This window comes from Engystomops pustulosus, chromosome 2 (assembly GCF_040894005.1).
Source record: "Engystomops pustulosus chromosome 2, aEngPut4.maternal, whole genome shotgun sequence".
In the NCBI taxonomy this organism is placed as follows: Eukaryota; Metazoa; Chordata; class Amphibia; order Anura; family Leptodactylidae; genus Engystomops; species Engystomops pustulosus.
Window position 1 is genome coordinate 242,681,221 of NC_092412.1, and position 144,179 is coordinate 242,825,399.

The 144,179-nt window shown below is 41.1% G+C and overlaps 1 protein-coding gene across 1 annotated transcript; it reads right to left on the bottom strand.

The window, feature by feature from the left end:
• Nucleotides 1–25,863: 25,863 nt before the first annotated feature.
• ADAMTS5 (ADAM metallopeptidase with thrombospondin type 1 motif 5) lies at nt 25,864–102,330 on the bottom strand. Its single transcript, XM_072138599.1, has 8 exons — nt 100,947–102,330; nt 83,871–84,003; nt 64,793–64,960; nt 50,979–51,262; nt 49,759–49,942; nt 44,248–44,423; nt 42,912–43,087; nt 25,864–34,268 (listed from the first exon to the last, which is right to left on the bottom strand). The coding sequence occupies exons 1-8, from the start codon at nt 101,988–101,990 to the stop codon at nt 33,713–33,715; spliced, it is 2,721 nt and encodes a 906-aa protein (XP_071994700.1). The 5' UTR covers nt 101,991–102,330; the 3' UTR covers nt 25,864–33,712.
• Nucleotides 102,331–144,179: the final 41,849 nt, after the last annotated feature.

Below are 144,179 nucleotides of genomic sequence, written 5' to 3' on the forward strand. Positions count from 1 at the left end.
CGTTACAGCTGAACACTTTCTAATTTCATTTTTTTTGTACTGGATAAACTCATTTTTGCATATTCTATGTCTGATGGGATTTAAACTCAGTATAGAGGGATAGTTTTGTTCTACAGTGATGTCTACAGTTACAGTGATCCATTATTAGAGCTGTAGTCACCAGGGTTAAAAACTGTAAAAAGAACAGATATATTATTTTCATAGGGGCCACCCAAAGTGCTCTTATAAAGCTATTGATGGAGGCTATGAACCCCAGATAGAGTGAAACACAAAAAAACCCTCTAAACCCTTGTAACATTTAGTTCCAGTTACTTGCCAGGGCAACTAGAGGCCTAATAATGTCACATTTCTACACCGATGCAGCTCCTCTTCTCTCTTTGCTTCCTGTGTAACAGGAGCGGGTAGAGACGAGTCCTTGTGGTCTGCCCAAGCACATACTATGACCCAGCAGTGCCGCAAGGAGCTGCAGAGAGCGCGGGTGGTAAGTACTAAGTTGCGTTTTTTACATAAAAAGGGGCATTTCATTAATGGGGGAGGCTGCTGGGAATTTCATTACTGGGGAGGTTGCTGGGCATTTCATTACTAAGGGAGGCTGAGGGAGGCAGCTGGACATTTCATTACTGAGGGAGGCAGCTGGACATTTCATTACTGGGGGAGGCTGCTGGGCAATTCATTACTGGGGGAGGCTTCTGGACATTTCATTACTGGGGAGGCTCCTGGACATTTAATTACTGAGGGAGGCTGCTCCACATTTCATTGCTTTTGGAGGCTGCTGGACATTTCATTAGTGGGGATGCTGATGGGCATTTCATTAGTGAGGGTAGGTTGCTGGGCATTTCATTAGTGAGGGTAGATTGCCGTATATTTAATTAATGGGGAGGCTCCTGGGCATTTCATTAGTGGGGAGGGTTCTTGACATTTCATAACTGCTGCCAGCTTCTGGGCATTTTATTAGGACGGAGGCTGTTGGGCATTTCATTAGTGAGGGGAGCTTGCTGGGAATTTAATTCGGGGGTGGCTGTTTGGCATTTAGTTAGTGGGGAGACTGCTGGACATTTCATTAGTGAGGGGAGGGTGCTGGGCACTTCATTAGTTAGGGGAAGGTGCTGGGCATTTCATTAAGGAGGGGAGGGTGCTGGAAATTTCATTAGTGAGGGGAGGCTGCTGAGTATTTCATTGGGAGGAGGCTGCTGGGCATTTAATTAGTGATGGTAGGTTGCTGGGCATTTCATTAGTGAGGGTAGATTGCTGTACATTTAATTAATGGGGAGGCTGCTGGGCATTTCATTAGTGGGGAGGGTTCTTGACATTTCATTACTGCTGCCAGCTGCTGGGCATTTTATTAGGAGGGAGGCTGCTGGGCATTTCATTTGTGTGGGGAGGTTGCTGGGAATTTAACTCAGGGGATTCTGCTTCTGAATTTCATTAGTGAGCGGAAGGTGCTGAGCATTTCATTAGTGAGGAGAGGGTGCTGGGCATTTCATTATTGAGGGGAGGGTGTTGGTCATTTCATTAGTGAGGGGAGAGTGCTGGGCATTTCATTAGTGATTGTAGGGTGCTGGGCATTTCATTCGTGAGGGTAGGCTGCTGGACTTTTCATTAGTGAGGGGAGGGTGCTGGGCGTTTCATTACTGGGGTTTGCTGCTTAGTATTAAATTGGTGAGGTAAAGCTGAGACTAATGTATCTCCCACCCTAAGCTTTTCCTCCAGTCAATATGAATTTTTGCTGTAAAATTAGGTGTCTCGGCTTATATCCATGATAGCTTATACTCAACTATATAGAATATCTCAAATTACAGGATATTTTTAGATCAATATTATTTGTCTAGTTGCTTCCTATTTACTGTCTCTGCTTTTGACCTCAGTACTTCCTTACCACTAAAAAATTTTAACTCCCTTTGAAACACAGATCTGAAATGTTATTTATTTGTGATGTGACTAAGACTTCCCTTATCTGCAATACGAACAACATTTACAAACAACTGACAACATCCACAAGGGTTTCGGTAAGCAAATCCCCTCCACGTAAAGTGAAAACGGAATTAACAACATATTTTTTCAAGGTTTTTCGCATCCAAAAATCTCCTTTTGGAAGCTTAAAAGCTAAGATTCCTGCAGCAATTAATGTCAGGCTGGGACGGATGGTAAGTAAACATTTCTACAGTTCCAACAAGCATGAGCTTTCCTCTGATGGAGCGGTAATCCACACACAGCTGTCATGGCCACGTTGCCAAATTACCTGACCAAACTTTTCACGTTTAAAGTATAAATACTTGGCTGGGTCGGCCGGTGGACCATGTGTTATGCGGTAGCCGGGAGAAGCTTGTGGCCTTATTGGTGTTGGTGGTGATTTTATGGAAAGGGGTCAGAGGTGACCGCTATGTACAAGGGAGTTACAGAAGTTTACTGTAGGTTCTGATGTAATGTGTGTTTTCTTCCAGAGGCCGGAGGATGAACACACACAAGTCTGGATCACTCGACGTTACAAAGTTGTGTAATGTTGTTGTTGTTATAAACATTGTAAAAACTTTGTGTATGTTGTTATAAACCTCTTGCCTCTGTATTTATTTGACCTAGATCACGTCTGCATCGGGGAGTCCGCTACATTCTGTGATTTAGAACATAGTAATGAAAATTAGGTATCAAAGGTTTTCGGTTCACCTTTCATTACCCAAAGGGTATCCCATAGGGAAGGTTACCTACTGTTAAGCTTATACATTTTTTACACTTTTAATAACGTAAAGTCTAATGCAATGTAGTGTGAATTTAGCCTTAATTTAAATGTAGTATTATAGCTTTGTAGTAATGGTACCTGTAAGAGGTAGTCACACATCACACTGTGTTGTAAAACTGCAGCATCTCAGAATAAAGGGATTGGATTTGTTAGGCACCATGGGAAAGTGGTTTGGAAAATCCAGTTAGTCTAGTGATGTGCTGCTCAAACTCAAGTTAATGTCATGTCAAAAAAGTGTCATCAGATATACACATTTTAGGAATTCACCGTTCACTTCATCAGATCCAGAATGTCGTGTTGCTGTCGTGGTGATGCAGGGAAGGACATTCTGCTCACTATGTTCAGTGAACAATCTGGCATCTGACAAGAGGTAGCTGTAAATAAGTCAAAGTGGATGACACATTTCGGGACTAGACTGTTCCCTTCATAAGATCCAGAAAGACGCATTGGGGTAGTGATGAAGAAGGACATTCAGCAGTGGCGTAACTTGAGGGGGTGCAGAGAGTGTGGTCACATCTGGACCCAAGAGGCTTAAGGGGCTCATAATTTATCACTATCTCATATATAAGTAGACTAGCACTATAAACTATACACTATAGTCGGGGCCTGGCACTGATTTCGCATTGGGGCCCTTCAACTTTAAGTTACCCAACTGACATTCAGCTCACTCTGTTCCGTGAGGATGGTGCTCAAATTGGCATCGGTGTCAGGATGATTTCTAAGGTACCTATATGTAAGTTGAAGTGGACTTTGCGCTTCGAGAATGCCAAGGTGGTGATGCAGGGAAGAACATTTAGCTTATTTTGTACAGTGAGGATGGTGTCCAAATTGGCATTGGTGGAAGGATTGCTAAGTAATTCTAAGGGAACTACGCATATCGAGAATGCACCAATCCCATCATCAGATCCAGAAAGATGTGTTGTTGGGGTGGTGATTAAGGACATTCAGCTCACTATGTTCAGTAAGGACAGTGCCCAAATTGATATCAACAGTATAAGGATTGCTAAGGTACCTAAGTAAGTAAGCCTAAGTGAACTTTAGGTTAAGAGGAAAATTTGAAGGGAATTGGTCGATCGAGGCGCCTAGAGTAGTGTGCACAATTTGGGGGTGGCGGGAGGTTGATAAGCTGGGTGGTGTTGCAGCGTCTTGTCTTGAGGCTGTATGGTGGTCCAGAAAAGGTATGCAAGCAAAGTAAAAAATAACGGGGTGGATTGAAAGACGCAATACATCCAACGTAGAGAGTTGAAAATTATGAAACGTGTTGTCACAATCAATAACATTTCAATGTGAACTTTAAGTATACAAACAAAGGCCAGATATTGAACTTACAGTACACAGCGCTCCGAGTGGCTTTTGTTGATGTTCATTGCATTGTAGGGTCTTAAAGTGTGCAAAAAGGTTTATCTATAATGGGGTGAGGACAAGACTGGCCCATAATATTATCAGCAGGTTTTCTAGTAGACCCAGGAATGGACCCCAGAAAAGCAACAGAAAATAGTCAACTAGAAGGGACATCTTCCTGAAGGAGTTCATGTACAGTGGGCCACTAGAATAATTTTGCCTGATACCACAAAAGAACTAGTAGAGTGGATTTGTACCGTGTTAGCCATAGAGAGCAGAAGAAGAGTGAAGGCATCAGGCGGATACCTTTGAGGCTAATTGAGTATCTTTTATATTGAGCTTTTAAGACTAGTATTACCACAAAAGAACCTGGCTTGACATTGTTAACATCTGATGCATAGTGAAATGTTTTGCTATGGGTTCCCACAATGGGCTCATCATTCTATGATGATGATATACTAGACAATGGACTACCCATCCACAGCAAATGGTTAACCCGAGACAATAGGACTGTCTATAATCTGGATATTTCCATAAAAATATCTCTCTGATAGTTTCTGTATACCATGCATTCAAGACCATGTCTATGACCACCTCAACCACATTCATGTTTACATACACAGCACAAGTGGTTATTACTTCTTCAATGGAAATACATGGTGAACCTTACCCTTAACATTTTGTTGTTGTGTTCCAACAATGTCTACAAATGACCCCACTTAGAGGGCTGATTCGTTGTCACCCCTGGAAATGTCACTATACAAGCTCTCTAAGGCTTAGAATAAATGTCACCTACACGTGTTACATGGTTTATTGATCATGAGATGTTTTATTTCAGCTCTGGCTCTGACTTGGATCAGGGCTGTTTATTTCATAAAGAAGCCCTGCATCACTAGAAGTGATATAACGTGGGAATTATTGTCTCACTTGGTCCACTAATGTGATGTAGTTTATACAAAGTATTCATTGGTGTAATACATGGACATGCTGGTTCCTCCAAACAAGAGGACCCTCTATGTGTTTGCTCCTTGCTCCGGCCAATAGATGAAGTTACTGAACGTGGCCACCACCAGATAACTTAGATATCACAAGCTGCATTTGAAATAAACAGCTTATGGTGTAATACACGTACAGACTTGATCCTCCAAAGCATGAAGATCATCTTTGTAGGTCCTTTTGGCATAGAAGACCTGAAATAATAGCAATTACTTGCAAAATGGCACTGATTATGATTATTTTCCCCTTCATACCATCTCCACATCAAGTGGGTATGGAGGGGGCATAAAGAGTGGGCTGACATAGGGTTTCCTGGTCCCGCACTTGCACACTAACTACACTGTGCAAATGTTCACATTGAACATTTGCCTTGTTTTTGCTCAAAACTAATCCAGCTATCATTTGGCGTAGTTCTTCCTGCCGGCGCAGCCACCTACCAGATACAGCAGGAGGCCAAGACTCTTGATGTATTCAGCAGAGCCTGAGGATTTTATTCCTTGGCACACAAGCCAAATGGGTCATAATGTAAATATGGTCACGCTGGGCCCTCCAGAGCAAGAAGAACCTCTTTAGATTAAAGGGAACCTGTCACCAGGAGACCCATTTTTAGCACTCCCCCAGTCCCCATAGAGCATAGTACATACACTGTCAAAGTGTTTTTGTATAAAAAATAGGCTTTACAGAAAAAAAAGATATGTTATATTGTACCTTTCATTAGCATCTGCTGTGTGACTAGGCAGTTGCCTTTTGGGAGGGGCTGGAAAGGAGCAGTTCCCCCCCTCCCTTGGGAAACATGTGTCCTTTACAAATATATGAATAACTCCCCTCACTCGGGATTGGCTGTAGAGGAGCAGGGGGCGTCGCTAAGCCCAGTGATGGGTGTTTTCATATATTTGAAAAGGTCACATGGAGGAGCTGTTCCCCAAGGGTGGGGTGGGGGGGACTGCTCCTTTCCAGACCCTCCCAAAAGGCAACTGCCTAGTCACACAGCAGATACTAATGAGAGGTACAATATTTAGTAAAACCAATTTTTAATACAAAAACACTTTGGCAGTGTATGTACTATGCTCTATGGGGACTGGGGGAGTGCTAAAAATGGGTCTCCTAGTGACAGGTTCCCTTTAAAGGACATCTATGATCAGTACTGTCCACACTTACACGCTTATCTCGTCTAGTGCATGACACCTTTTTTATTTGTTCAGGAAGGGTCGTAATAACTAAAAATCAACTTGCTAAAAATATATAAATATCCGGAGCTCCTCTTGGCTCTGCCAGGTCATAAGATATGCACATCCCTGCTCTAAATATTTTCCCATCGTCCTTCCCAATTGTGTGCAGGTAACCGATGGCGTCAACGTCTGGCCGTGCTGGATTGCCAAGTCACCTAATTTACATAATTTTATAAAGCTGATTTTTATTTATTGTAGCCCTTTCTGAAGTAAAAAAAAATGGTGTCATCCCCTAGACGAGACAACGAGCACGTAAGTTGGGACAGTCTACCATTAGTAAATCTGAGTTACTGAGTGTAGATTGCAACTTAGAATTTCCCAATAAGTTGTTTGATTTAGTTTTTTTTTTTTACAGGAACAGATAAAATATTGAGTCTTCAGGATGTCTCTTCCAGGAAGAGATTTCGGATGATGACTTGATTTATCCAGCGTCTCTGTTTAGCAGCGTTCATTGTTTAACAGGACTTACTGTATGGCGGCACTTTTACCTTATGATGAATAGCCGCAGATGAATTATTCATCGGCCTGAAACAGGAGAACTGAAGAATTACCTCCGCTGATTGTCAGGCCCATTGTGTCTGTGACTGCGGCAAAGCAGCTTTCAGGCCTTATTAAAAAACCAAATGAAGAGCTGGAGGGCGATCACGATTTGTTTCTTCAGGAGAGATGATGCCGCATTAAGCAGGTAAAATCCGTCAGGCAGATATGCACATCATTTGCAGTAATAGGGCGGTCAGCTAGCGGCCGATGGCAATAAATTCCCAGGATTTCCAATTATGACTATAGATTTTTATTATGAAAACAGAATTATTAGCATATCAATGTACATGTGCGGTTTCGCTGATGGCATCGGGGTACGTGCTCCAGGTGCACTCACTTTCTGGTGGTTTTGTCATTAAAAAATAGACCATAACAGAGTTTAACCTCAAAATTGACCTCAGTAAGATCAAGTTTAGGGTGATTTAAAGGGATCATGCGGGATTTTTGAAAATATTATAAAAACATTGAATGTAGTAGAAGACATTACCATACGTCTTTATGCACTTGTCTCATAAGTCCAGTTTTTAGGAAACACAAAGTAATTCCTTATGCAGACGACCATATACGCTGGCTGTGAACTGGTCACAAAACTATAGCCAGCTCATGGCTGCCATTGACTTACATTATGGACAGGTACCATGACCATGTCATGCAGCGGCTGTGTATATTATAGAGCGGGTCCTATTCTTGTCTAGTTTAAGGCATGGCAGCCGGGTTCCTATGGAGATGGGAGGGGTGACGTGTGCTCACCTATCCCATCTCCAATGCACTGCAAAGTACACCCAGTTTGAGTCCCATATGAAGCACCTGCTCTTCGCTTAAAGGGGTATTCCGAAGAAGACAAGATATACTCAAGATAACAAAACAACACATTCTCTAATTCAATATTATTAACAGGGTACAGCATTTCACAGATACAATTCGAACATGTCCCTTTCAGTTCTGCTGTTCACAATTTCCTTTTCCCCAGGATCCAGCCATAAATCTTCTAATTTTTAGTGTGGGCATGGCAGATTCTTCTCATGATTAGATTCTCTTGTCTGCTCGATGCAGTGCTCTCTGCCTGTCCATTACAAGTCAAGCTCACACACAGACACTTCCTGCCAACAAGCAGCAGCATGCACAAACTTACTCTACAAGCTTCAGATAAGATAAGGTCTTTATCCAAGGGAGGGAGGCACAGTGTTATAGCTCAGATGTAGCAGAGCTGAATAGTTTCATTGTATGTTATATGCATCTCATGGATCTGATCATCTCTTATCTCTGATCTGTCTCATTTCTTTTTTTCTTTGTGATACTAGTAGACTATTCAGAAGCTGAATGAAAGTGTAGATAAACCCTGTATCCTAAAAATCAAAGCACATTATCAGCACACAGCATCTCATAGCACAGAGGGATCATGAAGTGTCTGCTTAGAGAGTCCCCGCTCATACGCTGGAATCTTACACTGATCATCACTGAGTGATAGGAGCTAAAACAGCAATAACACTGAGAAAATATGTAAAGCGAGGGGTTATAAATCATTTTTGTTGTGTAAACATCAGTAGGAGATTCAAATTAGACAACATTCTTTCATAGGCAAACCCTTTAAGGCTCATGACCATGGTGTGCTCTTGAGATGCAAAGAAAAGACCCTTAGTCCATTATTTTCACTGTGGGGTAATGGACGCTTACTTGATGATAACAGTAGAAAAGATTTCCCCAGCTGAAACACATAACCTTTTACAGCTCAGGCAGTGGACTGAATGAATGGGCTGTGGAAACCATAGTTGTGTGCATGAACCAATAGAAATGAATTGCACCATGCCGTGCACCCCAGTACTTCAAGTCCAGCTACAATTGAGGAATATAAATTCTTTTTTCACAAACCTGATGCTACTATCTGCATATACAAAGGAATGGTTACAGAGATCCCCAGGACCATTACCCATCATTATCTATAGCTTTGTACAGTCACAAGTGCTAATGGACCCTATTTAAAGGAAATATATACAAGATTGGTTCTGACTGTAGATATCTTTAAAGGACATCGACCACCAGTATGAAGGGTTGTAAACCAAGCAAACTTACATGCTGTTGTGTCCACCTTCTGGCAGGATCTACTGTTTTTGTAGCTTCTTGTTTTTAAGAAATACAGGTTTTAAAAATTATGAAAATGAGCCTGAGGAGCTACAGGCTCCATTGACATCTATGGAGCCGGAGCCCCTTAGGTTCATTTGCATAATTTTTAAAACTTTTTTTTTTTATAAAAACAAGGTCATAAGCTAAAAGAAGAGCAGAACCTGAGAAAGGGGGCACACTTCAGTATGTCAGCGTGCTTGGTTTACAATCCTTCATCCTGGTGGTAGATTTCCTTTAATGCATTAAAAGTACATTTTGTTTCCTCGGTACCACTGTGGACTTGTATTGGGAAGAATTCTAATAAATATGAGACGTTAATAGTTCTGAATGTTCCATTGCTTCACCTATGAGATCCATAAATTGCTATATCTCTGTATATATAAATGCGACAATTACATGCGCTAATTCATTATTGATAGACTATGTAACACACAAGATTTGGTCAGAGAGCAGCTAATAAACCCTGGTCCTGGAGGCATTGCCTCCCGCTTCTCTCTGATAGACTTTCAAAAGGTTATTAAATGGCAAACTATAAATAGTGTTCAGATTATCAAAGTGTTCATCGCGTTTCGGTCTTCCAGGAATTTTCCGGCACTGACTTTTTCCAATATCAGTAGACAGAATACTAAAAGTACCAATTACCTTGTGTTCTAAATGGAGTTCTGAGAACATTTCTGTTCCGTAAACCGATGGCTGTAATCTGATCTGTTCTGAAATATCTATCGACGATCCAATCCTCATTCAATTCTGCGCTCTTCATCGTTCTTCACTCTCTGGATGAGGCGATAATAGTCAATTTCAATTGTCTTTATAGGATCAGTGACAATATAATACATTGTATTGGATGTTTAATATAGACTGATTTTTGATACAGCGAAAATATTAGTTGCTGCTATTTTGCTTAAAGCACATCTACCACCAGGATGAGGGACTGTAAACCAAGCACACTGACATACTGGTGTGTGCCCCCTCTGGCAGGATCTGCTCTGCTTTAAGCTTCCTATGCCCTAGATTTAAAGGAAAAAAGACTTTAAAATTATGTAAATAAGCCTACTGGGCTCTAGGTGCTATTAACATCTGCATAATTTGCATAATTTTTAAAAACTTTTTGTAGTAAAAACCAGGGCATAAGTAGCTAAACGAAGAGTGGATCCAGCCCAAGAGGGCACACCCCAGTATGTCAGTGTGCTGGGTTTACAATCCTTAAACCTGGTGGTTGATGTCCTTTAAAGGAAACTTGTCACAAGGTTTTACCCCACTAAACTACTACCCCCCTCAGGTAGGGTATGAAATGTCCTTTCTAGAATTCCCTCTATTATGTGAAATTTCGCCTGTTTACTTGTAAATAATCTCCTCCAAAGTCAGGTAAAAATGACTCTTCTCATCCCATTTTCACATGAGATGAGTCAGGTTTAGTGGTTACAGGGGGGAGAATCCCTTTAGAAGCCTCTATATTTGGTTCTATATCCACTAGCAACAAATTTTTGTGTCATATTTAAGATAACAATCTCATATTTGCGATCACATCAAGCTGACATTTCTGTGAGCTACAGAGCTGGACATACAGGAAGGTAAAAAATGGACTGAAACTGGAGCTTTATCTGTAGCTTTCTTTTCCAACTATGTCTCCAGATGCCTGCAACTCGGGTTCTGTTTATCATAAAACATTGAACCTGGTGTTAACTGAAGATTAATTTCTTATCTTTAATATGACACCAGCAGGGGCATAACTACAGTGGTAGCAGCCATAGCAGCCGCTATGAGGGGGGCCAGCATTTGGGGTATTGAGTGTATACTGTATGTGTGTGCATGCTGTGTATATAATGTATGTGTGTCTATGCTGTATGTGTGTTTATGGCTGTCACGGTGTTCCCACGACCCATATTGTGGGTCGCAGGCTCACTCGTGCCCCCTGCGCCAACATATGCACAGCGCTTGCCAAATCAGTCCCTGTCCCTGTTGGGGCTCACAATCTAATCAACCTACCAGTATGTTTTGGAGTGTGGGAGAAAGCGGAGCACCCAAAGGAAACCCACACAAACATGGAGAGAACATACAAACTCCTTGCAGTTGTTGACTTGGATGGGACCCCAGTGCTGCAAGGCTGTAGTGCTAACCACTGCTGCTCTTTAAAGTTTGATCTTGCACAACCTCAGACATCGTTAGAGAGCCTCTTAATCGTATCTTTGTCTTTTTGTTAACTTGTATTATATTATTTATTTGTAGTTGCTCTGAGTGCACTGAGGATAGGGGGTTGTCCTCACACAGCTGTGCTCTGAGCTCTGTGCAGTTAGTTGCACCATTGTTTCTTTGCTCTGCAATGATTAGAGGTTGTAACAGGCTTGTAGTTTAATACTACAGAATTTACTCAGAGCAGATGGGAGTGGCTGTGGAGCAGTTTGTTGCAGAGAACTAAGAGCACTGCTCGGGGAATGGAGGATGTGTGCCTTCTGCCTGATTTGAATCTGCGGTTTCAGGACCTTTGGAGGACCTTCAAAGGTCCTGATATGGCTCTTGTGTACATGTGTATTGTGAGCTTTAACAGATGTACAAAGATTTCAAGGCTAAAGACACTTCTCTGTGTAAAATTTGGTGGGTGGTTTGGGTGGCCATGGGGCCCCTAGAAGACTTGACCATGGGCTTCCCCCCCCAATCTCCTCTACTATAATCCACTACTGGTCCAACCTAGATGGCAATGGTGAACACCAAAGGTTAGCCTTAGATTTAGTCAAGTAAATCAGTATTGGATGTGCCGTGGCTTGTTATGTTTATGGGGCTTCATCTATGGTTCCTCTTCACGGAAACCTAAATGATCACATTATAACTAGGACTATAACTAGTAAGACATGTATTCTGTACTGTGATTCTCTATCGTCTCTATCCATAGGGTCCATCGAGCGACAAAATAAATCAATGTCCAAGTTGGATAGAGCCACTGCAGTGGACAGTAAGAGGTTAAGGTCTCATAATTCTCCTTTTTGCCAGGTTTTTTCCATTGTCTTCTGCGGTGACAAAAGTGAAAAGTACATGTCTCTCCCTCACTCAGAATAATGAGGCATAGCAGAAGTAATAGGATTGGATTAGAAATAGTAATAAAAGATAAGCTGCCCCGGTGCCTCGGCTGACTGATAAGTATGATGATAGATCTCTGAGTCATTCCCATACAGTTGGATTATTGCTCTAGGTTATGGATAATTGGATTGATGTTGACTCGGAGACTCGGAGAGGTGATTACTTTTGTTTCTCTGGGAGATCGCTATACGCTGTCCTTTAGCACTGTCCTTTAATATTCATAAACTAATGTTGTTCCAGAGGCCGATGTACAAACTACAAGTAGAAGCCGGTTCTGGCGCTCATATGCTGACACATTCCTTGGGTTTGGGCTTGTAGGATTTTCTCAGTCATTGCCTTTTTATCGGCCGCGGACCCCTTTACTCAAGAGAAATCAATAAACACATAAGGTACTAAGTACTATGTGTACAAGGTACTAAGTTTCAGCAGTAAATTTGGATGCACATCTTTTGTCATACATTCATAAATTATCATTTCCAAATTGCAGCTGAGTTGTTTGTGGGGCAGACAATGGGGGTCATTTACTAAGGGCCCGAATCGCGTTTTTCCAAATTGCCCCGGGATTTTGGCGCACGAGATCGGATTGTGGCGCATCGGCACCAGCATGCACACGATGGAAATTAGGGGGGCATGGCCATACGAAAACCCAACGGATTCGGAAAAAACATCGCATTTAAAAAAAAAGTGTCGCTTGACACGCGCTTACCTGCACCAGGAATAGGACGGTGAACTTCAGTGCACTTTGATGAACTTCAGCGCAGCAGCGACACCTGGTGGACATTGGGCGCACTACCTTAGTGAATCGCCGGAAGATCCGAATCCTCCGCAGAGAACGCGCCGCTGGATCGCGAATGGACCGGGTAAGTAAATCTGCCCCAATGTTTTGTCTGTATGGCAAAACTGTGTTCTCTGGCATTGGTCACATGTTATTTGCTATCTGTATCTCACATGCACCAGCACTCTCCTCCATAACTTTATCAGTAGATATTGCCACTTTGTTGAAGTGATTTACAGAGAAATATTTATCAAAAATCTAAATAGTGAAGTCTAAATAGTGAAGGTTGCATGAGAGGGGGCAATTCTGGGGAAGGGTACAGAGGTACTGAGCTGTATGTGACTGAGCTGTCTGCTGTGAGATCTGAGGAGAAGGGGCATGGCTGAGGGAGGGTACAGAAGTACTAAGCTGTATGTGACTGAGCTGTCTGCTGTGAGATTGGAGGAGAAGAGGCGTGGCTGAGGGAGGGTACAGAAGTACAAAGCTGTATGTGACTGAGCTGTCTGCTGTGAGTTCTGAAGAAAAGGGGCGTGGCTGAGGGAGGGTACAGAAGTACTGAGTTGTATGTGACTGAGCTGTCTTCTGTGAGGTGGGAGGAGAAGTGGCGAGGCTGAGGGAGGGTACAGAATACTGAGCTGTATGTGACTGAACTGTCTTCTGTGAGGTGGGAGGAGAAGGGGCGAGGCTGAGGGAGGGTACAGAATACTGAGCTGTATGTGACTGAGCTGTCTGCTGTGAGATCTGAAGAAAAGGGGCGTGGCTGAGGGAGGGTACATAGGAACTGAGCTGTATGTGACTGAACTGTCTGCTGTGAGACCTGAGGAGAAGGGGCATGGCTGAATTTTACTCAAATGTAATATAGTGAGAAATAAGCAGAGCAGCTATGCTGTGTATAGCTATATATGCAAATAGTCTGTTGCAAAGTGAAGGTCCACTACTTTGCTTTTGGTAAAATAGTTTTACTCTCTTTATATTTACAAAAGGTAGAAAAGAAAAAAAAGTAGGCAAAGGTATAAAAAGTCGTCAAGCTGCATTTACATAGAATAAACAGGGTTTCTAGATGCTAGATATTAATCACTTACCTGTAGCATAAATCATCAAAATCAGATCAGCTTGGGTCCGACATTCAACATAATCAGGAGATGGAGATGTTCTTCTAGTTTCAATCTCAATGTTGATTACGGCACTGGAGGCATCCAAAATCCAGAATCAGCTTTTTAGTGGGTCTCAAGTGTTGGATCAGCTGAAGTTTAATATTTATCATCATTCCTATGGACAGGTCTTCAATATAAAGAAGATGGGAATCTCCACTTTTTAAAATTGACACAAATCTAATAAGCTCAAACAAGGAGTAAGAAAGCATAGTGATGCAGAGAAGCGGAGGGAAGATCTTAAAGGGGTTGTCCACTTTCATCATATAATTAATATTGTTTGTGTAATGAAAAGTTATACAATTTTCCAACATACTTTCTGAAGCAATTCCACATGGCTTTCTGGATCTCTGCTTTCTGTGATTCAACAGGAAGTTTCATTGTTTACTTCCTGTGGATAAATACTGGTCCCTGGTCACATGATGTCCCACAGGTGCACGGCTCCGATTATATCCTGTGATACCAATGAGCTGTGTACCTGTCTGACATCACATGGCCAGGGATATAACGAGCCGTGCACTTGTGTGACATCACATGACCAGGGACAAGTATTTATTCACAGGAAGTAAACAATGACACTTCCTGTTGAATCATAGCAAGCAGAGATCCATTAGGAAATGATACAGAAAGTATATAAAAAAGTAAACTTTTCATCACACAATCAATGTCAATTATTTTCTAAAAGTGGACAAACCCTTTTAGAAACCTATTATATCTCTATTTTTACTTAGTTAAAGGGGATATCTGAGATTAATAAATAAATTGGGGATGGACTGGAGCGGGCTTTTTAAAAATAATAAACATTATTGGTACTCACCTCCTGATGTCCCGGGCCGCAGTCTGTCTGATCGGTGCCCCTGTTTGTTTACAAGGGCACAGAAGCTGTTCACAGGGAGCTTCCGGCTGGCCAAGGTGGCTGGCAACTCTCATCCGTCCTGACCCCTCAGCATTGTAGGGCGCTGGGAGATGGTGTTGGATGGGAACTTAACAAACAGGGGCGCGGATCAGACGGACCGCGGCTCCGGACATCAGCAGCGCCGGAGGTGGTCAGTACATGTTCATTATTTTTAAAAAGTCTGCCCTAGCCCGTCCCTAATTTATTTATTAATCTCGGATAACCCCTTTAAGCATTTTTACTTAAAAATGTTATACTGGTCATAAGTTTTTCAACAAGCTTTTGAAACAGCCAAGGAATACTCACCAAGTATCAAACTTCTTGCTTGAGTTTTTTACAGAGATCTTGAAGTGAAAATCTCAACAGATTATTGTACATAAATTAAAAAAAAACCCTTGTAGCATCATACCACTCTTACTTAACATAGTCTTCCTTACAAAAGCCAAAGACATTGGGGCACATTTACTAAGGGTCTGAACGCAGCACTTTCGTCAGGTTTCACGTTTTGCAGCGAATTGCTACGGGCTTTTGGTGCACGCGATTGGATTGTGGAGCACCGGCGCCGGCTTGCATGCGAAAGAAATCGGGGGGCGTGGCCGTCGGACAACCCGATGGATTCGGACCAACCGGAGAATTTAAAAACGGAATTGTATTGCAAGATCAAGCACTTACATGCACCGGGAAGAAGCAGGTGAACTCCGGCAGACCTCGGCGCAGAAGCGACAGATGCAGGAACTCGGGCACACGATCTTAATGAATCACGGCAGACCTGAATTCTCGTCGGATAACGCACCGTGGGATCGGGACAGGATCGGGTAAGTAAATCTGCCCCATTATGTTGTGTGTATACACCAAAAGATCCAAAAACAGCCCAAAACACTGGGGTAAGATATTGTAATTCTACCCCATGAATGAGAAGGGAAAATGTTCTGTAGAAGTTAGACTTGTAGAAGCTCCATTACGAAGATTTGAAATGTTCTTCAAGCCATTTTCACACCTTGATGCATAAAAAGACAATAGTGATAAAAGTAGAAGGCGGCAACAGTGTAAAGTTATAAATAAGAACATGTCATTCACATATTCACAGCGATTTAGCAATTTTTCTTTAGAAAAAAACTAATATTCCAACTTCTACAGCAAAAGGATAATGAGAAGAAGACAAGTGAAGACGCCACAATGTAACACCTGTCATGTGAGATACTGAAGGGAGGCGAAGTGTCATTTCACGACGTGTCAGGAAAGAGAAAGTCTTGTGTATAAGTGGCAGATCAATAATAAGGGATGACGTAGGGGGCTTTAGGGAAAATTTTATGTTATCCTGAAGATCTCTTTGAGAACCACCCAACTTTTACCCATCAGATGATGGTAAACAGAGTCTTGGCCACCAACTACCGGTATATTGGATTGTTGTTGCTTGCTGTGACCTCTGGGGAAGCTCTCTGGTCTTTGGTCCCATTACTGCAAAATGATTAGAAACTCCAATAGTCTCTGGGACAAAAAAAATTTGTCTGGAGCTACAATTATAAAATATAAAGTTTTGACTTACATACAAATTCAACTTAAGAACAAACCTACAAAACCTAGCTCGTACGTAACCCAGGGAGTGCCTGTCCTAGTCTCTGTACAATATGCGCTATCCTAAGGTTCTGGTCTTGGTTGTGACGGCACCCTTGATATCAGGGAGGATTGTGTGTTTGCACTATACAGGGAAGGTAGATTTGGGAGTAATAGTTGTCAGTCTAATATGCATATGGCCGACAGACACTGGGGCACATTTACTTACCCGGTCCTGTCGCGAACCGGCGGCGCGTTCTCCGACAAGGATTCAGGTCTTCCGGCGATTCACTAAGGTTGTGTGCCCGATGTACACCAGGTGTCGCTGCTGCGCCAAGGTCCGCCGGAGTTCACCAACCTATTCCTGGTGCATGTAAGTGCATGTAGCGACACTTTGTTTAAAAAATTGTACGATTTTACCGAATCCATCGGGTTTTACGACAGCCACGTCCCCCATTTTTCCTCACATGCAAGCTGGTGCCGATGCGACACAATCCGATTGCATGCACCAAAAACCTGGGGCAATTCGGCGCAAAACTGTAAAATTCGGAAAACCCGACGGAAAAGCGTACTTCGGACCCTTAGTAAATGTACTCCATTGAGTTGAATTGCAGGAAGGGATTCATAACCATTTTCATGCCAAAGCATATTTGTTCCTAGAGCGTCTCACAAGTTGATCCCTAATTCTAAGTTCTACACTTGTTGCACGTGTAAATTCCATTGCCCCATGCTTAAAGGTGGTTTCCTAACATTAACATGTATCCTCTATTCACAGAATAGGAGATAATTGGTTGGTTGCCCAATGGAAACCCAATAGAGGACAAAAATGGTCGACATGTGTCCAAGAAGCTCCATATAAATGTATTTTTTACCGGTTCTTCATTCACTTCTATGGGAATACAGGAGATATCTGTATCATACGTAGCGTTGAAGAGAACCTACCATTAAAATTAACCCACTCCATATAAATACTTCATAAAAACTATGATTATAAAGCATTGTCCTTATCCCGAAATGATTCCTTTCCATGGCTGCAATGTTAAAAAAATACAGTTTGAAAACTTATATACAACTCCCCTAATGTGAGTCCAATGATATTAATGGGATCCTGCATAATAAATTTTACTTGCATTGCCCTGCCTCCTTCTTCCTGATTGGCAGGTCTCACTGCCAGGGCATGCCGCTGTATACAATTAGTACCATCTGCCAATGTTTAACTATAGATATATATAGCGCTGTCTACTTAGTAGAGGTATAAAATTACGTGCCAAATGTTTTCAGAGAGAGAGTTCTGTTACATCATTGAGCACTTCTTGTCATGTGACCACAGTGATTCCATCTAAGGTCCTTTACCCAGTAACATTAATATCAATCTCATGAATGTATCTGCTCAACATGAAATCACAGCATGTGATTTCATATGATCAGATACATACATGAGATAGATGTTAGTGTTACTGCGTAATTCAAGGACCTTGGATGGCATGTCACTAGCTTTTTATGTGAAAACAGGTTCCCTTTAATGTAGAGTTGGCGGGGCATGAATAGAGAAGAGTGTATCATCAAAGTTTGCCAAATTTGCCAAAATATTTGTTTTTCGGGCTAAATCTATTCCGTACAGAACAATGTTGCTCCAATGGTCCTGGAAGTCAGTATACTAGAATTTTTTTAAACAACATTTTTATTTTTCCCTTTCCCGTCTTAAACCATTTTTAAAGGTTCATCAGAAGTGAAGAGGAAAAGATTTGGATTTGACCTTGTACCTGGGAGATGGGAGATTCACACTGAAACTGCAGTTTCCTAATCTCTTGGCTAGTATATTGTCATCCTCTCCTATCGGGGAATTTGCAGGTCTCTGTTTTCAGTTGTTGGGGCCTCATTAATCCCAAACTCCTCCCCTATCCTGTAATTAATGAATGAAAGTATGCGATGGGAACACCCAATTAAAGGCAATAATTTAACCCCTTATGCATATTTCCACATATTGGACAGGGTTTCTGCTTGTACGCTCCTGTTTCCCACTGCGCAGCAGAATGTGACACCTGATGAATAATAGATAATAATATAATGCTAATTTCACACCTCTGGGATGTAGAAAGCCATGAATGCCGGTGAATCAATGTCAGCATTTACAGCACTTGATGCTCGCTTTTTAATTTCACCTACCTGACAAGCACGAATTATCACTTAAAAAGCAATAAAATATTAACAGGCCTATATCTGATGTATGAAATGAGCCGCAAATCAATAAAATATTAAGAATCCTGACACCCTGCCAAACTATGCCAAGCAGCGAGTGCGGGGAACATAGTCAGGAACATCGTAGAGCCGTATACTGCATACTGCGACCTACCTGTAGTAATTCCATATAGTATAATGCAGGGTGTAGGAATATACCGCTGTAAAGCTAGTATTGGCCTTGCAAAATCGCACACATATTTAGGTAGCGACCCCTGAGTGCCGTGTAGCCGTACCTGTGTGTGTTGTTTGCACAAAAATATACCACTTCCACTACAAAGTAGAAAAAAGTGAAAAAGAAAAGCCGGCTCACCCAACCTTCAGATCGTTGTCGGCTGTACACACACTGGGAGTCTTATGGTGCACGGAAAGGATCCATCCATAGCCGTAAGGTATATGCAGAGAAAAAGTAGTTGAACCGGCACAACACGAGAAATGACACAGGGGTACTGGTGCCCAATATTGCTTAAAATGTAACATACACGAGGTAGGTTATGATTAAGACGGATCCCATCGAAACGCGTTAACCAGCCGTTGTCCTTGTGTATGTTACATTTTATTCAATAAAGGAAGCAATATTCGGCACCAGTATCCCTGTGGCGTCTCTCGTGTTGTGCCGGTTCAACTACTTTTTCTCTGTGTGTGTTGTTGGTAGGAGGACTGGGAAATATGGGAACTTATATTCCAGGATTTTAGCCTCTCCAAGTGTTTTGGGTGTTATCCTTACCCTGCTGTGCTCTCAGCTCTCTGGATCAATCTTCTAAACAGGCAGGCCCTCCCGTCTGCTCTGAGTGAAAGATGCAGAAGACAGATTATTATAGCAGTGCCTAAAAGCATAAAGAGAAAGACACAGTTGTGCACAATGGGGCAGATTTACTTACCCGGTCCATTCGCGATCCAGCAGTGCGTTCTCTGCGGTGGATTCGGGTCCGGCCGGGATTCACTAAGGTAGTTCCTCCAGTGCTGAAGTCCGCTGAAAGTACACTCAAGTACACCGGCCTATTCCTGGTGAAGGTAAGTGCAAGCTCCGCGACACTTTTTGTTTTTTAAATGCGGCGGTTTTTCGTTCAGCCACGCCCCCTGATTTCCGTTGCGTGCATGCCAGCACCGATGCGCCAAAATCCGATTGCGTGCGGCAAAATCCCGGGGCAATACAGGGAAAATTGGCGCAAATCAGAAATATTCGGGTAACACGTCGGGAACACGTGAATCGGGCTCTTAGTAAATGACCCCCAATGTGGTGCAGTTTACAGGGCACAGGGCACAGCAGTGTGAGGACAAGCCCCAATGGGTAAAGCTACAATCCTGGAATATATAAGAAAATTTCACAGTTCTGCTGACACTAACAACTCACATTGGCACGCATTTGTCAAAAGAAGTGCTAACTACCCTATGTGCAGTTTGCCTCCCTAATCTGCAGAGTGCGCCATGGTCTTCATAAATCTGGCGCCCCCTGCACTGCTCCAGAAGTGTGCACTAAATTTTTTTTTGAAGCTTCAACATACAAGGTAAAATACAATTCAGTTGATTCGCTGTGTTAATTGTGACGCATGGTCCGACTCTGCAGTGGAACTCCCCTTTAGGTGCAGAATTTTTGGCGCGGTGCACACAGAGCAGCCGCAAAACAAAACTGGCACAGACACTTTATAAACACATGTACAAGCAGTTTGCACGTTCTTTTCAGTGCAAAGTCAAAGAGAAAATTGGCGCAAAGGCTTTAATAAATGTGGACCATTGTTTGCAGCTTTGCCACGTTGCCCATTGCCAACCTACCAGTATGAACCCACTGGGGTTAATTTATAACGGTCTGCACCGGTCTGAATACCCACGTACAAGCCATAATTTAGTTGACATACCCGGTGCTGGTTAGGCAGCCCCAGGCCATGGAGTGAGCTGCCGCGGAGTGAGATGCCCAGTACCCTCACATTAGCTATAGACTGTTGTACCCGGCCATTGCAGTGGCACTTCTGGAGATTTATCTGGTGGGTACTTGAGGGTGGAGTTTGCATCATACACTGGGACATGATGCACCAGCGTATAGTACATCCCCCCATACCAGACTCGTAGTTCTAGCTGCATTAGAGCCTAAATATAGGTGTCTAATTTAAGGCTCGGCCTCCAACTGTTTTCTGCTCATTTGCCCAGGGCCCACCTGTAAAATTGATTCTGGAGGCCCACCTACTGCTACATGGAAATGTTACCTGTATAATCTAAGGCCGGGTTTGTAGAATGTGTTTTCTTGTGTTTTCAAAGGGGCAGCAAAATTAATCAGGAGAAAACCCTAGAGGGTTTTTAAATGTTTGTATAGTATATAATCTTGTTTTTACTAAAATATATATTTTTATGTGATAAACTCATCCCACTTTTTCTTTTGGATTATATAAAATATAGTTCAATCTTGTCAACATGGATGTAAGGTCCAGCATTAGGTAGGACCTATTGAAAGTAATCAGTGCCTCCTATGGTGCTCCTCACCTTCTCCTTTTACTGTGGCCCCTCATCTCTCCCTCATATTGTGGCCTCCTCTCATCTCGTCCTTATATTGTGGCCTCCTCTCATCTCGTCCTTATATTGTGGCCTCCTCTCATCTCGTCCTCATATTTAAGCCTGTCATCTTCCCTTTATATAGTGGGTTCTCTCATCTCCTCCTCATTTTGGGGCTTCTCTCATATCCCTTCATATTATGGCCTCCTCTCATGACCCCCCATATCTCCTTCTTATATTGTGGACCCTCTCATATTCTCCTGATATTGTGATCTCTTGCCTCCCCCTCATATTGTGGCCCCTCTCATCTCTCCCTCATATTGTGAACTTTAACCTCCCCCTCATATTGGCCCCTCAGCTCCCCCTGACATTGTAGCCCCTCATCTCCTTCTCATATTGTGGCCCCTCATCTCTGTCTCATAGTGTGGCTTATTTCATCTCCCCCTCATATTGTGTGGTCTCATTTGCTCATCACATTGTGGCCTCTCATCTCCTCATCATATTGTGGACCATCTCATCTCCTCCTCATGTTGTTGCCCCTCATTTTACTCTCCTCATTTTGTAGCTTCTTTCATCTCTCCCTTACATTGTAGCCCCCTCTCATACCCCCCAAATTGTGGATCCCCTTTCATAATTCTCCCACTCATAACCCTCATAATGTGGGCTTCCTCTCATACTATTACTCATATTGTGGCCTCCTTTTATCTCCCTCTTATATTGTGACCTTTCATCCATATTGTGGTCCCTGATCTCTTTATCATAGTGGAGCCCCTAATATACCCCTCATATTGTGGAGCCTCTCATCTCCTCCTCAAATACAAAATATATAAACATATATTGTGGACCCCCTCTTATTCCCCCCATATAGTGAACCCTCTCTCATACCCCCCAATTGTGACCCCTCTCATACTCCCCATATTGTGCCCCCCACTTGTCCTCTTTTTCTCGTTTCAAATGAATTAAAAAAAAAAATAAACACCACATAGTGCCGGCATTATAGCTACATCATAGCTACAGCTATAGCTAATAGCTCTCTGCGCCATTATGTTATTCAACACTATCTTTTCTCTCTCAGGACACAGATAGAATTGAAGTCCCGGTGGCTGGTGGGGGACAAAGTCAGCAGCGCATCAAGCCCGCTGCAGGGGGTGGAGCTAAAAGGCATCAGGGTCCACCGGTGTTTTCACCAGCACACTAGTGAGCCGGTACAGACAGGGTCGGGTCTGTGGTCTTAATTCTCTGTACATGACTGTGTATTTGGAATATTAAATTTTGTGCTCTTTCCCCTCTCGTTTTCATGGTTACATTTTTGTAATGAATTTTTATAATGATATCATAAAAAGTAGCTATTGTACATATGTGCGCATTTGCCGATAATGACTCCCATTCTTCTTGTGTTATATTTTGATGTGGGAGGTTGTTGCCGCGCTAAAAACGTTGGGGGCTGTTGACAATTTATGTTAATTGCTTTAAAATATAATGTTTTTTGTCTACATAAAAGATGTATTTTTCGTTAAAAGCCTTCAAGGGATTGTCTCACCATTCACTTGTACAGCGCTGCCTGGACCTTGGAGTTAGCAGCGCCATGGAAGCGGATGGAGCTCAGTGACCCCCATTATATTCAACCCTCTTTCCATATTTATCTGCAGTGATATGAATGTGAGATTATTCTCTCTTTTATATGTCATTTGTTATTGTTTTGTGCTTTCTTTGCGGTGGCCGTCGTACATCACACAGCTCCGAACAATTTCCCCGCATCTGCGGAGCGGCCGCCGGCAGTACACGGCATATTTCTGGGTTTATCTCTTTCACTGAGGACTTTCCATTTTATTTGCTTTGTGTTATTGGTCTACTATTCAGGTTTTACTGCGCTTCCTCTTCTTTATATATAAATATATCACCATAAAGGTCTTTCACAGAAAAGAGGAGCTTTATGGATGGACAAGGAAGGTATTTGGAAGCTTCAGACTGAAAATAAATACACCTACAAAGTATAAGTAAAGCACTGTTCACATTGGTTTATAATAAAAACCTAAAACAGTGTCCATTGATTCATAGTAATGACCATTGAGGTTTCTACCATTGTTAGGGTTGACATCCAGACTAGATTATAATCAAATGGTGGATATGCCAAAACCCGAAAGCCTTAGTTAAAGATCACCTAATTAATAAAAGGTAATGTTTGCTCTCCCCTCAATGTCCTTAAGATGATTCAACATTGATAATAAAGTATTTTGTCCTCTCTTTAGCACCATCTAGGTAGAGTACATGTACTGATCCTGGTGGTGAAGGTCGGGAACTCATTCAGACACAGCCATAAAAGTGTCCAGCTGGTGCAGTGCATCACAACTGCTCATCAGGAGCTCTTGATAGATCTGGCAGGTGCACCATTATATGCTGATGCACTGAGGGGCGAGATGTGAATCATGCTAAAAATAGGACCTACCCTCTGTTTAGTGTTGTGTCGGTTCAGTCACGGTGCTGGGAGACCAGGTGCTATAGAGCTCTATGGTGACCGAGACCTGGCTACAAATTGTGCGGCCAGATAAGGACTCCCAATATGGCTGTGTGCTCGTAACATAACCCTTATGTAACTCATCAATTGTTGATGGGGAAGATTTGAAGTACCCCCATATACATTAGCTGGTCTGTAGTAACTGGCAGAATTTTGAGTGAAACTATTAAGTATAATACAGATGGTCTTGATTGATGGTTTTTAGGATCTTTAAGGATGACTTGATTTTCCTCTTGACTGAGGTATTCAATGAGTGTCTTTCCTCGAGTGCTATACCTAAGTAAATGAGGAGTCCTTGGATCAGGCAAAAGTGTTTACAGACCGCCGGGTGGATTTGTAAATTGGCTTAAGATCTTACATGCAGGGGCATAGAGTTTCCCGCTTGTGAGGTTTGGGTTGGTGTTCACCTGTCCTTGAAGCTCACTACATGTTTGCAATCAACCCATTCCTTACAAGCGTTTAACGTGGTCAGTTGTTAGGAGTTATAGTGGACCAGGCAGTGTCGAAGGCCATATGCCAATTATTTCACCATTATTGTGTGCTCGCGGGGGAAGACACAGTGGTTGATGTTGGAGGTTGACCGATACAAAGAGGCTTCTAGGTCCAAGATCAACCGGGATAAGTTTTACAGTCTCTGGCTGGAAGAGGAAAGACCAAGCTTTGATCTTTTGGACACTCTTCCAGGGCTCCAAGTCTCTGCCAAACATCTCTGCATCAATGGGAGATTACCCCGTGCAAAACTGGGACAGCAGGTTTAAGATCACAGAAGGTGGACCAGTGGAAGGATTGGTCTTTGACCCTCCGAGATAGGGTAAACTTGATTAAAACTTACCTGATCCCTTTATTTATATATCTAGGTAGTGTCTGCATCTTGCCGGAGCCTCTCTGGACTCAGGTCTACAGTCTGTTCTTCCAGCTGTTTTGGGGAAATATATTGTTATGTGTTCCTATTTATATGGGGGGAGTGTGCTAGTGGGTGTGAATGCGGCTGAAAATTATTTCACTTTTGTAAATATTGTATAGCATATGGAGGGTGGAAATTTGTGTGTTTATTTTATTTGCTATTTTTATTGTGATTCTTTTTTTATATTATATATTTTAAAATAAAAATATCTACTGATGGTAAGTCAGTTGCAAGAATGTACCACAAGTTGTACTTTGATACATTGCTGCTACTGTACATGACAAAGTCATAGCCCACAGCCTTTGAGGTTGTCTGAAAGCTGCCGAGTCTCACCTGTCATAGGCCAATTCCTCCAGCCATGTTCTCCCCCGCTAATCAATCCAATGTGTTCTCTCTTAATAGCCTGGTTCACTTCTCCTTGCATGTAAACAAACCAGCGGCAGTCGTAATGAAAGCAATGTTTATTCCGTAGCCAGTAAATGAAAAAGACTGAATAATGGCCCTGCCTGCTCTGTTTACTGCACGCTGCAAACATACAAATAGCTGATGGGCTATAATGATGCTCGGTTCAGATTTCGAGCTAAATTCCTATTCTGTTTAATACACCTTCTCATGCTGAATCTCATTCCCTCCCTTTCCCGATTCATCATCTTTGCTGCTTATTCCAACATTATGCTTTCGGCTGCGTCATCCAAAGTCACCTCTGTCATTTAAACACAAAGAAGCACCGGGCATGGGTAATTTAAAATAACCATGAAGTACATCTTTATTTTTCATAATTTTTTTGTCATTTCGCCAAAACATCAAACAAAATCCAAAGTCGAGAGTAAATACATTGTAGATAAAACATAATGATTTCCTGTTAACATTTATTTTTGGAATTTTTTTTAAAATTTCTTTTGTTTTTGGAAAAAACTTGACGTTAACATTCCATTACATTGCTGATACAGTACATTATTTTTTTTTTATCCTTCAGTTCTTGGATAATGTGGTGCAAACTACTGCATATATGACAACTTATCAAAGGTGTGACACTAGATAATCTACCCTTAGAGCCAGTGCAGTTGATCGTAATAGTTCCGATCTCAGCCTGATAGACCAAGTTGTCCTCTAATAAAATATGCATATCGTATCATTGACATTCATCATGGAGAAGCTTGGTTGCATAATTCTTATATATACGGCTATACAGTGTGTTTATTAACACCATTAATATTTGGCGTGACAAATATGGCAATAAGTCACTTGAATTATGTTGAGAATATCAAGGAAGATACATGTATAATGTAAAAGTCAACTTTTTCTCTACTGAGCAATTTAACTCAATGGGTTGCGTGATGTTACATTCATACTTAAGGCATATCCATCCATTTTATTTTTTTTTTAAAGGAGGAAAACAATATATTAAAGGGGCTGTCCACTATTATATGCAGAGTAGTGGTGAAATTTCCTTAAAACCTTATACCTGCATAGTAAATATTCAATGGTGGCCATTCGCTTCGTGAATTTTTGATTCCTATATTCTGTGTTTGGTAGAAAGGTTCCTGGACAATGAACCAACCATGAGATATATCACTACTCAAATCCCCAGTGATCAGTTGCTATTTGTAGAGGGAATGGAAGGAACTGTCCAATACCCCTGCAGTGCATCCACAGGGGAAACAAGGCATTGCACAATTACCTTTGAAATCCACATTTTGACTATATAGAGCAAGCATATTAAGTTCAGTCACCATTTATAAATAAATGAGGGTTCCAAATGGTGGACCTTCATCTATTAATACAGATTTTCTTAATACGATGGTCCACATGTATCTTTGTTTTTGGCTTTGTGCTCCTGCCTTTTTTTACTTGTTATGATTTTGTGCCGGTCTGCCGGAGTTTTTCCTTTTCAATACTAAGCTAATGACTTATTGACCAAAAGTCATAAAAGAGCCCCCAAAAAGTTGCAAATGGCTTTCCTTAGGTATGGATTTGCAACTCTTTGGGGCTCTTTTGCAACTTTTTGTAAAAAGTCGCAATGTTACCATCTGGTGCCAGGTGATAATTCAGAGAACACGGCAGAGAACTAGACAATGGCATACTTAGAAGGGAGGTTGTATTAGGCGCACAGAAAGGCGCAACAATAAGTACATGTGTCCCTATATGTCAAGGTAGGTGTTCTGAATCAGGCATCGCCCTTACATGGCATGTCAACATTAAAAACTCTTTTGGCCTGAGAAAATAAGTATTGAGTAAAAAATTAAGTGAAAACTAAAACTAAGTTGATGGAATCAGTTAAATGAGAATTGTTCTAAATCGACATGAAATCTTTGGGAAAAGGGTAAATAATACCCATTGGCTTTCCATCTCTATAATTTTGGCAAATTTGTTAAAATTGTGGAATTAAGAATTATCCCCACCAAATCACTTCGGCAAATACAAATTAGAAGTAGCACTATGACAAGATAATTTTTTTTATCTTTAATAATATTTAGATCCTGTTGGAACAATATTGATAGGGAACTCTCCGATTCTCGCTAAACCTACTCTTTATACCATATACATGCGGAGGGGCTGGGGATATATCATAATTTTTAAGGGGATCAAGAGATTTGTGACTCCCGACAGCATAAAATTCTGGCTAGTTCTCATAGGGCAAGTCATCTCTTCCCAGCTTGTTCCTAGAGTAAAACTCGGAAGCTTAGGACAAGGGAAGCTATTGAATTTTATGTTGTACGTGATTTGAACAGCATGAAGAATCCCTTGAAGAAAAACCTTTTTCATATAATATTAATGGCAATAAATGGCTCCAACCGTCAATGTGCTGTTGTAAAACCTCATATTTATTTGGAGAAGTTAACACTTTGTAGTTTGGAAGCCAACTTTGTAATATCAACACCGTTTAGATATCCAATGCTTTTCATTAACCTCTTAGCAAGATAAAATACAGAAAAAAAAATGAAGATTGCAATACATTGGAGTCAGTCTGGTCATACAGTAACATATATGGTAGATGGGACACCCATCTCCTGTAGGTGTCTAGTCAAACATTTTATTTAGCTATGGTTCAGAACATGAGGTTAGACTGGAAGTAAAGATCTTTTGAGCTTCAATTGTCCATAGGTGCATAGGTTTTGCAGTTTTTCGGGGAGAAGAATATAATGCTGCTATGCTACACAATTGCCTTAATTCAAAGAAGAGTTTTCTTTGCCAGTGACCAAATATAAGTCTCTCGGAGGAAACTTGTTCTCTTTGAAAATACCCAGATGATATGGAATGTTACGGACAAAGCTCCATGGGTAAATATATGCTAAACAGCTCTCCTCCAAAGTGAAGACTTTTTCTAGTTCCATCCTATGGTATATGGGTAGCTCCCCTGCCAGTCAACAGACTTAGTGTCTGACATTTTCCAGGTGGCTACCCTACCCTGACATTGGTCAATAGTTAAGACTAGAGAGTTTTCATCTTTCTGAAGGAGAGCTAATTTGCATATGGATATGCGAAGGTGTAAAAGTCCACCACGCAACCACCAACAATGGCATGGTGGATGTTTAATATAGTTTTTAAAATTCTCTTCTTAGAGCAAGTTCTCAAACAATAATTGTGCAATTTGACATTAATGTTGTTCCAGAGGGATAGTCTGAAGCTTTGGAAGTCCAAACAGATTAGAAATCAATTTTTATTGATAATACTTGTCATTTATGTGTGGTAGAAAGTCACCTGAGCCCCAAATGGCACCAGGGCCTGTATGGAACTATGTGCCTATCACTGCATACCAGTACAAGGCCTGAGTGTGCTACTATACAGTGTCAGATTGGCCCACCAGAGCACCAGTATCTTCTGTTGGGTCCAGTCCCTATCTTAATGATGGGCCAAAGAGATCCAGCAAAAGATAACCCAGTTTGGGGGCTACTGGGGTATATTGTTATGCAATGAATAATATTATTATGAGCCCAAAGAACTCAAGTCCAACACTACAAACAGAACAGGATTTATGATATAGTTATAAGTGGACATTGATACTTTCTTATGTTACGCCAGTCCAATAGTGTCTAAGAACACTTTCCCACCATGCTGTATATACTGTATATATCTCGACATGTAAAAATGCCCATGTTATCTACATTAGTTTGCATTAGGCTCAAATTTGCATGTTCACATTTAACAGAGATATGCAAGATTTTTTTTGGCCATCGTCAAAATACATCTTACAGAGGTCTACCTGACCGGTCTGCCTAGAATACATTCTAAAAATACAGCAACCACCCATTGGTTGAGCATCATTCAACCCGATGTACAGTAGAACTTACAGCATGAGGCAAAATACAACTAGTAAAGGAATGAATACAACATAAGTAACATACACAAGTAACATAAATGCACACAGCAATATTCATCGCCAATACTATCTGTGCGCACATTCAAAAACACAAGGTGTGAGCATGGCAAATACAAGTGCAAAGAATCATGGGTAACATAGAACAGTCTAATAAAATATAGTTATATTTTCTATTATAAATTGATAGTTGAGGCATAAGATATAAGGTTATTATCATTTATGTCTTTCGATGCCAAACTATAAATAGAAAAAGTATATTTTACCCATTCTTTTTCATTTATCTACAAATATAATATTTTTTTTGTGGGGGGGAAGAAAATGTATCTATGTTTATAATAAAAATATATATGTAGATTTTTTTTATTACAACACTGATAATTTTGTTGTCTTTTAGATTTATGAACCGTTCTTAATATAGACTTGGTGGATGCAAATGGTGGTGCACACTTTAAAAAAAATACTTTGAGTTTAAAAAATAGATATTTTTTTAATAGTTTTTAAGCTCAAGTTTTGAAGTCAGTCGCTGGGATAAAGAATTTAATATCTTTAATTTAATATTCCAACAAATTAAAATTTTAAAAATGGTAATTTGTCTTGCCTATGATATGGAACCAAAATTTAAAGGGATTTTCCTATGAAAGCGAGTTAAGCTGAAGCACAAAACAGGATGTGTCTAGATAGAAACTAAAGGGACTATGAAATTACATTTCTACAAGATAACAATTTCTATAATATCCATACCCTCCTCTTAGATTTCATTGGGAGATTTTAGTGATAGTATTTCATAGATATTCATTGGATATGTAGCTTCCAGTCACTGCTCAACGTCAATGGTGACTTTAGTTTATGGAGCACAAATGGCTTAGTAACTTAATAATGGTAGGTCCTCGGCAACCTCTTAAATACAAGCACAGTAGATTAAAGGTCTTCTTTAGGGACCACCCTTTTAGTAGGTTATTGGTTTTCACCATAGGTGGAATAGCCATACTTAGCTCCTGTGTATCATTGGACATCATCAGCCACTAGACCATGACTGTCCCCATGTGTATCATTGGACCTCATCAGTCACTAGACCATGATGGTCCAATGGCTGATGATGTCCAATGAAACACATGAGGAGCTAAGTTTGGCTGGTCCGCCTATGATGAATACCAATAACCAAGTAAAAGGGTAGTCCCTAAAGAATTGTGTAAGAAAACCTTTTATCTACTGTGCTTGTATTTAAGAGGTTGCCCAAGACCTACCATTATTAAGTTACCAAAAACCTTAGTACTCCATAAACTAAGGTCACTGTTGACATTGAGCAGTGACCAGGAATCTGCATCTCCACTTAATTTCTATGAAATGCCATCACCAAAAGTTCCCAAGTTTGAAATCTTAGAGGGGGTATGGATATTATAGAAAATGTTATTTTCTAGAAATATTATTAGTGTTTAGGGGATTAAGCTCACTAGTGCCTTTAATTCATTCTAGATGAGGGCGAGTGTTATAGTTCCAGTTCATCGACCAACAGAAAACGGTTTTAGACTGGTGATATCTGCATCTGGACTGGTCAACTTTATCATGTGTTTAAAACTTTCTAATTTCAGCACAAAGTTTTTGCAGTGATTCTGCATTAAAGTTTATTAACTCTGAATCTTTTTTTTCTACTCGGGAGATAAGCCATCGGCACAGGGAATGGTTTCCTCTTCCCGTTGATAACACATGCATGCTAGGCCTCATGAAGAGTATGTTTGGTGAAATTGGAAGGCACAACTGATAGCTGGATGAGTGCTTGGCCAGCCATAGGAACTTCATAGACACCTTGAGTGCCATTTTTGGCTCATCAGAGCTCAACTGATGACCACATTATTTTTCGAGGGGCAAATTTTAATCTATAGCAAAAGTTCTGTGTTTCGGCACTGTATTGTGCCATAGATTGGAAATTACCTAATGTCTATTAATCCACCGATAACCAAGCCTCCAAAAATAAAATTGTCCCTTCATGTAATACAGTAGACTTTGCGTGATGTTTTTGGAAAACTGTCAAATATGTACACAAAAATTTGAAGTTTCTATTGAACAGTACAAGCTGATATTTTCTAAGTGTAGTTTTTTACCAAGTGAACTTAGTTTGACCTGAATTTTATAAGACTACATAAGTACATTTTGTTCAGCAGTGTGCGTAGACCATTGCCTGTCATAAAAATCAAAAAATTTTTAAAAAAAGTCAGAAAAAATAAGAAGCTAGATTTTACTTTTCTTGGAAAGGCAAAACAAGCTGGTGTCGAATATAGTCCTATAAAGAGAATATATATATTATTTACAGGATATGGATATGTACATTTATCTTATATTGAATGCTTTTTGTGTAAAACATAGAAAAGCAACCAGCGCTGCACATTATGTAAACTCACAACGTGTACTATCGACACACAGGAAGCATAAATAAAAAAAATGAGTAAAACACCTTAAATACAGAACTTGTACAATAGGTTTTTTTTTTTGTTTTAAATAAAAAAATAAATAAAATCATTACATATGTAGTTTCACATACGAGTTTTACAAACAATAAATTATTTCTCTTTTTTTTCAGTGCTGCTTTGCAACTTGAAGGAGGATTAAGAGCAAATTGTGTAAATTACATTGTTTACATTTTTAGATAAATTCAAAGTTTTCTAATTTTTACTCAATTTTCCTACCAATTTTCTTTTTTTTTACATTTTTTTAACAAATTGAAATGTTTTTTTGACCATTAATTTTTTTTTACAATGAATATTGCCTATACAACAAAAATTGAATTATTTATTTGGCCAAATATCTGCTTTATTTCCCTTTTACTTTCAGTTTAGAGTTTTTTTAAACTATTTTTCCAAATTATTTTTTTTAATGAAATTGAAAGTTGAGATTTGAGATTTTTTTTTCTTTTTTACAGACTGTAAGGCTGCAGTCTTTTAAGAAGCCTTTGGTGATGGCAACCTCCAAATCTTGGAACAATGTCCTTGTCACCGAGAAAAACGATACTTTCGAGGATGCTTAATATAACGCTTACTACCGTTCGTATACACTGTGCATTGATTTTTTTTCTTAGTACATAATCAATAGAGTTAGGACCAGAAAGGTCTTTCACTTTACCGAATTTCATTAGATGTTATTGTTTTTGCTTTTTTTGCTTCTTGAGAATTTTTACTTTATTATATTTTATGCTTACAAAGAAGAACATGACCTTGTCTAAATTTTTGGTGCTTTTGCAGAGTGTTACAGACTGAAATAGCTTCACATTTCCCAACCTGAGCCTTAGTCCCAGAGATACCGTAGAATTGGCATTATAAATGACTTTACCAGCAAAAAAATTTTGAACTTGTGTTTCAATTGGTAAGACAATCCCCAATAGTACTACAAATTCAGTTTTAGTATTTTAAAGTTGATAAAAAAATGTACAATATGGAAAAATTGACTTTACTGAGTGACTGAGATATCTAACAAAAATTTGCAATGAAATGTTAAAATCTGGTATTTTTCGTAAAATGTGAAGAGGGCTACTATTGTTCTCCACGAATTGGTAGCACCAAGTAATATTTGTAAGATAGAGAAACAGATCTTAATGAAGGGTCTTTTCATTCCTTGATATTTATGTTAGTCCTATCTAGGGTCAATCATTTATTTTAAAAAAAATTGCCTCCAGTCAATTTTACGAATTGGCGTTATAGTCCTATCTAGACCAAATCATATATTGAGAAGCCTTATTATAAAAAAATCCACTTGCCTCCTGTCAGTTTATCAAATTGGCGTAATAGTCCTAAATCGACCCAATCATATATTGAGAAGCCTTATTAAAAAAAAAATCCACTTGCCTCTACTCAATTTAGAGAATTGGCGTCATAGTCCTATCTAGAGCCAATCATTTATTGAGAAGCCTTATTAAAAAAAATCCACTTGTCTCTACTCAATTTACAGAATTGGCGTCATAGTCCTATCTAGAGCCAATCATTTATTGAGAAGCCTGATTAATAAAAATTCCCTTTCGACAATTTACATGGTGTCATAGTGATTTTCTGTTTTAATTTTTTTTTTAAATATCCTTTGTTTACACGGAATAATAACCTTTTCACAGAAAAAGAAAAACTTTGTTCAGCTAAAGGGAATGTCAGATGCCTAAACACCCATTTTATTTCAGATCTAAAATGTCAATGCCCTTTGAATTTTTCTACCCAGCTGAAATGCAGATCTGTACCTTACATTTCGGTAGGCTGCTCTAATTTGTAAACAAACGTCTGTAAAAGATCACTCTTTCCCGAATGAAAATCTGTCATGCCACGTTGGTTCGTGGGCAAGACTAGTCGCAAGTAAAAAGATTTGCGCTGATAATCAGCAGCAAGTTTTTTTTTTCCAGTAAATGTCAACAGCTGTATTTGGAACAATCGGAGAAATGTAGCTGTAGATCTACTTTGGTCAATCACTGTTCTTATAAAGCGAGTGATATAGAAAGTGACACACCTAATGACACATACAGTATGTACAAAACACCACAAGTATAACCTACGACATGCTGTCCACAAGTATAACCTAGCAGATGTTTTTGAAGACTATCTTCTTGAGAGGTAGGAGATGCAAACAAGATGTTAAGGAAGCCGGCATCCATCCCATCACCTACATAATGTGGTTGTGTAAGGAACTCCTTTCAACCTCGAAGGTTGGCTGAAGAGCCCATGTCTCACAGAGTATCTCCATGGAGGCCCAAATTTTTTACAGCCCTTAAGTTATTTTGGTTGAGCTCAAACCCAACCTCAACCAACTTTGACGTGCTAGGTCTACATTTACACAGCACAAACCGTGTCTTTTCAGACAAAGTCCATCCTTTGGCTAACATTTTTTCAGTAAGCATTGCTTAAATGCAGAAGGTCTTTGAGAAAGTAGACATCCTTTAGCTAGTTTTCCTTGTCCATCTTGGCACTGGACAGTCCTGGTGTGCCATCCAGTGTCACATGTTCTAGAGCATGATAACCAAGGTCCGGTCACCCACTGAGGTTGGTTACTTTGAGGAACCACGTTATTGTTAATACTGTTTGTGGATGAACCTTGTTTTGATGGTACAAAGAAACTATAACGTACATCAATCGGTCTACTAATATCTGTAGCAAGAATCTGTACAACTAAAACTTCTTTTATGGAGGAATGCCCCATACTGTGAAAGGAATCCTCCGCGTGGCTCCAGCCACTATAGTTCATGGCAAAGCTATTCATTTCAAAGATGTTTTCTGAAGTGGATATCATATATTTTCCATTAATGATGTATTCCCCGGTCTTCTTCTTTAATGCCAGGTAAGCAGTAAACTTCGTCTGGTCTTTGGCCTTGTACTGTCTGACTTTTATGTGGGTCGCTCCTTCTGGAATCTTGACAATATCCGTGTAGCCTTTGCTATAAAACAAATTAGAGTAATAAACTTGTTATTTATAGTCTAGACAAATTACACATTATCCATAATACATAGCAGTCAGCTGAAAACTGTGAGACATTGCTTGGAGAACATAATAGTCTTCATGAATAAAGAATTACTTTTTCCATGAACTTTGGCATCCTTTAAAGTAAATCTACCATCAAAATCAAGCATGGCTTTGGTTATCTTCTTTATATGTTATCCATGACCTCCTTCCTTTAAAAATCTAATTTTAAAATTATGCAGATGAGGCCTGGAGGGCTATGGGGGTGTTACCGGAGCCCTTGCATGCTACAGCTTTACAGGCTGTTACAGGCTGTCTCCCCTCCCCCTCTACACCCTTAGCACTTCCTCCCTCCTACCTCCTGATGTAATCTCACTGCAACAGAGGAGGTTTATGCTCACAGTGGGAGGGGGAAGTGTAAAAGCCTTTGACAGCCCTTCAGGCTCCTTAGTATAATTTTAAAAGAAGACCATGGATAACAAATACCAGAAGATTACCACAGTCATGGTGCCTGGATCTATGAGTAAGTGTCCTGGTATATCCTGATGGTTTTAAATTGTAAATTTGATTGTAAATTTCATTATTTCCTTCAATATTTTTGGCTCTATACTGTCAACTGGGTTGAGCCAGGCTGGCTGGACCACCCATCTGACAGTAGAGAGACACCAATGATGACATTGATTGAAGAGGAACTGTGGGGGTGCAAGAATTCCAACTGTACCAGAATCGGTGTGGCAAAACCTATTATTGGATGTAAAAAATTAAAGTTAGTGAAACGTCCTCTTTAAACATTGCCTGGTGACCCAGTAATAGGAGATATAAGTACAGTATTTTAAGATCCTTGTGATCCATAGACTCTTAAAACAGTGATATGTTTATGTAAAGTGTAACTGGCACATTGAAAATATTTATAACGTTATAGAGCAGGAGGACCTGAATAAATTGTATATAGAGTTCTACCTGCAGGCAGCATGTTGTAGAGCAGGAAGATCTGAGTAGATTGTACACAGCGTCCTATCTCCAAACAGCATGTTATAGAACAGGAAGAGCCAAGCAGATTGTACACAGTGTCCTATTTGCAGGCAGCATGTTATAGGAAAAGCTATTATTATTATTATTATTATTATTATTATTTTATACATCAGTATAGTTTCATGGTCAGACGTTCCAGGATTTGTTTGTAGTTGGTAACACCGGGAGAAACATTAGAGCTGTGTACAAAAATCAGTCTGAAATTATTAACCTAGACAACAGGTTTCCTTTCCATTTCCGATCCTAATCTTGAGTTGTTAAATTCCTTCCTGCACAGTTGATAAATGTCCCCCATAACACTACCATCTTGGCCTGTGGTCTTTTGGTCTTGCACTGGACACCCAGTTAGTTTTCATAGTCCTTTGTAATGCAATGTGTAGCGGTGGTCCACCATATAAATACCCAAGTAAGCAAAGACTCTGGCACCTTGTATGACAGTAAATCATCCAAAGAAAACAATCCCATTTTCCTCCCCGGAGACTTTGTTTGATAAAAATGATTTGTTGACATCATTTTTCGTGAGACACATTAACTTCCCGCGGAGGACACTGCTGTTAAGCTCCATTCCAATATAACAAGAAAATGTTTAGTATTTCGATTCTGGATGAGATAATCTGCTGTCACATGCAGAATATCACTTAGATTTCTTCACGACTGGCACCAGGATCCACAGAGAAGTAAGAATTCTTACGACGCAGACACATCGGAGCTTTTAGCATGTGGGTCGTGGAATTGCCGTCTTCCACATTTGATCGAGTGGCTGATTTAACTCATGAAAGCTTTGGGATAAAAGGAATGCTTTTAGCAGGAGTCTTTGAATTTTATAGTAAGGACAACTACTAAATTATAGATCTGCTCCTTTCCAATTTTAGATATATGTTTGAGGTTTTTCATAGTTATAAATCATTTCTTTACTATTTGATTTCTAATGATGGCTGGGGTATAATGAACAGCAGATGTATAGGGCATAAACCACAAAACTTCAAAAAAAGACATAATTTTGGAGTACTCGATAGAACATAACCCAATCGGTCCCAGATATAAAGCGGGTAGGTATGCCACATTGGCACTGATGTGAACTAAAATAGGACTGAGTGGTACACATCACACATATGAATACACCACCGTGTCTAGAAAATGTTGAAAAAGTTGTTACGATGATCAATATTTGTGTCAAGGCATGAAAGAAGCCACTACCTTTGACTCTGCCTACTTGCCAATGCTGGGCTAAATGACAGACAACAACTGGGTGACATTCTTTACTCTATGTGCATACACAGAACTGTAGGACAGACCAACAAAGAGTCAACACACACAACTAAGAGAAATCAGACAAACCAAGTCAGAACCAACAATCATAAGGCAGAAGAATGGTCAGGTCCAGGCAAGAAGGTTAGAATCACAACAATATCACAGCATGGTAACACAAACATAATTACACAAACCAAAAAGACAAACTTTCAAAAAAAATAGGCTCAGATCAACATCACTGGTAAATATCAATGGACTGCCTGGACAACACCCCTGAAACTGATTGGTTTGAACATGTATTTCTCTAACTGCCACCTTTGACACCCACCACCCAGACAGATCTTACCAGCTAACCATTCCCTAGCTTTACACAGAGGTTTCAAATATCGTGGGTGTGGTTTCCAACCCAGAGAACTAATTAACATAGCTGTTCTTGCAGCAGTTCTGACATGTGGCTCCAGAAGTTGGTCCCCAGCTCATATATATTGATAACCTCTGTTATGGAGATTTTCTAAGATAACAACATCGATGACTTCTACTAGGAAGATAGACTGAAGCCAGAGACAGTCCACAGTATCATATGAGGAGATAAGACATCTTGCCCTAGATGAAGATCCCCATCCAACAGCCCTACACACAGCGTAAGAACTCATTACTAGAAGTTCCATGTCATCTCACAGCCACTTGGCTCAACTTAGTGGGATCTAAACAGTTTTTGGTAGAAAATCCCTCTGTTTATCCTATACCAATTCCCAAAATATTGGTGTGGTATTGGAGGTGCTTTCTACAAATGCCAAGGTAATCAATTCCAGTAATATCTTCTTTCGATGACAACCACTCAACCTGATTTATGGTCTTTCCACCAAGTCTTCACTTCCCAAGAAATGAATTGGAACAGACTTTCACTCTTACTATAGAGTCTGGCGCAGAAGATGACATCCCACCATGTTCAGCCCTTATGGTAATTGGACACTAATAAGGTCAATCATTAAAATGAAGTTTGTAAAAACATTTCTTATTTTCTGTGGCATCGGCTAATAAAAGCAAATTATAAGTTTTGACCGTCTCGAATATTTTGGTGGATTGTCTTAAATACTGATGAAGATCACAAAGGCTGGTAATAAGTTTTGGTGTATAATAACCTCCCTCCATGGAAAACAAATCTAGTCTCTATGTCTCAAATTTCTTACTCATTAAAAAATTTAGTGATCAGGGCATATGAGGTAACAATAAATCAGTTTTAATGCATTACTAACTTCATTAGTGTTTATTACTTGAAGGTCTAAGACACCCACATACTGGGAACGGCTGGAGTACAAATCTGGAGTGAAAACCAGAATAATCTTATCTCAGAATACACAGGGAGCTCTTCTATTGGGAAATTACAAAGCTAATAGAGAAAATGGGAGAGTGCCAGAATATACATCTGCTGACAAGAGAGCGATGAGTGAATGCACCATAAGCCTCTTCCCTCACATTTACAGTTGAAGAAGTAGACCCTCTATGGATCAGTCGTGTACCTACACAGAGGGCAAGGTACTAGTTCCTAGGGTCACCAACAAGCAACTCTATCACTGAAATTCTAATGCTATGTAGATACAGAGTAAGGACATTGACAAAGTAAAAAAAAATACAACCCCCCCCCAACAAGATAAAAGTTGTTGAAAAAAACATCAATGTCAACTAGTGGTATACCTACTGACTGACTGAAGGGGTTATGGCTAGCCATCAAGGGCCACATCTTCTGGCTAGTCATCAAGTGCCACAGTGGTAGACTATGGATCCTTGGGTCCATCAGATAAATTTATTCTGGGGGCCCAGCACCCTCCAGCCTCTAGGATATAGACCTTGTAAACTCCAAATTATGTTGAGTTGGGTCCACTACTTGAACTCTAGTCCAGTATTGGCTTAGAACCTGGCCCACCAGTGAATCCTCTGGTACTCTGATGGGCCAGTATGACACTGAGTACTTACTGTATGATGGGCAGCTCAGCCAACTTCAACTGTCTTGAAAGCAGGTCCCAATGATGGGCAACACAATGTCACCAGGGTCTGCTGACTCCACCCAACCATCCAGAAGATTTTAAGTTAATTGAATAGGAGCTATGGCATGGGAATGGTGAGCTGGAGCAAGGTAAGTACTCTTCTTTTTCTTACCCCCACCCTGGCCTGACCTCATGGAGTTTTCTAAAAAAAAGGAAGCAGGCTGAGGTTGAGACAGTGTAACAATCTGTAAAGTCAGATCACAGTGGGGCTTGGCTTAGACTCTTTAGCATAATGTCAAAAGTTGATTTTAGAAGGAAGGAGGCCACGGATAACAAATATAAGAAGATTATCACAGTCACGGTGCCTGGGTCTATGAGTAAGTGTCCCAGGTTTTTGCCCTTCATTTTGATGGCAGGTTTTCTTTAACTGAGAGGAAGACACCGTCCTATGGTGTCAGTAAGTGTAAATCCTTGCCTGGCGCTTGGTTTTCTAGCCTGAAAATAACATATTTTTTCTTCCACATCACAGCAGCCAAATGTTTGAAGTAAGAACTGTTTTTTGGGCACCGTGCCTTAAAAAAAGCATTTCCCTCTCTCAGTAGAAGCCAATATCTTTAATTACATTTCCACCAGCTCAAATTTTTCCCAAAATAGTCTACATGCCGTCAACTTATGTAGAAATGATTTTTAGTCTATGTAAATGAATGCGCTTTAAGAGATGCAGCCATCACTTTCCGATGATGCCCGGTTGGTCATATAGATGAACATGGCTCTATGCGAATCGCCCCATACTCTGCATGATGTCAGGAGGATGGCGCAAAAGCTGTAACTGATTAACAAAGCCTTAGTGTCAGCCAAGGTACAACTGATTTATTTGATGTGTTTGTTCTTGGCTTGAAGGGTATGTCCAGTTAACTCAGCTGTCCTCTCCTCTATGTAACCTTCAATCAATCACATGGATTGGGCAATAATTTTTAGCAAGGCCAGTTACTAGAGGCCGGGAACTGATTAATTCAAGGCTGCAAAACTAAGAACAATGCACAAAGTATATGGTGCCAAAGCTAAATGTATTACAAGGGGACATAATAATCATATCATTATATATGGGAAATATAGACCCTAATGTATATTATATGAATATAAGAAGTAGAAAAGACCAAATAGCTCTTCTTTTTTTCATAATTTACACATTTTCGACTTTACAATATAATGGAAAAATAATTTTAGTGCCTATTGTGCTCTTAAAGGGGGTGTACAGAAATTAGAAAATGTGACTCCTTAATAAAAGTGCCAGACCAGTTTGTGAACTATTTCTTTCATATATCTTTGAGTATTCAGAGCCACTCCCACTTCTATCAGACATTAAGGACAGATTCCATGTATAAGCCGAGGATGTCAAAGATGGAAAATACTTTTAAAGAGGACCTCTTTCACCTTCATCAACTCTAACTCTTTGAATCCTTTAATAAGCTCCAGGGAATCTGGCTTAGACTACATTCAGCCAGAACCAGATCCTGGACTAGCACAGGGCCAGGTGGAGAAGGGAGGGAGAGTGAACGCTCCATTGAAAGATGACCAGTCCCTCACGTTGAGACACTGAGTGCTTACCGTACTGTGACTAGGTGCCATAGACCTCACTGGGGGCTGCGATATGGCTGCAAATTGTGTGGTGATATCACAGCCCCCATTACGGATCTGTAACTATGGCTTCAGTTGCAATTTTCTCTGTAGCCCCCCTTTATAACTGAGTAATCAATGTAAAGAAGTTTTCTTTAGATATCTGTTGTCAGAAGGGTGGTTCTAGGCTGGAGTAGCCCAGACTAGCTCCAACCATCTGACAATCAAAAGTCATTTAATAATCATGGATGCCAGTTAAAGAATTCAGAAACTTGGGGTGGTAAAAGGTCCTCTGTAAGATGAAGGTGGAAATAGGAAATAGTAGTGATAGCTAGACGAGATGACAAAGACCTATATTGATGGATAGAGACCTTGCAGAGAAAGAGGTTACAGCCATGGTTGGGGGCAATCCCCTTCGCTATTAAGTGGTAAAAATCTGTGAATATTTTGGCTACAGAGGTACTGCATCGAAATCAAGCTTAGAAGATTGGTAAGATTGGGCTAAATGGTTAGGAAAATAGTATGGATGGTGACCACCAGCATGCTCTTTCACTTTTCTAGGTGGCAAAGCTCAACACTATGTAGGGACTAAGGCTGCACTATGACAGGTATGTAAAAGAGCTCTACCTATCATTATGGATTACTGGGGGAAATTTTGTTTCCATATGGAGAATCATGAGCCAAAGGTTTGGTTATGATGCTCTAAGACATGAAGGAGGGTCAACGTTGTGACACCATGATGATAACATCTCTTTTAAGAAAGGCTAAATCCTCATACAAATACCTATACAATGGGTTCATCCTGTCTAGCATTAGGAAAGTGTTATTTTACATCTTAATACCTTCCAGTTTTAGAATCAGTGGTTTAGAAACTGCGGCATAAGTCATAGGCAATTACATTGCTTTATTGAGTCAAGTTCGGTAACATTTAAATGACTCTCTAAAATGGGATAGATTGAGATCCAAAGTCATTTAAACAAGCGAATAGCGTTAGTAGCGCGTGCAGTAAGGCCAATTTGCAGGCTAAGAAATTCACTTTTCATTCACTTTCAAATCGTATTTTTACATTAGAAGTATTCAGTCTCCCATCAGTATCGGCAGGAAGAAAGGCCGCAGCAAATTCAGCGCCTTTCATAGTTGAGTGAAGGGAGATGTTCTGCAGGATAAGACTCCCAGAGAGGCGGCTCGGTAAAGTATCTTTCCCAGTTTATTTTAATATCTTCTGTTTAGCTCCACTGCTTTGAGTGGGGTCGATGGGCGGAACACATTAGATTAAAGCCAACCTTTGCAGTCTCGGAGTAATGTGATGTGAAGATGTCTATTAGTATAGTGCTGAATGTATAAGAAAGACCTGTAAAGTCTTCAAGTTTTGAAATGGTAAAACTTGGGAAAATTTTATCTCCAATGATCTTGTGACTATCCAGAAATCATGGAATCATCGATCATGGAAGCCAAGTGTTTCCAACAAAGTAGTTGAGGCCCTATATAAAGGTGGACATATTACATGACACAAAATGGTATGCTATATCCTAGGTGTAAGGAAGTGGTCAGACCATTAAATCATCTCCTGTTCATTTGTTTGGTAGTTACTGTAAGCTGCAGTGACTGATCTTGGCCAACACACGAAGAATGGAGTTTCCGCTTCATGTCTTCTTGACTTTTCAATGAGGAACAGTTTATCAATGGTGTTGATGAGTATTGGGTCTCAATATTTTAGCTTGGAAAACCCCTTTGAATTGTTTACTTCCCTCAATTAATCTTACATATATTTGAGACATATCTGATTAAATTTGTACAACCATAGAACCTCTTACCATGGACCAATTCTAATTAATAGGACTTCTTTGTAGATGGGTAGAAATGCTTCTCATCAGAGTGATGCACTTCTGAAGAAAACCTTTGTCCTTAATTCAGATATATCCTAATTTTTATTTACATCAATGTAGAAAGTTGATGAACCATGGGTATCACTGCACCTTGGGTGTGGCCGTGGAAATCGGTGCACAGCCATCCCAGAATAAGGTTGTAAAACTAGACAGGAGAGGATACATTGGATCCTGAGGTCAAGCCCATAACTAAAATACTCATCTGCATATAAATACATTTGAAGATTTCTCTGCATCAAGATCATAGATTGATTCATGAACCGGATCGCTCAGAATCTAAATGACCTTCTCTGAAAATCAACTTAAAGGGGTATTCCCATCTGGGCATTTACATTTAATTAAATTAATTTTCCATATGTAAACATTTCTTCAATTGGATGTTAATAAAAAAAATGTTCCTGTGTGAAGATAATTTCTCATAAATGTAATCATGTTGTCCCTTAGAAACCAGATGGCTTCCTCGGATACGACCACCTCACACTCTGGCAGCGGTGGCCAGATATGCGCTATAGAGTCCTGCCGGACCAGCAAGATTCAGCATTCATTACCAGTAAGTTACAGTAACTCCTGGACATTTTATATACAATAACCTTTTGTTTCTTTGTGCACTCACTACAGCAGAGGTGGCCGTATCCGAGGAAGCCATCTTGTTTCTAATGGACCATATGACTACATTTATGAGAAATTATCTTCACACAGGAACATTTTTTTTAATAACATCTAATTGAAGAAATCTTTACATATGGCAGATTAATGAAACTGAATGTAAGTGCCCAGACGAGAATACCCCTTTAAGGAACGTTTGCCGAATTCCATGGACAGTTAATAGACATCATACGTAATAAATACCTTTTAGTGGTGAAGGTTCCCATGACTTTAGTGCAGCTGGAATTGTCTCCTCCACAAATTCCACATTTATCAAACTGAAGTTTGGATCCTATTATTCCGTCGCACCCGGTTCGGACACATTTCCCTTTTACACAAACAGAATTACTGTATGGTCTACATTCAGTGCCATCGGTCACCTAGGGGGCAAGGAAACAGGTTATTTGATGATAATAGATACGTTAAATTCAAAACCTGCACAGTTTCAAAGAATCATTCAAACGTTTAAGTTCCAATGGGCCTTCTTCATACCCGTAGCATATCATCAACGATGGATACATTGTAACTGACGTCTGCACATTCGAGAATCTGAGAAGGGAACCTGTTATGAGGGTTTAGACCCACAAATTGCCAACAAGCTGCTATGCAGGACAGTGATCATAATGATGTCCTTCTCAGAATTTACTGGAGGAGAAGAGTCATGTTGACCTGACTGTCTCTAGCTTGGATGATGTCCCATAGGAAAAGTACATCATCATAAGCTACCTTCAGAAGCTTCCAACCACACTTGTGATGCGGTACAAAGTCTGAACTATAGGACATCAATTAAGCCAGAAGGGGACTACTTAACATGACTCCTATCCACCCTGTGACTTCTTACAGCTTGACTGTAGTCAGTGTTAAAAGATTGATTTCCGTGTATTTCTGGATCTCCTAGTTAATATAATTACATCATTGTGATCCTGTCACTTCCCTGCATAACAGATTGGTGGCATTTGGTGGGCCTAAATCCATATGACTAGGCCCCTGTAATAAAATAAACAGAATATCAGTTTGTTTTTTTAATCTAAAAAAAAATTTGGAAAAGTGGAAAGTTGGTGCATGCGCAATGTGTTTTGACTGGACAGTGTGATCATTTCTGGTTTGCCAATGGACCATCTTAAATTCACTCCTGAGTCATTGGGACTGGTTCATTTACAGTAAACAACAGAAAACGCTGCACACGCAAGGGCTAATAGTTTGTGCATGGACTGAATTTCCACATCTAATGCCATGTGGGGAAGATACTGTAGGCATCATCCACCTCAACCATAGATTGATTAGGACTCCTAGATAGACCTCCTATGGCCACTGAATAGTTGAGTTTTCATTTGCATATGACAAAGTTATTTTTATTGAGTACAGGCACCCCAGTTGAATAACGACTATAACTTTTGTAAGTATCTCCTCAGGTCACAAACATTGGTGTGACTATAAATGGAGTAGAGTGGTTCCCCTAGAAGGCACTGGCTATACAGAATGGAGAATTGGGCGATTTGTATTGTTTTTCATTTAAATTATTATAGTGTAATAAATTTACCTTTTGTGAAAAAACAACATAATATCCAGTTCCTTTAGCCTGACATATGAGCTTGCAGACATCTCCAGGCTGAATCCCTGCATATTTCGGAACCCACTCAACAAATGTCTTCACACCCTTTGCATCGGTTTGATACCCGTTCCTCGCTTCACACTGCTGCTGCCGGAAAGATTTAGCTTAAGGGAAAGAGAAAATGAAGTATTAATGTTGTATCATCTGCTTTCATATTTTACTTCCTAGTACAAACCTAGTACAAGAACCAAAAATATTTGTAGCTAAATACAGAAACAAGGTGGAAGCAAGAGGAAAGTTGGAAAACTTTTCATTGGTCAATGGTTTTGTTTCTTTCCTCTGCTGGGATTCATTCCCATTCTTGACAAGAAATATGTGGACACATCCCAAAAATAGGGCCTGAAGGCACTGGCTCCCAAACCTGTTACAAGGGAGGACTCCTACACTATTTCCGCTTCTGGGAAACCCTCTGTTTCCAGTTCAACTTGAAAAAATACCAGAATAGGTGGCCGTAAAACATTTTATATTTCAATACCACTTCAGACTGAAACATTTTCTTAGGTTACCTTCAGACGCTGTCCCCAAAACTTGTGATTATGTACCTAGCCTACAGGAAATCACCCAAGCTAGAAGGGACAATCCCTGTGTGACACTCCTCCATCACATTCCTTAACAGTCATTTGAATTAAATGTTTAAAGATCTATTTCCATGTACAGCCTGTAAAAGTGGCAAATCCTGCTGTTTTCTAGGCAACTTCTAGTCAATCGGCACATCTTTCACATTGGGGCACATTTACTACCCGGTCCTGCCCGATGCCCGCTGTGCATTGTCCAACGAGAATAAGCTTTGCCTCTATTCACAAAGATCGTGCGTTTGTCGCTTCCCCGCTCAGGTCCACCGGAGTTCACCTTCTTCCCGGTACGGGTAAGTGCTTAATCTTCCGACACAATTTAAATATTAAATCCCCTCGCTTAGTCTGAATCAGACGGATCGTCCGACGGCCTGCCCCCACAATTTCTGTCGCATGACGGGCAGCACAATTGCGTCACAATTCGATCACATGCGACACAATCCCCAGTTAAATACCTATCAAAGCAGTGCAAATCCCGAAAATTTCTAAAATCCGACGAAAGTGCGATCCGCGGACCCTTAGTAAATAATCTCCATTAAGTCTGATAGGGAGTGGTCCCATAAATCAGGAAAATTCTTCCACAATCTCCCAGAGTGGCTCCATCCCCTTTAGTGATTAAAACTCTTTAACATGCAGCTAAACTGGACCTTTGCATGAGGAGTTTGGCTGGAATAGGTGTGGAGCCAGCAAATTAGTGTACAACCTAGAACTATTGAAAGTGTAAGTCAACCTAAACACACATAGTTGTCCACTTTCTCTTTTTAGATGTTGATAGCCACTAGATTGTCCAACCGACTTCTCCATCAATTATTATGTTGAAGGACTATTGTTTTAAGATGTTCACCTCATAATCTTAGCAAGTAGACACATGTTTCTGGAGCATATATATTCACAGAAACTAAGTAAAAATTGAAGGATGCTTAGGCGCTTAGGTTCATGAGTAGAGCACGGTTTTCTACTTTGATGATCAGACTACATTAGGATACTGTTACCAGCAGATAGTAATGACTAATAAGATTAATGAGCCATTGGTTGCTATCTTCTCCAACACTGCAGGCTCATGTAATCAGTCAACTTTCCATCCAAATGGACTCACTCTTTCCAATTGCTTCCTACTGAACAAAATCCACAATTAACGAAATTGATTCTCTAAAGCCTTCTAGATAAGGTATTCTTATATGTTCTATATTTCAAAGAAAAAAAAATATTTTCTTCTGCTTGCCATGTCTTCCATTGATCTCCATTAATGAAAGAGGTGGGTAGTGGCAATCCAAATTGATATCTAAATATGGTTTCTGAAGCATCACTTCAAGGAGTTCAATCATCGGATTGCCCTAACGTACTAACTTACTTGCTTGTTATGTCTTCTATGTCTTCTAGTGGATGGAACCGTTTTTTATATTTCCTCTGTGTTCGATCCACATTTGTTACTCCTCTTTGCCACAATTATGTCTCAACAGCGTGAAACAAAGTGCGGCAAGAAAAAAAAGGTGCTACTGTGTTACAGCCTCAAAACAGAGCAGATGTACTAGGAGCATGCACGACTATTGGATTATCTGGTGGAAAGTGCTCATTTGCAAGACAAACCGCACTAAAGCACATTACACCAGTGTTCATATATTTGGGCTAACGAGTTTATAAAATGATGCCTATAAGCCCGAGGTGCTCCGCATATGCACCGGCTGTTCTGATGTCCCAATGGAATGGGCGGGACCAGGCTACAATGAGTCGGTGGAGCCAAGTGATGCTGCAGTGATGTAGGCCGGAGCACCTCTCACTTATTTTCTTAATTTTATCATCTCAATTTCTGAAGACTTGCACCGATCCAGGATATAAAAAAATGGTTCCATCCCCTAGAAGATAAAAATGAGCAAGAAAGTTAGGGCAGTCTATCATCATTAAATCTGATGGTAGATGTCCTTTAACTCTTGGTGTAAATTTCCTTACGATAGTTAACAAAAAATCTGCAATACTATTGAGAAGACATGGGCCTGAATTTTGGGCCCACCAACTGGTTATGCAGGACAGTAAAAGGTTTAGTAGGATTCCCCTTCTCGATCTGGAAGAGCTAGCATCAAGCTCCAAAAGAGCTTTGCATTCCATAGGCAAATGACCACTAAGGAATCACAGAGAACACTACTCCTAGGAAGACACCTCTTGTCTAAATTGATGTCCCATATAATCACTGCCTGGAGGCCTCCAAAATTGTTATTTTGGAACACCCTTGGGCAAGCTTGTGTGGTTTCATGCACCAGACCTGTCTTGTGACCACGCCCACAGTGCCCCGGAAAGCCAATTTACATATAAATGACCTCTGCATCCATGTATTTTCTCATAAAAGCCGTGCTTATGACTTGGAATACCTTACCTACTAGAAATTTTCATTAGTTTATATATGACTGGGGTGCAGGTAGGTTCCCTTTAACTAGGTTATCCTTTGATTTATTGTGTTTTCTAGCAGTCTAGCCCCTGCAATCTATCTCTCTTACACTTGTAATGAAGAACACCTGACTCGAGGAGCCCAACGGGATCTGTAATTATTCAGTCTTAAATTTAAATAAGCATGGCGGGCCATGGGCGCAGCGAGGTGAGACCGGGGAATAATGGCGTATTATGTACTCCCGGCCAATTTGCATTTTATTTGTTTTTCCTCTTTATTTTCGATGTGATTTAGCGGCTCCATTCTGCGGAGTGAATCATGGAGGTATACGATCCGTCTGTCTTCTGACACTAGATTTGGTACGCTTATAAAACAGACGCTAGGCACTAATGAGACTTTACAACATTTTCTATTAAGAGTGACATATTCACAGCAGGGACCGGCTCACGACACCAGGATAATATTAGATCATGTATTTGTTATATCTCCACCTAACTCTTCACATCCCTGGATGAAGCAAAATGTAATTTACTGTATTTAACAGACCACACAGATTCCTCTCCTGCTGACACATGCTGAGGGAGAAAATGAGTATACTTTATGCACTTTCTGTCAAATCATTCGATAATAATAATAATTTTGTAGTATTTTAGCTACATGGTTATTTTATTTTGTTTAAAAGGATGTCCCAAGGTTCGGAATTTTCTGGTATTAGAAAGGCCCCGGAAAACCCCACACAAACATTGAGGCCAGATCACGGCCACAATAGACATCTATGGCACCCGGTCACAGTTTAGCATGCGGTGTCTCACTGCACCAGGACCAAGCCGCAAAATATAGGGCGGGAGACTTCACTGTAGGGAAAAGAATGGGGGTCATTTACTAAGGGCCCGATTCACGTTTTCCCGACGTGTTACCCGAATATTTCCGATTTCGCTGGAAGACCCGAACGCTCGTCGGAGAAGCCGCCGCTGGAACGCGAATGGACCGGGTAAGTAAATGTGCCCCAATGTCTCTATTCACTGATAATATGTACAGGTCAGGGTGGTTTTAATGGAGTCACTTTAAAGGGACTGGCCACTATCATAAAAATTCACTAGGGTAAGAAAAAGACCCTAATAGTGGTACCCATTTATTACTTACCCTGGTTAAGTTGGCAATACTTCCTGTGATGTACCATGTCATGCTGTCTTTCTTTTCGGCAGAAGGAGGATTACTGTACACCGGCCCCATCCATAACAATCACTCCCATAGAAGTGGTTGAGGGCACATGGCAAGGACATCGGCATGCTTCTCCAACCTCTGATACGGGAGTGTTTATAAGGGAGGGGGCATGCATACAGAAATATCTACACGTCCTCCTTCATCCTTCAACCAAGCAAGATACAGGAAGCCACCAAAGCTTTACAGAAACTTTACCAGGGTAAGTATTATTCCTCTGATGGAATGTTATGGTCTTGTACTTATCTTGGAAAAGTTTTGTGATGGCCAACTCTTTTAAAGGGAACCTGTCACCAGGCAAATCACTTTTACTCCACATGAAGTACCTTATATGGCCAGTTGCCTGTGTGCTGGACATGACTTTATTAGTGCCAACGCTGCCTGCAGCCTGAAAAATGTACTTATATCCTGACTACACTTCTAGTCAGGATGGTGTGGTTCTGGGCACAGCAGTCAAGGAGACGCCAGCCCTTTACGTAACCACACCTTCTTATTTCCTTGAAATCTTATCTCAATTATCGTGCATACGCTGGTCATCTCCGCTTCGGTCCTGTGTGTACCCGGAGGGAGAAAGGTGCACTGCGCATGCTCGAGAATTGAGGCAAGACTGTGCCAGTCCAGGAAGTGGTCAAGAAGCCAGGAGGCAGGGCTGTTCCTGCTGTTCCTTAACGTCACCCCCCTGACTGGAAGCGGACCATGGATCTAAGTTTATTTTTCTGTCGTCAGGCAGCATCGGCACTTAAAGACATGTCCAGCACCCAGGCAACCAGCCATATAAGGTACTATTGTGGTGTAATAATGATTCAGCTGGTGACAGGTTTCCTTTAAGGGAGGTACACAAAAACAGCGGATAGCATATACTGCAAAATATATGAGCATTTAAAGTAGATTTACACAAAACAAATGTTTCTCCCATTACTATCCCATTAATGTGATTAAAGTCTGCTGAAAATTCTGCACTTTTTGTAGGAAGACCATACATGTAGCATACATCCCCCCTTGCTATGAGCCAATTATGAAAAGTTCTTTCTTTTTGTAAGCCTAAGCTACCAAAGGAAAGACCTTCTTATCACTTAACTTATACTAGTTGTATAAAAGAAAAAATGTGTCTTCTTGTATGGACCAGAAGGCTGAGACAAAATATATGGCCAGCTTAAGGACTAGGATCCTTCTTAGCAGCTTTAAACCATGGGTCTCAACAACTTCTCATTTCCAGAAAAAATGTGGCTCTATAAATGTCCATTGCCACATATGAAATGTTCTTACCATTAGATGGACATGGGTTAACATTACAGGATCGGTTGATTGCTCGCTTCCCGGTACAGTATCTACCACTGTTTCTTGGAGCAGGATCATTACAGTGACGATAGGCAAATTGAACTCCACCTCCACATGTTCGGGAACATTGTCCCCAAGGTCCCCACGAGCCCCAGTTTCCATGACTGGAGACCTAGAATAATTTAAGAAAACATGAAAACAGAACAACTTTAATAAATATAATGGGGCACATTTACTAAGGGTCCGCAGCCGCGAATCCGTCGGGTTTTTCCCGAATATTTCTGCTTTGCGCTGTATTTCACGGGATTGTGGCGCACGCGATCGATTTTCACGCGACAGAAATGGGGGGGCGTGGCCACCGGACAACCCGAAGGATTCTGAGAAATCGCAGAATTTAAAAAGCCATTTGTGTCGCAAGATCAAGCACTCACATACACCAGAAAAAAGCAGGTGAACTCCGGCGGACCTCGGCGCAGCAGCGACACCTGGTGAATATCGGCCTTAGTGAATCCCGGCAGAACCCGAATCAGCGCCGGAGAACCTGCCGCTGGATCGCGACTGGACCGGGTAAGTAAATGTGCCCCAATGTATACATTAATTAGGTTTAGACCTTCCCCTTGAAAAAGCGCCATAGCAAAAAAACGTGTCAGGGTATATAGTGTGTAAACCCTCTTTCGTATGGTATTTGTGTCTAATGTTTCTATTGCAGTGTGAATATACAGGTCCTGTCTGGATGATTTCAAATGCATTCTTACCTCCAAATAATACTCTGTATATGTTTTTCATATCATAGATTGTATTCCTATAGGAGGAGACAACTAACCTACCCTTTGGCTTTAATTGCCGATACATTTGGTCATACACTCTTCAACTTGTTGTAGTTTATTATTTGCTATCTTTTTTTTTTACATTAATAAAGATACTAATTGACCTAATGATTTACACTCTTTCTTTTGGATCAAGTTTTTGGTGACCATAGACTTCAGAAGGCAAAACAAAGGGTTTGATTGTTTAATGGATTTTGAAATGGACACTCAATTGTCTTCCAGATGCTGAGGTTCCTTCAACAGCAGTACCACGGGGGAGGCCTGTATTGGGCCCTCTCCAATCTGATTAAAGTTTTGTAACTTCGATTAGACACTTGCACAAAAAATAATATTAAACTGTTAGAAAAGATTTATATTCATCAATGGATGATCATAACTTACCGAGTAATATTTCTTCTTGGTCTTGTCGACACATTTTCCATGGAGACAGATCCTTCCTTTTCCACAAGGTGTTCCCTCAACAGCAGGAAGTTTCTTTGTTAAACAAACCATCTGGCCTTGTCGGACAACTGCGCACCATAAACGTGAGCAAACATCCATACCGGGGCACACTGTGTATGTTGGTCCAAAGGCCAACTTACATTGTCGGACAGCATCGTAGCTTTGTCCAGGAAGCTCTTCAGGACCCAGAATTTGATTTCTTGGTTGGTCCAGCAAGCAATTTCCTAAAAAATAAATTAAAAATATATATTGCATGTCCCAGACTGTAAATATATCTTTATTTTTTGTGTGCAAAAATGGACTATAATAAGTGGGCAAGTCCTGAACATTGGATTTAGAAACTTTAACCTCAAACCATCTTCAGGAGCCAACGGGTTGGCTGATTTCCCATTATGTGCTCATACAAAAATTCTACAAGCCAGTAACTGCCTGAAAGTTTCAATTTCATGCTGTTTTCATGATCATAAAATCCCAGGCTTGGTCCCCAAGTCACGTCAATAGCCCTTGAGATCGTGTGACATTCCAACGATTTCTTGCTCCAAGTCTTTCTGTTCACTTCATCTAACCTATTCTATGCCTCGAATAAACTGTGACACATGCTTTCACAGCAATTTTGGATATAGAACTGGCCTTACACATCTGTGTCATGCATAGTATATTTTGTTATTACCCCTCAGGGTAATCAATAATTTATTGTGTATATAGCACTCTCATAGACTACCCAATCAACTAACCTACTCCTGAAAGGAATTGAATCCTGTGCAACTTGGGTGCAAGCCTTCAGTGTAAGGGTCAGCTATCAGGTTCCTTGGCGCCCCCTTCAGTGGTAATATTGTTACCCCAGAACAGAAATAGAGGGTAATAAAGATCTGCTCAAGTGGGTATATATTCATAAATGAGAAGAAAAAGGATACCTTTCATTTGCTAAAAAATTTATAGGGATGCGTCAGAAGATTTGATTGTGAAGGTCATAATGCTAAAAGCCCCACACATCATTAAAACAAACTGGACAAAGTGTTCATAAAGTATGTAATAGGTAGAGATGAATGAATATATTCAACATAAATCAAATTACTTCCAAATTAACACAAATTTAAGGATTTTGGCAAGTCTGAAACTTCTCACCCTGAATGAAACACCACAGACTCGGAAAAAGTCAGACCTCCAGGAGGGGTCAGAGTTCCAGGAACATGGATGGACCGAGACCTTGACCTTTCACTGACTGTAACTAGGCTCCATTAAAAGGTAAGATGAACACCTCCCCCTCCCTCCGCTAGGGACATCCGTAATAGGTCTATGCCCATGTACAAAGCATCCTGGGACCTGGTATTGTAATGGATGAATCCTGGGAAGAGGGCAAGCTTGCTCTGCAAGGCTTATCCCTCCAAAAGTAGAGATAGAATTGAAAAAGACAAAATACAGGGGCATTACACTGATAAAAATAATATCTCCTTAAAAGTGTAAGTGGACTCTCACTTGAACACACTGGTGTTAGTGCATGTAATATAAATCCTGGCAGCCGATCACATATTCTCACATCCTCCTCATTCCAGGATGACCGGTGGATGAATGTACGCTGATTACAACTGATATTGTTTCCGTGAAGATTCCATGCCTGATGAAGGTCCAAGTTCTGGACCGAAGCCCATCGCTTTTGACAATAAACTGGAACCTAATGTAATAAATTGTATCGGGTCAAGCAAGTTCCTTGAGTGCCAAATCCTCATGGAAACAATATAAGTTGTAAACAGATGGCATTGTCACTTCACTTTGACCTGCTGTCATGGCATGAAAATCCATGGAAGTAACAATGTCATACACAACGAACAACACTCAACTGGGACACCATTAATTAGAAATCAAACCTGATGGTGAATATATAGGCTAACTCCCAAAATTAATTTGAGAAAATGTGCTCATTTCTACTGAGAGGTGCACCAAGAGGCAATGGACCCCTAGCAGACAAAAGCCCCAGGTTCTTTGTATCACAATATTCCTCATAATCTAGAGTATAATACTGTTCCTGTAGGTCTATTAGAAATAATAAAGATTAAATCTCCCACAGAACAATCTGAAACTCGGTAGGGTTTCAGTTCCTAGAAAATTTGGGTCTGTGAAACAGGAAACCCCCATGCTGAAAGTGAAAAAGCTTAAGGCTTTTGCCAGGGGACAAGGTTACATTATAAACCAGTAATAGATTCCAAAGGGAAGTGTAAGCAATAGATGTATTTTATTGAGCACAAGATAGCAGAGCCAACAGATCGAAATCAAAAACAGGCCCGGTATGCCGGTACTGAAGCCATGCCCATGGAGTAAGCCTCATCTAATGCTTTCCATATCCTTGGCCACGACAAAGTCTCTTAAATGGGTTTTTATGACTGTCAGCAGTTTTGAGCAAAAGAAGAAAGGTAGAAGTACAAGCGCCCCCGTGGAATTTAGCAGAGCTCTGTTGACTCTCAAAGAATGCTCATTGGCACAGATCCACCAGGACTCAAACACTTGTGCCCTTGTGCCCGCTTCTGGCATTGTAAATCAGCCCCCAAACGAGTAGTTGGGTATTATGGAAAGAAACACTAACATGAAAACCGGAACATTAAAACAGGCTGCTGGTGGAGCATAAAAGGCCGATGTGAAAACAGTCTGCTGTAATTTCCAAAACAGAATCGTTGTGACCTCATCTACCCTCTGACTGCGCGGAAGAATTCAGCTCGGCTTCCAGGAGCTTTTATCAATCGGTATGTGTGTTGTTCACTGCTCCACCGACAAGAATAACACTGTCTAATAGGGGCAATGATCACCAAAAGTAATTACTGCAACATTCTATTTACTGACCCCCGTATCGGCGTCTGATCACTTTATACTTGATGCTATCTTCTATTGAATTCCAGCGCAGATGTAGCAGAGCTGGGATCGAATTAACTCCTTGTTGGATAATTGGAAAACTACTGCAGAGAAAAGGAATTATCATAATGAGACTATAAAGAGGTGATCTCGCGGTGACTGCACAGATTTTTACATGATCCCATTGGGACACTGTTGTGCAAATACATGGAGATAGTGCCATTTGCATATTGTATCATCATTATACTATGCAGGCTTTTAATTCAAGTATAATTTAAAGGAAATCTACCACTAGGGTGAAGGATTGTAAGCAGGGTCGGCCCCAGGTTTCAGCCTCAGTGGGCCATTTTGCAGTGAACTAATGTGGTGGCAATAAAAATTTTGTACTGTTCCCTAAAATATTCCCTAGTTTATTAAACCGAACAGCCAACTCATGATTATTTTAAATACAGCCACCCTCTGGATTAATTAGATACAGCCCCACTCACCCCCACAGATTCCTTATGTACAGCATTATGTGGACCCCCCAGGAGCCCTGGCCCCTGGCACTTGCTCGGGTAAGCCGAGTGCTGGTGCCGGTTCTGATTGTAAGCCAAGCACAATGACATAATAGTGTGCGCCCCTTTTTGTAGGAACTGCTCTACTTTTCGTCTCTCATGGCCTTGTTTTTACGAAAAAAGTCTTTAAAAATTATGTGAATGAGCCTGAGGGTCTTCGGACTCAATTAACAGCTATGGAGCCTGGAGCCCCTCAGGTTCATTTGCATAATTATAAAACCATTTTTGTGAAAACATAACCATAATGAGCAAAAAGAAGAGCATATCCTGCCACATAGGGTACACACCAGCATGTACGTGTGCTTGGCTTACAATACCTGATTAAGCTGGTAGATTTTCTCTAACATATATTTTACATCCATAAAGTTAATGTTAGATTACTGCAAAATTTGGCATATAGTGGTTTAAGGCAGATATGTAAATGATAAGAGATATCATCTGGCACAAGGACCTGCCAAAAAGGCTCTTAGGGGCTACTTCTGGAACGCTGGCTGCCAGATCCATAATCCATAACTATTCTGGGGATTGTGACCCTGAGGAAGGATCTGGAAAGTCCAACCCATTATGGCTTCCAGAATCCATATAACATGATCATTTTTTGATCCAAAGAGCAGGTTTCCATACAAGGACACATATTAACATGGGCCTGTTGTGTCTTTTCACCAAGTTCCTTCTGGACCACGGCGTAACTTGAAACCAATGGTCCCCAGTGCAAAGTCTGTTCCAGGCCCCCGACTATAATGTATGGTTTATAGTAATAGTCTTCTCATATGGGAAAGTGACACCTTATGGGCCCACTAAGCCTCTTGGCCCAGTTGCGACCGCACCCTCTGCATTCCCTAACGTTCCGACCTGCTTCTGGACTATGGATTGCGATGGGTTATAAGGCTCCTTGCTTGCTTACAATTCATTTATTGTGAATGAAATGTACTTGTGGGATACAAAAGTTAGGTCATACTCTACCTCTCTTCACAGTTGAATAGCGTAGACCACAATGCAGCACAGCTTTTCATGGCCTGCAAACAGCACAAACCTGGCATACGGCTTGATGGCTTAACAGCGCCGTGCATGAAGCAGCTTGTACAGTGAACTCTGTTTGGCAGCTGAGGTATAATGTATAAGCAGGATCCTGTCAGCAACCGTGAGATCTGGGAGCTGTCAGCTTGTTGCTAAAAACAGTTTGTACTTTTTTTTCCCCGGTAAAGAAGTAAGAAGAGCGGGAAACTAGTACTATAGGATTCTGAACGTTGCTTCTTTGCCCACCGGTCTCCTAGGTGGGTCCCTCTTGTACTTCCTTTTGAAGTACTGACCAGAAGCATCTGACTATATATAGGCTGTATATATTTCACATACGTCAATGACCTTACATGGTACCACATCTATCATTAAGGAAGGTTGTCCTGCTGCCAGGGAGTCTGTTATGTGCAAACTCAGTGCCAGCCACGAGGGTCTCTTATACTCTGTACCTCAGACTTGCATTCCCAAATTCATTATGGCTCCCAGAATTCATGTCAAATTGAGCCTACCGATAATCATTGCAATTTGAGCCACCACTTATAGGCACAAAGCCCCAGTCATACTATGTCAACCAGTGTTTCTGAAAATGTAAAGTAGTGCACATACAATGGGGCTTATTTACTAAGGGTCGTGCTGCTCACTTTCGTCAGACTGTTCGTCATTTTCAGGATTTGCGCAGCTTTGACAGGTATTTAACAGGGGTTTGAGCTGGAATTGTGACGCATGCGGAAATCGCGGGGGGCGGGGGATGGTTTGCTGTTAAACGATCCAACCAATTTAGATGGAGCGCAGGATTTAAGATTCAAATTGGGTCGCAGGACAATGCACTTACAAACGCCAGGAAGAAGAAGGTGCACTTCGGCAGACCTGAGCGGGGAAACGACACATGCAAGATATCGGGCGCACAATCTTCATGAATCGCGGCAGAGTGCTTGATCGTCAGACAAGGAATGGGTAAGTAAATATGCCCCAATGGTCTGGTCAATAATAGTGTAAGGGGTTTGTTAAAAGATGGTGGCCTTGGCTCATACTTCAATGCTTGCCGAACCCAAAACTGAATGAAAACCAAACTATTGACTCAGTGTTCCATGATCTTGGGCCAAGCCCACTATGGTTAGTATTCTCATGTACTAATATGACATATTAGGACATACTCAGTTTATAGGTCCACTTATGTCAAACTGGCATATAGGCCTCATATATCCAATGTTGCCCATGAATTACATGGTACCGCATGAATAATTCAACAACTGTTTTCTCCTATATGTTAAAACATGGAAATCCACAAACGTTACTAGGATCATAGGGCGATTCAATAGGCCATCTCTGCTGTTGCTCCTCAAGTACTACTTTTTTTTACTTCTCCCATTCAAGTTTTTAACAGCAAGTACTGTACATGTAAATTAGCTTTCCCCTATAAGGGAGGAAACTATCTCCAATTGGGCAAAACCAATGGTAAACCAGCCCCGATGCAGCTTTTTATGAATCAGTAACTGGTTTAGATAATACAAGTTAGTATTCTTCACTTTGAAGGAGAGCTAATTTGCATCCAATTTTTCCCATGATGCACTGGTAAATCTCCATACACAAAGAGTCCTCATATCCCAAAAGGTAACTTATTCAGTCAACCAGTATCCTGTTCTGTACTAATGAGTGGCAAGAACTTAGAGAATGTTCATATTTAGCTGGATAATATGGGATATCTTCTTATATTCTGGAGGAGAGCTATTCTGCATACTTTTTCCCACGCAGCATTGCATGCAGGTAAGCCTCCATATACAAGCATGCTCTCCTCAATAAGAACCATTACCAATTTTCAGACTAATTATGAAGAATCAAAAGAATCTATTCCGTTCTGTATTCACGTTTTGTATCCTGTTCTGTACTGATGAGCATCAAATATCCCGAATCAGATGGGTTTTGGATCGACCAATATGAGCTAATTTGCATACCATGGAGCATTGCCTGCAAAACTAGCATTCTACCTTTAATATCCTCTCCTAGACAAACCTTAAGTGTTCCCGTAATGGCTGAATCAATTTGTGTGGCCACTGAGGCAATCATCCACATGATCATTTGATAAATGGCACTTTTCCTAATTAGACATGGGAAACACTAAGCCAACCCAATTACAGCGACCAATGAGCATATGGACCACGTTAAACGACTGAATGAATGGATAGGAAACATCTCCATCAACGTTACGTGACAAATCTTCATTGTCTTCACCTTAAGCAACTCATTTCCCAACATTAGCATATAAATCACTACAGGTCGGGGACACTTTCCATAGGACGGCGCTAAGTTTACTCCGGTTGCGTAATAATCAGTAGCAGTCGCATGTAAAAGCCATTTATCTCCGAGAAGTGGAAAAACAAATGACACGATCTCAATGTCCTAAACAAAAGTAGGAAAGTTCTCCGAGTTTACTCGCCGGTGTCCTCAGACAAACTCGCTGCAGTTACTCAGCTCAAAGCAATGCTTGGCACCGAACTTCAATGGTTAGCTGCCATGGTCCTTGGTTAATGTTATTAAGGCTGATAAAGAAATATGCTTTGTATGTCTTTATCATAATAATTAGCCGTGCCAGAAAACTAATAGGACTCGACAATGGAAAGACTTGTCTCATGAAATAATAATGAAATGCATTTACTTTCTTCTTTTTTTAAAATAAAATTCTTTTAGAAATATAAAAACTGTCTTCATCATTGTTTGACTGTAAGTAGAACTAGAAAGAGGATTCTTCATTATATTGTATGAAAAAGAGGTTGTAGATTATGGGGTCCCAGGAAAGATCAGGTCCTCAAAGTGAGGGGCACCATCCCATTTATTTCAGGTTGGTAAGGACAAGCTTAGACTGACCCATTAGAGAACCAAAGAATATCATGGTGGGTCTGGACTTAAATACAATATCAAGCTCCAGAGGTTATAGATTATGGGGCCCCAGGGGAGATCAGGCCCTCAAAGTGAGGTGGCACCATCCCATTTGTTTCTGGTTGGTAAGGATAGGGTTAGACTGACCCATTAGAGAACTAAAGAATATCATGGTGGGCCTGGACTATCACACAATATCAAGATTCAGAGGTTATAGATTATGGCGTCCCAGAGGAGATCAGGTCCTTAAAGTGAGGTGGCACCATTCCATTTGTTTCTAATTGGTAAGGACTGGTTTAGACTGACCCACCAGAGAACCAAAGAATCTCATGGTGGGTCTGGGCTATGACACAAAATCGAGCTCCAGAAGTCAAATGTAAGACAACTCACTTTGGAGGTCAATAGGGTCTATTTTCTAGTGTTTGTTGAAGGGTAGGCCCTCAGTAAAATATTACTTGGTGGGTCCAACGAGCCACAATCTGACACTAGATTAGGAACTTTGAAGAACTTCTGAGGAATCAGCAAGGAAGGAGAAAGAGAAGAACTGATGGACAACTAGGAGGAGATCTTCATGGAGGGAATTAAAGATTGTTTAAAAAGTAATATAAAGGGGGAGGGTGTTATTAAAACAATAAACATCTTATATTCACCTCCCTCTGGCCTCCTGTTCGCTTGTGGTGCTGTATGTCACTGCAACGACCCTGCTACAGCATGAAACTAGTGCTGTAGCAGAGCCACTTCAGTGGTCGGTACAGGAGCGCAGGAGCAGTGGAGGAGTATAAGATGCCTATTGTTTTCATACCACCCCACATCCCTTTACAGCCATTTATAGCTTTTTTCAAATCCCAAGATGATCCCTTTAAGTACATTTCATGCCCCTTGGCTAAAACAGCCATCATCACTCATCATACACATTAATTAAACACAAAAGAGGGAAAGTCTCATCCTGTAAAGTTATGGCATATCCCTAGGGAATCCAACTGTACATTTGTGAATGTTGCTAGTAGACCGAAAAAAAACCTATTTATATTCCAGGATTGCAGCTTTTCCAAGTGCTCTACGGGCGTGTCCTCACACTGCTGCGCTCTTAGCTTTCATGATTGGACTTCTCCACATGCCCTTTGCCCTGAATACAAGCTGTAGCAGCAGTCTGGTTAAATGCTATAGCGGGCACTCAAAACAGAGGGAGGGGCTGTGAATCAGCTCACTGTAGAGAACTAAGAGCACTGCAGTGTGAGGACACGCCCCAAAGTGCAATTAAAGAAGCCTCAATCCTGGTCTGAAAAATCAATTTTTCATAGTCCTGCCGCTTTGAACAACATTCACAAAAGTATGATAGCACATCTTTCCTACCCAACACTGTCCACAGTTTTGCGTGGTCGTAAGTCCTGACAGATTCTCTTTAAATCTGAAACATTTGGTTTCTTCCCTCCTGTGCCGTGCTCTCAATCCCCTCTAAGCTCCCATCTAAATATCTGAATTCTGCAGCTGTCTGCCTCTCCCCCGCCCTTCCATTTCAAGGCAATAACCTGCGTGTCCCTTATAAATTCATGAGCTGCCTGTCTCCCTATCGGCGGCAGGTTTCCTTATTTTATGTGGTGCCGCGCTTCTGCCTGGCGCACACGCAGCGCTGTATTTCAGCCCAGCTGCACTTTCCGTATTAATCCAGGGGTTTACTACGCTGAGGTTATAACATGATTTTCTGAGAACGGTTAATCTTTGGCTGAGTGCATAAGTATATGTAAAAGTTTGTACCATTATCTCTATCCCATCCTATTACAGTGCGTGTCTATCGCGTTCCTATAGACCCATCTGTTAGGGATTAGAGTAAAACTTTGCTGCTCTTGAAATATAAGGGAATTGCAAAAAACTGAATCCTCAATATTAGGCCTATGATCAGATACCCATACTTGATTGGGTACGTAGTATAAGACCCCTAACGATAACGAGAATGGTCCCCTGTGGGAAAGGAATGGTACTGCCCATGTGCGACCACCATTCATTACCTTTAACGTACATTAATTTCTTCTAAATCATTTTTTAAAATATTTTTTATTTTCACCCTTTCTCTTCTATTCGGTGAAGCTAATTAAAGGATAAAGGGGAAAATCACTTTACCTTATGTTTTTTGTAATGTGTATATAAATGAGGGGGGCAGGATATTAGATAATTTACCAATATACATCTATTAATAGTTCTTCTCCGCGTTCTTGATATGTAAAGTGAAGCCCCCTGTCTTTTACCTCATCACCTGGACGTTCCTGACCATAAAATGGCAGCAGATGGAGGGTCATGTGATCTTATCTGTCCAAGAACAATCGTCCTGCAAGGACCTTATGATAGTATTCATGAATGTAAGATCAAGGTCCTGGCAGGGTGATTGCTCATGGACAGTGACCCTTCATCTACGGCTATTTTATGGACAGGAATCTCTGCCTGATGAGGTAAAAGACAGAAGACTTTACATATCAAGTAAGCAGAACTATTAATAGATGTATATTGGTAAATTACCTGATATCCTGCCCCCCCCCCCAAACTTACACACACAAAAAAACATGATGTAAAATGGCCAACCCCTTTAATAGATGCTGTTCCAATATTTATGACGTAGATTTTTCTAGTCAGCACCGTCCCTGAGCAGTCAGTTCTGTTTGTTTTGGCACTTAATATCCTAGTTAGGTCCCCTACTGTCAAGTGGGTGGTCTTTGGTTAGAAAATGAACCACACAAGCACCCACCTTACAATATTGAGCCAAATTAGCATATTAGGTGCCAAAGTTTATGGCACTTCTTGCAAAGGAGATGCGGGGGCTACAGGAAAAGTTTCAACCGTGCCAAAATCAGTGAAGCAAAACCTATTTCATGCTACACAAAGTTGGATTTGGTGAAATTGTTTGAAGCTGCCCTTAAATAGTGCACACAGTAATAATACTAGAAATTAACAATGTACTGTAGAAATTTTAGCGGCTCAATGGAAACCAAAAGCAAGACAAAAGCAAGTCCTTTAGGGAATTGACATATGGGGAACGGAAAGATATAGAAAGGCAGAAGGGATGGCGGTCATGCTTGCGAAAACACAGCTGTGTTGACTAAATCAGTTTATACTTGGAGGATAAGCAGGACCATCCGAATACGACACACGGAGAGGAAGATCAGAGCAAGACGCCGCTTGGACCAAGTTCAAAATATAAATGGATTTATACTTGAATAATCCATAGACTCAGATAAGTATTCATGTTATCTTTACTGAGCAAACACCGAGCTACACATCATTTATCCTTTCCAAGCTCAGAACATTCTAAACATGATAAAATGCTTAGATGTATTTAGACAAAATATACAATCTATGAACATTGTATAATAATAGTTAAAAAAAAAGATGACACCAGATATGGTGAAGAACTATCTAGGGCTACACTCGCATGATGGACAATCTGCCAAAGGTTGGGCTTTCTAACTTTGCCTTAGTCTGACATGTAGTACATTTCTAGTGGAATCTTCTCGGAATATAGACCCAATGGCGTCCCGTTGATTTCATTGGAGGGGAAATTCTACCATGTGACCAAGCGCTGATGAGGTGGTTAATTCCAATGTGTAAGAACTAATAGGACAATGCAATGGAGATTATTTCACATGTTCCTAATGAACCTCAAGACAAGTGACTAAACATTGTCAAGAATTCCTACATGCCAAAGCAGTCAACAAGGATCCTTATGCTGTAGAAGAGAACCCCATGTCTGGTTTATCCAAAATTTAATATATTTCAAAGTAGTCCCTTGGGTGGAGAATACAGCAGATCTTCAAGTAATCTCAGGAAAGACCAAGCTCCGTTCATCCTTGGTAAAATCTCCTTATAAGTAAAATGACCCATTAAGAGTCAATAGAAAGTTTAAACTTTGGGCATGAAAGTGTGAACTAGGATTTTTTTCTTATTATTTTCAAAGAAAAATGTCACACTACCAGCAAACTCATGGAGAATTGAACGGTGCCTTGTTATGCAGAGCAACCCAAGGAAAATGGGATTTGGTATTGGGTAGAGGGTGGTAGTTGGAATCAGGGCAAGCACCTGCACTGTGCATACACGGGCCAGAGCTGCTGGGGGTGCCAACATAAGGCTGTACATAAGAAAGCATGGAGGTGAGGGGGGCTGTGTCTTATGAATCCACGGGGGTTGGGGGTGGCTTTATATATAATACCCATGAGGGGGCTGTTTGGGATGATAAACTAGTGGATATTTTAGAGAACAGGAGACTGTTTTAGTTTCTGAATTTTTAATGCTGCCAAGTGAGTTCATTGCAAAAGGGGGCCCATGGAGGCTCTGTCGCCCAGTGGCCTACTGAAACCCGGAGCCTACCCTGGTTGGAAGCCTGTTTACCTGGTTGAGGTGATGATAAAGGAGTTGTATGGAGTTATCAGATATTGGTTCTGAATCCTTTGCTGATCTGGAGGTCTCATATGCATCAAGAAAAGTAATTTGGATAAACATATAGAAGAACAGGGACCAAGGAGCAATACAGTTTGGTGGCCAAAGAGGAGAAGTATATTATAAGTTTCTCACACTTTGTAGGTAAAAATGCCAACAAGTGTCAATGTCAAGTCATTTTTCCTCAGGCCAGGAAGTGCCCAGGACTATAAACTTAGGACCTAAAAAAACCCTAAGCCCTAAAAGACCCACAAACCAGTTTCATCGTACCATATGTTTATAATGTGCTGAGGACCAGAGTAGTGTCAGGAACATGGTGCCATGAATAAATAAAGCTAAACATTATTAACCAGTTAGATCCTTCTTGACATTCTCAGGAAACAAAAAGATAAAAATAGATGTAATCTCTTATATGATCTTTGTAAATACTTGTAAATATAACCAAGACATGTGCCCGCTTCCTCTTTGCTTAATAATTGGTAACAACTGTCCGGCACTGGAGGATTGCAATGTGAGAAGTCATGTAACAGACAACGCGGGCACCAGACGTATCACATTTCATCTCCGTAAAAATGGGATCTAAAATTGTTTCAGTGGTATGCCAGGCTTCTTCAGACTAATTTCAGTCAATCGCCCACAAACCTCTAAGGACAGATGATTAAAAGACTAGAAAAAATATTATTTTATGGTTGGTAGAAAGAAGTTTCCTGTGTAGCTAATTCTGGAAAATGGGTCCAGTGGTTTACAAAGATTAAATGCATTTTATAGGTCGGGAATGGTGCTATGTGTATGCCATCATCTCATTTTTTATCTTGTGGTTTGGAGTGGGTACAGACAAAAGATGGCACCTGGTCAGAACAACATCTGGGTCTCTTAGCGTCCAAAGGCTCAACATAAAGAACTTCTCTTATGTCCCTTTTATCAACCAGCTGAACCTCCAATGTGGTCTCCAATGGCATCATAGAGCGCATTCCCCTTAACAGCATCTAACAATCAACCGAAAGGAAGATAGTATGGGTGTGGATAGGAGCCCCCGTATCCAATGTGCCCGTGAGCAATCTGAAGGCTACTTGACTGCCAATAGCTCATCGTATGACACTCCACTAAGTTCAACAATTTACCAGGAAATGGTGGCAGCGGGTTGGGTCACCTACTCGACCAAATAGCAAAAGCTGTATCATAGCACCCTCCAATGACTTGCCAAAGTTCACCACCCTTACTCTCTCAAGGATTCCACTGGTACATATGTGTTTTCAGGTAAGTTGTTGCCCCTAATCTTTGAGATGCTATTCAAGAGCAAATCCTTTAGTATTTAATAGCCCATCATTGAGCAGCACCTTAATGTCACTCTTACTACTACACAAAGTCATTGCATGGGCCCATTGGTGTCCAACAGTTGACTATAAGACTTACCTTTAAAGGATAAAAAATAGACCATAAAGTAACTAGTTTTATGGTGGAAGTGGATCCCTTACCTACAGGACCCTTGCAAGAGCAATACGTGGGTTCTTTGGCCTACAGTGGCTCGTGATAGAGCTGTTCCCTTGTGATCCCTCATAGGAAATCTGCTTCTAAGGTGTTGGTAGGTTGTCTTTTCTCCTTGGTCTATTTGGGATTGTGCTATAAGGTTTTCTTGGCTTCAATGGCTCATCACAAAATATTTAGCTCAGTACAACCCAGTGCCCCTCCTCACTTATCAGGTCCTGATGCAGTTGCATAAGGTACACAAGTGATATGCCCATCTCCACTTTTAGATTTGGGTAAGTCAGGCACAAATTGTTCCCTCTCTGACTTCAAGATCTTTTTCACAGTTCTAAACTTCTGTCCATTTTCATACATTAGATCTCGCCCATGTTTCACACATTCATATCTCCTGTTACAGTGACAGCTAAAGTCCCTGACCCAGCACCATTAGCATTTACCATAGGAAGTACTTTTAATGAAACAGACTTCCATGGTAATAAATTGCCTGCTGACTTCATAACTGTCAGTGATTAAAATTATGGAATATACTTGACAGTTTGCGCACTTCGAGGCACTTACCATGGCCGTCATCCAAGAAATCAGTGATTGTCGCTGAGGTGCACTTTGACCAGGGTTTGGAGGCATCAATGCTTGTTAGGACGGATGACATAAGACGTTTATCTTCCAGGGAGCCAAAGTTCTCCTCGCAGAATTTTGAATCATCATGGGAAAGCCCAAGGAGATGTCCTGCAAATTGAGAAAACATATGGATGGAATGAATTACAGAGCAAGACATGAAGGTTGTGGTTAAGCCTTCATGAGCAGACACCTACAGATATTTTCCATGCAGAGATTGAGGTCAGAAGATCTGTCATACCAATGTATATAAATATGAGGGAGTCTTCATGTATACTGTAATGTTCCCCAAGGATTATATGTACTGTATGACCATTGATATGGAAATTTCCTATTTTGAATGTATTTGGTAGACTATAAATTGTGGCCACCACTATATTTGGAGGATTAACAAAGATTTGTCAATCAGTTGATGAAAGGCGCCCAACAAGGAACTTACTCTTGTAAAGTTACAAATGTTGCAGTCGCACAAGGGTTATAATTCCTTAAGGGGCCTACATTTTTTTTTACCTGTAACGTACAACATTTAAAAGATTGCCCCTTCTGATGAGTAGCACACCAGATTCCATATATTTGCACCATTTATTATATCTTATTGGATTTTCTTGTTCTCAAAACACAAAGCATGTAATATTATGGCCCAAAATCAAGGACGTTTTTGCCTCTGGTTCACTCAATATTCAAAATTTATCAGCATGGCTGCGAACTAAAACTTATATTTTTATTAGATATACCTTAAAATATACAAAGGTCACAGGTTGTGAATTCTAAAAACAACAACAAAAATCCGTACTATAGACGCCGACCTAGGCGACTATACTGATCACCACAACCCCCAACGGTTGTGGATCAAACAATGGGGATACCACGTACCTGCAAATCACGGTGCCATGCACCATACCATCCAAAAAATACCTTGCAAAGAGGAAATAAAAGATGGTTCTTACCACAACTGGTAATGGTCTGTAGTTGTGTCCAGTGGTCAGCTGTGCTGTTTCCAAAGTACGTGTATTGACGGGAGCATTAAGATGGTAAAGGACATACCTGTATATGTTAGATCCAAAAACGTCACGAACTGTAACAAGGCTACAACTGTCCCTGTCCCCAGGTGTGATTAGCTCCCGCCCTGACAAGGGCAGTCCCAATAACTTGCCCTAGTTTAGAAAAAAAAAAAAAAAAAAAAAAACACCCTGCATTCCCCTTCCCTGACGCGTTTCTTCCTGCTGTAGGTTCTTCAGAGGGATTGCGGTGGAATCAATAAAACATGGGGTCTCCAATGTAGAGGAGCATCCCTTGGGGTGTAGTAAATAGTCTGATAAACCCAAGTGTAGGGTCATCTACTGGGTCCCTGGTGTGGAGCCCCAGGCGTTGATCCCTATCTGATGGTGTAGGGATAACTGTCCCCATCAACTGACGGATAATATATACTCTCCTTAGTACATCCCCCTGTGGATCACTCACCAATCGGGGATCCTATCACACACATGTCCGTCTGTGGTTGTGGTAAGAACCATCTTTTATTTCCTCTTTGCAAGGTATTTTTTGGATGGTATGGTGCATGGCACCGTGATTTGCAGATTTTCTTGTTCTCTACACTATATGGAATATTATTTTTACTGCTAAGGATACTGTGGGGCCCATCTACTAAGCGCATTTTTGTCGAGTTTTCCGTCGATTTCCATTTTGTGCCGCATTTAATAGGGGATTTTGGCACACGTGATCGGATTTTGGCACATCGGCACTTGCTTGCACGCGACACGAATTGGGGGGCGGGCAGTCGGACAACCCGACGGATTCAGACTACGAGCGGGATTTAACATTTCAAATTGTGTCGCAAGACACGCACTTACAAGCACCGGGAAGAAGAAGGTGAACTCCGGTGGACCTTGGCGGGAAGCGACGGATGAAGGAACTCGGGCGCACAAGCTACGTGAATTGCGCCAGACTTCATCTTCGTCGGACCGTCCGAATCGGGGATCGCGATGGTCACTATACAACATGACCATCTTTTGTTAAGGGAGCCACTGTTATCAAAATGATAGCTGATTGTTGGAACAAGTCCTAAGAGTAAGCATCAGAGAGTGGTAGAGTAGAGCAAGAAGTCTTTAGGTAATGGCCCTGAAGAAGCTATGGAGCCAAAGGTTTCAGATCAAGAGAAGATGCTGGGAAGGTCACCAGCTGCTGAGAGTGAAGAAAAGACTTGAGAATTAAAATGGATACCGATTAGATGTTTCGTGGTATGTAAACACATATTATAGAGCCTAAAGTTGTAGAACAAACATCTTTCAATGGGAACCACAAGTGCAATGACAGTGCCCATACATCAAAGGGAAATAGACCCGATGGCTCTGGTTTGGTAGATGTCCAACCCAACTGCCAATGAGCTATTGGTGGACCATGAGGATAGGCCCTCAAATATTATTCATGTTCAAGCCCTTTAAGATTATGACTATTAAAAAAGTGATGTATCGTGATCCAGGATGAACACCCAACATCACAACACCTGGTGCATCTTATTTGCCACAACATATCATGTAAATCTATTATAAAACATAATGTCAGCAATTATTCTAATGACACAAGTATCATAATGAACAAGGGGGGTTCATTAATCTATCTTTCCATCTCTGGCCAGTAACTCTCTTAGAAGTTTTTGTTTTTGAAAGAGTCTCTGTAGTTACATAACACGGTGTCCATAAACTCTTATAGCGTGCTCAATTTTAACTATTAAACTAACAGAAAAGTAGCATAAAAAAGTAAACAGGCCTCAAAGTGTCGACATATTGCAGGTGTGCTACTTAGTATTTAATTAAACAACCGACTCCAAGCACTAATTGCCCGCAGCTTATTCCCCCGGTAAAAGTTACGTAATTGCTTCTTGTCACCTTAGATTTTTTCCATAGTGCCGAATGCCAACATTAACATGGCTTTACTAGAAAATTCACGGGCGAGTATCAAGTGGAGTGTAGATTGCATTTCACAGACTTAAGAATTTAAGAAGCTTAAATTAAGAAACACACATGCTGTTCCCTCCTGTGCGTCTCAAAGTGTTAGATGTCTCAGAACAGTTGAGCCCAAAAACATCAGCTCCGGTTTCTAATCTTGGTTCTTCCAAAGCTGTTTTGGGGCAGTTTTTGTGAAAAAAAGGTAGTAAAAAGTTATACAAAAAAATGAATTTTACCATTCTTGGCATAGAGGACATGTGATAAAGAAGTGTACTCAAGTCTTGTTGCAGGAGGATGCCCAAAAACTGCTCTAACAGGGTTACTTCTGCATCCTCAACCAAGTTACGTTTGGGAGACCCTTAATTTATGGTTGAAGTCTGAAGGAAGAGTGAGAAGTCTATTGTTCCATGCTCTGTTATATTTGGATAAACTGTTTAACGTTCTAAAGATGTGTGAGGCCCTTCTGATCCTTGAGGTCCCAAACAATGTATTCGGTTGACTACGAAATTAGTATGTCTATACAAGTCACATGACAGGTTCTCTCTCATTTTGTATGACAGCCCATTTTACTCGAGACTCCATCTCTAGGATGCCAACCCAGCACAAAAATGGTGGTTCCATGACCCTCGTTCCTCCCATAACCGAAGTAAGGAGGAGTGTATTGAGCTGTTAAGTACCAGTCAATCATAGACATTGGGACTTCCTGGATGCAGTATTTGGCTATTTTGGCAGTCATGGCACCTCAAGCGTACAGATATGTTCCCCTTGTTTTTGTGTAGATGCATCTCCAATGACCAGGACATGTTCACTGTACTGTGCATTGTGATGCTCATGAGACAATACCTACGAGTTAAGAAGTGAAGCTGCAAAACCAGACATAGTCCAGAAACGGGAATTGCCGTGTTTATGGAAGAAGGTGGACATGTTATTTCTAATACCGTCCCATGAGCAACTTTGTAAATAAAAATGCCCATAAAAAATCATAGATACCTCATTCATAAAAACTTTCACATGAGCTATGAAATATGTAGTATGTGCACATGAAATGTAGAGCACTCAAATTCTAATGTCATTTCAATGTCACTGGATTTGTCTCAATGAATTAATCTGTCTTCCAAATTACTTTAATAAGGTTTTATCATATTTATGTAACTTCGGTCAAACCCATTGCCTCACAGTGACAACATTTATGGGTAAGTGGCCATGAAGTCATCTCTCGAATGTGAGTGTGGCTGTGTGTGAGGTAAAGAAAAATGATGATGTCCCAGGGGAAAAGTAGGAAAACCGCGAGAATTAACTGGTAATAGTCAACTTCCTTGAGTCAAGGTCAAGAATCAAAATGTCAACTGAAAGAAAATCCATTTGTCTTCTCGGCCTAGATACACCGTACCCATCGGCCATCTAATGACTCCTTTATTCTTTTGTCTGTGACCTATGAATATATTGTACATATCTTCTTGTCATCTTTATGATTTTTTTTTTAAAGCTTATCAGAGAATATGGGAACAAGATTTTTGGAACAGGATGTTGGTCCTTGGATTTATGCTGAGTACCATATTTCACTCCAGGAAGGATTTTGCCTTCTTCTTGGTTTGCACTGTAATTAATCTAGGTTGGACCCTTATGTATGTTTTGGGGTCACTGAGGGTGGTGCTGGTCTAATTTTGCTTGTGTTTTTATCCCTGTTACAAGTTATAACCCGGAAGATACAGGTGATTACCTGGAGTTACTTTCTCTTATTGTGAAATGATGTGAAACGTTGGGTTTGGGTGATTATCATCGACATCATTGGCCACGTCATTTCTCAACACTAGACAGGCACCATCCCTAACGAGTAAGGCCGGGGATGTGGGAATGCACATCGGGGCTGTATAATCACAAGTAGTAAGGAGTGAGACCACAGCCCTCCTCTAGGCCATGACTAGAGGTAAAGGTGCCAGGTATTGCCCCTTCTCCCTCTAAACTAACAGTTATCACATAACCTAAGGGCAGATGACAAATAACAATAAAATTCTGGGACACCCCTTTAAAGGTGTTTTTACAACCTGTAAAAATATATTTACCACAGAACTAGACACATTCCAGTAATGGTAAAAGTAACAGGTGTGTTAGGCTACATTCACATTTCCATAATTGAGGGGGTGCAGAGTGTGTGGTCGCAACTGTGCCTAAGAGGCTTAGGAGGTCCAAAGGAGTCACTTTTCCATATGAGAAGGACTTATACTATAAACCATATATTATACTCAGAGGTCTGGCACAGACTTTGCACTGAGGCCCATCAGCTGATAACGCCAATGATGCTGAGAGTATCCATAGACATATTCTGTGGGCATCGTTTTATCCTCCATCTGAATACTATATTTAGCGTAGTGTCCGAAACATAGGATGAAAAGTCACAGATAGCTACATATTGCCATCCTGCTGCTTCCTTCTCCGCTCAGCGGAGGCCATCAGAGGTAATGGTGGACGGATGCAATTTATTGCATCCCTGCCCCTGCCACTACTGAATATATGCTCTGCGAAGTCCCCAGTGATGTCACTGTCCATACAAGAAGAGTGACATCACTGGGGATAAGACCCTGAACATCAGCAGGGGCCAATCACTGGCTGTTGCTGATGTTCGCTCCTTCTCCCATTCTCCATCTTACCTATGGTTTTAAGAATAGGACAGGAACCCTACCGATGTATCTTTATAACCTAAAGCCAAAAATATGAATGTAGCCTTAATGTTTTTGGAAAAAGGCAAAGAAGTCACTGTGGTTGCAGTACCAGGTAGAACCTGTTGCCGGGTGTGGTGCTGTTTGTCATGCCCTTATGAGAGGACGGTGTGGTTCAATCAGATCCGTTACCTGATCACATAATGATTCCTAGTTTCACAGTTTTTACATAACCATATGGCAAATCTTGTAATAAGGATTGCACCGGTAAGCTCTGATCTCCTCTCCGACCGGTATGTTATCATCCTACCCAGCAGCTTTCAAAATAAAAGTCATGTTTAATTTAGCCTTTCATTGGGAAGAACTTTTACATAGATCAGCAGAAGCGGTAAGAAAAAAAAAACCCTGAAACCACAGCAAACGGTGTGTGGAGATAGTGTTGTGTCTGAAGCACTTCCTAATATCTTGGCTGAACATTCTGCTTTGATTTCAGATTGTCTAACTTGTGCCTTTGACTCATTTTACCAGCCGCAGTCACAAACCCCAAACGCGAAAAGTAGAACAACATCACTTGAAAGGAGAAAGAAAAGGAGCGAGCCGGTCGTGGTGGGAAGCGCAACGTTAAATGAAACAACATATTATGAAAGGAAAGAGAAAAGATCTTGTGGCTCAGATAGGAAACTCACTTATAAAATTACATGGACGCGCACTCCCAGCCAAGTGCAAGCAGTTTAGTAAGAAATATAGTGTTACTGGACGGGATCTGAGGGAAAATACAACCTGGTGCTCAGGATTTGAGGCGAAGAGTTTGCCAGATCACATTGGGGGATTTCTTGAGCAATTTGAGTCAATAAACCTTGTGTCATATTTAAAGAGGACCTATCACCCATAATTTCGGCACGAGGAGAACATTGTGCCACGCCGCAGTGTTAGAAGAATAGCGGCGGGGCACAATGTAATTGTCGGACCGCTCACAAGGCGGTCCGATGTATTGAAGAGGGGGCGGTCCGTGGCGCTGCCTCTTCCCCGCCCCGCTCGCTCCATAGGGTGGCGGTGACTGCAACGCATCATGCGGAAGTCACTGCCCCTAACCACGCCACAACCCCGCCCCCTCATGAATAAGTCGGACCGCTCGCAAAGCATTGTACCCAGCCGCAGTGTTAGATATAGCATTACCGGAGGTTTCCGGTAACGCTATCTTTCTAACACTGCAGCGTTTGTTTAAGCACTAGGAGCTGCTTACTTTAGTAAGCAGCTCCTAGTGCCGAAATTATGGGTGACAGGTCCTCTTTAAGCCCCCGGAGATACGTTTTAGACACTTTAACAACTTATACTTAAAAAGGATGGTTTAATGGAGAGGTGGACAAATGTTAAAGGGGTTGTCCGAGAGTTCTGGAAAAAAAACTAAAGGTGGCCGGGAGAGGGCTGCTTAAAAAAATAAAGTCCTGCTTACCTTCTGGTGCCCTCCGGTATCCAGCGCTGCTGTCACTCCGGTCCGGGCACCATGTAAACAAACATGGCCGCCGGAGCAGCGCCGGGCACGCCTACCCGTCCCTATTCACTGCATTGTGTATGGGGGCCGGAAGGTTGTCGGGTCCTGTGCTGCTCCGGCGGCCATGTTTGTTTACATGGCGCCTGGACTGGAGTGACAGCAGCGCTGGATACCGGAGGGCACCAGAAGGTAAGTAAGTAGGACTTTATTTTTTTGAGCAGCCCCCTCCCGGCCACCTATAGTTTTTTTTCAGAACTCGGACAACCCCTTTAAAGAAAATCTACCACTAAGATGAAGGAATGTACACCAAGCACACTGACATACTGGGGTGTGCCCCCTCTGGCAGGATCTGCTCTTCTTTAAGATTCTCATGTCCTTGGTTTTAAGAATATAAGGCTTTAAAAATTATGCAAATAACATTGACACCTATGGAGCCCAGAGCCCCTCATGCTCATTTGCATATTTTAAAGCCTTTCTTTTTAAACCCGGGCATATGAAACTAAAAGAAGTGCAGATTCTGCCAGAGGGGGCCAACACCAGTATGTCAGTGTGCTTGGTTTATAATCCTTAGTCCTGGTGGTAGATGTACTTTAATAGTTAATAGAGCAGCAGGATCCCAGCTTAACCAACATTTTCATCAAGAATTGAGAACTAAACCTCTGTTCTCATGATTGGAGGGGCACCATTATCTAGTTATCTCCCTCCAATGAGCTGTTAGTGGGGGACAAGATCTCACATTAAGATCTCAATACATTAGAAGGGACATTCTAAATCATTTTGTACCACAGAACACCTTTTTCCGGAAGCACCAATTTTGGATGCCATCCGCCCGTCTTCTAAACTATTTCCTAAATTTCCATTGCATGTGATATATGTTGTGTTTAAAGGCATTCACCAAATGGAAAGCCTTTAAATAAGTATCATTTGTAGATCAGCTGATCATTGGAGTGGAAACCCTCAATGATCGGCCATAACAAGAAATAGCAGCACATTTCTCCTACAGTGGCCACTGCTGGAGACATTTGGTATTACATGCTAACTATTCAGTGAATGGAATAATGAATCCTGTTGAGTCCTCCACAGTAATAAGCCCTATTCACAGGGGCGTTCTGCTTTTGGGAAGATTAAATCTATTTCAATAGAGTGATCCCTATGATGATGCAATATATAGGGATACAGTGCCATTAATATCTCTAAGGGCTGGGTGGATAAGCATGGATTGTATTTCCACTCTAGTTGTGTAGGAGTCTGACTATTACATCGAGTAGAAGTCTACATTTCATGCACTGGTAGCTGCTGGTATCATAAACAGGACATAATGAAGGGTTAGTGTAAGTGTTTGCTATGGGCACCAGCTACTCCCATGTGAATGTAGCTGACTCAGCTCCTACATATACAGTCTACAACCCCCATCCTCCATACACAAGGATGACAGGCAGAATAATTCTGCACAGATCCGCTCCTGCTCTGTGTATATTATGGTAACGAGTAAACAATCTGCAATGCTGATGCCAGATATTACCGCTGAAGCTTTTAAAATTCCTTATCTAGTAATCTAGAAGGAGAATCCTATGTCTTGAGACACAATGTGCATAGTTCATGGTGGAGGGGTAGTTATATCATCCAGACATCTGTTCTCAATCTGTGTACAGACATCTATACTGGACAGCTACATTGTAAATTTCTCCAAATCTTCTCGATCTATGCATCTGGATAATGCATGGAACAAATTGTCTATTATAATGTACAGAAGCTACTTAAAGGGAGGTTACAGTTTCATGGTAAATTTGCAGTGCAGTATAGTAAGATTCTACAAGAGTCAGCTTAAAGTTGGAATTTCAGGGACCTCAGTAACATTATGGGGCAGATTTACTTAGCTGCACGACCCCTGAGTTGTGTTCCCTAACCAGAATGCACAGCTGCTGCTATTCACTAAGATCGTGGGCCCGATATCCTGCATCTGTTGCTTCCCCGATCAGGTCCACCGGAGTTCACCGTCTTCTTCCCGGTGCATGTAAGTGCTTGGGCTTGCGACACAATTTAAATGTTAAATCCCACACTTAGTCCGAATCAGTTGGATTGTCCGATGACCCATCACCCCCTCCACCCCCCCCCGATTTGTGTCGCATGAAAGCCGGCGCCGATTAACCAAAATCTGATCGCGTGCGCCAAAATCCCCAGTTAAATGCACCGGAAATAGTTGGAATATCTGACGATCAGAATATCAGTCCGCGGACCCTTAGTAAATGAGCCCCTATGTCCCCTATGGCTCCAAATTAAAATGCAAGAGTTCGTAGCTCCTTGCTCTATCCTAGCTTCAGGGATGCACCAGCCATGAGATGAGTTGAGCCTCTCGCCTAAGGCAGCAACACCTGCAGCAAAGTAATGGGCACTTACTTTGTGTGTTATAGGTGACATAGCAGCACTGGAGAGTGTCATTGGGGCACATGTATCATAGGTCTGTCTTTGTTCGTCTGTTTTTTGGGACTTTTCTTAGCCTTTTTGGGAAATTGCTTAATTTTAAAACAAAAGTCGCAAAAAGTCGCAAAAAGTTGCAATCAGTTCCAATTTCTACACTTGATCAGGGGCAGTCATAGATTTGGTCGCAAAATTGCGACATTTTTGCGGCTTTTTAAAAATGTCTCCACTTTCACATCTGGATTGAGGTGATAACTCAGGGAACACTGCAGACTGTTTTAGGTGAAAAAATAGTCGCAATTGAGCACATGAAAAGTCTCAAAAATTAAAGGAAAAGGCAAGCCAAAAGTTTGATCCATTTTATCCCATTGTCCATCTAAGGACTCAAATCTATCTCATCTTTTTCGATGTGTCAGATACTAGTAGAATGTTCAGAAGCTAAATAAAGCATAGATAAGCCTGTACCCTGATAATCTAAGCACATTGTCAGCACAAAGCATCTCATTGCACTAGAGGGATCATGAAGTGTCTGCTTAGAGCGTCCCCTCACACTCTGGAATACTACACTGACCATCACTGTGTTATAGGCTCTAAAACCGCACTAAAACTGATAAAAATTGTAAAAGTAAGTGGTTAAAAGTGATGTTTATTAAGTAAACATCACTAGGGGATTCAAATTTGAGAACTTTCTTTCATGGAAAACCCCCTTGTTTGAAATCCATCCCATTCTATGAGGGACAAACCAAAATTTTCTGCAACAGTTTTTGAAAATCCAGGAAAATTCAGGTCTGTTGCCCAATATGAGACCAATTGACACGACCATAATGTGCCTCCATGCAACCTCCTATACAAAGCCTTTATGTGGCTTTAAAAGCTATCAATGATGACTATACTATAGGAGGACATGTCATATGGAGGTCTTGAACTCCTATTTGGTAAGGTACAGTACAAGCCTCATGCAGCTTATGGCCTCCAAAATATAGCTTCATATCATGTAAGTCTACAATATGTCTGTGTGTATGAGGTCTTATTGTTGTCCCTCACCAGAATTTTAATACAATCCTATGTCCTCTCCCTGGCAATACATGAAAGAGATCCTCCAGGCATCAGGGGGCATCATGTCCCATCAGAGTGAAACCAAAGCCTCTGCCCTAAAAGCTTTTAGCTCCAACAACCAAATTAAAGCAGAAGGAAAATTCTCTAATTTTTCAGTTGTAATTTTAGTCTCACCATCAAAAATCCCCAAGGTCACAGGGAAAGCCTGGGAGATACCTTCAATGCTTGTCAGCCATCTGCTGTGGGCTGGGATCTTGTATGGGATTTTTAATAAAAACATAACATTTTGGAGAGCAATCAAATTATAAAAAATGTAAAAAAAACCACAGAAGCAAAGACAATACAATGGTCTTCTGTTCAGTGGAGACAACATGTTCTCTCCTTGGTTGCACCACATTTGTTAATGCTAATTTTCAGATGAACCCTAATGAGGTCATTACAGTATCAGCCCAATAGCTAGAGAGGTCAAAGTTTATATGGAACCCAGCAGGGTCGACACCAGGTTGCAGTGAACTCACATGGCGGCATTAAAAATTCCCAAACTAAAACATGATTATTTTATATACAGCCGCCCTCACCCCCTATGGATTCATTATAAACAGCCCTTCTCGCCCCCATGGATTCCTTGTGTACAGCCATATATGCCCCCCAGCAGCCCTGGGTTGGGTATGCCCAGTGCTGGTGCCGGTACTGGAACCCAGTACAGAGGGGGTTATCTCCTTCTAAGGAAAAAGAAGGGTAAAAACATATATATTTAGGATTGGGCTCAGATGTTCACATATATCCACAGGATAAAGAATAAGATGCTGAAACATGGGAATTTTTTTGGGAATCTTTTTTTAGTTTACTCAACAAATATAGTGGTCAGTAGGGATGAGCAGACTAGAACCAGCGTGTTCCGGTGATCAAACCTGAACTTCAGCCAGAAGTGTAGTGTTCAGGTTTGGCATTTGGGCTCAGCTCTGCTGGTATTAGCAACATTCAGTGTTGGCACCAATGTAGGATGTTAACCCTAAAAATGCCACTGGTGCGTTTTATAAATGGTGGTAGGGTGCAGGCAAACGGTGGTATTTAAATCTCGGCATTTAAATGAATTTGACACCAGTTTTTAAAGGGTTTTCAAAGTATTAAAAGGGCTTACACTCACAAATGTTAGCATAGACTCTGGCCGTTAGAGGTCAGCTGTCTTTGGGCTTTGGTAATCAAACTTTTTTTTAAGGTTTGGCCAAACTCGAATCTGAACCGCCATTATGGTCATCACTAGTGGTCAGGCACGCTCATGCCCATGGTGCTGCTTTCACCATCTATACGTCTGCCTGAGATAGCTGAGCACTGCACTTGGCTGCCTCCAGTTGGCCCTAAAAGTATGAATGTAGAAGCATGATACTTGCTGGACCCTTGCTTCTATTCATTAGATGGAATAGGATGGATCGTTATGGGTCCTACTGCTGTGACATTTAGCATGTTATTCCCTCTGCTATTCCCTAGCAGTACAAACTCACAGCTAATATCCACTTGATAACTCACCACAGCTTATATGTAAGGTCCAAGACTGATGGGTGTGAAGTGAGACTGTCCTGGTGCCCATGAAGTCATAGGGGCAGATTTATCAAGCTGTCTGAAAGTCAGAATATTTCCAGTTGCCCATGGCAACCAATCACAGCTCAGCTTTCATTTCACCAGTGCTCATGAATATTTTAAAGGGGAGCTGTGATTGGTTGCCATGGGCAATTGGAAATATTCTGACTTTCACACTGCTTGATAAATCTGCCCCATAGTGTTGTGTGATGCACAGTACATACTTCTTTGTGTTTCATTCAAATAAGTACAACTCCTTGTATTCCAATTCTGGAGTCTTCAGGAGATTACAGAGACTGGGCAAGTATCGGCATTGCAGGACTAACACAAACAGTTTACGCTCTCTGCAGTATTGCGGTATTTTGTCCTTGACCTATTCGCATTTCGGCAGTGAGAGGAACATATGGACCAAATGGTCGATGAAGTGAATTTTAATTGTCAGCTTCTACATTATCCTCTCATAAATTTGTACAGTTCGGCAGAACCCCATTGCCAGGCAGATAAGTAAGTGCTGGCTGTTAGGTTGCAAATCGTTTGAGCCATGTTGTGTTATTTCTTCAGTCTTGGCAGGCCAAACCGTCAATCGCTTTACTCATGCCAACGCTTTGGTCCTGTTCTGTACAATAGAAATAAAACAACTTTCTCCACTTTCTTGCTGGCTGGATGTAGTCAGTCTATTTGTTATCTCTGGCCCAGCCATATAGTGACTTCCCTGCTGTAGCTGATTATCCTCTACTATTCGGGGCTATGGCCATTGGAGAGCTGCCAGAGTCTCACTGATCCAGGTTATGTCACTCACTGCCTATCAATGGTCCCAAGCTCAGCAGGAAGGATGGGGAAGGAGAGAACTGCGGAAGTTCAGGGAATGTCAGAAAGTGTCTGTGTTTCAGAGTTTGCTGAGTATGGAAATATCCCTGTGTCCTCGGCTCTTGGAGCATGTGTAGGTCCGGATGGTGTCTAGGTCTAAGTGTAATATCTAAAAATGTAATAATTCCAATGAGAAAGTTAATATTTAGGAACATTGCCAAAGTAAATCTCCCATCAGACTGCCCATCCCTAAATCTATTGTTAAATAAAAAGTAAAACAGTAGAAACAATGGTCACTTTCCTCCCCTTAAACACCCTTAACGTCCTACCTAATGGGTATGACCAGACTCTTGATATATTTTAAGACAAATATTATTGACCATACAGTAGATCAATAGTATTCATTTCTAGTCCTTATACCAACTATTGGAAGGCCAGTGTTAAATATTGCACCAACTGGAGGAGATTAATCTGGTCACTCATTATTTGGAGACCAATTTTGTCCTCCACCAATAATGGGCTGGTGTGTCCACCACCAATTGTTCCTCACTAGAAGAACATAAGTCTTCTTCTGAACTAATCATAAATTCATATTATTACCTAGTAGTTTTCCAGCTGGGAGGGAACAACAGTGGATTTTGCGTGGGAAGTGTCTCTGGTCACTAATTAGCACACTAATCAAATTCGTCTCCAACCGATGAGACAAAACATTAGCCTTCAACTCATGGGGTACAATATGAGTCTGTGATTAAGAGTGGATAACATAAGTCTTGTCTGAAGGGTTACAGCAATGGTCTAAAACAGATGTTATGTAAAATAAGTTTCTGATTAATTTCTCATTAGTTGGGAGGAAAATGTGTCTTCTCTTAGCGGGGGAATCGCATAGTCTCCATTGGGTGTGGAGTCACTGGCCCATGATTGGTGGAGAACGACACTGGTCTCGGAGGATTTCCGGAGGACAGCACTGGTCTCTAAGTTTTGCTGGAGGACAACACTGGTCCCTGAGGATTGCTAAAGGTCAACACAGTTCTCTGAGGATTGCTGGAGGACAACATTGGTCTTTAACTATTGCTTTAGGGCAAAACTGGAGGAAGCATGATCACAAAATTTTCTAACCGTTGGTGGACAACTCTGACATCACGTTGGTGGAAAATATAACACAAGTGGGGAGATTTAATTACTAGTGGTGGTATAGGACAATTTTCTTCCAATCGTTGAATGGCAGCACTGTTTTTGATTGGTATGGAACAACGGTGATCTCCACCAAATTCATTGAGCATAGTGGCAGAGACAGTAATTGTGTAGCAAAATTGACACACCTGATGAAGAGCTTGGAAAACCATAGACATGATCAGGTGCTTTCTATAATTCTTTCATACCTAATCTTGCAACCCTTAGTTACGGATATGAAATTTATATCTGCTCCCCTCACAATACTGTCACACGCTGCTGTGTACAAAGGCCCCATTGTGGGTCATCAATAGGCATTAAACCAGTGAAGAGTTCTTTTGATTGATGAGGACGATCCGTCTGGCATAATCTTATTATACCATTTACACTGCAGAAGCCTAATGTGTCAGACAAGCCTCTGGGACCCCTGTAGATATGAGGCACTGGTTCCATTCCACCTTCAAGAGCTACACTACTGATTACTTCCAATCTAACCTATTACATGAACTCTACTTGACAGGTTTCTACAGTTACAATCCTACAGGGCCCTAAACTTGCCAATATCTGGTGTACAGATGTAGCGGCAGAGTTCAATTTATGAGATTGGGAAAATTGAATGTGCAAATTCAACACAATTTATCCTCTTTTACCCAAATTGTGATCTGTTTTCACTTGGGAAACAATATGGATTTTGGGATTTTACTATTTGCTTAGTTTCTAATGTATATACACTCACACTGGTAACAGGATGGTAAATGTTGACGTCTATGGGTGATCTAATATAGTTCTGAAGCTATATGAGCCATAATACACTTGGGTTCAATGAAACCAGGTGTCACGACATCACACATAGTACGGATTACTCATACTCGCCATTAGTAAGTCTATTATGATCCCGCTATTCATTAACCCCTCTACGGTCATGATAGTTCGACCCTCTACCCATCACTTTAGCGGTCACTAATGTTGACATTGAGGACACATAATTTGCCTAATTGGTTACAGGCCACTTCATAGAGAAATGATTAATCAGGATGAGAAAACACAACTTCGTAACACATTATTTTCTTGCTATTTAAAGTGGTTTGAACTAGTGAACCGAGACTCAAAGGCAAAGTCTATTTTGATTTGGATTCGGCTTCCAAGTAGTTTTCAAGTTGGCAGTTTCAAAATCAGCTTCCCTCGTGTTGTTTTTTCCCTGCCAAGAACTCGAAATAATATTTTCTTTTTTTTTATTTTTCTCTTTTTTTTTTTCTAAAGTGATGATCACTCTGGAAAGTCAGGAACTAATAAGATATCCATGAGATGAACCAAACAGAGTCATAGCTGGTCTTTCCTTTACCTTGGGAAAAAAAACTCTGCTCGTTGCCATGACCATATATCAATATACATTGGCACTCTAAGCATGGCCAAAATTGGTGGCCAAACTTCTCACTATGTTCTTTGACTTTCACATTGTGAACAAATTTGTCTAGTCTGCATTTCCCATGGAGATACTCCCAATGAGTATCAATGCAATGATAGCCATTCTATCATGTCTGTCAAAGAGAACAAATGGTAAAATCCTTAAGATACCTTATTGGCTGCATCTAATATGAGAAGAGCCATAACACAAGAATCCCATGGTGGTTCCTTGCGTTTGCAGTATCTCAGGATCCCTACAGGCTCCCCATCTACTGGGTACCTTTAGGCTTTCCACCTTGTCTATTATTTAACTGAGTGATGATGTATCTACCATCCAATCAGGAAACTTGAACTAAAAAAAAGTTTTCCAAAAAAAGGTTGAAACCCTCATAGATCACTACCTCTGTCTCTCTCTGCCTTATCTCTGCAACTTGTAATGGTCCATCTTGAAAACCCCTTCATTGCATACAGCTATAAATTCAAGAATCAAAAAAAGAGGCCCAACTATGTAACTGGATGTCATGAAACTCGAAAACCTTCAATGAAAGTTCCAGCTACTGGTGTCCACCAATATAGGAGATATTGGAAATCACATTGCTGCATACCAGTACCTACATCAAAAGTTCTGGATTTTAACCAACATATATTTGAAGTCTGGAATCCATGGTGGTCATTTTGGACTGTAGCTTGGAAAGTCAAGAACTTAAAGTCAGGCTAAAAAAACTTAGACCGATATGTGCTCAGTGATACCACAAATCCTTACTAAACCATCTCTGGACTTATAGACAGATAAATAATCCACCAAAGTCGTCTACTGTAGGTCAACCACCCTGGAAAGAATGGTGCCAGAATACTATTGCTGGACATGTACAAGTTCATCGGACCATCAAATGGTCCAAACCATATGCTCTTGGATTAACAATATTTAAGCTCTCAACTACAGGATATTTTTACTGTTGTATTCTCATTCTGACGGAGGTCAAGCCATTAATCCTGTTTACATTATGGTTGGTCTGAACTGTCGGAGATCTCTTGTTGATACAGTGTTGGGCAAGGTTACGAAATCATCTTGCAGGCTATACTGATAGCAGTGGGAACAAATGTGGAAATTCTGAGAAGTCTGGATGTTCTGGGTCAAGGACACCACTTGTACCAGTATAATATCTATTATAACTCTTCTACAGCACATGCGGTGGTATGGTCCTGGTCAAATAATTGGGAGTCATAATAAGGAAATACGGCTTATTCATTTTACATCAGATCCAGATATTATTGTCAACATTATTCATTATTAAAAACTTGTACATCTTGTTATTTTATTGACATTTTAGAAAATTTTATCCCTGTTGTTATAAATATGCCCCAAGCTAAGGTTTAATGTTAGTAAAAGCTGAATATTTTTGTTCTGCTAGGTTTAGACCTTTTGACCCTTGTAATAATGATGTCTCCCGGTCTTAAATAGGTTGTCTCCTGTTGAAAACTGTTCTATATACCCAATTTAAGCAATGCATACACTTTAGATGTAAGTAAAACAAAAGCACCAATTACAGGAGGGCTTCCCGATTCCCGAATTAAGGATCAAGTCATTGGTTGTCAACGACCCAAGTCTTCTGCTCTTAGGATGTCACCCAGTTCACCATCAGAGGCAAAAAGCAAATGGATTTTGACATGAAAAATCTTTGTACACCAGAAAAAAAGGGGCAACAATGTTGCTTTAATGATGTGATCCATTCACAGTATTTTGCACAGCAATAGCCAACCACCTAATATGAAGCATATCTTCATTCTAGGGCATTGAAATAGCTGCAGTTCCCTTGTAATGACCTTGTAACTTTCCATTACCCAGGGCAAAGGTTTAGTTCAATGCAGTGACTTTAAGTGGCTTGACAACCCTTGACACCTAGGACCATATCCAAGTTACTCTTGGCCAAATGTGTCCATAGCTGGTTACCAAAGCATCATTTCAGGGAAAAATGGGGAAGCACTGAATCAGCAGTGAATATCCTTCAACCCTGTGATCAATAAGGATTCTGAGATCAAGCCTCCACTGACTATCCAGTGAAAGATTATAGTTATGATATACCATCACTACTTGAGATTTGAATACCCCTGCATTGGAATGCACCAGGGGCTCCAACTCTGTCTTTTTGGGGGAGGGGATAGGGAAATCCAAAAAAAGCAGCCTCCCTATGATATTCATATGTCTTAGGGCACGTCAAGGCCTTGTGTTATCTGGCCTATATCCCAGCAGTCTCCCGCAAGCACTGTGACTGTTGGCTGTTGTGGAGAAGGCACTGTTACTATTGTCTACTGTAGGGCACTGTGACTATTGTCTACTGTAGGGCACTGTGACTATTGTCTACTGTAGGGCACTGTGACTATTGTCTACTGTAGGGCACTGTGACTATTGTCTACTGTAGGGCACTGTGACTATTGTCTACTGTAGGTCACTGTGACTATTGTCTACTGTAGGGCACTGTGACTATTGACTAAAAGGGATCACTGTGACTTTGCTACTGTGTGGGGCCACTAAGACTATTGGCTACTGCGTGGTGGCAGTGTGACTATTGGCGGGGGAAATATTGGCCTTGCTGGTGTCTCAGGTTATTTTGCACTCGAAGGCTGATTGTAATTGTAATATTGTATAAATATAACTACTAAACTGATCACTTAACTGATAAGGAGTCATTATATTTATAGAGTAGCATAACTACATTTGGCCCATTTAAGAGATCTACAGGGTTGATGTGGCTCCGGGTGAAAGCGAGTTCGACACCCTTGCCTTAGGGTATATTCAGAAGATAATGGTTGACTTCATGAATTATTGAAAGAGACACATAATAAGATCTGTCAACAGCAGCTAATCTATTGATTCTTATAAATGGTAATAATATTTTTTTCCATTTTTTACAATCTGCTCATTTTTACAGTAGATTTTTGGCATTTATCTGACTTTCAACTCTTGAACACGTCTACTATACCTCCACCTGAGATTTCGGCAATAGGACACTAAAGCAGAACATAAAAAATTATTTCTCACATTAGAGAACCCGAGCACAATATATTACATTCCTACCTAGACCAAAAACCTTATTTCATAGAAATTGTTGGAGGAAAGGGTCAAGAGGAGGTGAAAGTGAGGAGAGAAGTTACCGCATTGCGGCCGGTACTTATCTGGCTCAGTGAACCATGTGATTTGCATTAGTTGGGTAAACCCCATGAGATGTGCATTGCTCAGTGTAATTGTTACTGTATACATAGAGCCTCAATAACATATAGTGATAGTTCATACCTATTGTACAATGTAGAGTGTATCATGTCCATCCCTATAATGACCCCAGGCTGTGTAGTAAGTAACCCATCGTGTGCAGGTTAATCCCTCTCTTAATAGACGGAGAAGTGCAGGCCTGGAATTCATTGCCGGGTATTTTGGTTACTAATGCAGCTGTTTAGAGTGTTTGATTTGGCTACAGAACAGAAACAGCACTACATACCAATTTCATGAGCGACGGTGAAAGCTGCATGGAGGCCGTCATCTTCAATTACTGCACAGCTGCGCTCCGGAGAGCATATGGTCCCCACGTCTGCCATTCCCAGGGTATCACATGAATGATGCCCACATAAATCCTGCCCAAGAAGAAGGAAAAAAAATAAGTCACGCAAATCTTGTTTTCTTACGCTAACAGTGAGTAACAACGTGTTGTCAGCCACTTTACACAGACAAACCCTGCGGCTGGTGGATGGGAGTCTGGACCGGTGGATTACAGGCATCACCTGTCTCTATAACAAGCACTTCCTTGCCAGAGAACGTTCACATTTTCATATTATTTAGACTGAAGTGGTAGAAAAACAAGTGTGATGGACTGAACTGGAGATATTCATAGTAACTGACGCTTCTCATTGTATATATAAGTTAGATACAAAGCTCAGGACCTTCTAAGTCTCTTTGAAGATACACAATGGGTTTGTATCCATTTATTGACCATGCGATGTCATGGTCAATTTACATTATTTTAGATGCATAAATTGGATGAGAATTGCTAAAATGTGATCAACTTTACCAATGTCAGAAAGGCCCACCACAGTACTGAGTGCTCTAACATAGTAACAGAGGCTCTATGAGACCAATCTCTTAGGTTATTACCATAGGGTGTAAAAGCATAAGCTCTTATCCAATACCAAATCCCACAAGGTCAGCATAAGAACCCAATATGAAGGATACTAGGATCTATTTGATGAAGAGTGAGCTGGCAATTTATGGTCATCTAATCTAATTTACAAGTTTCGGACTGGCCCACCACAAGTCTCAGACAGGTCAATACCATAAGACAACTCAATTTGGAGGCTGCTAGGATAGATTTCCTAGGGGTTGTTCTAGGGTGGTTCCTCATGATCATTGTATCTGGTGGACCCAATGAATCCCAATCTGATAATGATTTACTATAATGGTACAATTATGTTGGTGGTCAACCCACTGCATCTACTTTGGTTTCCAGAATCAGATGATCACTATGGACATCGCGTATTGCATTCCAGAAATCCCCTTTATTTCTTTAGTTTTGCACCTATATAATTACATAGACCCATTTGGTATGTTTTCATATCTCCAATACCTCCAATTTCATACATTTCATACAGGATTTTTGACAAAATTGAGCCATGTTCCATTGCATTCAATATGATACATGTACTCCACCCTTTAATGTAATGCTTCTAGAAGATGTAGAAGAATACAGTGTTGGGTGAAGAAAATAAATGTCTGATTATTTGGGGTCCATCAAAACAGAAGAATAGGTCACATTTTTGAATGGAGTCACACATGCACTTACATGCCTCTTAGTTTTTGGAGACAAATTCAACCAAAGGTCCCTATGGACTTTGTGTCCTAAACACCCCTTTCCTGATAATATTCATGGTGTATTCACATGAGGCACAGAAATCCCCTAAAACATTAGTATTCCTCAGTTTATTGCACACGTTTCAAACTTTGAGCGCATACACAGTGGAAGCAAAATGTAATTCCCCTTTTACAGTGATCAAATGGTCAGGAATCAGAGAAGAATCTTCAGACTAAATGAGTACAAAGGTTAAGCCTGTGCCTAAATGTGTCAAAAACAAGAGAAAGTTTGCAGACTGTTTCCATCGTGTGGAGACAGGGGAGTAAACCCTGCATCTCCATAAGAGCTGAGATGGCCGACCATCTGGTCCAGATTTTGGTGAGGCAAGTTGTGTTTCAAAGACTATGGGGCACATTTACTTACCCGGTTCTGTCGCGATCCCCAAGGTGCGTTGTCCGACAAGGATGAAGTCCGGCGCAATTCAATAAGATCGTGCGCCCGATATCCGGCATGTGTCGCGTCCCTGCTGAGGTCCGCCGGAGTTCACCTTCTTCTTCCCGGTGTATATGAGTGCATGTCTTGCGACACAATTTGAATTTTAAATCCTGCGTTTAGTTTAAATCAGTTGAGTTGTCCAATGGCTACGCCCCTCGATTTGTGTCACATGAAAGTCGGTGCAATTGCGCCAAACACCCCTGTTAATGCGGTAATGCGGACCCTTAGTAAATGTGCCCCTATGTGCAGAAACTGGTGGCAAACAAGGGGAAGATTGCAGCCTGTGTCCACTGGGTGAAGATGGGACACCCAGTTTGGTCATGATGTGGGGAAACACTGTCTTCTCACCATGACCATGCATAGTAGAAGTCAGTGATGGTTGTAAACTATCTGCCATTTTTGTGGCTAGCTCCTGACCACCATTTACGGTCGTGTGCATGAGGTCTTAGATTGTATTTTATTGTGGCTACTTAAAGTGATATGGGCACCTGTAGGCCACTCCATAAGGATAAGTATCCTCAAAGTGAACGACAGGTACCCTTTAAATGAATAGTTTAATACAATTATCCCAACTCTGAAAAGTCCCTAAAAGTGTTTATATAACAAATCCCCCTTTGCCATATCTAAAAGCACCCACAATACCAAATTAATGACATGATCTGCTTCACATAATAAGAGGCTTAATGCACTTGTACTCTGTTCCTACCATGATCTCGCTTCCATGCCAGGTGACACAGCATGTATAGACATCCCTGAAATAAAATCACTATAATTCACATAAGACACAAGAATGCAGATGGTCTACAAATTCCTGTTTTATAATAGAGTGTGATGTTGAAGCATGTCTATCACCGAGCTGCCGCTAGGAATCAGTGGGGCTGAAGTAAAAAGATTAGACGTGTATCGGTAGCAGCCTCATCACAGGTGACGGGATTAACATACGTGTATGAACGGTCGAGGATCCGGCTGATTTGTATTAAGCCATTCACTCGGTGCCATATGCTCTTGTTATTTTTTTTATGGTTTATTTTTAACTTTATCATCTCGAGATTTTCAGGAACGCTGCAACGGGCTGATAAGGAGACCTTTGATTTAATTACAAAAGACTTTGGTATCGGAGGCACTTGACTGTAATTTGTGAGACCGGCTTCTTCCCTCTGCCCGCCACTGAGAAAATTTGATTTTACGCTGTTCGGTCAGGCACTAATTGTTCCCATAAAAATTCTCTGTACACCACGTCTGCTCGAAAGGAGCTAAACATTATTATTAAGAGCTTTAATGTTTTTCCGAGATATGTCACATTCCCCTGAAGGATTTATAAAACAGCAATGAGACAGGGAGGACGGAACGAGGGGGAAAAAATGTTGTTTTCAATTCTACTTAAGTGGAGACGTTTTCCAAGGGTTAAGGGTAAAAGGTCGGGATTTAAGGTCAAAGTGACTTGAAAGTATAAATGAAATATTTAGCTTTCACTTTCCTAGCGATTTGTTTCAGGGTCCATTCAAACGTTCCGTTTTTCAGATGCAGTTTTTGGCATCCAAACCAGGAACGGAGTGACAATATGAGGAGGAGGAGGAGCTTCTCTCAATCATATGTTCTCACCCATTATGATCCCCTCCTGCTTTTGGCTTCAAAAACTGCATCTCAAAAACTGAACGTTTGAACGCACCCTCAGCGAGTGCCGTTTCTCCTTGTGGAAAGGAACAGAGCAATGTTCTTTGGGTAATTGGATATGCAGATTAGACAATTAAAGGTGTTTTCCATTAACAACTTATATCCCTTAGCCACAGGATAAATATCCCTTATATTGGGGGAATTGTTTCAACTGCTGCAGCCAAGACTAGTATCGGACAGCGCCGGGATTTTTTGGCTGGTTAATTTCCATTAAGGCATCATTAAAGGAAACCTACTACTACAGATCTATCTATTAGGGTAGATGCAGTGGTAGGTGAATCTAAAGTATGTAAGGATAGCCCTTTTTTTGCTAATCCTTTACTCCCCTCCATCTTTTCTAATCTTTAATCTAAAGAGGCTACTGGGGGTGGAGTACCCGGAGCTGAGGCTACATGGCACAGCTACTCCACGCTCCAGTAGCCTCTTTGATCCTCCTACCCAGACATCTTCAGCCAGCAGCGACGCAGAGCTGCGCGCAGTTGTCCGTGAAGCTGGAGTTTTGTGCATTGCGCAGTATCTCCGGCCTTGGAGCCGAGATTGTGCAGAGGCTGGCCTGTATTCTGTGCATGCTCAGAACTCCGGCTTCGCGGCTTCGCGGACGAGTGCATGCAGCTCCTTGTAGCTGCACGCTAAAGATGTCTGGATAGGAGGATCAAAGAGGCTATTGGGACGTGGAGTAGCAGTGCGGCTTGACCTCAGCTCCTTATACTCCACGCCCCAGTAACCTCTTTAGAAAATTTGCATATTACCCTCATTAAAGATTAGAAATGATAGGGGGCTAAAAAGGGCTATCCTTACATATGTTAGATGCACCTACCTTGGCATTTTCCCTTATAGGTAGATCCATAGTGGTAGGTATCCTTTAACAGAACTTGCTACTTGCTTTCCGCTCTATCAGAACAGAGCCGTGACTATACTTTAAGTATATATAGTGAGTATGATGTACACCCTGTCTCATCATTGGTTCAGTATACTACTCTACTCCCTCCCCAAAGCAGCTATACTGTGTATAAACAAGTCTATCACAGACAAAGCAAGAAGTCAGAGCGTAGAAAGAGAATTCTATTACAACATACCGATTCCTTTCCCGAAGGAGTTAAATAAGCATCACTTTGGAGGAGGTGGATAGTGGGTCATGCGAACTTACATCTTTCATGTATCTTTTATGCTTTAACTCTCCTGAATGAGATGTTTTTCACCTCTGAAATGAAGACATTGTATTATCCCCTCATTATTTCCGGAGTCTCTGCCCAAGGTCAAAGTGATGACCATGAGCACCGCCGCTCGGAGGATGCCGAATACTGCTGAATCGTGAATCTCCACGAAGCAAAGGGACGGGAGTAAATAATGTGTCACATCCAGGCCAAAAATAACAGGACGGTATTTATTCAATGCAGTAACAGTTCAGATTAGGAGAATGTAGATCTTTCAGGTTACGATGACATTAAGTGAGACAAACATTCCCATTGATTCTCCTCTATACCGAGTTCTCTTTTATTATCCTTCTTATGTAACCAGCGCGTATTATATAACACATAGATTTACCTTTCAGGATGGATTTTTACAGTCATAGTAACCTCCAAAAATATCATGGTAACTTGATAATAAAATTACGAAGCAACAGATCTATTACAAGATGATGTGCTATTTAAATCCTATCGGGAGGACATGGGTAGTCCGCCAGCCAAGAATGTTATATACACTGCTATAATAGCGTACCTGGCAGTATACAACTATTCTAAGCGTGTGTAATACTTGGCCATAGACCTATGAATGTCAATCTCTATGACATGGACCCCCTAGTGTCTATGTGCATATTCCTTAGCTTTGCATAGAATCGGGCAGGGAGGGGAGGAAGCTGTCGAGTCTCGAAAACCATATATATTTTTATCTAAATAGGTCAAAAAAAATCTCCATTTCCTAATATATCTTGATAGCACTCCTAGCTATGTTGGTGTAGAACAGAGATCCAAATCTTCTGAATTCATTACTAGTGAGAGTTTAGGAGCTTCCGTCATAGTGTTTATACATAGAACATCCCAAAATATCACAGTAGGTAGTAGCCAAAAAGTTTCAAAAAGTTATCAATATAATGGGTGTAATCCACTAGGGGGACTGTTTTGGTACACTGGCGGTTCTAAGTACTAGGGGCTATACCAGTCTAGAAAATGTCTATTTTAAGTCCCCTCCTATACCCTTATTTTAATGGAACAGTCAAAAGGACATCACTCACGTTTCTTGGTCCCACTGATTTCAAATGCTTTCAAAAGTTACATGAAAGTTTTTTTCATGATCGATGGGAGTCTCAGTAGTTGTATTTCTGCTAATCTAGTGAATTAGTGTTTATCCCCTAGGGTCTGACCACTGGGACACCAGAAATCGGTAAAATAGGTGGCTGAAACTTCCCTGAAGTTTTCCCTAAGTTAAATGGAGCACAAGTGCACCAGTGCAACCTACTTGTCATCCTCTTGTATGGGACTTTCATAACAGTCATAATATAGAGCACCCCAGAAATTCCAGTCCACCATATTTCCGATCACTGAAGGTCCCATCAATCCCTAATGATCTATATATATATATATATGATATGGAGGCTTCAGGTATAGAAAATCTGTGTGCCTGGCATATAGAGATATTGAGCAACCCCACCGCAAAAAAGGGCATCCAATAGAGGAAAGGTCTAACTCTAATGAGGGCAGGGTCAAGCAAAAAGTGTCTTCGTCAACTCTACAAACTTCACGCCCATTAATGACAGCTGTTAAAAACTAAAGAAATTATTATTTAATGATGACATAATGCATAAACAATATAGACAGGTCTAACAGCTAACATGGAGCCCTCAAAGAGAGGGGTAAGCTCTCCTTGGCACCATCCACTTTTGTTGCAATCCATGCAGAGTGAAATATTACCAAGCCAGATCTAGGAAATTGATACAAGGATCATGGATAGAGTGTTGAGCAAGAAAGGTACACAAGGAGAAAGAGGGGTTTCGAGTCTCCCAGGGCCACCAGGTGCCACCATTGCATTAGATCCTACAGAACTTACAGACTATAGGAAATAATACCTATATGGGCTGCACGGTGGCTGAGTGAGTAGCACTTCTGCCTTGCAGCACTGGGGTCCTGGGTTCGAATCCCACCCAGGTCAACATCTGCAAAGAGTTTGTATGTTCTCTCCGTGTTTGCGTGGGTTTCCTCCGGGTACTCCGGTTTCCTCCCACACTTCAAAACATATTGGTAGGTTGTTTAGATTGTGAGCCCCATGGGGACAGGGACTGATTTGATATGCTTGTGCAGCGCTGCGTAATCTGTGTGCGCTATATAAATAAAGAATTATTATTATTATTTCACGTATGTTCTATATATTCATCAAGGACAATTTGGCGGACATGACAGACACGTTGTAATGCTGGCATTGTATTTCTCTGCTTCATAATATACAGATGTCCTGAAATCTGGAGCTCAGATTAATATTGATTTTCAGATGAGAGCTGTAACGTGTCATTGTTCCAGCACCGGTGGAATAATGTTACTTTCATTGATTTCCTTGGGTGTGATATTACTTTTGATGTTAAGTTTCTCTCACATTTTTGGTAAGTTTTCATTTTTATTCCCAGAAAACCCTTTTAACAATGATATAGAAAGCATCAGTGCATCTACTATATGCTTGCCAAAGCAGTTGGTTCATCCGATCTCTATGGTAGTCTGTGTGACCCTGTCCTAGTCTTGGACTTAACTAGGCCCTAGTATTTCCTATGTTGTCTAGTTGCTAACGTCTACTTTTGCAACCCTCTGCTGTAAATTTGAGCTACGTAAATACTAGTTTCCATCATTAGTAGTTTAAAGATTGGGCATCGACAGAATGGACCTTCTGACCACAAAGACCAAGACCCTACTAATGACTCTCTCATTAGATAGCAAAATTTGGCTAAAGTCAAATGGTCAACATGCCTGGACATCTTCTTTCTGGTCTACATAGCTTCTCCACCTCTCCATAATGGCTGATGAAATCTCAACACCAAGAACAGAAGTGAGAGTACCAGGAAGGTTGACTATTCATGCCTAATATTGAGTCAAATCTTGTCAAATTTTTGGTCACTGAAAGGTCTTGAGCATTGTGGTCTCTCTTATCTCCAGTATACGAAACCTCTTTTGTGAACGCAAGCCATAAAGAACACTATTTTGAAGCCCAAAACACTTGGATCTACCACCAATATATGACATTCTATGTATAAATATGCTCCTTACTACTTTGCCATATATTAGGTCCTGAAAGCAAAGCTGTAAAACCTCATTGTGCATTCATACCTCTCTCAGCTTAATACGTTGCGTTCCATAATATACTTTTTTAGAATATAATTCAGGTTACACAAAGGCCTTAAGGTAGTATCATAAGTGTCGGGATGGATTACCGACTAACAACAAAAGCCAATGCACAAAGTCACCCCAGGTAATGTTTATGACAAATCCCAAAGTGCTATTTGTGCACGGGCTCTACATTCTCCGGTGTTCAGCTAATGCATACCTAGTGCAATTCACAGCTCCCAACCAGTCGTGAGATGTATTTCACTGACAGATGAAATGCAAATATTATTTCTTTCACACATAGACACCAAGTTCAAAGCCGCCTTCCCTGGTAAACAGGAATGGAAAATGTACCTCACGCATTTGCTTCATGGCGGGTAAACATGCCATTAGAAGACGACATCTGGACGTTTCAAAACTTAGCAAAGGCAACAGTCCCAGCCCATGAAAACACTCGGATGGTAGTTTGGCGTCTAGTTTCCTAGTAACCAACTTTATACATGCAAAACACATTTGCTAAAAGTTGGACAGCTCTACCCCCCCTCCGAAAAAAAAAAATGCTGAGATCATTCCTGAATCTTCATCTCCAGGAAGATTTCTCGGTTTGTGATTTGTATGCATTGTTCATATAAAAGAAAAGGTTAATTCAGGCGAGCCTGCCCAAATATCATTTTCCCTCCGATATTACAATACTGCAGACATCCTTCGCTGCAAATTCCAAAGCCGTTGCTTCATTGTTCCAAACATATTTAGGAAGCCAACTTCTCCTGGGATTACGGTACCTTGGACAAAACCGTTTCAGCATATGTTTTGAGTTAGTTTGGTGAAGTTTACGGGGCCTACCTATTATGTATCGAGCACGTGAAAACAAATGCTACATTGTATATTTTACCATCGTTTTGTTTATGGGAGCTAATTATTTTTTCATCTTAAGGAGACCACTTGCCAGAGGGAAGATGTCCAAAGGTTAGACTCAGAAGTTCTCCTTGAGTTTCTTAATCAGATTAAGAGGATCGGGACATCTGCAGTCTCACAGTGACTTATAAATAGAACAATGAATTGTGTTTGGGTCATAAAGTTTCACCTTAACAGGATGGATCAGCTTATATAGATTGCAGGAAGAATGCACAAGTGCAGAAAAGCAAGAGTACCCGCTAAGAAGCAGTTCCAGCTCTGGAAGTTATGCCATGCCATCTGGACCAGTGGTTTCCACAAGAAATTCCAGGGACATTTTTTCCAAAGCTCTGATGTGGAAATGAATTTATAAACTCTCAGGCTGGCATGCTACATCTAACGTGAAAAGAAGAAACCGGGTGAGGGCCATGCATTGGAAAATGGTGATACTGTCTCATTTGAAGAGTCTAACGATTGACAGATTTGTCAGGGTCACCAAGGACTATTGAGCTTTAGAATTAGAATTGGGCCACCATGGGAGATGTCTTCCTCTTCAGTAGTCACTGTACAAAGAGTGACTGTTGCAGAAATATACTTCGTGGGCAATTATTCTTACGGTCTGATGATATTCTTCCAACTGAGAATGGCAAAATGTTTTCAACTATTTCTTCAATTTTTTCCTTCATTCTATTTAAAAAGGTTCTGCAATAGGTAAGGTGTTAGGAACGTGGCAATAAACACTATAAATGTAGGAAGAAGGAATTGATTTATCTTTTTTTCATACAAAAACATCTAACATTTTGTTAAAGGTGTATTTAGTAGTGTCTGGACTTCTTGGACCTCCCTGGGCAGTGTTTCTCTTAAATTGGTTCATCACTTCAGACCTTCTCTACTTGTTAGGAGATAAATTGATATAAAACGGGTTGTCCTGTCACAATATTTTAGGGGTATCCACATCATAGGGGCTTACTTAGTGATTGGTGGGTGTCTCAGTGGTAAAACCATCACTGATCACGTGAACCGGTGTCTGTTCTACCCCTGTTACACCCCAAAAGAATGGGGCAGCGAAGTGACGGATGCAGCGGGTTGGTTGGTAGTGCTTGACGTCCAAAAGTATTACTTAGCTCCCCACCTGAGATGCCTTCTTGCCCGGTCTACTTTGTTAGCGTACTCAAGGTAGATGGTTATTGTAAAACTTCGGGAATTGCCTGCCTACCACAACTTTTGTTTGACTTCTGCAAAGTTATCTGTTCACCTATTGGCTTATATGGCATTTTCAGAAAATAGTTGGCATAGATGCTGACTCACATATAAGCTGATGTCTGAAAGATCCCCCATGATTTCCTCTCTTTATAATCCTGCATTTAATGAGGGTTTGGCCCCGAATGCCTAAGCATTGATTTGCAGATATTTTGATATGCAGATACAGTGGTTTATAGGACTTAGATGCCCCACTCCTTTCTGAACATTCAGTCCAAGTTTCCCTAACCCCTTGACACAAATGTATACTATTAATGTGTCCTGTGGCAAAGTGTGTATCTAGAGCAGGGGTCTCAAACTCATTTTACCTGGGGGCCGCTGGAGGTAGATTCTGGGTAAGGCTGGGCCGCATCAAGTTTTCCACACAAAATGTGCTTACAAAATATCATTATTCAGATTCAAATGTCATGGCGTCTCCCAGCGCAAGGAAAGCCCCGAGCGGGGAGACGTGTTTTCTCTATGAACGTGTCCTGTGCACCGAGGGGTCCCAAGCTCCTACCACACTGAGCCCAGTCAGGGACACTCCATCCCCCCCTCCCCCCCCCGGTACTTGCCTCCCCGTGTCCCTCCCATCGAAGAAGATGAAGTCGCCGCTCTGACCTGCACCAAGTGCGTTCAGAGCGGCGACTTCATCTTCTTCAAGTACCGGAGGGAAGGGGATTAACCGGTTACGGGCCCTTTACTGTTTTTTCATGTCCATTTTTCACTCCCCACCTTCAAAAATCTATAACTTTTTTATTTTTACACGTAAAGAGCTGTGTGATGGCTTGTTTTCTGCTTAACAAATTGCACTTCATAGAGATGGTATTAAATATTCCATGCCATGTACTCGGAAGCGGGAAAAAAATTCCAAATGCAATGAAAATGCATTTGCGCCATTTTCTTGTGGGCTTGGATATTACGTCTTTCACTGAGCGCCCCAAATGACATGTCTACTTTATTCTTTGGGTCGGTACGATTAAGGGGATACCAAATTTGTATAGGTTTTATAATGTTTTCATACATTTACAAAAATTAAAACCTCCTGTACAAAAATTATTTTTTTTGATTTTGCCAAATTCTGGCGCTAATAACTTTTTTATACTTTGGTGTACGGAGCTGTGGGTGGTGTCATTTTTTGCGAAATTTGATAATATGTTCAATGATATCATTTTTAGGACTGTACGACCTTTTGATCACTTTTTTATAGATTTTTTTATATTTTTCAAAATGGCAAAAAAGTGCCATTTTCGACTTTGGGCGCTATTTTCCGTAACGGGGTTAAACGCATTGTAAAAAACGTTATCATATTTTGATAGATCGGGCATTTTCAGACGCGTCGATACCTGATGTGTTTATGATTTTTACTGTTTATTTATATTTATGTCAGTTCTAGGGAAAGGGGGGTAATTTGAAATTTAATGTTTTTTTAATTCTAATTTTTTTTTAAAAAACTTTTTTTTATTTTTATTTATACTATTTTTCAGACTCCCTAGGGTACTTTAACCCTAGGTTGTCTGATCGATCCTATCATATATTGCCATACTACAGTATGGCAGTATAAGGGGATTTTCCTCCTCATTCATGTGCTGATAGCACATTGTAATGAAGGGGTTAAAACGAAATAGCCTCGGGTCTCGGAAGACCCGAGGCTACCATGGAGACAGATCGCTGCCCCCGGGGGAGCGGCGATCCCAGGTAAGATGGCGGCGCCCATGCGCCGCTATCTTTTTGAGGCTGCCGGCAGCTTTGCCGGCAGCCATCGCTGTGAAAGCACCCGCGATCGGTGCTGGCACCGATCGCGGGTGTTACCGGTAAGCCTTTGCTGCAATATGCAGCAAAGACTTACCGGCTATGGAGAGGGCTCAGCCCGTGAGCCCTCTCCATGCAGCGCGACCCGACCGCCGCCGTGAATACACAGCGGGCGGTGCTTTTCCAGGTGGGGGCCGCAAAATGTTGTCCCGCGGGCCGCAGTTGGCCCGCGGGCCGCGAGTTTGAGACCCCTGATCTAGAGGATTCAAAGGCTGAACTCTCCCAGGGTGGTTGTTTGAGGCATAACTAAGCAAACACCCATTGCTTACCTCCGCAATCGATGCTGCGTCCATCCTTGGCAGTTAACTTCATGAATCCAAAGACACTTGAGAATTAAGTGTGAAGTGAATTAAAATGTCCTGGGCATACAACTAGTATGATCATTCATCTAGATAGGTCTTGACTGTGTTACACCCTCAACTAGCTAACATTCGGAGAAGTCAAAACTGATGACGGACTTCCTTTCAGTTTCCTCCACATAAACAGGCGAAATATGTACTACCCCAGACAGACTCATTAAGATGCTCCATGTCAGTCGGAAGCAATAAGGTTGAAAAATGGATAACTGACCTGGAACATAACCATCTATCAGAGATTATGTAACCCTGGTCAGGAAGACCGGAGAAGGAGTCAATGAACCATGGGACATCTGCTTTGGTAAATGTAATAGCTCCTGCCAAAATGTATCACGAAAATATTTTCACAGTATCTACGTAAATCACTCCAGTGGAAGTACGAGCAGAGTACCTTGAGACCATTCTTTACTATAGACCGTGTTTGCTTGAGGTCCCTAAACAGAGGTTCTATGACCACAATGTTTATTACGGTAACTTGGAAAGTCAGTTTTGGTAAAGACGAAGATGTTGGACACAGTAAAGGTACCCTAGTATTTATTTGAATTCTTCATTCTCTTCATTGAGTATTTTTGGCTTATCCTCTTGAACTGGGTATCTGTTAACCTAATTCCCTGCAGCTTCCTCACACTTTTAGGCTTCTGTGTAGGAGAGAAAGATCTGTGACATAAAGGAACCCTGCACTGGGAGGAAGATGTGTAATCTCATTCGGACCACCGTAGATCCTACAACCACCTCGTTTCTTGATGTAGAGGAAGATGTTGGATTAGCTACTGATTGCTTATTGCCTGACCCCTTTCCCATGTAAAAAAACAGCATTATTAGGGTGTGTAGTTCAGAAAAGACATTTATCTCCAATGACTCATCTTCTTAGCAAAAGCTAAATTAGCATATTGCTGACTAAAGGGAATGGAAAGCTGCCCAAGTAATAGTCACATCACACTTTCAACAGCTCAGATGTGTTAGGCAGATTTCTGTTATTAATATTTTAATTACTAGAGAACTTTAGTTGCTCCATTTACCAACTTATCTATCTGAGGTTGTGCTGGAAGTCCTACTATGGGGATCACCACTGATGACAAGAAGAGGTCTCCCATGTCTCTCATTTGAAAGGAAATATTGTTGGTCACCCATGGAAGCTGTGTAAATCTCTTTGGGAATACTATCAGTCCCATGGACCTCGAATGGGGGGAAAACACATTTACAATTACCTCCTTTCAGACAGAAAGCCCCTGTTGTCATGGCCAATGTAACCCCTAGCAATCGAACATTTGATACGTAGGATACATTTCCATTGTAAGACTATGCCTTTATAAGTCTGATAAGATAAAAACAGTGAACTTAAAACTTACATTCAAGAGAAAACTCTTCTTGATGAAGATTTCAGACAAGAAATACTTCATTCTGGCATCAAATCTCAACAGCATACAAAATGGTTCTGTGTTATCGCCCTGGCCATGGCCAGCCCAAGACCAAGCGACACAGCCCATGAGCAGGCCATACACCTTGGACAAAACATTGAGCAAGAAGCAGAGCCTAAAGCCATCAATTGTGCTTTAAGTCACTGCCTTCTTGCAAGACTTCTGTCCCATTCTGAAAGCAGGATCATACTAACTTCTGTTACATCTGGTAACATGGCCAACACACAGCATGTGCAATGACTCTTATGGACAACAAAAGTCGAGAAGAAGACAAACCCATTTGTAGGTTACTTTGGAGCCATTTATTTATAGGGTTTACATCTTATGAGGTGATTCACAAATAACCTAATAGACCTCATCATCAAGAGGTACGGTTAGATGAACCTTAAGGAGGGATTCTGTACATATTCGCAGGTAAGGCATAACATGCTGATCATGGAGTTCACAACATCGAGAGCTCCAATGTTAAGTAGAATGGGGATTTATCATACTCCAAAAATAGAACCAAAGTAGTTAAGTTTTTGGCTGTCTGCAGCTGAAATTCCTAGTTTCGAGGATCAAAACGATCATATGTAGGGAAGAGAATCAGCAGCGCTCCATAGAACTCAACAATGCTTCAACAATGATTAATAAAGAGTGATTGTCGAAACGTTGCTGTGTTTGGTGAATAAAGAATAACACTTTCTATGGAGTGCTGCTGATTTTCTTTTTTACAATTTAATGTACTCCCAAATGAATGGAGTGGTAGGTCGAACATGTGCTCTACCATTTCATTCATTGCCGGAAGCTGTACTACTAGTCATTAAATCCTACAATTGGCTATCCCTCTCGCTGTGCCATAGAAAAAAATGGAACAGCAAGGGTGCATGAGCGACTAGCATCTTTTGAAGGCCCATTGTTGTGATCGATGAGTGCCCAATCCTTGGACTACTCTAATCAGGAAGTAGTCCTCTATCTTGTGAGGAGGAGATAGTCTGCTGTCACCGGAATTGGGAAGTCCAATCACAACAAGTTGATCTCCCACAGGCTGCATAGGGACTAACTTGCTGATTGATGGTGGTCTCTGTGTTGGAATCCTCACGGATCACACGAAGGGGGGTCCGTTGTACCCCAAATAAACAGTGCATCGTGCTGCTCTATTCATCTGACGTAGATAGCGGAATGCCGTACTCGTCTATCTCCGTCAATTCCTTAGACAGGAGCTGTAGCACATGTATGTCACTGGCCACTCCATTATTTTGGAGTGCAATGGCGGTAAAATGGATCCTGATTTTTGGAATTCTTGGGGGTCTCTTCACTGGGACCGCCACTGCTAAACAAGTTATCCCCTATCCTATGGAAAGGGCTAACCTGTTGTCATGGGAGAACCCCTTTAAATAACTTCCTCTGATGGCACCAAGAAACTCCAGCGTGACAGATATTCCTAACATACATGGTAAGAGTTATTTATTTCATCTTATATACTGTGGTTTTTGGCATTTACATCTGATTGATATTAAAAAAAAGTGTAAATCTTACGATTTGCGTTGACTCAAAAGAAAGCATGTTTTCATTCCGCTTACGATAAGACTCTCTCTCTGAACTTTAATACCTCTCTGTGGGTAAAAAAAAATAAAAATTCACGTCTTACCCACGAACCACAGGAGCTGCGTTACCCACGCCTTTCCTCAAGGCTTTGGGCGCCCTCTCAAATCTAAAGCAGCCGGCCAAGATACATGTCAGCCAGCTGTAGCAATCCTCCAGGGCCTTGTTTAAACTTTTCAGCTGCAGATCTCACATTTCCTCCACCCAACCTGCACAGCTTCATTATAAAGTGCTCAGTGTGACCCCAGGCGAATATACGGGATGCCAAAAATAAGCGAAAAACTGCAAGAGAACGCTACAGAAACCATCAACGTTGTGTACTTGTCACTCGGGGAACGGCTCGCGATCTGCATCAAGTATCACGCTATAGTTACACTAATATTTTGGTCTGCAGGTAGACGTCAGTGATGTCACCCTACAGGCATCCATGTTTCCAGGTCTGGAAGCAAACGGAGGCAATTATACTGCAAGTCCTCTTCTTATGGGCAGGGGACGTACATGTGACAGGGCTGTGACATTCTGACGTTTATCATCTACAAGAAGTAACTGGAGAAAGAGAATTAAGAAACTGCAAAGTGACTCGGAGGAATAGATGGATAATAAAGATAATATTGGCCGCGTCCTCCTATCCTCAGCGCAGGAGTAAGACGCAGCAGCCCCGGGGCACTTGATGTGGAAGGAATGTGCTTGTTTATTCCAATTACTCATCGTGTCAGGGAATATCTCTGTAGTAGAAAAGCTGGATGGGACCTCTCCCATTGTGTATACACAGGGAAATGAATGACTGTCATATGTTATTATGGAACACTCTTCCATAATAATATATCATTGGAAACACCTGCTTGGAAGGACTGGAAGATGTTGGCATCCCAGCACAGAGTATACAATCCCGCAGCTATTATATCGGCGTGCGGATTTCTATTTTGGGTTTATTTTTACCGATTTGGGAATTCAGCAGATCAGAAATGTAGGTAACCTATAGCTTCTAGCTGTAAAGTGACAATGAGCCTTCCAGACTGACAATGAATGAGCTTCCCTTCCTAGGCTGGAGGCCAGACACGGAGGAACCGCGGCTCTCACATACAGGATATGCTGGGATTTGTAGTTCTCCACTAACTGGCATGCAGCCAAGAGGAAAACTACATTGCCAATGCTGCTGTATTATTTACAAAGGAAACACTTTTTTATTATAGGGTGTTGTTACCAATGATAAGCTATATCTGGTGGAACTACAAGTCCCAGCATTGCAATGTAATCCTCCAGGAGACCATATGCACGGTGTTAAGCAATAAGGAAATACAAGCTCCATATATATCTTGCCTACATTGTTATAATAACAATCGTAATAATAATTAATAATAATTAATTTATTATTATAAATTGGATTTTAATAAAAATAAGCTATTTTTTATTATTATTATTATTATTTATTATTATCATTATTATTTTATAGGAATCATGTTTAATAATGACAGTAAATATTGTTATTATTTTTATATTATTGTCATTTTAACATTAGTATCATGTTGTTACACAACCCTAAATATCCTAAATATCACATCTGCTTTATGCTGGGAAGGACCTAGGGACCAGGCTTTGGCGAACTACAACTCTCAGCAAACCCTTAGTATAGGTTATACCAGTAGCTGGGTCTCATTGATATGCAATATGTAATTAACCCACAACATACTGGGTATGTGAGTTGGATCTATCCCATTTACCATCTAGGATGCAGCCAAGAGCATGCTGCCAGGTGAAGGAGAACTACAAGTCTCAGCAAGCCCTGCTAGTAAGTTGGCAGGTTGGTTGGCAAAAGTATTGTCTGGATAGTTTGAATTAGTCCCACAAGTAGTGACTCCCCTTGTGGTGAATCTAAATACATAGTACATGCAATAAAGTACAGACTAATAAAGTCACCTAAGGTCATGCTGGCCAAGGACTGACACAAGGACTTACCTCCCTGGTGAAGAGGATAGCCGCATCATAGTGCTGATCATGCTCATCATCCAGCTGGTTGTGTTGATGTTGCCACTTGCAGAAGTTCTTGAGAGTTGTGGCTGCGTTTTTGCTCACCTCTGGCCCCTTCTCCTTGTCAGTGACCATCACCACCTTCACCACTGCCAGGCGGATGTGGTTCTCAATGCTGGGATGACTGTAAAGCCTGGAAGCGATGGAAGCCAAGGTCAACAGATAGTGGTGGAGGTCCTTCCCATACTTTTTGGACATGGACTCATCTGCTACCAGGAGGAGCTCCACATGTCTGGACTTGGATATAGATCTCCTCTGGCGTCTTTTTAGTGTGGTTCCTTGCTGTAATAAGAATGTTTCCTTGAGGTTGGGGTCAGCACCAGAAGAGGAAAGGCTTTGGTTGACTTTGTGTGGGCTTCCCCACCTATGGTGGTCTTCCCTGTGGTGCCTTCTGGAGCTATTCCCATGTTTATGAAGGTGGTTCCCAGAGGATCTAGTCTCACAACTGGCTCTGCTAGGAACAGTCTCAAAACTGAAGCGATCCTTGATAAAAACATGTAGGACCCTCTCAGATCCATCCCTGTACACCTGCCCTATGCCCTCCTTGCCCTTAATAAGGGGTTTTATGGTATAATGGGCATGCTTGACTGCAAAATAGCCATCCAGACCCCCACATAGGTTGAAGACAGCCAAGGATTGTGGGCTGGAGTCTACAGTCCCCCTGTAGAAGCAATGTCTATGAAAACGATGCTGAGGATGGAGACGTCCCAGGTACTTGGTGCTGAAGTGAGGAGAAAGCAGCATGTCATCCCTCTCCAAGTCCAAAATAAACTTCTTGCCGTCTGCATAGAGGATGTAGCCCACTTTACCTCCTCCAGAATAGATCTGGTCAATATTCTGCACTATCCCACTCCTCCTCTGAGGTTCAGACCCTGGGTGATGTTTGGAAGAAGCAGGTGGATCTCCATGCTTGGAGTGTGCAGTCCTATCAGAAATAGCAGCAGCAAGTATTACTAGCAAAATCAGCATCATTGTTCTCTCCTTTGGAAATTGGAGAGAGAAGAGGGGAAAAAAACCCTTAGCCTGGGATGAATCAGCCAGCACTGAATGTCAACAGAAGCAGAGACTGAGCTAAAGTTTTCTTGGAGCAGCAGCTGAGGTGACTTATTTCCTCTCCTCCATCAGATCCATCCAGCTTTGCAATAGAGGCTGGAGACCAGGGAGCAAGACCCCCAAGCTCTGGGATCACACAGCTGCAGGACAAGGCTGAGTTAACTCCTTGAGAACCAGAGAGGATCCTGGATGAAGCTCCTTAAGCAAGTGTTGGTGCACTTACTCCCTCTCCAGTCCTTGTGAATGTGAACAAGGCAGAGAAGAGATGTGAAGATGAGGAGGAGGAACAATGAATTTATACTGGAATGCTTTTTAAATGTGAGTAGTCACTGCCTCTTAAAGGGAGTGCACCCCTCCCACACTGCCTGCAATACACTGTGTGGATGGCTTTTTTCTTTCATTCTCCTTTGCGCACAGCTCCTGCTGCTGCTTCTGCCTCTGCTCCTGGATCTGCTATTTCACAACTGTCCTGACTTCATCTCATACACAACATTTTATTGCATTTTAATGTCTTGTCCTGGAAGCTGATGCTGATGCAATGATGTTTCGGAGAGGGGAGGTGATGATTCAGGAATGGATCAGGAAATTCCCATTGACCTGTCTGCAGTCTGTATACTTTGGCTTCAGCTATTCCTGCAATCCGAGCTGCCAGCTGACAGATTGTGTGTCACCTAATTGTTAGTATAGATGGGAAATGTTGACTTAGAGGGGGGTCTGGTGGGACTTGGTGGGCAAGCTGTGCCAGTGCCATCCTGAATAAACACAGAGACCACCATTTGTCTTGTGCTGCCTTTCATCTTTAAGAGCTGATGATATAACCTTAAGGTAGGTCACACTTAAGTGGATAAGCAGAGAAAATAGTGGATATGGATAAAAATCCCAAAATAGATCCTGTTGAAATTACATTGGGATGAAATTACAGATGACAAGTGGATTAGGAATCCTGATTCCTCTTCTCCTTTCATTATCTAATATATTCTACTAGTCATTAATTATCCTGCATAGATTTGCTTCACCAACAAGGGAGGGGGGCTTGGGATAAGGTGTGGGGGGCATCATCATAAGGGGTTAAGAGAAGAACTGAAAGTCACTTATGAATGGAAACAAGACAATGTTGTCAATAGCTGAATATCTGTAGAACTATAAGTCCCAGGATGTGTTACATATGTTACAGCTCCGTGTATGATACAAAGTGTACAAGTCCTAACCTGTGATACTTGGATGTAAAATATGTGATCTCCGCAGGTGCTACAATGTTATCAGGTAGTTCTGTGAAAGTCATGCAATGGGAGGAGGGCACTAGGACCTCCCATCCTGGGCAGTTTGCTGTCTGCTGGTGTCAAGCGTCTCCTGAAAGCTCCACATTTTTATCTACTTTTTCTACATTATTTAACACAATGTTGATTACAGTTAATTACAGCTTATTGTAATCCATCCTTATTATCACATGATCAAAACAAAATATTTAAAAAATAATAAATATTTTAATAAAAGTTTATTCCTGATTTATGTATTTTTTCTTAAAATCTTTATTTTCAAAATTAATTGGAACTGTATTCTAGATCCTATTGGTAATAGAATGAGATTTAATGGATACAATGTATAGGTGACAATGAGATGAGGTTCTGGGATTGTCCCTTTAAGGTTATGTTTATGATCATTTCTCTGAACTGGAGACCTCATAGATTGACATCTAATATTATTAAAGGGGTTGGCCAGCCTTTTAAATCTGATTACCAGGAAGCATTAGGACTGCCATGTGCCCCGGGCTGTATGGATATTATAGCCCCTACAAGACTGGAGTCATGTCCTACATCTGGTGCTTCCAATCTGCAGTTTAAGGACCTTTGGAGGACCTTCTAAAGTCCTGAAATGGCTCATGTGTAATGAGAGCAGGAACAGATATATGAGGATTTCATGGGTGAAGGTCTTCTCAGTATACAATTTGGTGGGCAGTTTTGGTGGCCATGGACCCCAGAGAAAGCTTTGGCCCTGGGCTACTGCCCAAACTGCCTATGTTACAATCCCCTACTGCTGATGATTTCTCCTTAGTACAGATTAAATTGGGATCTGACAACAAAAATCCCCCAAACCAAGAATGAACAGTGGAGTTGCAGTACCCCACAATGGCCACTGCACAGTGGATGGTGCTGTTTTCTTCTCATCCATCCACTTAGTAGTTCCAGTAGTCAGATATTTCCAGGAGTCAGACGTTCACCAATGTGATATCGATGACTTATCATAAAGGTATTGCCCAAGGTTTCAAAATATTTCCAAAAACAGCACAGCAGACTATTGCAGCTTTTCTATATACATATGATTGAAGTTGCAATACTACCCACTGTTAGACGTTGAACAGACATGTTTTTCCGACCTTGGACAACCCCTTTAAGAATAGGTTATCTGTATCACAAGGCTAAACTGACAGTGCCTCTTGTATTGTTTCTTTAAGAGGGAAATCACACTTTCAGTTTTAGCTGAGGCTGGAGGACATCCAAAAACTGCACCAAAACTTTGTCTGAATCCAGACCAAAACAACTGCCGCCCTATCTGTGTATAAGGTATTATTATCTATGCATCTCACCATGAAGAGCTGAGGCTCCGCTCCTCGTTCTCCATTCCACATTTATACAGGTGAAAGGCTGAGAGTTACACAGGGAACCACTTATTCCTATTTGTACTCGCTCACATCGGGCACTTTGCAGATGGTTTCTTATTACATTTTTCTTTGCAGATCCCTAGAGGGGAGGAGAATCCGACTTTCCTTTGAAGATGAATCTCCCTGTTGCTGTCTTGCGGTATTATCGGGTCGCTCTTATTCATAAATGGAACATTTTATATAATAGAAGGATATTACAAAATTGAATGTAGAATGTAAAGAAGATGTGACCTCCTCCTCAACCATGTGGATAAATGACCAAGCAGAGACTCCTGACATTGAGTAAATAGACATCTATCATGTTCTGATGTATCCGCACTCATGCCCTTCATTTCATGCACATTTGCTTCTTTGTGTATTAAGACAACAGTAAAAGAAACAGACCCCAATTATAAGAAGAGCTCATGGGGCACATGGCCTGGGACATCAACCCATTGGGACATTGGAGCTCACACCACCCACCATTCCTAATGTCTGCTGAGAAGTCTTATCTAACTTCAATGGTTCTTCAAGTCCCAGAATATGAGTTGAGGCTACTTAGTTTTTCTGAAAGGTCCTTCCTATTGGTCATGTATTAAATGCCATCCCTACTGTCTGCTCAGAAGTCTTATCCAGCTTCAATGGCTCTCCAAGTCTCAGAATAAGAGTTGAGGCCACTTAGCTTTTGTGCAAGGTCCTTCCTAGTGGTCATGTATTGAATACCATCTCCAATGTCTGCTCAGAAGACTTACGCAACTTCAGTGGTTCTCCAAGTCCCAGATTAAGAGTTGAGGCTTCCAAGTTTTTGTGCAAGGTCCTTCCTAGTGGTCATGTATTAAATACCATCCCTAATCTCTGCTGGGAAGTCTTATCCAAATTCAATGGTTCTTCAAGTCCCATAGTAAAAGTTGAGGCTTCCTAATTTTTGTGCAAGGTCCTTCCTAGTGGTCATGTATTGAATAACACCTCTAATGTCTGCTCCGAAGACTAACAAAGCTGCAGTGGTTCTCCAAGTCCCAGAATAAGAGTTGAGGTTTTCTAGTTTTTGTGCAAGGTCCTTCATAGCTGTTATGTATTAAATATCATCCCTAATGTCTGCTGGGAAGTCTTGTCCAACTTCATGGTTCTTCAAGTCCCAGAATATGAGTTGAGGTAACCTAGTTTTTTTGAAAGGTCATTCCTTGTGGCAATACCACCCCTAATGTCTGCCGAGACGTCTTTTCCAACTTCAGTGGTTCTCCAAGTCCCAGAATAAGAGTTGAGGCTACTTGGTTCTTGTGCAAGGTCCTTCCTAGTGGTCATGTATTAAATACCATCCCCAATGTCTGCTGAGAAGTCTTATCCAACTTCAATGGTTCTTCAAGTCCCATAGTAAAAGTTGAGGCTTCCTAATTTTTGTGCAAGGTCCTTCCTAGCGATCATGTATTAAATACCATCCCTAATCTCTGCTCAGATGTCTTATCCAACTTCAGTGGTCCTGGAGGTCCCAAAATAAGAATAGATGCTACATAGTTTTTGTGAAAAGTCCTTCCTAGTGGTCATGTATTAAACCCAACAAATAATGTCTGCCGAGAAGTCTTATCCAACTTCAGTGGTTCTCCATGTCTAAGAATAAGAGTAGTGGCTACCTATTTTTTGTGCAAGGTCCTTCCTAGTGGTCATGTATTAAAAACCATCCTTAATGTCTGCTGAGATATCTTATCCAACTTTAATGGTTCTCCAAGTTCCATAATAAGAGTTGAGGCTTCCTAGTTAATGTGCAAGGTCCTTCCTAGTGGTCATGTATTAAATACCATCCGTAATGTCTGCTCAGAAGCCTTAACCATCTTCAATGGTTCTCCAAGTCTCAGAATAAGAGTTGAGGCTTCCTCGTTTTTGTGCAAGGTCCTTCCTAGTGGTCATTTAATACGGGGGCTTTAGGCTGATTTCAGTTGTTGAGACATGAAGCTAGTCTAAGCCATGAAGACCTGTTACCAAATTCCAAACTGCTAAATGACATAGCTCACGTGATTCTCTGTGCTCCCCTGATCAAGTTGGTGTTTGTGTTTTGAAAATCTGTCCACCTGTTTAAAAAATATGACCCCAAAAGTTTTTTTTTAATGTGAATTAGCTCATATGAGTCAAAGGGGTAGTAACCTTGTATTTTTATACAGAACACAGAGACACACCCCTGAGTAAATTGAAAGTTGCCACCCACATGTTTGTTTGAGCTAAATCCCATATAGACTTCTAGGAACCATATCTTTTGAACAGGTGGAGGGATTTAAAAAAAAACATTTTGGAACATTTTGTACTTGACACTATTTTTGAGGGGCTGTGCATGGCAAAGGATTTCAAAGATAATTACAATGATGAGAGCGCTGAACCCCGGCTAAAAGTTTAGACACAGAACTCAATTTGCAATAAATTATCTTTTATTTGTATACACAATAAAATATACAGCATATACACAGCACATAATCAGTGTTTCAAAAAAAAAAAGAATAACCCCAGAAAAATCAAAAAAGAAAAGTAAGTCAATGCACCACACAATATATCAAAGCCGTCCTTCTAAATTCCAGCAGTTCTACAAATTACATCTGTGGTTAAGTCGTTGTCCAAGAAACTAAACATTTCTTTGGACAATGAACACTAAGCACAACATTTCTGGAGCAGAGATTGATGTGAAGCATAAGCAGAGGATTGCTGATATTACTACTAATGCAACTGGAAGAGATCATGGGGATTGGAGGAATGATGGGTTGGTGGATGATGGATGGTGAATCAGGGAATCAGTGAGAGGCGGGATGTATAATCGTGTGCGGTAAAACTTTATTGCCCTTCTCTGGACAGGAGCAACAGGCATCCATATAACCACTAGGAGCACAGTTGTGCATGTTTGGGCCCTAAGATTAAACTTTTCATTAGGGAACTTGAGGCTGATGGACCCCAGTGCAAAGTCTGTTCCAGGCGACAAAATGTGATGTATGGTTTATAGTACTAAACATATGGGAAAGTGACACTTTAAGGGCCCCCTTAGCATCTTGGTCTGGTTGCGACCACAACCTCTGCACCCCCTCAAGTTGTGTCCTTGGTTACATAATAGTTTCACTATATATTACAACCAGCAACCCCAATACTGTGTCCTATAGAAGAATCTCTGTGTGATGCTGTTCATGGAACCAACATTGATAACAATGTTAAAGGGAACCTGTCAGCAGAAATTTACCTAATAAACCATTACCAGTATGTTGTCAAGCAGTTGAACACCTTCCAGATTCTGCTTCTTTGATGACTGAGTGTGGTGGCTGTATGAAAGTCAAGGAGGCGGAGAGTTTACCACTGAAGTCAAGCTCTCTCTTCCCCAGAAACCCCCCTTCACTGTAATTGATGGTCTTGCATCCAAAGACATCACTAACCAGATCTCCTGAAGCCCGATGCACAATGTCAATCACAGAGGAGGAGGCGTTCAGAGTTGACTTCAGTATTAAACTCTCTTCCTCCTTGACTTTATAGAACCAATTTACATCTCACTTCAAAGTTGATTTTCTAGATGATGCCACCACACTGAATCATGAATGAAACAAAAACTAGAAGGTGTTACACTGTTTGACAATATATTGGTAGTGGTTTATTAGACCAATTGCTAATGACAGGTTTCCTTCAATGAGAACCAATCATAGCAGAGCAATTTGGTCATGTGACACTAAAGCACTACTTTGCATCAATTTTTGCTAGATGAAATAGGTACTAAGTTACACTTAGCCTTTACAGACCACTTTGCAGCTTCGAAATGACAAGGCTTATATAATTATAGACCTTCCTTCTCTTTAGAGTTCCCAGTCTCGAACCCCAAAAGCTTAGGTCAGTTTCTAGCAACTTACTAACCCAACATTTTAATAAAACACAAAGTGCTGACATTTAGGTTTGAATCAAATTGAAAAATATTAAAAACCTTGTCTCCTGCCCGGACTTTAAAAAAAGGCAAAAGTCTGTTTATCAAATGTAAAGCAAAAATCAATGCAGTTTTGTCCCGGTGCGATTACTGATGGCTCCTCTCACTCCCATGGAATAATAATAGGAGCTTTTGGCAGAACTTCTATTTTTTTCATTCTTTGGATTTTTCTCCTAGCATTAGCAGTCCAGATTGGTGTGAATCTCAGGCATCAGATACGTGTCAGATGGAAAGCATCTGATAATAAGTTTCTCCACGATGACATTGTCACATGGGAATGATAAAGAAGCGCTGAATGTTTCATATTACAGATGTACAGGGAGGGTGATGCCGGCCAGGCTCAATAACTTATTAAAGTCTTATCTACTGGATGCCGGTAATTGCACAGATTTGGAGATGTGTGGACATGCTTCCAGTTCTGGATCATGGTGACATGACCTTGGATGAGTCTTGTCATAAATGAGAGGAAAACAAGGAAGAGATAGAGATGACAAACAAGACTCTAGTCATGTCTCAACACCGTACAATGAAGGGGAGATTCTCCAATGTAGAATATATTGGACTAATCTTTTCAGGAATTACTTTACACAATGGGGCACATTTACTTACCCGGTCCATTCACGTTCCAGCGGCGGCTTCTCCGACGAGCGTTCGGGTCTTCCGGCGATTCATGAAGGTCCTGCGCCCGATGTCCACCAGGTGTCGCTGCTGTGCCGAGGTCCGCCGAGGTGCGTCGGAGTTCACTGATCTCTTCCTGGTGCATGTAAGTATGGCGCGTGCGACCATTAACCTCCAAATTGAAAAACCAAATCCTAGTAGCTTCCCAATTGGATACTGGGTTATCCACTGCTGGCCCACTCTCTATCAACCTCTAGGAGATAGACTCCAGTAGCCTGCAAATTGGATTGTCATCTTCTGAACCTTCAAGGTCATGTATTGGGTTAAAGTCTTGGCCTACCGGAAGAGCTTCTGGAATTTTGGTGGCCACTCCACCAATTTTTAAATGGGATGACTAGGCCATCCACGTCCCAATCTCCATCAACTCCAGGGAATAAACCCAAGTAGCCTTCAAATCGTTTTGTCTCCAGCTTGACCTCTGGGGCCCAACATTAGGGTAGACACTAGACCCACCGATCCTCTGGTTCTTCTGATGAGCCACTCCAGACCTGTATTTATTTAAAGAAAGTAGATTCTCATCTGTTAATCCCTTAAAGAGGTGACACCATCATTTATGGGGATGTTTGAAGGTTATGAAGACCATCACATCCCTACAATAAACTGCTCACGTTGACACCTAGTAATATTAGGGATTAAGGGTTGTCCAGCCTGTTGGTACTAAAAACCTCTTCGTAGTGCAGTGTGGAAATGACATCTATCAGTTTTCAGCAAATATAAATGGAATGAGACAGCGCCATGTACTGTGTTGTGGTTGTTTCGTGCTACTGCAATTCATCTCCAAGACAATAATTAGAGACTGAGCTGCAGTACCCCACCATTGGCACTACACAGTGGACTGCACTGTCTAGTTAATACTGTATTACTAAATAGATTTGGAGATGTGCGGACATGCTTCCACCTCTGAATCACGGTGACAGGACCTTGGATGAAGAAGGACGATATATACATGACAACCAAGCCGCAAGTGTCTCACCACCAGTTAATAAAGTGAAATTTCACCTATATAGAATATACTGGAACAATTCTTGTAGAAAATGAAATAGTGTTGCGTTATTGAAGGACTCCTCTCCTTTAACCAGTGACCTGCAGGGCTCCATTCATCATAGAGCCATGGCAGGTCCTGTGTGCTGGATCCATTTTTGGATGATTGACCTTGACTTATAACGAAGGCTACAAGTTTTTTTGTTGGGGCTTCAGCATTTCTGGCAAGAAGAATAACAATGCAGATTGCGCTATTCTCACCGTACGAAAAAATGGGGTAAACGTCAAAGGCACAGGGATAGGTGGGTGTTTTGGCTACACAACATTACAGAAAGTTTGCTGTAGAGTCCCACAGAATTAGAGTCACAGTCTCTCAGCAGGAAACACAACATTTAGTACGTCTCCTTACATACTAGCGAGAGTGATGCTTCCTTTGTTGAACCTCCAGCTTGAACACTGACAACCAGAACTGAATGTTGATTTCATTTCCGATTGCTCAGTGATGTGGCCGGACATTCATCCAGCACACACTGCAAGTGTCATGTCAGTTGGCATATACTGGAGTCAAGAAAAAAAGAAAAGTGACGGACCACACAGGGACACTGAGCCGATGCTGGAGCATGGCTGTACAGAAGAGAAACTGCCGATGGAGGCGTCGGAAGGTGAGTAAACTTTTAGTTTTTTTCCTACAGGCATTATATTGGGGGCAGTGGCTGCACAATTAATATGGGGTGGGCAGTGCTGCAGGCTATATACTGGGGGATAGAGGCTACAGGCTATATACTGGGGGGAGGCAGGGGCTGCAGGCTATATACTGGGGGACCAGGGGCTGCAGGCTCTATACTGGGGGGGAAGGGGTTGCAGCCTATATACTGGGTGCAAGGTACTGCAGACTATATACTGGGGGCAGAGGCTGGCAGGCTATATACTACAGCGCAACCCAAAAAACAAAACATAGTGAAAGACAACGCGTTTCGCGTACTAACCACTGGATGCTTCGTCAGGAATGGAGGCTCCCTTCATCCCTCTCGGATTATCAGATGATTGTATATCCAGAATCTCTCTTCCTGCATGGACCAGCCAGCTTTAATAGTGCTTTTCCTACAGTGTTGTGCCTGGTAGCACAACCACCACAGGTGATAGCATGACCGTAGAAGATAAGACATCCAGCCCGCTATTGTAACTTATTTGCACCAGGAAAGCGCTTGTTCTTTTTCTTTCTCCATTTGAACTATATACTACAGAGCAGGCTACATAGTAGAGGGGCTGGCAGGTTCTATACTACAGGGGCTGCAGGTTATATACTGAGGGGGGGCTGTGACCAATGCATTTCCCACCCTCGGCTTATTCTCAAGTCAATAGGTTTTCCCAGTTTTTGTGTTAAAATCAGGGGTCTTGGCTTATTATCGGTAGATTACTAAAATATTACCAGTGTCACGGTGCCTGGATCTATGAGTAATGTCCCTGGTTTATCATGATGTATTTTGATGGTAGATTTCCTTTAAGGGACCTTACAGTGTCTTTGTGAGGATACAAAGAAATACAGTGACCGATTATTTGTCAGAGCACAGAACCGTCTTCTGTGGGCTACTTCCTAGTGCGTCCAGCAATTTCAATGGGGTTCTGTTGGGGGTCAAGTCAGGGTCCTGAACTGAATTTTTTCACAATCTTCGTCCAAATTTGTTGAACTCGAATTTTTACAAAGCCATTGATCACTATTGAGACCTTAAATAAGCCATCAGGTCAGAGGAATGACAATCTGTTCTAAACTTCTTGGTGTGTCCAATCATTAATTATTAATTGCTTTTAATTGCCGGTACAGAGCGCTGCCAAAACAATTACATTATATTAGGTATTAATTAAAATTGATGAACAAGAAAAGTAGAAGAGTTGCCAATGGAAACCAATTAGGTTTTATCATATCACCCTCCAGGGATCCTTGAATAATGAGAGCTAAATCTGGTTGAGTGACTTTTTACCAGTTTCGATCAATCTTCTGTAGATTTCATTTTGTTGGGTTATAGCCTGTTAAAATTTGTCAAAGTCTTGACTCAAGCCATGAACCAAGACATGGACCCACTAGGACACTGGTTACCTACTGGAATTCCATCTATAAACCTGGGAAAGTAGTCTAAGGCCCCTTGCACACTTGCGTTGCAGATCACGTCAGAGTCTGATCAGGGTGCGATCAGCGTTTGGTCAGTGAAAAACGCACATTTTGCGTCAGAGTGCAATCAGTTTTCAGTCAGAGTTTGTTCAGTGTCTCAGTTTTTCACGCGCGTTTTTGATGCAATTTCAATGCGTTTTTCACGCGCAGAAAATGCGCGTGAAATGGACTCAGGGCTGAGCTCTATCTTTTCTATGGCAATTGATGCGTGAAAAACGCATTGCACTTGCGTGTGTCTCAGAGTGCAATGCGTTTTTGATGCGTCTCCGTAGACTTGTATGGTGCGTTTTTCACGCGCATGACTTGCAAAAGTAGAGCATGTTGAGATTTAAACGTTAAAAAAAACGCGTGTGTGTGCGTGAAAAAAAATGCAAGTCTGAAAAGACCCATTGATTACAATGGGTCAGAGTGCAATGCAAGTTCTGCTCGTCAAAAGCACGCGCAGAAAATGCGCGTGAAAAACGCAAGTGTGAAAGGGGCCTAAGGGTTTTTGAAATCTTTACCATGAATCTTTCCTCTAGGAGTTATGGATTCTGATACTTCTGCAAGACCTCCAAAACTATAGGTTTGAGGTCAGAGCTTGGAGAGTTAATACTACAGGATAAGACAAATAAAGGACAGGGCCGTGCCCCCCGATTTCCATTGCATGCATGCCGGCGCCAATGCGCCACAATCTGATCGCGTGCTCAAAAAAACCCACAACAAATTAGGGAAAAGCAGCGCAAACCCGACGGAAAAACGTGATTCGGGCCCTTAGTAAATGACCCCCAATGTGCTAAAAGCACTGTGATTGGGTGTAATAGATGTATGGTATGTAGGTATACAAGGGGCATGACGGTTCATCAGTGACACATCTACTCAATGGAGTGTGGAATAATAATGGGTGGGCGGTGCAAGTAAAGGCAATGGTTTGGAAACTCTCCTCCCCACTGTCTCCATTTCTTCACTACTAGTCATGTGGTGGACATACAGGATGCACTGGGTACTACTTTGGTCGAGAAAGAGGTAAAACTCAGGGGTTGTCCTGAGCAGAAGAGACACAAGATGCAAAGATGACACAATGCAACATGGATTTGTGGTGAGAAGGGACAAAAGCTGCCTGAACAGAGCAATGTTAACCATTCGGTTGCAACTAGAACATGGAGGAGGCATTGGAAAACACTAATAAAGTTGTTTACAATTTTAACTCTAGGGCTCTGGAGACTGTAGGACACTCTTCAAAATGCAAGTGGTAACTATGTTAGTCAGTAGAAAAAGAACATTTGCAACATGTTTTGTCAAGGGGATGCACTTAATCTTCTTTTTATTTGGCTATGAAGATCATTTCTTAGTCTTAATTTTTCTTTTTCTGATATCTCTCTTGCTATGAATAAGACAGAAACTCACTTTGGTGTCTGTTTACTTAGAGATTCTATGGAGAGGGAAGGGGGAGCAGTGAGCCTCATGTTCTCGAACTGTACAACGGATATCTGCAAAAAAATATATACTTTAGGAGGCAAAGTGGAAAATCCCTTTAAGAAAACATCTGAATGATACATTCAGGAACATTTTTTATTTTGAAAAAAACACTTACAGCCATTGAGGCCCAAGTATCAGCATGTTCTAGTTGAAGAGGTCTCAATAGATAAAAGCGAAGAAGTCCTGATGCAGGAACAAGAATACTTAAAGAACAAGGGTAGGTAAAACAGTGTAAGACATCATATTTGTAAGAGAAAGAAGAATAAGGTGTTTTTTTTCAACAACAACAAAAAGATCTGTAGTGAGAAGCTCATAAAACTTTTTGTCTTCTCATGAATGCATAGTCCAGTAGTGCCTTCATCAAACATCTACTTAGGCTTCATTCTTCTCTCTTGTTCTCCGTCCACTTCAGAAATGCTTTTCTTCGAGGTTGGTCCCATCTTGTTGCTAGGTAGAGCTGAAAACAAAAAAATAATAAAACCTAACAATAATCTATCAAAGAATAGTGAATCAACTACAGCAGCTGTTAGATAATAAGTTGCACAACTCTCAAGGACCATTGAAAGCATTCAGTGGATTGTGCTCTTACTCAACATTTTTCTTGTCGGCTCTCCTACTTCAAAGTTATTTTGTTGGAAATTCTATATAAAATATGTCAATGGCTTTATCCTTGAGGAAGGATTAATTGGGAAATATGTGGGATTTATTCCAATGTCTGATGACTACTGATGACCTAGATTTCGGAAAGTTCATCAAGATGACATATTTGTAGGTCTGGCTCCTAACCTTATGTCAACCTACAGATTGGAGGGACCATTAAACTCACTTCAATTACTCAGACACAACAATATATTTTTAGGGGCTGGGTCTGGTATTCAAAAAGTTGAATGGAACGGAACTACAATACAACTTAAATAGACAGAGAACTTCAGTTAACTAAAAGAAGATGGACTCCACCAATCTTCAATGTATAGTCCAGTTCATTACATATTTAAATACAGGTAGGTCTCTGTACTGTGTATGGAGACTTCTTCTTCCAGCTCCATACATGTGGCGTAACGTTTGGACCTCCACACATATACCTAGCCAACGAATGGTGACTTCCAGATAATTTTGTGTATGTTGACTGTTCAGCAGATTTTTGCGAAGTGTATAGAGAAGACAATGAGGAGAAAGTAAAGTAGGAGGTTGTCACTAGTAGTTATGATTATTAGTATTATCATCATTATTATTATTATTATGTCATAGCCATAAGTTAGGTAAAAATGGCATAGACAGATGTGAAGTTAAATAGTAAAACAGAACTGTAGTCTCAAGATAGGTTGGGGGGGTGGGGGTCAAAGTGGGGGGCAGTCAACGGCCAAATGCTAAAACATTATGCCAGAACAGTTACCATAATAAAGGTCAAAATCTATGCATTGTACAAAGAGGTCAAACAGGATGGATAGTCAATTAGTCAACAATGTTAATGTTTAAGTCCTTGGGAGACTTACAGAATTTGGACTTGGGACTGCAGAATTTGGATATTTGGATATCAGCAATGTCAACTATTTCCATTTTATCATAGAAACTAGGTGACTTTTTTAGGAGGTTGCCAAATTTTTTGCAATCTAACTTCAGAAACATCTCAAAACAGAAGTCCTAGATCTGTTAGATTTATAAATCCACCGCACACTACAGTAGGGTTGCCCCATTGGGCTATTGTAATGTGTAACAGTAATGTCACCAGGGGCCACTGGTATGACCTAGGAAAGACTGGAAGTGTTAGTGAACTAACCATAAGCATCATCGAAGAGCTGGATCAGTGTAAGTATAGTTGATGTTTATTTCTTACATCTCAACCTTAACCCCTGTTTATATAATATGACAGATAAATGGGTTATGGCTGCAGGGTTCTGAGCTTGTAAAACACACTCAGTACTCAGGACTGCTTTGTTCGTGGTTGTGATCTATAGCTTGCTCTTCAGAGTTCAGTTCCTAGACTGTGCTGGGTATGTCTTCTTGGAAAGCTAGTCGGTTTCAGGTTGGACCTTTGTGTGTGTGTCAGCCGTGGGTCCAACCAATCAGCTGCTGGGTGGTATCCATGAACTCCTCATTTACCTGCTTCACCCTTTATTCAGTTCTGGTTATAGTAGTCACTTGATCTTTGTGATTATTCCTTCCTCTATTCTGCTACTGCTGTATATTGACCCTTGCTTACTTTTTGGACTACTCGTGATTCTGTACTTTGCTGCCACCTTGGTTATGACTCAGTTATCCTGACTCTGCTTGTGTCTGTCTATCTGTCTCTCTCTTTGTTTGTTTATTTGTCTTCTGTTTCTTCCGCTGGGGACTGTAGTCCAGTTTTCCACTGGATGTTAGCATAGTATGGGCAAAAATTAGTATCAAGCATCCGGTATGTTTCAATATGTGTTTTAATATCTTCAAGTTGCGAAATTACATCAATAGCATATGAAGAATGCGCATTCCATGTCATCTACCAGTACCTGTCCTTCTCATCTTGCCTTGTATTTGACAAAGGCCATACAGGCCGAAATGTCATACGCTATTCGCAACTTGAAGGTATTAAGACACATATTGAAACATACCGGAGTGCTTGATCCTAATTTTTGCACAGTATCTTGGGATAGGATCCCTGGATCAATTGCACCAACCTTACCAGGCTGTGCAGTCTAAATACAGTATGTACAGCATAATATGGCCAAGTAGGCAGGGACAGAAATTGTGGGTAGTTCAGGGCCTGCACCTCTTTCTCTGCCTTGACATATTGTAACCAAAATCTAAAATTTCCTGTTATCTCATCCTGCAATATTCCAATCCTGATATTTTGAGAACCAGAAGTCCTCTTTGAGCTGAAGTTCTCTTGGATTTCATAGTTGCCCCCTCCCCTCTCCGATTCACGCAATTCCTAAACCACTGTGCAGCACAGTTCATTCATTTGTGAAAAACTCAAATAAAAAAGCAATAGCGGTATGACCCAATGGTTTCATTTTACTAACATACTTTACATTTCAGCTTCTCAATAGACCTGTGCGTAATTAGATTTTACAGGGCATTAACATCTTAATACTGTTGTTGCTGGAGCGGTGGGGGGTGGGGGGGTTAAGTTGACCTTTTCTTAACTGTTTCAGGTCTTTCATTTTTCTGTGGGGTTGTTTCTTTGTGTTGAGGTTTTTAATAAAAGCTGAGATGGTCTTTGTGTGCCGCGAACGCTGAGGTCTGAGATCACAGTCCTCCTGTGTGGCCTTATATGAGTCACCACCACAAATGCAAAGAAAAAAACGTCCGGTCAGCAGACTTTACTACATAGAAGGGCTCTACAGCACAAGAATTATCACATTCGGATCGACTTTCCATTTTCATGGAAAGTGAGGACGATTTAACACTATAATTTCATTTTTTTTCTTTATGGTTGAGTACTAATTTAGAATATTTAGGAATGAGAATGCGACCGAAGATGGAGAAATCCATGTCCATATTCTCCAGACATCACTTGTATATCTATTTTCCATCTTACATGGGGTCTTTGCAAGAATTACATTTATTACCTACTTGCAGGGTAATCGGGAGTCACTAGAATCCCCACTGATTATAATAATGGGGGTCTCTACGGATAGACAGAAAGTGGAGCATCAACGCTGCTGTATAATTCACATTCTATAAATAGATGGAGCACCACTTATTATAGCAACTCGGGTGTGTAGTCGGGAGGGTCCCCTATTACAGCAGTCTGACCACTTATAATAACAGTTTGGCCACGTAGTGTGAGAGACCCCCTATTATATATAGTCTACTCCCTCTATATGCAGGAGTGTTTCCTAAAACAGAAGCATGTAGTCCTTGTAGTCTGGACCTCCCCTTATAACAGTAGTTTGGAACATCCTCTATAACAGCTGTATGACCTTGTTGTTTTGAGTGCCCTCTATCACAGCATCATAGCCAGGTGGTCTTGAATGCCCCCTATAACAGCTGTATGACCTTGTTGTTTTGAGTGCCCTCTATCACAGCATCATAGCCAGGTGGTCTTGAATGCCCCCTATAACAGCTGTATGACCTTGTTGTTTTGAGTGCCCTCTATCACAGCATCATAGCCAGGTGGTCTCAAGAGCCCTGAATAACAGCTGTATGTTATGTAGTCTTAGGGGTGTCCTATAACAGCCATATGGGGATGAAGTCTAAAGCATCCCCTAGAACAGCAGTTTGTCCGTGTATTTTGGTGTGCCCCCTATCAAAGCAGTATTGCCATGTAGTCTGAAGGCCCCACTATAAAAGCAGTCTGTTCATGCAGTTCTCAAGTAACCCTTATAAAACCAGTATTTATATTGGGGTGCCCTATTACCGCCATATGGCAATGCAGTCTAGAGTTTCCCCTTATACAGACATTTAGCCATGTAGTCTCAAGCGCCTCCTATAACAGCAGTACATGGCTATATAGTGTGTGGCTAGCAACAATCACCTTGTGCATCCAAGACCTCCCTCTAGATTTGTCATGTGAATCAACCCAATAATAGCAAAGATAGTTTATGTCTAATAGGTCATTTCGGGGGAGACTGTGGGCCTGTTCACCTACATTTTCCATGTACAATTGTACAGACTGCAGTAAAAAGGGGACGCAATATAAAACAATGTTCCAAAGAATTATATATATATATATACTTGGATTTAGTTACCATATTTTTGGAGAGATCCTACAAAATGAAATAGATTACTATTAGGAATGAGTGGACCCGTTAAGTTTTGGCAAACTCTCACCCCCAGCTCTAACACCCAGCCCCATTGCAACCCATGGGGAGCAACAATCCTTTGAAAAATGGAGGCGGGCACTACATTAGTGGTTATTTACAGACAGTGGCTAAAGGAGACCTACCTAAGGTAGATCGGGTGGTAGGTGCATCTAACGTATGTAAGGAAAGCCCTTTTACGGCTAATCCTTTACTCCCCCCAATCTTTTCTAATCTTTAATCAGGGTTATATGCTAATTTTCTAAAGAGGCTACTGGGGCGTGGAGTAGCCGGAGCTGAGGCTACACGGTGCGGCTACTCCACACCCCAGTAGCCTCTTTGATCCTCCTACTCAGATATCTTTAGCGCGCAGCTTCAAGGAGGTGCGCGCACTCATCTGTGAAGCCAGAATTCTGCGCATGCAGCTCCTTGTAGCTGGTCGCTGAAGATGTCTGGGTAGGAGGATGAAAGAGGCTACTGGGGTGTGGAGTAGCCGCACCGTGTAGCCTCAGCTCCTTATACTCCAGGCCCCGGTAGCCTTTTTAGAAAATTTGTATATTACCCTGATTAAAGATTAGAAAAGATAGAGGGGATTAAAGAATTAGCCGTAAAACAGCTATCCTTACATTTGTTAATGCACCTACCACCGGATCTACCTTAATTGGTAGAACTGTAGTGGTAGGTTTCTTTTAAGCTGAAAGCTGAACCTGAACTTCTAGCTAAAGTCTGGGTTAAGGGATTTCAACATTGCGGGTTCGGTTTTCCACATCACCATATACTAATTACTTTTAAATCTACTATCACCAGTAGATACAAAGAATTCAGAAGCACTCGATGTAGTGAATGAAAAAAACAAGTGGATTTATTCTGAACACATTGCAACATTTCAGCTTTTACATGAAGCCTTTGTCAAGCAACAACATGGTGTCTATACAAGATATGCATACTATGACTTGTACACGGTACGGTACAGCGCTGGGGTCTTGGGTTAAAATCCCATCCAGGTCCACATCTGCAAAGAGTTTGTATGTTCTCTCCGTGTTTGCATGGGTTTCCTCCGGATCCTCCGGTTTCCTCCCACACTCCAAAACATACTAGTAGGTTGATTAGATTGTGAGCCCCATGGGGACAGGGACCGATGTGGCAAACTCTGTGCAGCGCTGTGTAATCTGTGTGCGCTATATATATAAAGAATTATTAATTATTAATTGACTAGTTGCAATAATGATAAGGAATACCATAAAATATAGAAGTAATATTAGTAGTAGGGTTAATTATAATAGATTAATAGAGTAAAACTGAAAAAGTTTACATAAAGATTTGCTCCCCCACTATTCCAAAATATAATAAGATATCAGCTGTTGCCTCCCTCGGACATGTTGTGAGTCTCATTTTGCCGTGAGACGTCCTCATTAAATGCTCTCGACTTTATCTTCCAGCTTTTATTTTTTGTTTAAAAGCGATCTCTAAAATAGGTCAGTTTACATTAACTCACTATATCCTCCAAGGGCTTTGATGTTGTCTCTCCGCATGATAAATGTAATGTATTTTGAAAGTGAAAATTTAAAAGAAAAACAAAAAAATAAGCACCTTTTAGCTTTTCTTTCCACAATGAAGAAGAATCAAAAGGATTCATTGCTAAATTCTAAGGAAATGCAGAAGGAAATGAACTCCCCTGCTAATAATAGAGTAAGACATTTGCATTCTTAGAAAGTTAGGTCTCAGGTTTTTATCCAATTTCATAGAAACAGGCAACTGAGAGCGGTGGATTAAAAAATACAATTATATAGGAAGCACCAAAGTCAATTACATAATATTTGCTAAAAACTATACCCACTTTTCTTCTCTCCTCTATTCCATTGCTGATGCTCCAATCAGGATTGACTTCCGAGGTTACAAGTGTCGGACTTACCCCCCAGATTATCAGAGGACTTCCAGTGGACCCAGACTCTAACCCAAAACTGGATCCCAGAACTAAGGAAAAGTAGGCCCCAAGAATAAATTTATCTGGTGGGTCCAAGGAGCCCAAGTCGTACTCCGGTAGTAACACACCATGAGCATGAGGTCACCACAGAAATATATGTTGAATCTAGAGGAGAAGAGAGGTCAATATTGGTTTATTTCCCATTTTACAGCCTCTCTCGCTGCTGGGCAAAAAGTGTTAAATTCCCTCTCATTTTAAGGACAACCGACAGCAGCTTTAATGTATTAGTAATTATTATGGGTGCCAACGGAAGTGCAGTGGTGGTCACCATACAACAAGACTCTGGTGCCTGAAGGAACCCAAAAAAGCCCCTCTGTCGTCTAAAAGGAATACAGTACTAAAAATGAAGGGTTGGGTAAATAGGCGGTTTCCGAAAATGTCGAAAAATCTGATGAAAGTGCATCCGCGGACCCTTAGTAAATAAGGCCCATTGACTCACATTTGAGGCAAACTTAATTTACATGAAAGGATTTTGACAATGATTGGTGATAAATATGTGAATGTTGCAGATCTTCTATGATCCCGATTTGAAGGGGATCCATTGGGTCCCGAAGAGAAGGTAAGTACAGTGCTATTCTTTACATCCTCGCTGATCCGACACTTACATTTTACTCCTGTGGATAGGTCACAATTCTGAAACCCTCTTATCCTCTACCATCTGCCAGCATTAGGTATTTTTCCGAAAAATAATATTTAGAATGTTCAGCAAAGTTTGCGATGCGCTCATAGTAGCGGATAACATATGCTCCTCGAGTCTTCTGTACAAAAAAAAAAATAGAATGAACAAATGCAGCATTAATCTGTCTTAGAAATAACCTTCTCGTGAGTTTTCCTGCTTCAAGCACATTTCCTCAATTGTTGCACACTCTAAAAATACTTCACCGAATGTTGTCCTGATTATGCGGAGCGGTTACTTCTATGATAGCTGTAAGCAGAGACGGAAATATTGGAGAATTTTCATGGGACATTGTCTTGAAGCTTTCATGTCAGTTGTACAAGATGTCATGTTTTTCTTTGAGGGATTTTCTATCTTGTTTCACTGACAAAATGTAATTTACATTTTATGTTTATTTGTCCTAAGGTCACATTCACACTGCCGAGTTGAACGGCGGCAAATTATGAAGCCTAGTAGCCCAGGAGACTCCATTTGATGTTTCTGATTTTATGTTTGTACTTGGTTGAATGCAACATTTTGGAGAATATCTCTACAATACAGGCAGACCCCGGATTACATGCAAGATAGGTTCTTTAGGTCTGTTCTTAAGTTGAATTTATATGTAATCGGAACTGATATATTTTATAATTGTAACTAATTTTGTGCTGTCATAGGAACAAGTATCATCAATAAAGCTTCATTGCAGACTCCTTAAAACTGATCATTGTAGCCTGGGACTAAAATAAAGTATCCACAGAGCTTCACCAAAGGTCACAGAGGGGAGAGAGGTCCGTCTGTAACTAAGGGTCGTCTGTAAGTCAGGTGTAAGTCGGGGACGGTCTCTACACTGTGTGGAGGACATGCTTGGGTCATCTACATATAATATCTATAGGAGCTTTGAGGGAGCTCTGATGACATCCCACCTCCACATTAGAGTTGTACAATAAGATATGATGGATAAAGGACCCTAATTTATCACTTCACAGTATACATTTTCACTGTTCCATCCGACACCTTAAATTGTGTGATTTAAGTACAGCCTAAGGATCCTAGGCCATTTAAAAAAAACCTTCCATGAAGCTCCCAGGAAACGGAGGATGCGTTGATGTTTGTCAAAGTTGGGTACATTACGTTCTTTGCTCTCCAACATTCAGGTCGTCCGACACTTCATGGTCATGTTGCAGTGGTCCCTAAACTTTACAATTTTTCATTGATGCTAATTATTGTTGATGGTGTTGATTACTTTGCCTGGCTGGAAGTCTGTGAGATCCTAAAAGTCAGGCATTCATCGACAGTAGAGATGACTGAATGGTGTTAGGGGCTAATTGTTATACACCAGGCAATAAATTTAACACCAGAATTCAATGATTAAGGGTAGAGGTTCCAAACATTTGTGTATATAGTGTACAGCGGTCCCCTACTTGTCTGGAGCTACAACTATAAAATATACAGTTCTGACTTGCATACAAATTCAACTTAAGAACACATCTACAGAACCTATCTTGTAAGTAACCACCTGGGGACTGCTGGTACTGCATGTCATGATCACATCTCCTGTTTGCAGTGCTGGCCTGAGAGATAGCTAAGGGTTATAATCTTGAGTGATTTTATCAGCTACCTGGCAATCATCTCATTAGCCAGATATAAAGCTTCCTATGGACTGGATTTCCCTGCCAGTGATTTGGCTTACTGAAGGTTTGTTTGGGCTTCCCATCCCTTGCAGTGCCATCTAGATATCTTCTACATCTCATTCTTCTTTGGTTACGCTTTTGTTCTCCGTAAACTCTTTCGCTTTAATTTGCTGACCCAGACTTTGGCTCTGCTCTACTCCCTCTCCCTCACAGTAGTCAGTGTAGGGAGCATTACCCAGCTGGGAACAGTCATCTAGGTAGTCTTAAAGTAGGCTGAGACATCAGGAGAGTGTTTTGTACCAGGGCTCACTCTCCCTTTTCCACTTCCTGACTTAACAGGCACCATATGACTCTTTAATATGGCACTACAGGAATTACATGCTCTTCGGTGCAGGCTCTGTGCTTGTATGACTTAATAGATGAATGGGTATTCCCATTCGGGCATTAATATTTTATTTATTTAGTCTACCATATACAAACAATTCTTCAATTGAATGTTTATACCTGTGTGAAGATAATTTCCCACAAATGTAGCCATTTGGTCCATTAGAAACAGAGGACAGCTGTCATTGGATACGACCACCGAATATGAAATTTCCAGGAGTCACTATATGTCCCACAATGATCTTGTGGTAATGAACGCTGAATCTAGGTGGTTAGACAGGACTCAATAGCGCATGCCTGGTCACTGCTGAAAAAGTCTGGCGGTGGTCAGATCCAAGGATGACTATCTTGTTTCTAAGGCATCAAATGGCTACACACACACATATATATATCACTCTTCATGACCACTCCAGTAATCCAGAATTCTCCAATAAACTGGCAGCTGTTGAAATGGTTTGGCCCGTTGCCTGCAGTTGTTCCAATAAAGAGCCGTGAGTTACTTTTGCACAATGTTGCCTCCGTCTGGTCCCTGAATACGGTTGTACCATCAAGGGCTCCCCCATCCATTACCCAGGGACATATACTACAGACACTCAGTGGTTGCCCCATAAAGAACCAGTACCACAGCCTCTCCCTCATCTAATTTCTTGCATACACCACCTGCTGGAGACCTGCCAGGCTGTAGGACAGCCCTCCGGTTCCCCATACCAAGCACCGTGACATCAGTCTGCCTAGGCTGCAACCGCCAGCCACTCCGGTATTCTGGGCCCAGGCTGCCTCCAGGCCCCAAGAAGAGGCTAGGCCCCGGTGGGAGATGTTGCAGATCTATTTATCTGTCTATCTATCTATCTATCTATCTAGCATCTACCTAGCATCTATCTATCTATCTATCATTTTCTGCTGCAAACCGAACTGCATGAATTGTTGTTACAGCAGCTCGGGTAAGATGGCTGCTCTCATAATCAGGTAAAAATAGAATAAAAAAATATTTATAATCAGAAAAATTAATTAAACAGATAAAATAATAAAGGAAAATAGTGCAGTATTACATTATATCTTCAATGTAGGTGATATCATCCTTTTGAACATAGATTGTCTTTTGCTTCTAGACCAAGCACCGATCCCCTGGTCCCAGCTGTTGTGTGGCTCCACATGTCCTGCACCGACTCTTCTGTCATCATCCATATTCACATGGGATGCAAATTGCTTTATGGCCCTGATTCAGGTCAGTTGTAACCATAAAGCAATCTATGCCGGAGCTGAATATGGCTAATGGCTCAGACAGAGTAGGCATCCGGGGAAATCTGATATCACACAACAGCTGGGACCAGAAGATCTATGTTTTATATTGAAGAATAAACAGAGCACCTAAAATTAGTCAAGAACATTGTAATGCGCTTCTGCTTGATTTTAGAAATGTGGAGAGCCCCACCATCTGAGGCTTGAGGGAAAGCTGCTAGGCCACCGATGCAAAATTTGCAAAAGTTCCCTTAAAGGAAACCTACCATCGGGCATCTACCATCAGAAGTCGTCCTGATGGTAGATTCCTTCTGCAGATATAGGTTGAGGCATTACCCTCAAAGCACTTGGAAAAACTAAAATCCTGGTGTATAAATCTATGTTTTGGAAGTACATTTTAGAAATGTATAAACATGGAAGAGGCAACAAAACATTTAGTATTACAGCAGTTATTATCGCACTGGTGGAGACTTTTTTAAAAGAAACCTACCATCAAGGATCTACATAACAAGGTAGATCAGATGGTAGGTTCCTACTATCAAGCTCATCCCCCATACTGTATGGGGCTAATATAAAAGTTTAGCAGAACCTAAGAAAAACTTATATTTATGTAAATTATTGGCTGCAGTTATGTTGGCGTGGAGTAGCCACTACTCCACGCTCCTGCAGCCACGGCTGATCCCACGTCCCCAGTGCCCTCCTTTTTTCTTTTCGGCATTCTTGTTGTGAGGCCAGAGTTATTTGCATGCGATAGGCTCCTGCTCCACTGAATGGCTACTCTGTGCCGTGGCCGATAATTTGCAAAAATAGAAGATTAGTTTTTCTTAGGTTCTGCTAATGTCTTATATTAGCCACATACAGTATGGGGATGAACTCGATAGTAGGAACCTACCATCTGATCTACCTTAGGTAGATCCCTGATGGTAGGTGTCCTTTAAAGGAGATCCACCATCAAAATCTAACATGATAAATAGAGATGAGCGAGTATACTTGTCTGAGTATACTGCTCGGTCGAGTATTAGCATACTCGGACCGGCTCGTTACTCGGACGAGTATCTCGCCGGCTCGAGATCGAGCAGTAAATTAATAAAATAAATTGAATAAAAGTATTTTTATTGTAAAAAAAAAATATTACACATGTTTGCAGATGTTTTACTTGTAAGAACACATTGAAATAACACTATTCTTCACTTTGCAGGTGTTCGCGCGTGTCTCCCGCTAGGTTCGGAGATGTTCGGAACATCTGGAATGTGAAGAATATTGTTCTTTCAATGTGTTCTGCACTTAAATGGTCCTGTATTCACTGTTTTTAATGTTTTAATTCTATTCTTCACTTTGCAGCTGTGCGCGCGTGTCTCCGAACCTAGCGGGAGACACGCGCGCACACCTGGAAAGTGAAGAATAGTGTTATTTCAATGTGTTCTTACAAGTAAAACATCTGCAAACATTTGGAATTTTTTTTTTGCACTGTTCTTTTACTGTTCACTTTTATTAAAAAAATGCTCGGGTCTCCCATTGACTTCAATGGGGCTCGTTATTCGAGACGAGCACTCGAGCATCTGGAAAAGTTTGTCTCGAATAACGAGCACCCGAGCATTTTAGTGCTCGCTCATCTCTAATGATAAACCAGGGTCACTTACTCAAAAATCCTGGCACCATGACTTTGGTAATATTTTTGTTTGTTATCCATGGCCTCCTTCAAAAAAATCAACTTTAAATATTATGCTAATGAGCAATTACAATGAGCAAAGCTCAGGAGGGGGAAAACAAGGAGTTGGGTGAGACATGTTCTGCTCAGTGTAACAGTCTGGGAATCTGCAGCACTGAGGGGCCCTGCTAATGCCCCTAGAGCCCTCTATGCTCCTTAGCATAATTTTAAAAGTTGATTTTAAAAGGAAGGAGGCCACAGGTGACAAATATAAGAAGATTACCACAGTCCTAGATCTAGGAGTAAGTGTCCCTGGTTTATCATGCTGCATTTTTATGCTAGATTTTCCTTAAAAAAACTTATGAAGTTGAATGTTTTTTTAAGTAAATCCAAGTTTAAGGGTTTTTTTCCGAGCATCCCAAAATTAAGCAGCTACACCTAGAAAGTAAGGATAACTTATATAACACATATAAGGATTGTGATACCTGCTATAAATATGTAAGTCCTTCTTGATATAACTTTTTCTGATTTCTGGAACAAAATAATATCGATATTAGAAAAATTCCGGACCCTTTGGCTCTGATTTACCTTTTTTGAGGCCACATGGTGATCATTGACTATATTGGGCTATCCAGGCTTCCTAATAAATGTCTATAGAAGCAAAAGATCAGTGTTGCTTCACCTATGTAAGGGGCTGTAGCAATGGGCCACCGTTAAAATTTACAGCGTATGCTTGTATTGTTGGGCTGGGGTCCTTGGGCCCACGTGATATTATTACTTTGGGTTCACCGTCCACCCCTTGGAAATAAACTTCGATATGGGGTTTTCCTCTGCTGGACCCTCTACTGTGATATAGGCTGGAACGACAATAGGATCCTCTCGTGGTCCAGACCTTCTCAACATACTAGTGATGCCATCAGAGTTTTAAATGGAAATATGCCTTCAGTCTTTGACAATGGCCATTGCAACCTACCGTACGATGAGTTGATGATCCATAACGTATTGTCATAGATTTGCCTGTAACAAATGTCCAGAGCCACCACTCCCAGCATTCACCCTTTCCATAATAGATTCTTGCATATTTCCACATGTATATTTCCTTCTTCACAACAGCTGCATTGCTGCTTATTGGATTATACAAGTGTCGGCTCTCCTCACCTCAGGCTCCACGTTGGCTGTCTGATCTATATACAGCTCCTGAAACATATCCAAATCCTACGCAGATCCTAAATTTGAATATTTTTGCTTTATATTTCAGTTATGATCACAATATAGCTTCTTCCTACGCTAAATAAATTCTCTGTGGTCAAAGCTGAGCCTACACCTGCTGTGGACCACATTCTCAACATGACCGGACAACCTGGGACTTCGCAACCTACTGGTGTACAACGCAACTTTTCTGCACAGCTGTATTATCCTTAATGTGAAATGCGGGGATTTTGTATGCCATTTAATTTAAGGATCTGTAATAGATAAGTTCCCCGATAGACCAGGATCTCAACAGAAAGATCAACATTTCTATAAAAATATTTTCCAGCAAATTTAACTAAAACATGGATTTGTCCATCATAACTAATTGCGTAACATTCTCTTTGCCAGTCTATGACTCTTGACGTCCCATGAAGATAGTTTGAATACTGGTAGTCCCAGTGGGGTCCTGTAGTAAATCACTGGTCTAGTGATGGGATGTTCCCAAACTTGATGTCTCCAAGAGCAGACTCTTTTAGGTGAACAATAGGATTCATCCCTCAGAGCCTAACTGCCTCGCCACCTCTCCACATGACGTGCTCCTAATGCCAGATCCTACTTGACAAAGGTCGAGATGACCGTAACATCATTAAATATTTATGATCTGTGAAAAAGATTATTCTTGTATTTCATATACCACGGGGAAGGCTTTGTTATGTGATATAATCACTAGAATAAAAATCATTAAAAAAAACAACTTCGGTGTGTGCCATGTTCTCCATATAGATCATTCCTCAGAGCCAACAGCTTACTTAGCCCCACCCCGAATCGGTAGTCCTGCCTCTGACCATTCCACCTTTTAAGCAGAAAATTTTGGGAGCCAATCAGGAACCAGAAGAGCCATTTCTTTATAGTGATCTGTGCCAAACGATCCAGCTGGACTGCCCATTACTACACTGTTCCAATGACCATATTTTTCACAAATTACAAATGTAAGGTCAAATATTGTAAGTAGCTTCACAACCCCTTTAAAGGGCATGGAGGTTTAATGTTCTAAAGTTTAGCGAATTCTGAAGATGTGTTCTGAATACAGTATATTTTGTCATGTTAGACATCTGAATGCAGTGAGTAGAAACCAATGGTACACTTTGGATAGGCAAGTGGAAGTTCATGCAGAGGTCTGGAAAGACCACGCTTCTAGACTAGATTTTCAAAAATATGTTCATTTAATTAATTATTTAACAGATTATTTGACTGCTTGGTGCAAAAAAAACCCCACCACTGTTCTATTTGTGGTGGAGACCAAGCAAGGCCGAGCACCAGTAATTTTGATGCCGCACCTAAACCTAGAAAGAATCGAGTAATAAAGGACTTCATTATTCATTTTCTAAATTTCCATAAGAAAAAAACTGCCACAAACATCATATTTTTGCATTAATCACGAATTCTTAAGTTTATTGTTCAAATAAAAAAATTACAATCTTATGATGTGAATAACAACTTGTAAAATATGTTCATTGCTTAATGTTTTCCGAACCTTAATGATGATGGTAGAACGTAGGAAATCCACCTCATATTAAAGATTTGTACTTCCTAGGGAAATATATTTTGGTTGGCTTCATAAAGTTTTCATACTGCAAAAACCTACAACATCTGTCTTATGAATGAGAGAAGTGAAGAAAATCTCCAATGAGTGTAAATTATAATTATATTTTTCATCCACTAAACTCTTGGAATGAATTGTGACCACATTGCACCGCGTGAACGCCGAGTGAGTCTCAAGACAAGTCTAGGATATGCAAATCGGGTTGCACCATGATTAAGACGCACAAGCGTCGAAATGCATCAATCTATTTGTATGTCCTATAGCTGTTTTAACATATAAGAACCCAATGAAATATTTGATTTTACTTATGGATCTCCAAGGATTTTTGTGAGTGCCGGAAGCCCTTTTGAACATTTCTAGAATATGTAAATTGGTACAAAGAGAAGAAAAAATCTTGACCTTGTTTGGATTAATCCAATGTCCATTTTCAATGTAAGGCAAGGATGTGTTTTCTAATGCTGCAATGTCCCATCTGTGATTTACACTTATGATCTAGACCTTGTTGTGCTTCAAAAATGTCATAAAAACTGAATTGAGTGTTTAAATAGGGAGCTACTTGGACTCCTTGTGCGTAAAATTGATCAAGCCACATATCGGGCTTGGCTAATGTTTCCCAACGTAAAGAATAGAGTAACCCACTACTAGAGATGATCAAAGTATTTGTTGGTTCGTAGATTCAGTATCGAACATTTCTCTGGCATCAAATCCAATTTGAATCTTCTCTGCTTTGTTTGGACAAATCTTTCGAAATGGTTAATACCGTCATGCATCCAAGAGCTTAAGGAGGGGAGATGGGTTTAGGAAAATTTAGGAGGATTATTAGTTCATCTGTCTACACCACCAAACTCCTAAAGTCACAGCTTGTCATAAGAACAAAAGATTTCTTTTTTCCAAAACTCAAGTATTAGGTGAGAAAAGAGAACATTGTTTCCATGCCCACTGGTGCACCCAATCTCTTCTTCATATGTGTGAAGTCAATTTCTGTTACGAGGGCCACTGCAGGATACTACAGAAAATAAAAACAGTTGGATCAGAAGTCTAGAAACACCACTGTGCACCATGAAACTCCTAGGAAAATCCAGAGGATTGGTTGGTGGGGGCTCCTGCTAATCATGAGAACAAAGGATTTCTTTTTGCCAAACTCAAGTATTAGGTGAGAGCTGGCTTACACTCAGGGACATAAGAGGAAATTGTTCCCATGTCCACTGCACCCAATCTCTTTTTATGTGCAATGTCAATCTCTGTTTATGAGGGCCACTGCAGGATACTATAGAACAGTGGTGGCTAACCTATGGCACGGGTGCCAGCGGTGGCACTCAGAGCCCTTTCTGTGGGCACTCAGGCCATCACCAGAGATGACTCCAGGTATCTTCCTGCAGTCCCAGACATCCCAGGACTTGCTGTGCACAGAGCTATTTTAAAGTGACAGCACTACCTGGGACTACAGGAGGAGTGGGAAGGTGTGGACAGATCTGGATTATCATTGTAGCTCCTGCTCTGGCCCTGACAATTCTTCCTGTTTATGGGACCCTGGAGGGAAGCTACAATGACCATCCAACTTTCTTCTATTTTCTGCTTTTTTGGTGTCCTCAGGGTGCTGATATGAATGATTCCTGTGACAGAGCAGGGAGTGTAAATCACAAATTCAATTTCTGTGTTGGCACTTTGCAATAAATAAGTGGGTCTTGGTTGTAGTTTGGGCACTCCATCTCTAAAAGGTTCGCCATCACTGCTATAGAAAATAAAAATGGTTGGATCAGCAGCCTAGCCACCCCCCCCCCCTGTGCACCATGAAACTCCAAGGAAAATCCAGAGGATTGGTTGGTGGGGGCTCCTCCTAATCATGAGAACGCATGCTCGATCGCATGCACCATCAGTGAGTTGTGTGGTCCCACTTGATGATGTTCTCCATCATCAAGTGGGACCACACAACTCACGTTCTTGTGATCGGTGGGGGTCGCAGTGGTGAACAGTTCACAGTGTTACCCCTTATCCTATAGAAAGAAGATACTTAATCAAGAAGCTACCTCTTTAAGACTTTCTTATCTTTTCTCTTGTTTTTTAACTTGTTCATCGAAACATTTCCCTGCCTCATTTTCTCTTTCCTGCAATGTATGGTCTTTCCTTATCTCTCTTCTTTTTCTCTCTCAAGTCCCCTTTGGAAATCTGTGTGCTCATCTCGGCTAATGAAGGAGTTTAAGTGCACAGAAAATTGGAAAGACAACAGCCACAATACATAACATTGTTTTAAAGCCTCAGTGTCTGCGGTGAACTTGGGAGACATTAGAGCGGTCGTTAAAGGAAGAGTTATTCAGCAGGAACGCGGCTGCTGGAGACACACAAGTGCTTCCTCCTCTTCATACTCAATGCCTTTAATTATCCTCTTGGATTCCAAAATGTGATCAACAAGTATTTGGATTATAAGGGATGAGAGGAGACGTGGATTATCTCTATAACTCCTAGACATTAGACCTCAACACCTATAAGACTCCACAATTCCACACTTATATTTTAAATGCAGTGAAATTAGTTTCACATTTTTAAACATTGTTTATAATGTATTAAGTTTAGGGTGTGTTTAGAGTTGGATTTTTGCAGCTTCTTTTACATTTGCCCTATTAACCATTCAATGGGTATTCCTATTTTATAATGTTAAAGCATTTTGGTTCTGAACATTAAAGCTTGTTGTAAGGACAACCTCTGGGATCCCCACAATAGGGTAAGACAAACATCTGACACCCCACTATGGAGTAAGACTAACATCTGAGACCCCACAATAGGGTAAGACTAATCTCTGGGACACCACAATAGAGTGAGACCAACCTCCAAGTCCCCCATAATTGGGTAAAGCCGACCTCTTGGATCCCCATGATAGGGTGAGGCCAACCTCCAGGACCCCCTAACGGTTAAGTCCAACCTCCAGAATCCTTAAAATATGGAACTGCCAACTTCAAGGATCCTAATAATATGATAAGGTCAACCTTTGGGACCACCTCTGGAAAATTTATTTGTATGCTCTACCACCAGAAGAGAGATGATGAGACTGTGTGACACAACTTAAAGGGTGGTTGATAAAGGAATAAGGGATGAGATTCCGATCAGTTGGGGGTTAACTGCTGTGGCTCCCACCGATAATGAGGAAGCATGCCCAGACTGCTACTTCACAATTTAAGGAGAACACCAAGATCACATGATCTGATAAAGTCCCAACAGTTGAACGTTCACTAATAAAAATACCTTCTACCATCTTGTGGATCGGAAAAAACAATGGGGTCAACCCCATTAAGGCTTTCAAACAGGTCCACCAGGGCTCCTTGTAAGGTTGTTGTCTAAAAAATTAGGACTCTTAAAGGACACCTGTCATCAGGTCTCTGTCACTTGTCCTGTCACCACTACCTGTTGGAGCAGCTCACAAGGATCCATCCCAGCCTTTATCTAGTTATTTCATACATTAATCATTATAAAATCATCTTTTCTTTATTATGTAAATGAGGCTGGTCACATGGTCAGAGGCAGTGATGTCACCCCTGTTACCCCTCCCCTCTCCTCCCCCTGCTCATATGTGTGTAATGTATAGTAAAGCATTGCTAGTGTGTGTGCTGCATCTGCTGACATGCTGCATCCTCCTAATATACAGGTGAGAGACACAGACATCAGCTACACATGTACCTGACATGTCCTGCTATAACATGGCTGCATCCTGGAGCTGCTGTATCTCTCCTATACACACACACACAGGCTGCAGGGGGTGTGGCCACCAGCACCAGGAAGCACATCACTATACAGCCTCACATCATTATACAGGCTGTCAGTCATGCACTGGGGGTGTGGCTGTGCCTCCCACTCATGAATAGAGTGGACAGCTTGAATATGATAAGGACACATTGGACATTTCACAGGTCATTTGCATACAGCTTTAGGACCTCATTGCTTAGGGTTACAGGCATGTAGAGGGACAATGAAGGGATGGAGGCAATGCTCTCTAATGGCAGTTTGTGAAAATATATTTAGTTTAGGGGGGTTATTTTGCCTGACGGGTTCTCTTTAATGTAGAAACTGAGAATTACAAAATGCAGGTATTATTTAGCTTCATATGTATTGAAGGGAAAATGTCACCAGAAACTGAACTATTTTTTAAATCAAGTTTTTATGCAAAACAACGTTTTTGTAGAATTTCTACATTTTTATTATAATTATCATTCAGCTTTTCTCTTTATGGTCCTCGGCCCATCTGCATGGAGGAGGAAACAACATCTTCTCGAAAATCTAAATATATATCCTAAAATCTCGATGGCATCAAAAAGAAAAATTTACATGATACATTTCCTAAATTAAGAAAAAACAATAAAATCTGCAAAGCATCAGATGTTCTATTGATAAAATGTAAAAAGAACTACAAACCAGAGTGAATACAAAAAGAACAACAAACACGATAATTCCTGATTGGATTAATTGTTTGCGCAATCAAGGTCATGTATTCCCTTGGACAAATTCCAACTTTTTTTGGGTACAGTAACTCGTATGTTCTTGGAATTCATCCGACCTCCAACAGAGAGACATGTATCTGCTCTGACATGCTGGGCGGGAGCCAGCTGGAGTTTTCTTTAGTTCTATTTGGTGCTAAGATTGGTTCAAAGCCTCGAGATCCAATGCAGCACAAGGGTTACATGATGTGCTGTGCCCATATATACAGGATAGGAGTAGTAGTACTGTGCTGTGCCCATATATACAGGATAGGAGTAGTAGTACTGTGCTGTGCCCATATATACAGGATAGGAGTAGTAGTACTGTGCTGTGCCCATATATACATGAAAGGAGTAGTAGTACTGTGCCCATATATACAGGATAGGAGTAGTAGTACTGTGCTGTGCCCATATATACAGGATAGGAGTAGTAGTACTGTGCTGTGCCCATATATACATGAAAGGAGTAGTAGTACTGTGCTGTGCCCATATATACAGGATAGGAGTAGTAGTACTGTGCTGTGCCCATATATACAGGATAGGAGTAGTAGTACTGTGCTGTGCCCATATATACAGGATAGGAGTAGTAGTACTGTGCTGTGCCCATATATACAGAATAGGAGTAGTAGTACTGTGCTGTGCCCATATATACAGGATAGGAGTAGTAGTACTGTGCTGTGCCCATATATACAGGATAGGAGTAGTAGTACTGTGCTGTGCCCATATATACAGAATAGGAGTAGTAGTACTGTGCTGTGCCCATATATACATGATAGGAGTAGTAGTACTGTGCTGTGCCCATATATACAGGATAGGAGTAGTAGTACTGTGCTCTGTCCATATATACAGGATAGGAGTAGTAATACTGTGATGTGCCCATATATACAGGATAGGAGTAGTAGTACTGTGCTGTGGCATATATACAGGATAGGAGTAGTAGTACTGTGCTGTGCCCATATATACAGGATAGGAATAGTAGTACTGGGATGTGCCCATATATACAGAATAGGAGTAGTAGTAATGTGCTGTGCCTATTTATACAAAATAAGAGTAGTAGTACTGTGCTGTGCCCATATATACAGGATAGGAGTAGTAGTACTGTGCTGTGTCCATATATACAGGATAGGAGTAGTAGTACTGTGCTGTATCCATATATACATGATAGGAGTAGTAGTACTGTGCTGTGTCCATATATACAGGATAGGAGTAGTAGTACTGTGCTGTATCCATATATACATGATAGGAGTAGTAGTACTGTGCTGTGTCCATATATACAGGATAGGAGTAGTAGTACTGTGCTGTGCCCATATATACAGGATAGGAGTAGTAGTACTGTGCTGTGCCCATATATAGGATAGGAGAAGTAGTACTGTACTGTGCCCATATATAGGATAGGAGTAGTAGTACTGTGCTGTGCTCATATATACAGAATAGGAGTAGTAGTACTGTGCTGTGCCCTTATATACAGGATAGGAGTAGTAGTACTGTACTGTGCCCATATATAGGATAGGAGTAGTAGTACTGTGCTGTGCCCATATATACAGGATAGGAGTAGTAGTACTGTGCTGTGTACATATATACATGATAGGAGTAGTAGTACTGTGCTGTTCCCATATATACATGATAGGAGTAGTAGTACTGTGTTGTGCCCATATATACAGGATAGGAGTAGTAGTACTGTGCTGTGCCCATATATACATGATAGGAGTAGTAGTACTGTGCTGTGCCCATACATACAGGATAAGAGTAGAAGGAACATATAAGAAGTCCATTATATTTTAACTATATATAGAATCCAATATCCAGCCCACAAATTTAATTATAAACAGCACCCTCAAAGTTTAGTTAAACAAACCCCCATATACAGACCCCCCTTCTTCATGTATAATTATACACACACCCAGTTTTATTAATATCCTGCTACCAGATACTGCATCTCCAGGTATAATTACATCCCCTGCATATGTGAAGGTTCATGTACTGAGCTGAAACGCGTTGCATTTTTATTCTATGTATGTTTTAACCAAAGTTTACTTGTTTTAGTAAATAACTCGAGTTGATTAATATGTCCGAGCGCCTGAATTCCTCCACATCCATGTTGGCTCCCTTAATATACAGTAATATACAGCCCCATAGCCTTGGCCTCAGCTCTGTGCAGGGATTCAAACTGCAATGTCATACCACATCACCTGTATCCTCAAGAGTATACAGAATGGAAGAATCTGCTCTGCAAAGCTTTGTATATCAATTGCATCTGTGTCCTAAAGACTTCTGGTGAGCGATTGGGCAGCCATGTTCAGGCTCCCGGATCACCCACATAACAATCAGCCATTCTGCCTCCCCTTTCAGGGCTCTGCATTTCTGCTGCCTGAGGCGATATTTTCATCTCACTTCATGGCAGATGTTTATGTTTATCTCTGACATTGTCTATGATGCTCTATATAAGGTTTAGGGTTGAGGTAAGGATATTGTAGATACCATAAGGTGCACTTAGAATACCCTCTTCCTGTGCAACATTTTGGTAACCCCATTAATCAGCATGCTATCCCCTATACTATGGAAAGATGCCAATTTGTAATGACCTGAGAATCCCTTTAAAGTCTACGGGGAATGTCTAATGGAGAATGTAATGGGAAGCCACAACTCAAGTGTGAACAGGCCCTAAAAAAGTACAGCAGAGGGCATCGAGACAAAAAGCACATGGAGCAACAATTGGAAATGGTAGAAGGTGTGAGCAATATTATACCAAGGTAGAAAGATGATATTCATAGAGACAAGAGTAGTGGTGGGGTTGAAGAATAGGGATGAATAGACCCGAATGGTGAAGTTTAGGTTTATACCTCCATTTTGAGGAGGATCGGCAATACCCAATGGGCAGCACAATTCTCTCATGGGCAGCACAATCCTCTCCAAAATAGCGACACACAGCGCATCAGCACAGCTTGAAGTGGTTGGCTCATCTCTATAGAAGTTAAAATATATTTGAAAATGTTAGGATTACAATTATTCCAGAATTTAGAACACCTACATAGTGAAATATACAACTGGCATATTGTAATACAAAAGTAAATACACTCATCGAGGGCTTCCATTAGCTGAGAACAATCGAGTGTAATGAGCTGTCTTTCTTCATAGGCTCTTGATTCCCTCTCTGTGGGATGTCCTAGCATGGGGTAATGAGAATGAATCTCTGTTTAATGAGTAATTTTCTTGTTGTGGGATTTGCACTTGATGTTCTTCACGCTGCGATGTTACCATATAAACTTTGTAACCTTATAATTCATTCTAACATTGCCTTTCATTTCCAGAATGCAGAACTGTGCCTCAAAATGCCATCGGATCCATGGATGGGCCATTATCAGGCAAATTATATGCAGAAAAAACACCCATTTGCATCTTAATCATCAAAACATTTGAATAAATTATTATCATTCAGCAATATCATTATATTTATGCAGTTCTTATTACTATGAAGGGGGGGGGGGGTCTTGTAATGGATGAATATGGACTGAAAAAAGCTAGACAAAATTACTGGAGATAAGACAATGGGGCTTATTTACTAAGGGTCCCCAGATCGCATTGCCGGCGGACTGTTCAAGGTATTCAGGATTTGTGCCGCTGGGACAGCTATTAACCCTTTATCGACATGTGACGTAGTATTAGTCACATGCCGGGGGCATGGAGAGGGCTCACAGGCTGAGCCCTCTCCTTAGCTGGTAAGTCTTTGCTGCATATCGCAGCAAAGGCTTACCGGTAACACCAGCGATCAGTGCCAGCACTGATCGTGGGTGTTTTCCCGCTGATTGCCGCCGGCTTAAAAAAGATCTTTCTGAGGATCGTCGCTCCCTGTGACATCATCGGGGAGCGGCGATCTGTCGCCATGGTAGCCTTGGGTCTTCCGAAGACCTGTGTCACCAGTGCTACAGATCAGGGCACTGAGATTCTGTAACTATCTTGATATTGCTGCTTCATGCTCTGTTTCTTCCAAAAAACAAAAAAAAAGTAAATGAGGCCGAAGTACGTTGAAGGGTGCCCCCAGACCGTTGTTAGCAGCTGATGATGCCACAAGGCTCCATTCAAATCCTGCGCATGCTCGGCCAGATCTTCATTAGAGCTCCAAACACACACATACAAGACTGGTAGCAGTACCACAAAGCTCCACTTCCGGGTGCTGTGGCACAGCCACATTGACTAGCGTCCGGAATTGACAGGATTTGGAGAGAGTCGGATAACTTTACCATATGCCAAGGTAGGTTCAGAGGAGGAAGGAGGTGGGTGAGACGACTTTTTTAAGAAACAGAGCATGTATCATCAAGACAATCTCGGTGCCCTGATCTACAACAAGTTTATGCTAGTTAATAATTTCAATTTTGATGATAGATTTCCTTTAAAGGGGATTTCCAGGCCAGAAAATGTGGTACCATGGCTGAAAGAAAAAGTGACTAATTGGCCAGCTAAAAGTACTGAAGAACCCAAAACCACTGTTTCCCTGGAACCAGGAGGTGTATCAGGGTTGCTCTGGCTCCTGCTTCCAACGTTTTAGAAGATTCTAGTTTTGGGAAACTGCTATCATAAAGGACAAATGACCAATAACCAAGCCAACAGTCAAGCTAACAGTTCCGAAGAACTATAGGACATTGCAATGCTAAAACTGGGAGCCATGCATTTCCTACAGACCCTTTGTCCTGCAAGCAAGCTGTGGTGAAGAACCAGAGTCAGCTAAAAGTATTGACAAACCCAAAACTACTGTGTCCCTGGAACCAGAAGCCCTATCATGGTTGCTCTGGCTCCTGCTTCCAAAGTTTTAGCATATTATAGTTTTTCGGCACTGCCAGCTTGAAGGACAAAATGAAGAAACAGCCAAGCCAACAGCCAAGCTGACAGTTCCAAAGCACTAGAGGTCATTGAGATGCTAAAACTGGGAGCCATACATTTCCTACAGACCCCTTGTTCTTCAAGAAAGCTGTGGTGAAGGACCAGTGTCAGCTAAAAGTATTCACAAACCCAAAACCACTGTGTCCCTGGAACCAGAAGCCGTATCAGGGTTGCTATGGCCCCTGCTTCCAATGTTTTACGAGATTCTAGCTTTTCAGAACTGCCAGCTTGAAGGACAAATGACCAAAAGCCAAGCCAACAGCCAAGCTGACAGTTCTGAAGAACTAGAGGACATTACGATGTTAAAACTGGGAGCCATTTCCTACAGACCCCTTGTCCTTCAAGGCAGCTGTGGAACTGAAGAACCAGTGTCAGCTAAAAGTATTCGCAAACCCAAAACCACTGTGTCCCTGGAACCAAAAGCTGTATCAGAGTTGCTCTGGCTCCTGCTTGCAACATTTCAGCAGATTCTAGTTTTGCAATACTGCCAGGTTGAAGGACAAATGACCAACAGACAAACTTACAGTTCTGAAGAACTAGAGGACATTGAGATGCTTAAACCGTAAACCATGTATTTTCTACAGCCTCCCTTGTTCTTCAAGTCAGCTGTGGGGAAGAACCAGAGTCAGCTTGCAAGAGCTAGTAGCTAGAGCAGATTTTTTCTTTACACATGCCCCAGCCATCGGGGGGACAAGGCATGAGAAAGCAAAAAATAAATAAATACAAAGCTTAACCCTACTCCAGCTCCCAACAGACCCTAATTCTTCTGCAGCTTGGAAGAGCAAGTAGCCGAATCGATGACCGAGAGACCACAGAGATTACTTGACATTACCTTTAACAATCTAAAAGTGTACAGCAGTAGATAGAGGTCATTTATAATTTGCCTTTATGAATAAAAAAATAGCAAAATAAATTAAAAACAATAAATAAACGTAGAAAATAGTTCAAAGCATGCAAAATATTTTCATTATAAGTAAAATATATTTAATGAGTCCTATGATGTTTTTTATCTCAAAAAATATAATCTGAACTGTGGTGGCATTACCCTTTCTACATCTATTTAAAAATACTGTGAAATAAAAAAAAGAATATAAATCATACACAGATGAATATGTACAAGGTACAATTTGTTCCTCAGAAAAAAAACCATAGACTCCTAGAGTTTTTTTCAATCTACATTTACGGTAATAACATGACTTACAGAATTCTGTAGATGCCCGGGATTAACCTTTTCACTGATTTGTACTATATTAGCTCTTCTCTTGTACCATAAATGTGAATCGTTGTTGTTGCCGCAACTATACCGTTAACTCTGTTTTTGGTTCACCAGTTACTTACCTTTTGTAGTTGACTAGCCACAGCAGACCATGAACCCTTCCGCCCCAGAAATGTGTGAGCCTCCCATGCCCACTCAGGTGGCTCATAACTAATGTCTTGGTAGCACCGCACAGTCACCGAGGGAAGGGTGGACGTCTGGTTTCACTGCTGGTGTACATTTGTTACCTATGTACAGGAGTATAGAAAAGTATCTGAGTTTAATTGCATTTTGAAACACATGGGAAGAAGAAACTCCCAGACACAGATGCGTTTTGATCTAAATGCGTTTTGATCTAAACCTAGCAACATCCTTTTCTGGTTGACAAGGTAATGAATCTATTGCTAGGATTTAGGTCTACGTCCATCTGCACTTGGGAGTTACCCCTCTGATGTGCTTGAATTATATTTCAAAACACAATTCAAGCGCCACGTATGAACACAGCCTGGAGGACCCTCACTGAGATGTCACATGACCAAAAATGCTAAGGTACTCAAGTCTTCAAGACTGACCTCATGATCTAATAACTGAGTCACTTAAAGGGAGTCTACCACTTCACACATGTGATAGATGCCCCATGGTTTCTCCCAAAATGAAATATCAGCTTTGAAGACATTGAGATCTGATATACCTTTCCCTCCTCTGTTTGGCACCATGAAGGCCCTCGTTCACCACTCCACATCTCCCGCTATGTTCAAGTGGTCAGGGCACGGTGCTTCTTGATGATACTTCTTGATCTACGCATGGACCTTTGAATATGGCAGGAGAGGTGGAAAGGTCACAGAAATCCAAGTTAGCTAAGAACCAACAAAAAGGTATTTTTTGGAGATTCCTAGGGCTATCAATTACATCGTGGTGATAGCGGTATATAGCTGGGAGGTGTGCTAGACATACTTTGAGTCCTTCAAAGCAAGGTCCTGTCATCATTAGTGGAGCACCTCTAGTGGCTAATATTAAAGGTTAGGATGTTGGGTCCATCTTCAAGTTTCCTTATTGAATAAACCCATATAAATTAGAGATAAAGATTTAAAGAATAGTAACAACATCAGTAAACATCATGTAGTTAAACTTGTCTTTGCATGTTTTATGTTTTTTACTGTTTTTACTCTAGCTGGATATATTTCAATAGAAACATCCTTCAATTTCTTTATCCATTGAAAGAAAACAACGATTTTTGACAATTTAAAATATCGTCAATTATTTCTACAGTTTTCTATTTACAGATATTTTTACAATTCACTTTTTTACAGATGTATTTGCTTTTGCTACTTTTCTGCTCCGAGTTGATTCGGTTGTAATGTTTTTTCTTCTAGATATTTCGTGTGTGTTCAGCAAAGAACTAGATTACTGCTAAACTTCTCTACACACTTAAAGTAGCAAACAACATCTGTCTTAATGCGGGCTTAATTTCTTATCAGAGATTCTCAGTTGGTGGGGTCACGTAAGGACTGCAAATTCCATCTCATGAGACGGTTCATTGTTGCCTCCGAGTGTTTTTGACTGGATGTGTGTATAATTCACTCATATACAAATAGTCTACCCATAATACAGCTCTCTATAGTACATTCCCAATATCGTCCGCAATACACTCAATTAGTGACTACAAAAAGGATGAATTTTTTTAAAATGTTCAACTACATTGTTTTTAATCTCTTTATCTACATTTAAAAGAAAATAGTACTACTTTTTTCAATTTTGACTTTGGCCACTAAGGAATACAATACACATAAGAAATGTCCTGCTAATGTCTTCCCCACTTTTTTTAATGGTCAAACATTTCAGACACTAATTACAATTTAGACTTATTTATGGTCAGTCCAATAACCACTTGCTTGCTTTAGGTTAGTTATTTGTAATAAATCCATATTACAGGCGTGATACTATAGGCTGATCTAAAACAGGCTTATATGAGGGTTTCCAACCACTTTCTCTACACAAAGGCAAAAGCAACCTGCAGTGAGTGAGAGAAGAAGCATCTACAGGCGAGAGTAGTACTCTGTGATAGAGCACCATATGCTGGAGTGAAAGATAACTTTATTATGACTTGAGTTTGTCTTCATATGTATATTATCTAAATGGTGTGCCTTGGGCAAGCGTTATTCTCATGGAACATTGATCTGGCTGTCGGTGCCATCACTCTGTGCCATCACTGTCTTTTCAAAATTCTCTTTACATAGTTCTCTTTAGTAGAGTATTTGGGGTGTCTAGGGATGAGTAGACCCCGACAGCATTAGAAGTCCTTGTTTGGGTCCGACTTAATCCCCTCTTCTGTGGGTAACTCACACATTAATTGTGGGCGTTAACTGTTTAAATGCCACCGACAAAGTCGGTAGCTCATTGATCGCAGGTTTTACTGGGGGTGTGGTCCTGGTCCTGCGTCCCAAACCGAAACTTTTGATTATTAAGTTTGTGTCTGGCTGAGTATGCTTATCTATAGTGCTTTCACATTGCTCCAGCATCAGGAGAGGTTCAGACTTTGAAGCAAAGTCATGTCCAACACTTGGGGGCAGATTTACTGCCCGGGATTCACTAAGGTAGTTCCTCCGCCGTCCACCAGGTGGCGCTGCTGCGCTGAAGTTCCCCGGAGGCGCGCTGGAATGCCCTGAAATTCACCGGCCTATACCTGGTGAAGGTAAGTGTAATTTTCGCAACACATTTTTTGTCTTAAATGCGGCGGTTTTTCCGAATCCGTCGGGTTTTCGTTCGGCCACGCCCCCCCGATTTCCGTCGTGTGCATGCCAGCGCCGATGCACCACAATCTGATCGCGTGCGCCAAAATCCCGGGGCAATTCAGGTACAATTGGCGCAAATCGGAAATATTCGGGTAACACGTCGGGAAAACGCGAATCGGACCCTTAGTAAATGACCCCCTTGGTGTTGGAACAATGTAGTGGGAGGGATACAGTCACCAGATGAGTCCTCTGGGAGAATAATACAGCCCCTGGGTGCACCATGTGACTAATTTGTATATGAAGACAACATAAATTCTTACGGATCCCATGTTATGCACAGTTGTATGTTCAAGGTATGTTCACTCTTCGCCTAAGGTCCTCCATTGCACCAAACTATTACCGGTATTTATATCTGGTTGAGGGACAGGGTGAACTCTCTTTTACCCAAAGTTTGCTAAAGTTTGTACTAAATGTAGTAATGTGTAGTAACTGTAGTAAACTGTTGGCATATCCTGCCCTACCTTATGTCAGACATTTCAGTCTGTGTGTGCTTTGATCTAGGATATAAAAAAAATGTAAAAAGTCACAAATGCGAGAGCAAATATGACGTAAGCCAAAACCTGCAACTTTTATGTGTCAGAAAACTGTCATAAATCAATGAATAAATTCTCCTCTAAGTTTATGCTTTTTAAATATTAGACAGGATTAGTAAATCTGCCAAAGTGGGTTGAAGTCAATCGGTTATTTGTTGCTTAACACTATGATCACATTTGCTGTACATTTTGTCTCTCGTTTCATTCCCAGGCCTGGTAATCCTGTCTTAGGCTGGATTTTTATAGAAAATGTGAGATTTTAACATAGAATGTAAAACCAAAGTATCTAATGACATATTCAAACCCCACGAGAAAGAACGTACAAACTGCTTGCACTTGTATTTAAGAAGTTTCCATGACACATTTGTGTCGAGGCTGCACTATAGACAACACGGCAAAAAATTCAGCACATAAAGGGGGCGTTCCAGTGCTTAATTAGACCATGCAACACATTTATTGTGCAGTGTGTTGCACGCTCTATGTTAAAGGTGCACCAAAAAAAGTTGGCGTACTCTGTTGGAGCAGTGCAGGGGGCGCCAGATTCATAAACAACGCATGCCACTTTTTATGAATTTGGCGCAGTCTGCAGGCAAACTGCACCTAGTACAGTTTGCACTACTTTTGATAAATGTGGCCCGATTGCTGTGATGAATGAAACAGATGATTAGAGATGAGGGAATCTGATCGTTGGAAGGTAGATACTACAATACTAGATACTGCTGTCATTCATCCTAGGGGCTTAGGGATATGTGACGGGCAATTAAAAAATTCGCAAAATTTTATTTAACTTAGACTAGAGGGGGTTATATACCAATTTCCAGAACGATTGGAGCAACATTGTTTCTATGACTCGGCTCTTGGATGATTCACTCGTCTATACTGATGATTATATGGTGTTCTAGGTGTCAATATTGATGTACATTACCTATCCTAAGGGGTGGTAATTAATTAAAGGGTTTGTCCCAAGTTTATAAATTATCCCCTATCGACATGATAGTGGATAACAAGGTGATTGGTCAGTGTCTAAGGGACCCCCACTGATGACGAGAATGGGACCCCCACGTATCTTGATCTGACTCATGGATGGAGCACTGGGACGAGCATGCGTCCTGCTTCTCCATTCACTTACAATGGGAATGGACGTGGTCAGAGGGGGTCCCAGCTGTCAGATCGTCACCGATCATCTTGTTGTATCATATCCTGTTGATAGGGAATAACTTAGAACCTTGGGACAAACTCTAAGAATCCTGCAATACCACTTTAATTCACATTTAATTC

Coding starts and splice junctions, on each gene's coding strand:
- ADAMTS5 (XM_072138599.1), bottom strand. CDS start 101,990: ATGATGCTGATTTTGCTAGTAATACTTGCTGCTGCTATTTCTGATAGG. Junction 51,263..64,792: donor TTTCTTGGATGACGGCCATG/GTAAGTGCCTCG, acceptor TTTATTTTTTAG/GAAATTGCTTGCTGGACCAA. Junction 43,088..44,247: donor ATGTTGTTTTTTCACAAAAG/GTAAATTTATTA, acceptor CTTGCCCCCTAG/GTGACCGATGGCACTGAATG.